This window comes from Centroberyx affinis, unplaced genomic scaffold (genome assembly GCF_046629955.1).
Source record: "Centroberyx affinis isolate AG114_WGS23_722 - 3 ecotype Tasmania unplaced genomic scaffold, CSIRO-AGI_Caff_v1 ptg004984l_1, whole genome shotgun sequence".
NCBI classification, from domain to species: domain Eukaryota; kingdom Metazoa; phylum Chordata; class Actinopteri; order Beryciformes; family Berycidae; genus Centroberyx; species Centroberyx affinis.
In genome coordinates this window covers 1-130,000 of record NW_027282452.1, presented here as the reverse complement: position 1 = coordinate 130,000, position 130,000 = coordinate 1, and the positions used below count along the sequence as shown (strand labels likewise).

The following is a 130,000-nucleotide window of genomic DNA, read 5'->3' as shown; positions in this document are numbered from 1 at the left end:
AGGAGCTAAACATGATGTCTCCTCTGCATGAATTTGTCATGAGAACTGGCCAAATTCCTAGTCTTCTTCTACATTCTATATTGTTGGCACTCTTATGAACTATACTGAAAAAACCTCAAAAAGAAAATAATGGAAGAAAACATAATAATTATGAAGTGGACATGCAATTGAAGACTAAATTGATGTACACTACCAGTCAAAAGTTTGGACACACCACATTTTTCTTTATTTTTACTATTTTCAACATTTTAGAATAATAGTAAAGACATCAAAACTATGAAATAACACAAATGGAATTATGCAGTGACCAAAAAAGTGTTAAATAAATCAAAGCTATCTTATATTTTAAATTCTTTAAAGTAGCCGACCTTTGTCTTGATGGAAAGGCAAAGGCTTTGGAAAGAAATTCATACAAAGGCATTAACTTCACTATTTATATTTGTCTAAGAAACACATTTCAAGCATTTAATCATAAGGCTTTACATCAAAATGGCTTTAAGATAAAGATGTGGCTTTAAGATGTGTATAAACTTTTGACTGGTAGTGTATATGATGTAGTATATGATGCATAGTATGTATATGATGTAGTTAAACGATGTATATGAAGTATGTATGTAAACAGTAGTTGTTGTAGCATTTATATAGCAGTTGTCGATAAAGAGTATGTGCAACATTTTTAATATGATAAATAGAATGCTTGATATCGTTAACACTCTGAATTCTGCCTTTTATCATCAATGTGCTTGTGTCCCATTCCCATAAGCCTGAATTAGATGAATGAATGGATTCATCTCAAACTCACTTAGATATGGATACTGTGTGTCAGTAAATCTAACAAAAAAAAAAAAAAAAAAAAAAAAAAGGCACTTTTCATCACGAGGTCATATGTTCTCAGCAAATGTATGAATTCTCATTCCTGGCACAGAGCGTTACCAAGTGTTTCATACAAGGCTTCAAGGTCTCCTGGCTTCATGCAGGAGTGCAGGGGGAAGAACTACATTAAAGGGGAAAGTATACCGACAAAGTATGCTGTTTGAAAAAAAATATGAATTATGCAGATAAGCTTTCTGACTGATAATGTATCGTGAATATGATTATGCACATGGACATACTTTTTTCAGCTGTTGCTTTTGACGTGAAAGCTGTAAAGCTACAGTCAGTATAGCATTATAGATATCCATAAGATGTGTCACTTTTCATGTCAGCATTGTATTGGTATGTTAAAGGAAATTATTTTAGTATTAGTATTTAGTAAGTATTTCAGATGGAATGAGTGAAAATGTGTAGGCGTGAGAGCATGGAGACAGAAGATGAGAGAAAATAGGTGAATACATAAGATTTTCTCTCTCTCTTTCTCTCTCGCTCTCTCCCTCTCTCTCTATTCAATTAAATTAAATTCAAATAAGCTTTATTGGCATGACTGTTAGGATACGATGTTGCCAAAACAGTATTGATTCTATATAGTCATACAGTGTGTCATGTCATACATTAAAATGCAAGAAGGATGCAAAGAAACAGAGGAAAGGAAACTTAAGATGCAATATTATAGATTAATAAAATAGCAAATAACAAAATGGTAAAAATATAACAAAATAGTAATGGATCAAATGTGATTTACAGTCATACATATTTACAGTCAATAGCTATACATCTCTCTCTCTCTCTCTCTCTCTCTCTCTCTCTCTCTCTCTCTCTCTCTCTCTCTCTCTCTCTCTAAGCCAGTGCATTTATTCTCTTCCCAAAGAATAATGAGTGTCAACAAAGAAAGTTGAGCCTCAACACCCAAGAGGAATCTCCCAATCTGAGCTAAAAGGACTGGACCGGGCTAATCAGAGATGTGTGAACAATACACTGCACTGATTACCAAAGTCAGAAAGACAGGAATTGTCTTCTCTGGGGGAGAGGGAGACTTGTCTGAATCCTAAACCAGAGAAGTTTGCCGCTCAAAAGTGCTCACGGGCTAGTCTCATCTCCTGTCATACATTATGCAAATAGGCACTCACACATATGCACCCATGAAAGACATAGAAAACACACACACACACACACACACACACACACACACACACACACACACACACACACACAAACACATATACGTATACGCACACACTGGGGTCTTTATTCTGGTTTCCCTCTCCAGAAGGAATTCTCCTGTCTTTTCATCATTTCAGCCTTCTCACCTCCCAATTCCCTCACTCTCTCATCATTATCTTTCACTTGCTCTCTGTCTCCCTCTTGTATTCTCTTTTTTGGTCTTGCCCATAGTTTGAGGTGTTCTATTTCCTATCTAACTTTTCTCTTTTTCGCTCTTCCACTAATTCTCTCCTGCTGTTTGTCTCCTCTACTCTTCGCTTCTCCACTGTACTGTACTCTTCTCTCCATGCATTCCTCTACACTTCCCCCTCTCTCCTTCTCTTCTCTTCTCTTCTCTTCTCTTCTCTTCTCTTCTCTTCTCTTCTCTTCTTCTCAGGAATGATAATGAAATTGTTGATATTGGTGTGTGTGTGTGTGGGGGGGGGGGGGACTTGGTGAGTTTTTAAGTTGATTTTAGTTATGTGCTCTGTTTTGTTGTGAGATGTTTCATCTCATCTCCGTTTTTTGGAAACTCTCCTCTCCTCTCCTCTCTTCTCCTCTCCTCTCCTCAGTCATTAAGATGCGGTGCAGGGAACTGACTGCTGCCCCAGACTCCAGAGGTATCTTTGACGATGCACTGCATTAAGTGGTGCTGGTAATGGTTTGGCATACACAACAAGAAACATGAAGTTGGCAGAAAATTCACAAATGGTTGCACACAAGGAGGCGTTTAAAAGGAGATGGCTTCCAACTTGTTTACAGAAAATATGTAATCCACCCGCCTTGTTCAGGGCACATTTTGTGTTCAGGGTTTTTTGGAAACAAAACCATCATCATCACATACTCCACTCGGTTTTGACACCCTGAAGAACGCCCTATGACTGAAACATTTTTTGTTTTTTAATGCTTCTATGATGTAATAAAGCCTTTTGCCTTTTGATACTTCAAAGAAAAGTTGCCCTGGTCTTTACTTTGTGTTTTTGTCAGAGTTTTTTGCCAATAGACCAAAGAACACCCTCTACAGAAACCACCAGTAGCACTCCTATATCTGCTTTTTACTTAAGACATACTCCAAATGAACTAAATTTGAACATATTGTGCACTGTCAGTACACAAGAGTCAATATTCTCAGCCGTTCAATAATTCAACCTCTGTCTTCCAACCGGCTGTTGGTTTTGCAATGGAGTCCAGTGTTATACCACTGTTATATTCTACATCGAAGTTTTCAATGTCACTGGCAAAAGGAAGGGCAGAAACTTTTCCAACATACATCATAGTGCTAAGCTTTTTTCTAACTGTAGATATTACTCATTATACAGCACTTACACAGTGCTGTAAAATACGAGCTCAGAGAACAGAACTTACTGGACCCACTCTGTTTCACTGGAAGCTGTGCACTTGCTAAATCAATAAAGTGCAATGTGTGCATTAATATGCTTGACTCCCATCACCTTGTTGAGATACATCAAAGATGATTCGCGGCTAATCAAAGTCAAACCGTAGATGGAAGCAATGCATTTTCGGCTGTAATTGTGTTGGGCAATATCCAATGGTAATAACTGCAAAATCTGAGATGGGCAATTTCATTGTCGCACTGCAGTGTGAAGAGGAGAGTAATTCAAACTGCTTTTGACGTATAGTGGAGTTTAGCTGTGTCAGGTCTAATACAGGAAAGGAGGGGAATTGACAGCGCTGAGAGTTAGAGCAATAAGATAGCCTTACATATGACTGGGCTGTAATCATCCACATTGTGGGTCTGTGCATTTATTAATAATAATAATACATGAGAAATAGGGTACTTAAGGCACTAGATCACTGGTAGCAGTACATGAGAAATATGATAGATAAGAAACCTAAGGACAATGGGAAAGAATATGGCACAGTATGCTCATTTGAACAGCTGTGTGAATGCACTGTTGCCTACACTGTGCACTTTTCTCTATCTCATTATTATCTATCTCAATATCTACTGCGTCTGGTGCAGATAAGTGCTGCTCACATAAAGATCCTTTGTGAAAGAAGCGGAGAGAAGGAGTGAGCCTGTGAATTTGTTTTCCTTCAGCAGCCTCATTGAACCCCCCGCCTCTCTCTCTCTCCCTCTCTCTCGCTCTCCAACTCTCTGTCTCTGTCTCTCTCTCTCTCTCTTTCTCTCTCTCTCTCTCTCTCTCCAACTCTGTCTCTGTCTCTGTCTCTGTCTCTGTCTCTCTCTCTCTCTCTCTCTCTCTCTCTCTCTCTCTCTCTCTTCAATTCTCTCTTTTCTCTCCCTGAACTGTTACAATTCATTAAGTAAGGGGTACTAAATAGATGGTACTCTCTCTCTCTCTCTCTCTCTCTCTCTCTCTCTCTCTGTCTCTCTGTCTCTCTGTCACTCACACACACACACACACACTCGCACACAAACAGGCTCTTTATAGTTTGCCTCTCATCTCTCTCACCATTTCTCTTTCTCTCTCTATTTCTGTCTGTCCCTCTCTCCTCAGCCCCAGATGTGCTGTATCTCCCACTCAAAAGCGTTTTCCTCTTATTGGGGACAATAAACAGTTGTTTATGGCCTGGAATAACAAAGATTGTCACCATGGAAACTCTTCCATCCCACGATCGCTGAGTGGCCCTTTCTGAGTTCTAAAAGGAGCAATTATCTGATGACATCAAAGACAGGCGACAACATAAAAAAGCAAAGCGTGAGGGGAAACGGGACCAAGCCATTTATCAGACAGGTGGAGAGGGGGTCTGCCTCGTCTTATTCAGATAGGATGACCGGCTTCAGGCTACAACCATTCACCTCAAGGGGCCAAAGATGATAATATAAACACAAACAATCATTCTGGTTGAAATGAGCTGGATTTGATGAAATAAGACAGCTTCAGTGTATGATATAGTGTTAGGCTTATACGCTATGTAAAGGCAAAAGACTAGCATGCAATTGAAGTTCAAAGTGAATGAGTGATCTTAAAATTGTAAAATAATGACTACATATACTGTACTATACCTTGTAAAAGAATAATGCTGAACCATCCCCATTAGTTGGGGGGCTATACCTCCACATGATTAATGCATTTCTCAGTCACAGACATTGTACATCCATTACATTGCTTGATAACATACATGTACCAATCTATCTTTGAGTAGCCAAACCCTCTAGCGTATTGTTATGGACTTGGTAACTGACAGCCTTCTGATTTCTCATGTGAAATTGGTCACTTGGGAATGTAAATAATACACTAAGCACCATGAAGCATACTGAGTCATCACCTCTTCATCTCCCATGTATAGCCAGTGCTTGTGGAATACTGCCAATGCTTTTGTTTGTGGATAAAGAGAAACTCCCTACAAGATGTTTTGAGACCAGTGTCACAGATAGTAGCTTTACAATATAGATGTTATAATGAGCTTCCACCGAACCATGCGGGACTCTGGCCAATTTAACATCAGATCTTCTTGACATTTTCACTCTAACATTAGGAAATTGATTGCTATGTTGCTCCCTTAAGAGCTTCGGTGGCATTTTCATATCATGGGAGCCGAAAACTCTCAGAGATAATTTATAGTCCGTAGAGATGCAATCTCATTATAGCCAAGAGATGTTGATCTTCAGCAAAGTTCAACATGAGAAATGAATTGCAATGCGGTTCCCTGAAGAGTGTTTTCTATCAGAATCAGAATCACTAATGTATAGGAATTTGTCTCAGTCACATTGGTGCCAAAAAATATTGAAACTCAATAGAGTTTCAGGTGACATACCAACACATATGGTACAAGAACAGGAAAACCTCAAATACAGCTGTAGATGGAAGTGTAGAGAGTAGCATATTGTGCATTGGTCCAGTGTACGATGAGGATGTTGCCATGAGTAGAATTAGACTCATGGCATAAATCATGAGAGCTGGATGTCCTACAATCTTGAGGCTGAAAAGTGTCACAGTGTGCAAGGTCTGAAGTTCACAAGGTTGTGCAATGTAATGTCTGTAATTTTGGGCAAAACTCGCCTGAGTCATAACAAATAGCACGGTAATAAATAGTGACAGTAGTAAGGTTTACAACCACTTTATTGGATGGGGAAGAGGAAATCAAGATTGTGGGGGTTTGGAGGGAATGAGTCAGAGGAAGAGTATGATTACAGCTCACAGGAGTAAACTGTTGAGGTGACGAGTGGTTGTGTTTATTTGAGCAAAACTTAACAGTTGACACTGGTATCAGAAGATCAAAATATGTTCATCTTTAGTATAGAATATTCAAAGATTTAAAAAAACAAGCTCTTTTGCAATGCTGTTGCTGAAGTGTTGCTGTGTCTGAAATTCAAGCAAACCAGACCCCTTATTTGGCGCTTCACATAAATCTATGTATATTTGATTGATTATTCTTCTCATTTGCCCTCTGGCAAATGCATTTCAAACTTAATCCTATCTCACTATAAAAACGACTCATTTATGTAGGTTTTCCACAACTCCAATGAAATATGGGATAAAGCCAAAGAACATCATAAATGAGGCCCCTGGAGAACAAATATCTACTCACAGTGTGTGTACACAAAAACAAAGCAGGCTGCTGGCATGTGAAGATGTGTTAAAACTTAAGTTCAACTGGCCGAGAGTACAGGACTGACATGTTTGAACTTAGAACTTGCTCAGAGGTTCAGCGCCTCTTTGAGCTTCACATCTGAGACCATAAGCAGCCTGTGGGGCTTCGCTGACTGACAGAGTTCCTGCTGTGGGCTGTGTTACAGACGGCTGTCTCAACATGTAGATGGAGTCAAATAAAATGAGCATCACAGCTTGGTAGATGATGACATGAATCAGTACTATTCAGGATTTGTCTGAGGAGATTGTTTGGTGTTTCTTGACAGATGCCGAGGCGTGACAGAGTATCTGATCTGACATCTAGAGCTTTGGTTTCCCTCTGCACCTCATGATCTGTCCTTACTCCGCCCCCTCCACCGTCTCTTCAACATCATCATCATCATCATTATCATCATCATCATCATCTTCTTCTTCTTCTTCTTCTTCTTCTCCTTCCTCTTCATCTTTTTCTCCTCATTCTACTTCTTCCAGAAGAGACTTTTGAGTGACAGCCATCCAATCTAATCCAATCTGAAGTCTGATACACATAATTTCACAGCACATTACCCTTCTTCTTCTACTTTTCTTGTTCTTCTTTTCCCTATACTTCTTGGCTTTTTCTTCACCTTCTTCTTCTTCTTATCCTCCTTCTTTTTCCTCTCCTCCTCCTCCTCCTCTTCCTCCTCCTCTTTCTTCTTCTTCTAGAAAAGCATTTTGGAAATAACCACTAAATGCTCAGTAATTTCAGCCCAACTTCAGTCTGCTCGATTTAGAGTGCACTCTGACTCTTCTTCTTTCACTAAGACATTTTAATGACAGCCATCCAATGTGATTACAAGTCTGATGCACACAATTTCAAAGCACACACTCTTCTTCCACTTTTTCCTCTCCTTCTTCTTCTTCACCGTCTTCTTATTCTCTCTCTCACTCTGTTTCCGGTCTATACGTTTCCACTGTCTTGACTCTCCCTTTTTTCTTCACCTTCCTTTTCTCCTTTTTGCACAGTGGGGTGTTGGGGTACAGTTAATTGGTATTGGTAAGTTGTTTAGTTGGTGTAGTTTAAGTTAGGAGCGGGGAGGGGGGTTTGTTTGGAGCTGTCAGGCCGGCATGGCCTCCCTCTCAGTCGGGGGTCATGGAGGCGGTGTGTAGCCTACCTGACAGCGGCTCTACGGTGGAGGAGTTGTTGAGAACAGTTGGCAAACAGGTAGGTTGTTGTGAAAACCATGACTATGCTTCTTGGATGAACAATGTTATAATGTTTTGGGTGAAGGGAGTGTTGGCGCCAGTTTCACCCTTATGTGTCTCATGTGCCTTGTGAGTTTGCCAGCAGTTTCCAACTGATTTCTCTCGGGTGTAAAGACCCAGAGATAAAACATGTCCTGACGCTCCATAGGCAGGTGTTCATTTGACAAACACTGAGTTTCAGCGTTAAGTTTGGCAACAGTTCCTCTGTGGTGTGCCCCAGCACTGACAGTCTGTGCTGCTTTGAGTGTGGGGATAATGGATATAAGAGGTTCAGGCAGACAGGCAGAGAGACAAACCCAGCCTGTCCAGCCTACAGCTGAGGAGAGGGGGACAGATAGGACAGATGGGGCAGAACAACAGGCAGGGGAAGGAACATCAGAGGAGACAAGTCTGGGTGAAGGAGGATACCAGGGAGGAGGAGAAGGGGAGGGTAGGCAGGAGGATCAGGGTGCTGGGGGATCGGAGGAGGAGGTGGAAGATAGGAGAGAGGAGCCGATAGATAATGGGAAGGATGGAGGAGCTGTGGGGAGTGATGGGGTTATGGAAGCAGGAGGGGAGCCAGCACCAGTGACAGGAGGGACAGAGGAGGAGCGGGGGAGCAGGCCTTTGTGAATTGTCATCATCTGAGTCTGACAGTGTGGAGTGGGAGGAAGAGGAACTGTAGACTGAGAAAGAGCTGAGCCATTTCCTGAGGGAAACGAAGAATAAAAAGAACACTGCTTGCCTGCCTGCTTTTTTGCTGGATCCAGAGGAGTTTCTGAGATCTGCAACATGGGCTAGTAGGGCAACAGATGTCAAGGTCTTAACACCTAGGAGGAGGTATAGGCTGAATAAATGGGTCGGCGAAGGAGTTGGGTTTTGCCAAAAGTTTAAATTGGTAGGAAGTGCAGCACAGTGGGCAATGGGCCACTCATTCTTCTGTTTTCTGTTCTCTGTATTTTCTTCACCCATGGAGGTCATGCACCTGGGCACTAATGTTATTTTTTTTGCAAGAGATAGTGATATGGGTAATGAAGTGGACAGGGGGCTGTGGTGGCAGGGGGCACTATGGCACCATGGCACTAATGTTAGTGCAGGAGTGGCTATCCTGTTCTCTCCGGGCTTTGGAGTACAGAAAGGCAGGTTGCTACTGGTGTGGGCTAGAATCAGAAATATAGTAGGGATTTTAGGGATAATAGGGAGTTTGTGCTTATTAATGTATACATTCCCAACACAGGTAGGGAGAGGTTGGGCACCTGAAGCAGGAGTTGTCCGCTCTGACTCTAGATGCACTGTTAGCACTAGGGGGGGGGGGGGGCGCGCGGAACTGCACTGTTGACTGGACCCAGGATAGGAGTGGGGTTAGCCTCATTGTGGGTCATTGGAGATGTCGAAGAAGATTAGGAGCAGTGATCTGATAGACACTTGGAGACTTATATTTCCACACTGTAAAGAGTTTACTGGGGTCAAAGTAGAGAGGGGGGCGGGGGTTACTGCAGCCCGACTAGATTGTATATATATATGCATGTATATAGACACTTCTACTCCACATCGTATGGAGTGTGTGGACCTGTTGTTCTACCACAGCTCTCTCTCTCTCACTCAAAGAACTGACTTCATCTTTTAATGAACGTTTCCCGAATGGTGCTTGGTTGTGCTTTGGGATTTTATTGGACTTTTATAAGACCTTCTGGGATATTATTGGCCACGATGTGTACTGTGTTTTATGTGAATATGTGGAGGCAGGAGAATTTCCAATGAGCTGCCAGCGAGCAATATTGTCCCTCTTGCCCAAAAAGGGGGACTTGAGTGACTTGAAAAACTGGAGGCCGTTAGCTTTGCTGACTGTGGACTACAAACTTGTGGCCAAGTGCCTTGCTAACAGGCTTAATAAGTACATACTCTGTGGTCCACCAGGACCAGTTCTATCGTGTGGTGAGCCACTCGATGCTCAATGCTGGACAATTTGTTTCTCATGTGGGACTTGCTGGATCTTTCTGGACCCTGTAATTTGAACTTTGGTACAATAATGCCTCATGTTTGATAAAGGTGAGAGGGGGCTTGAGCAGACCAGTCCGGGTGAATCGGGGGATCTGCCAGCACTGTTCATTTTCAGGCCAACTTAATACCTTGCCATAGAGCCACTGTTTTGTTTTCTTAGGGAGAAGTTGCAGGGGGTAGGTGCAGCTGAGGCAGGCCAGTTTTTCTATCTGTCTATAAAGATGACCTGACTGTCCTAGTTAGGGATGAGCTGGACATTAAGGCAGTGGAGAACTGCCTTAGGACTTATATGAGGGCTTCTTCTGCAAGGGACAACTATGGGAAAAGTGAGGCTCTGCAGTGGGGACTTGGAGGGGTGGTTCTCTTCCAGAGCTGCTAGGTGGTCTCCAGTGGCATGAGATAGGACTCAAGCTGCTGGGGGTATACCTGGGCTCAGGGGGAGGGGTCTCTAGGAATTATATTAATGTGAACAGTGCAGAATTACATTCATCATTTTTAAACTCTGACTGAAATTAACGCAAATTTAATTAGTCTATGAAAGTCAACAAATTTTATTTTTTCAAAAAGCTTCATCCACCTCAGCTTCATCAAAATTAGGCCTCTAGTTTCCTAGATATCAGGTGTGATTTATGCATAAACATCTCCCACAGCCCCTGATATGGACGACAAAAATATTAGTATAATAGTGTTCAGTAAGCTACACATTGTCAAAATTGCTATATCCTTGTGTTCGCTGGTTGCAGTTGACATTGTGTTGATTGCACTGTGAGTGGACTGATGCTATGCACTAATCCAGCTGCTGTTTGATGTTTAATCCATTGGTTGTTCATGTACTGAAAGCTGTATATACTTGTAATACACACACGTGTAATACACACATTCACACACGTGCACACATACACACATCTGAGTGTGACTTACCATCTGCCATAGCATTTGTGACTTTGCCTAAACCCCTGCTGTGCATTAACCTCCCAGTCAACCTGTCAATAAAAACCTCATCCAACCACGTCCATGTCTATACTGCTCCCTGTAAAGAAAAATGAGGAAAAGATAATATCATGTCATAAGCATGATCCAATGGCAAGTGTATGTGTCTATGTTCTGCTATTTCTATACATGTGAGGACCAGCTCTGGTTTGGTTCTGTTCATAAGAAATTAGGACTTTTGGTGGAAATCAGGACATTTTGGGCGGTCCTTACTTTGAAAACAGATTGTCATTTTAGGGTTAAAGGTAAAATCTATATTTAGTCTTAAAATTAGGATTAAGTTAGGTTTATGGAAAAGATTAGTCAGACATATATGGGTGAGAATTAAGGTTAGGTTTGGGGAATGAATACAGTCAATTCATTCCCTAAATACCTCACCCACTAAAGAGCACATTAATCCTAGATGGCCTAAGCCACATGCATAAACATGTGTGTGCACATGTTAGATCATAGCATTCGTCAGTGGGGGGGGGGGGGGGGGGGGGGGGGGGGGGGGGGGGGGGGGTTATTGGAAGTGGAGTTTATGGAGTTTACTTCTTATATTGCTTTGAGATAAGGGAAGCTTATGTGGAAGAAAACTGTTGGACTGTAAGCAATGTTTCTATATCCTTACATTTACTCTGAAAATGAACTCGGCACACACAAACATGCACACACACACACACACACACACATAAATATGTGCACACACACGTGCACAAACACTTATTATGAGCAATCTGCATACTCTATATTCGCAGTAGAATACACCTGCAGATTATTATGTATTTAGAAACTGGTTTATAAATAACTGCGGAGGGAAACTATCCAAGTGTAAATGGTTTAAATGGTTATATAAATCTCAGGCTTTGATAAGGAACCGCTGTATAGCATCCACCACAGCAAGCTCTGACTTTCAGACAGCGCTTTGGGATTCATTCACTGAAGATACTATACATTTCAAGTACATACCGTTATATGGTGCTTTGTTCTCCAGATAGCATCTCTAGATATTAATGCCCATGCCAACACAATCATAATGCATAAAGTGATAAAAAAAAAAGAAAAGAAAAAGTGGGGGTAAAGAAAAACAAGACATTCTATTTCACATCTTCCAACTACTTCACACTCTACTCCCTCATATTTTTTCTGTGTTACTGTCTTCCTCTTTCTTTCAATCTATTAATATATCTGTCTTCCTTATGACTGCATCTCTTTATAGGTCTACTGAAGTTTTTTTTTTACAAGGACTTTCACTTGAAAATGCAATCAGCTGTAATCTGTATTCACACTGGGGATATGAGGGGATGGTAATAAGAAATGAAATCAGTGGGAACTGATGGCAGTGTTCTTCATCTGAGTTTGTGGGATGATGGAGAGGTGCATGTGTGCTCATAGACACACACACACACACACACACACACACACGCACACATGCACACTCTCACACACACAAACATTTACATACACATATACACACGTGTAAGGATATATTTGGGGCTCAGACACGCGCACCCCCCACCCCCCCCCACCCCCCCACCCCACACATACTTACATATACATACAATATCCAAACATTTACACAACACAAAAAACTAATACATGCATCCCCCATATTACCTCTTCAATCTTGTTTGACTCTGCAGGAGGACTTCATACATCACCCTGTCCTCTTTTTGCACTCTAATCTCATCCACCATCCCTCTCCCTCATTCCCCTCTCTGCCTGCCTATCCCCCTGAGAATGCTCTCTTAATAATTCTTTCATCCTATACATGAGCCAGTCATCTTGTTCTTTTTCTCTCATCTGTAATCTTGGATTACTTTGATATTCTTGACTATATTGCATCCCAATTGCTTATCTTTTCTAGCCATCCTCCCCAGCTCAGGAAGACAAAGGGGAAGAGGGGCAGATGCTTGCATTAGTGTAGCCATTGCTCTCACAAATATGGATCTTGACGTTGTTATAACCTTGCCAGAAACCTATTTTGTTGCTGAATTCCCCTGAATTCCTTGAAATCCCCCCCCGTAGCAACAGCAACAAAAGCACAGAAAGGGAGAGACATGCAATGTGCTCCCAGTTTTTTACCGTATGTATTTCCTCTTTGAGAAAACTCCTTAAAAATAATTTGAAAACAGTTATAGCAATAGTTCTAATATTTCTAAATTAAGCAAACTGAGCCAGAGCATAGATCACTGACATCACTCAGACAGCAGGAAAGAACAAAGTGACACTTTGAAAGAGTATTAAATATTTTTAAATGTCCTCCACCACTGAATACAGGCCAAACATTAAGACATCACCTTTTGTTTCAACTCTCATCATAAGTGGAAAGTTACTTTTCTGTTGATCCTGTCAGTCTGTGAAATCGGTGCTCAATCACGATTAAAGAAAACCAAGATGCACTTTATGAGAATTATAATTGCCTTGTGGTTTTGAATCCATGAGCACCTTCTAGTCAAATAAGACAGCGCTCTGGTCCGTTTATTTGAAGACTTTACTGTTGAGTCCCCCCCTCTTTCCGGCTCTGCTAAAATGATTTACTGGCTGGATTGGCACAGCCTGATTTCAAGGTTGGTTCACAAGCCCGGCTCGTCTGATTATTCAGATTATCAAAGCCCTGCCAAAATCAGAGGGGAGCGAGTAAAAGGGAGGGAGAAAAGCATAGCAGGATGGAAAGAAGTGAAAGCGGGATAGGGTATTTTTAAATCAGCTCCCTAGATAGAGTCAAGAGGTTGACAGGTTTGATGGAAAATTGAAGTGGAGTCAAAAAATAGATTCTTTGGTCTAAAAATGTGAGACTCTTTCTAATCTGTTTTAAACTGATAGTGTTTGGAATAAAAGCGGCTATAATATGTCATCTGGATACTACTTTTCTACCACTCTTTTTCTCTGAATGCAGTCTTTGGTTCTTCAGTGTAGTTGTAAAGCCTCTATATAAAGTGTCATTTCTCAAACTCAGGATACCACTGTCAGTCCTTCCAATATTGCAGAGCCAAAGGCTGTGACAATTACCAAACAACACAACACCAGCAGGAAATATACTGTTTGTTACTGCCATGACCATTTATTATTTGGGCGGCAGGACGGTCTAGCGGTTAGTGAGGTCGTCCCCCAACCAGCGGAGCTCAGGCTTGATCCCCAGAGTGGTCATGTCATGTCAAAATATGAGCAGAATATTTAACCCCTTATACCTGCTCCTGGGGCGCCGCCCTGACTGGCAGACCCTGTCAGTCAGTCTGTTGCTCCCAAAGAAACGATGTAAATAAACACCCCTACACATGTAGAGCTACGGGATACAGAGATACAACACCTATAAGTGTGTGTGTGTGTGTGCGTGCAATGTGGATGTCATGCACTTCAAGATTCACCCCCTCTTGAGACTAAAATCATTTATAGGCCTTCTGTGAAACAACATTTCACAGAACACAACGACATTTCAGAAAACACAACATTTTAGAAAACACAACATTTCACAAAACACAACAACATTTCACAAAACACAACATTTCACAAAACACAACAACATTTCTAATAGTCCGATGGCCTTTTTTAACACAGAGGCCATGTTTCTGCTTTAAAGTCAACCACATAGTTCTGTATCCAAACATCTGTCCAGGTCCGCGCAGCTCTGATAAGATGGCCCTTCTGATGTCACTTGTTGAAGAGTTGAGAGTCCTAATTCTTTCAAGTGTGCTTTCAGGGTTCCACGGGACATTTTAATGTCATGATATGTTGAAAGCATATCGAGAATTACATCATATGAATGTCCTTTGTTAAAATATTCCCATATGATTTCAATCTCCTCTTCCATCCTTCCAAACTCAGTTTAAAATTTGTGCAATTTCGTGTTGTATTTTCTGAAATGTTGTTGTGTTTTGTGAAATGTCATTGTGTTTTGTGAAATGTCGTTGTGTTTTGTGAAATGTCGTTGTGTTTTGTGAAATGTGTTTTGTGAAACATCGTTGTGTTTTGTGAAATGTGTTTTGTGAAACATCGTTGTGTTTTGTGAAATGTTGTGTTTTGTGAAATGTTGTGTTTTGTGAAATGTCGCTGTGTTTTCTGAAATGTCGTTGAAATATCGTGTTTTGTGAAATGTTGTTGTGTTTTGTGAAATGTTGTTGTGTTTTGTGAAATGTTGTGTTTTGTGAAATGTTGTTGTGTTTTGTGAAATGTCGTTGTGTTTTGTGAAATGTCGTTGTGTTTTGTGAAATGTCGTTGTGTTTTCTGAAATGTTGTTGTGTTTTGACCCTCAGGGCCACCGTATTAAGCTGTTCTATTGGTCAGTTTCACAGACACAACAGGTGGTGAGCTTGAACTCATTATTCACATGCCCTGACTTTTTCCATTACATCGGTAGTTTATATCGACACATATTGTTGCTGTAGGTCCAGGAACTGCAGCAGCCTTGCAGGAAAGTGTTTCTACCTAAAATCCAATTACCTCTCTTTGTTATCATTCTGTGAGAGTTATTAGAGTTTTATTCAGGGGGGTAAACTAATTTGAAAATGGAGAGAGGTCTCACTGGGATTGTTTATGTGTGTGTATACGCACAGACAAGCATTCCATGCCTTGTGTGTGTGTGTGTGTGTTTGTGTATGTGTATATGGATGCATTGCTCACTAGAGTCCTTATCAGGGACTCACAGTCAAATGAGTGGCCTGCCAGTGACTCCTCTAACTGCCTGGCTGGTTGGTTGATGGTGATCAATAACAAACCAATCCATGGTCCTTGTGTCACTGCAGCATTTTCTGTGACAGATGAGCTGGGTACTCTGTGTGTGCATGTGTGTTGTGTGTGTGTGTGTGTGTGTGTGTGTGTGTGTGTGTGTGTGTGTGTGTGTGTGACAGGTCTGTTACGTAAGATCATTCTCCTGTGACAGGCCGTTAGCTCTCCTCCCTCTACTGACAAAGTCAACTCATTACGCTCTCATTTCACACTCGATGGCAAAGGGAAAGGAGGGAAGAGAGGTGAAAAGAGGGAAGAGTGGGGAAGAGGTGAAGAAAAAGGAATGAGGGAGGGGAGTGGAGGATGAGGAGGAAGGATAGGTTGAAGAGGGTTAGATGGGGACGAAGGAGGGCTGATGAGTGAGGTGAGGGGGGTGAAAATGAGAAGATGAGATGAGAACGAAAGGGAAAAGCAAGGTGAGGAGAACAGGGTGAGAAGAGAGGAACCCAAAATAAGAGCAGTTATTCACCTCGCCTGTTTTTTATTTAATGTTTTTTCCTTTGTTTTCCCATATACAGTATATTAAATTGCCAATAGCTGCCCGTATTTTGGCTTGGATCTTGTCATTCTATGTACATAAACAAACCTGGTAAGCTGACAGAGGCACTTAACACATCAACACAGATTTCTCATTCTGTCTCTCCCATGGGTGTAAGGGATTGGATTTCATCGTGTGACTGAACGCTCTGAGCAGTGTGCTGTTGTTTGAGTTGATTGAGTTACTCTGAATAAAACTGACAATGGCTGGATGTTCCACTACATAGTTCACTCCGTGTCTGTGTGCATGTCTGCAAGTGCAAAATTTTTTTTTTTAAACCTTTATTTATCCAGATTATCAAAGTTTAAAGACAGTCTGGTCCCTCAGAATTTCAAGTTCACTTTCAAGTCTGATGAAGAGCCACTGTGTTTGAAACATCCCTTCTCTGGTGCATTAAAAGAATTGAAGGGATTTTGTACCCAAAAAGTAGTTCTTGAGTTGTGTGGCGATATTTTGGATACACAAGAGACAACCCTTTCTCAAACACAGGTTTTGTGTAAAATGTGTCGAGCATTGGTATGGACAGCAAGAGGGAACACAGTGAACTCATACCACCATTTCAAATACAACCGCAAAGAATATGAAGAAGGTACAGCAAAGCAACCTGAAACGAATAATGCTAGCACCCCTCAAACAGCCATCTAGCCCCACGTTTTGCCAGCTTGACTCCAAATGACAAGTCTTCCCGGCACCATAAAGAGAAGATTTTTTTTTTTCGCCTAATTTTGTTCTGATAAGTCAAATCCTGTAAAATGTAGATTGTAGGTGAGAGAGCAAAAGAAAGGACGGAGGAGAGAGCAGGGGAGAGTAGAGAGGGAGCAGGGAGAGAGCAGCAGTGTGAGAGAGCTATTCAGTTGTTGAGAATGGTGTTAATCATCTCGATTTAGCTATCCTTTGCATAAATTTGCTGGTTTTATTGTGACAGCTTTACAGTTTGTGTGAAGGAAAGATTTCACAAATGGTGGAAAAACTTATTCTATATCATGCATATAAGCTATTCTATTCACAGCTAGTTTTATAACAGAATGATGTACTGTGCACATAATTCATGAACATTTCTCATTTGCTTTTACCCACCCAGATTGTGTCCAGAATTCAGACCAACAACCCCAGTTAAAAGCCTGCTCCTCTAACCTTTAGCCTACAGTATGTTTGCATCAATAACTTTGTGTTGTATAGCTTGAAAAAGTGATGGCCAGTATCGAAAGAGAAAGGATTTCCCTGAACTCACAAAAGAAAAAAGAAAAAAACATTGTAACCTCTCTGGGGCCTTAATTAAACATCTAACCAAATACTTCAACTATAAAGTCAAAACTTCTGCTCATTAGATATGCAGACGGGGCCGTATTGATAAGAAAACTGCAGTTTCAGCATGTTTACCAAAGAGCTGCTAAATGAAAACTTTAGGTATCGCATCACACAAAATACTCAGAAAATAAGATAAGGTAATTACAGAAAAGCATGCCATGTAATTTATAATTGCTCTAACTCTCTGGCAGCCTGTTTGCTTATACCACAAATGATATTGAGTGCAAAATGAGGTCTGTTGGCTACATTGGAGCTCTACTTACATCTTTACTCCAACTAAATACATACTGTATGTCTTATCAATATAACAGCAGCAAAAAGCAGATGAAAGTCTCACCAGGGATCCAAATCACTATTTTCTTGGTCTGTGACAACATACAAGAATTGGCTTTAAGACAATTTACATAGCAGTCAAGTGCTGTGCTCACTCTTTTTACAGCTTCTCATCTTCCCCATTTACAAAACACATGAGTAAGTGGACAATGCAGCTCAATCACTAGCTACTCCATCACCATCACTCATGTTAAGTCACCTTACCACAGACTGTTTTGCCCTCCTCAGGATCAGGATCAGGGAGTAAAAATGCATGTAATGTAAAGGGAATGAAGAAATCTGATAACAACTGATACTCTAATCTGTTATTTATTGTAAAAAGACATTTTACAAAGATTACAAAGCAGAAAGAAATAGCTGATCACTTGGATTACTCTGCAGTGTTTGTGTGGGGTAAAAAGGCATTTTGATTTTGGTTTCAAAGCATCACTTTAGAGAATATGAAATTATAGCTAGTCGTGGTTGTAGATCATGATAATGGTGCTACTAAAATTTGCAGTCTGTGAATTTAAATAATAATAGTTCAGTCAGACAGTCAGACACGTATTTAAACATGAAAAAAATATTGGGAATAAATGAAAATTCTGATTGTATTTTGGAGTCAAGGCTGTGTTTCTTATCACTCCCTGCTAAGCAGAATTTAAAGCAAGCCAGAAGTGAGAGGTCAATTGCAGTGGCGTCGTTAGACCTGCGCGTCCGAGGCTACAGCCCCGAATGTTTTATGAATAGCCCCGGATCTCAAAAAAAAAAATTGAGCTAGTAGTCAGAGCGGGCCGGTTATTTTACGTGAGCCAGCTTTGAAGCCCGGCTTTGGGTGCATCGCGGTACATGCCGGGACCCAAATCGAACTCACCTGTCGCTGCTTGCTATGTGTGTCTGTTTGGTAGGGGGCTCTGCCAACCTGTCATCGTGTAGTTTGAGTCGAACTAAAGGAATAGGCTACGTTATGGATGATTTTAATCGGTCGGTCGGTCCTAGTCTAGGTCAGAGAAGGCAAGGTAGGCTACATACAGCCAGCCATAACAGCCAGGAAACACAGTGTCAGGAAAAGACAAGACAGGTTATGGATCTTCTTCACGTTTTCAAAAGAGGAAGAAAGGTAAGATATGTTATAGGTTAGTTTAATCAAGTGATTGATTATCCATATCTGGAAAGACAGCAAAAATCAGGTAGCTGTGTGGTGGCGAGTTGACTGACACTTGGTTGATAGCTTCATGGTTAGATGCCTACAAGCTACAGCAGTTGTTTGTTTTTTTTTAGCTCAACATCTTCAATATAATATTAGATCACTGTAAACAAAATGTCACTATTTCTCTCCAGTCAGCTGGTTAGTCAGTTAGTTACTGAATCCTCCCATTCAGGTCTACTTATGTGGGCTCAACTCAACTTAGGATATTGTTTCCCTTAAACGTGAGAAAATGTTTAAAAAAGTAATTTTTAATTTGTGCCTCTGTATATTTTACTATGCTGGTAGACTCCTCCAGCCATTCAGAATGGATTAGGCTTTTCATGGTGATCTTTGATGTGGCATTGAAAATATCAGCTTCCTAACAGGAGGACATCACAGGTTAAATAATTTACTTCTTAAAATGAGTTATGCTTAAAGTTAAGTTTCCATACGTAACAAACAAACCAAAGTAGCTTGCTATTAGGTTGTAGTAATATAGTGATATAGGTAGTGAAATATATAGAAATATAACTTTTGATTAAATATAACTCACTGGATTACGATTGGATTGGATCTTTTTTTTTTACAGTCAAGAGACAGATGAGGAGTTAGGAGCACATACTGTATATCATATATATTTAAAGTTTTATATATTAATTGATAACTGTGTCTCTGTTCATTTTTTGCAAAACCTGAAATGAACAAGAGAGAGGAGGAGACAGAGACAAAGAGAGATGAGGGGAAGAGACAAATAAGTGTCAAGAGAAGAATTCAGGAGTCAGGCCTGAGGAGAGAGACAGACAGACTACAATATATTGTGTCACTGTTGGCCTGTACAGACTGCTGCTCAAATTGTTTACTATGCTGCTTCATTTACACCCATGTATGTTCATGTCAAATTACACCAGATTGATGCATTTTGCTGTTTACATTTTAAACATTTTCTCCCGGGGGAGGATGCCCCTGGACCCCCCTACTATGGTTCTGTGACTTCCTCTGGTCTGAGCCCCGGATGTTCTGAAATCCTAACAATGCCCCTGGTCAATTGTAACCCTCCATGGAAGACCATGAAGGAACAGAGGCCACAGGTGGATGCTGGGGCAGCGGTGCGGTGAGAGATGCAGCAGCAGCAACAGCAACAGCGGCAGTAGTGGCAGCAGGTCCAGCAGCAGCAGAGAATGAGCAAGTGAGTCTGACAACTTAAGCCGATCGCCCTACTTGGTGAAGGCAATACACAAGCTCAGCTGATGTGTCTGCAGCTGCATGAACTATCTTCGCAGACTTCAATTCTTATATTGGAGACATGGCAATATAGAGGAACCTTAAAGTAATACATAATCTATTTGAATATATAACTGATTACATTTTTACACATACTTATTGATAGAGGTGAACAATTAATCAAAAAAAAAATCTAAATCACAATATGAACTTCAGCAATATCCATATTCCTTGCACAGGCTGCACTTAATTGCATAAGAGAGAGAGGTGTCCAAACTGGATTTATAAATGAGGTTTTTTATTTATTTATTTGTTTTTTAAATTTTTATTGCAAAACAAAAGACAGAACATTGACAGGACAACACAGGGAAAACAAAACAATAAATACAGGACAGGACAATTAATAAAAGTCTAGCCAGAAAACAAGAGAGCGAGTGACATTAGTTGTCGGGTATGGTGTGTGTGTGTGTGTGTGTGTGTGTGTGTGTGTGTGTGTGTGTGTGTGCGTGTGTGTGTGTGTGTGTGTGTGTGAGTGTTTGTGTTTTTGTTTGTGTTTGTGTTTGTGTGTGTGCGTGCGTGTGCACGCCTGTGCGCGCCTGCCTGTGTCCCACACTGTCAGACTAGGAAGAAGTCTATAAGGTGGATGGGAGATAGAGAAAGGGAGAAAAGGTGGTGGCGAGCTAAGGGGGAGCACGGGGGAACAAACAAAAAATATAATAATTATAGTAATAACAATATAATAATAATAACAATTTCAGAAATAACAGTAATAATAAAACAATAATAATTATGATTTTGGTTATATTGTCAGCAACAACAGCAACAGTAAATAAATAAATAATACAGACACAAAACATAAATAAAATAAAATAAACAAGAACAAAGTTAATAAAGAAAAATGTTTTTGTTGTAGCTGTGTTTGTACGTGCACTTGCAATGCTATAATAATACAAGTAACAATACCCTTGCTAGTAACAGAGATACTAAAAATACCCCTACCACTACCAAGGTTTTTTTTTCTTTTCCTTTCCCTTCTTCCCTTCTGCTCTGTTTTGTTTCTCTCTCTTTTTTTCCCTCCTCCTTTTATGTGTGTATGTACAGTATGTAGGTTTAGGTGAGAATGTAGGTGTAGATATTGATACAGATGTAAACGTGTTCAAGTTATGGTTGGTAGTCAGGCAAGAAGAGTAATGGAATCAGGATTGTAGGAAATTAATGAAAGATGAGTGTGGATCCGTTGTAGTGTTTTTTGATGGAGATGGATAAATCTTCCATAGAGATGTAATCTATAAGTAAGTTTTTCCAATGTGTAATATGTATGGTGTGCCTTGATTTCCAGTTCATGAGGATAGTTTTCTTGGTGATAGTTAGAGCCACGAGGAGTAATCTATTGTTTTTTTTGTTCAGGTTGATTGTTGATATGTTCCTATAGTAAGCAGAGGGAGGGGGATATTGGGATCTGGCAGCCCAGGAACAGGGATAATGATTTTGTGATGTCTTTCCAAAATTGTTTAATTGGTGTGCAGTGCCAGGTGGCGTGAACATAGCTATTGAGGTTATTTTGTGTGCAATGTGGACAGGTTTCTGATGCAAATCCCATTTTAAAGATTTTTTGCCCAGGGGAGTGAATTCTGTGGAGTACCTTATACTGTATGAGTTGTAGGTTGGCATTTTTATTCATGAAATAGATGTTTTTGCAAATTTGGTTCCAGAAGTCGGCATCAGGAGTGATGGGTAGATCTAGTTCCCATTTTATTGATGGTATGGATAGCGTTTTGTCAGATTGTGATATTATTCTATATATTTTGGAGAGGAGTTTTTTTGAGGAAGGGATGTTAATTAACTCTGAAGTTGAAGGAGGAAGATCTAGGTTAGTGGTCAAAACGTTAAGTTTTGTTTGGATGGATGATTTGAGTTGCAGATATTCCAAAAAATGTTTACTCCCGACGCCGTACTTCTGGACCATGTGGGAGAATGAGACCAGGGTGTTATTATGAAAGATATGTTGAAGATGTGTGATGCCTTTTTCAATCCATGTGCAGAAGTTAAGTGGTTTCTTGTTAATTGCAAAATCAGGGTTATTCCAGATGGGAGTAAATTTGGATGGTGCAAAGTTGGTGTTTGTGATTTTGTGGAATTTCCACCATGGCTGTCAGAGCTGCTGCTATTGTTAATGTTTTGAAACAAGGATGGCGTTTGATTGTCTGGCTAAGGAATGGTAGGTCTGAAATCGAAATGTCTTTACAAACTGTTTGTTCTATCTAACCATGTGTTTTCTGATGTGTTGTGGTGAATCCATTTGAATATATATTGAAGCTGATTAGCCAGAGAGTAATGGTAAAAATGCAGAGCTTCCAGGCCTCCTTGTGTTTTTGGTTTTTGTAGAGTGGTCAATTTAATTCTCAGTGTCTTGTTTTTCCAGTAGAATTTGGAAATGATTGAGTCTAGAGATTTGAACCAGTTGAGGGTGGGTTGAGTCGGAATCATTGAAAATAGATAATTTATTTTAGGAAGTATTGTCATTTTAATAGTGGATATTCTGCCCATAATGGATAATGGTAGGTTCATCCAGCACTGGAGGTCATCATTTATTGTTTTGAGTAGCAGAGTGAAGTTGAGCCCAAACAGCTCTGACAGCCTGGGGGAAACATTGATGCCTAAATACATGATGTGACCTGTGCATAATGGGATAGGTGGTGTATGGGCTGCCACATCCCAGCTGTTGCTGTGTAGTGGAAGGATAGAAGACTTATTCCAGTTAACAGAATATTCTGAAATTTTGGAGAATAATTCAATAAGTTTTATTGTTTCTTGTTCACTACAAGAAACAATGTGGAGGGTCTTGTACAGGGAGGGTCTTGTAGGAACAGCAGTATATCGTCTGCGTAAAGACTGATCTTATGATGTGTGTTTAGTGTTTGGATTACTTTGATGCGGGTGTTCTGACGAATAGCTGCAGCTAACGGTTCGATGAAAATGGTGAATAGAGAGGGGGAGAGTGGGCATCCTTGCCTAGTCCCCCTGTGCAGTGTGAAGCTTTGTGATGTTAGTCCATTGGTGATGACAGTGGCTGAAGGTGAGGTGTAAAGAATCTTGATCCAATTAATAAGAGTGAAAAGGTGAGTTTTGAGGGCTTTTTTGAAAGATGACAGAGTGTTGGCCTTTCGGATGTGGCTGGGGAGGGCGTTCCAAAGGGAGGGGGCGGCTGCAGCGAAGGCCCTGTCGCCCCAGGTCCAGTGCTTTGTCCTGATGGTTTGGAGTAGGTTAGCGTCTGCAGACCTGAGGCGACGGGTAGGAGTGGTGGTGGAGGAGGTCGGAGAGGTAGGGGGGGCCAGGTTGTTGATGGCTTTGAAGGTGGCGAGTAATATTTTGAAGTGTATCCTGTATTTGATCGGGAGCCAGTGGAGGTCATGGAGGATAGGGGTGATGTGGTCAGTGCGGCGGGTGGAGGTGAGCATGCGGGCAGCAGAGCTTTGGACATATTGGAGTTTATTGAGGATGTTGTTTGATGAATCATATAAGATGCTGTTGTAGTAATCGAGCCTGGTTATGAATATATGTATCAGTGTTTCAGCAGCGGAGAAGGATAGAGAGGGAATGTTCCTTAGGTGGAAAAAGGCTGTTTTTGTGATTTGGTTTACATGAGGGAGGAATGAGAGGGTGGGGTCGAGGATGATTCCAAGGTTGCGGATGTGAGTGGAGGGGTTGACAATGGAGCCATCGATGTTAAGTGAGAAATCCTGGGTGGAGCGGGTGAGGGAGTTTGGGCCGATGATGAGGATTTTAGATTTGTTGCAGTTGAGTTAACTGCAATAAATAACAAAGCAAGATGCAAATGCGATGCAGAACAGGGTCGATAGAGTACAAAGAGACCTAGGCGCAATAAATTGAGTGTAGACAATGGAGTGGGATTGAGAGAGAGAGAGAAGGGGTTGAGTGTGTATCTTTGTGCGTGATTAGTGGGGAGAGAGAGAGAGAGAGAGGTTGAGAGAGAGAGAGAGAGAGGTTGAGAGAGAGAGAGAGAGAGAGGTTAAGTGTGTTTACCTTTGTGTCTATGCAGCTGTGGGAGAGGGCGCGGGTCTAGAAGAGCCAGGGAGTTATGTCCTTATCACGGTATAACTGTCCATCTATGTATTATTTGTCCACTGAAATGATTGCTTTTTTCCCTTCCTTCATCAGTTGTTTTCAGATTGGTAGTAGTTGTTTGCGTCGTTGTAAAATGTCCCGTGGGTATTGGTCGTTGAGTCCATAGTTTACTCTCTGTAAAGTCCTCTGAGACATGCTTGTGACAAAGGGCTATATAAATAAACTTGACTTGACTAGTTTGTTCCTTTTAGCTGTCTGCCTTGTTGTTGAACTAGTTCTTTTTGTTTATAGTGCTCGAATTTTACAATGATCGGTCATGGTCGGTTGTTAATGTTCTTGGATCCCATAAGGTGTATGCGGTGGAAAGTGATGTTGTTGACTGTTTCTGCGGGTAGTTTGAGCTGTGTGGTCATGAATTCCTTGACAGATTTTTTCAGGGTCGTCTGGGGTTTGTTCGGAAATGCCGGTGAAAACTAAGTTGTCCCTCATGCTACGTGCTTGCAAGTCCAGAATGTTCTCTTTCATGGTTTTGTTTTCTGCAGTAACGGAGGTGAGCTGGGTGGTAAGTGTGTTGACGGAGTGTTTTTGTGAGTTGTTTTCTCTGGTAAGTGTATCTATTTGGTCCTGTCTGATTCCAGGCTTTGGCACAGTGCCTGGGCAGCACTTCAATTAGTGCGATACTGGTGTCAAGTCCGGTAAGTTTACTTTCAATGGAAATTAAAATGTCGCTCACCTCTGTGCAGCATGGTGGTTTTGGAGATGTGGATGGTGTTGTACCTGGGCTGGAGAGTGAATCCGGATGGAGTCTTTTGGGGTTTGGAGTAGAGTTGGCTTTGCCCTTTTTGGCGTCGTCTGTTTTGTCCTTGTTCATGATGCAGAGTCGGTTGAACTACTTGTCAATGTATTCTTCCAGGTGTTCCAGGTCACTTGATGTTATGGTCCGGTTTTGAGGTGAGAAAAGAAGAAGGGGAAAAAAGAAAAACTTTTATATCCGAGGAGAGATGTGTTGTTTGGATCGGGAGTCTAGCAGCTGGGGGCTGCCATCTTTGGTCCAATGGACGTCTAACCAGCCCCGTCTCGAGGTGTTTTAGAGCTCCATGTAATGTTTGATCCATGAATCAAGTGCAATATTGGTGAAAACCATTTATCATACTCAAACTGAGTAAATCCGGGACACTGACATCTATGGTTTTTTTAACAAAATCACTACAACGATTTTAAAGTTCTAAAAAATTAATGACAAGAAAAACTTGTGATGATATGAATCACAATTTAAATTTACAATATTCAGTCAAATAATGGCAATTTGATTTTTTTGTCAATATCTTTCTGCCGTAATTGGCAAAGTGTAAAAGATTTAATTTTGGAACCGACCTTTCCAACCTTGCCTCCCAGCGTTCACTGCCTGTATTTCAGATATCAAAAGGTGTTTCACAAATGGAACCAGCGACTGGTGATGTGAGAGAAAAGTGACTTTACCAAAAGAGTCAGTCTGTGAAACGGATCATCGCTCTGGGAGTAGCTCAGTAGCAGCCATACATTTTATATAATCCTGTGAAACAACAACATTTTGCCTCGTCTTTCATCTCAGGGTGGAAGGGTCAGGCATGCCAGAGCTGCTTTGTGTCAAAGGATAGAGTTTGAGAAAACAGGAAGGGAGCGCAGTGCCAAACTGCAAACATCCAAAGGTCCAAAAACACCCTCTCTTCCCCAGTGATTGTGTTTGAAGCTCTTTTGTATTACGAACCTCTCTATCTGTGTGTGGAGCAAGTCAGACACAGAGACTGTAGGCCTAAAGACAAACAGAGAGAGTCAGACAATGTGAGAGAAAAGAGGGAAAGGATGAGAGAGAGAGAGAGAGAGAGAGAGAGCGAGAGCGAGAGAGAGAGAGAGAGAGAGAGAGAACGATAGAGGAAGAGTGAATTGGCTCTGCAATTTTCCAGAAAACCGGAAGAGGGATTGTGCCAAGCTTCAAACGGCAGGGTCTGTTCTTTGTTCTGTGCCACAGTGTTTGCATTGGAAGCTCTTTATGAAAAGTCATTCTGTGCCTCAAGAGCTCCCACTCCGCTCGACACCTCCATCCACATCGATTTATTTCAAGGTAGACTGACAGCACTCCACTTGATCAAGGGATTCAACTGAACTGCACAAATCAAAGAGATAAAAATTCTGATATTTTTGAAGACCATTAACATCAAACTACGCCATCCAGAAGTGACACTTTCCATGTTGCTCGTTTAAGAGTGGAAGTGTAAGACATATGAAAGCTGCATCTTTGTTGAGCAGAGATATAGAGAGACAGACATTCAGACAGAGACGGAGAGAGGGACGGAGATGAGGAGGGGGCACTGCTGCTTCCCTCAGCCAATGCTTTTAGCGAGAGTGCGCTGTAATTTTCTAAAACAGGAAGAGGGACTGCGTCAAGCTTCAAACAGCAGGACCTGCTCTTTGATCCGTGCCTTTTCATGAAAAAAAAAAAATTCTCTATCTATGCCTTAAGAGTTTCCAATCTGCCTTCTGCCTCTATTAAGAGACTGAGAAGAAAGAAAAACAGAGGAGATTCAGCTTTTCAGAGCACGCAATTACATTTTGCGCTGTGCAATTAGGAATTTGTTCATTTGCATATCTGCCTGAGGCACATACGTTAAGTATTCCTGAATGTGTTTAACCAAAAGGTTCAGAGCACAGGATGAGACATTTGCAATCCCCTGCATCAGGGATGCAAGCAGTAAGGATGGACACAACAGGGACGGCTGTTGTTGGAATCAAACTCATTGCCTGCTGCTCTAGCCTCCAGGACACCCGTGAACGCTATGACATGGTTAAGTACCACAGATTTCCCTTGTAAAAATGCCAATTATTCTTCTACTTCTTATGAAACAAAAGAAAACATCGCCATGTATCATTTAAGTCCACTTAGGTGTGATGAATGAGCAGAAAATTATACCTACCAAGAGTGTAATCACTTCCTCTATTTAGTTCAATTTGTTTTTGTTTACATGTTTGTTCCTTTATTCTGCATTTGTGGTGATTAGAGGAACTAAGTTACATAAAGTGATAATAGGGGATGGGTCTGATGCAAATCAAGTACAGATGTGATTAGACCTCAGAGGTGTCCTCGATTCTCTCTGCCATGTAATTATCCTCAGCAATAAATTGAACTTTTTTTACTGTCATTAAATTCACTTCCCAATAAGATGCATTACATTTGGCCCTGTTTAGTTTGGTGGATAGTGTATGGCATCAACACTGACAGGGTTTGGAGGTCAGATCACACTAGGTACATCCATACTTAAATGCATGCAGTATCTTTTGTTTTTTTCCCCTTTTTTTTCTCTTTAAACATGAAATGTACTGCTCCACACAGTATGTTCAGTATCATCACAGATGTTTTTGAATCAGACAGACATGGTAAATAAACTACTTGACAGCATAAAGCCAGTGAAAAGAACGATTTAACTACTTTTCTTCATATTCCATTCTCTGTTAGCATTCATACACACATTTATTCACATAGACTGTTCAGTAAGTTCAGAGTCATCTGAGCCAAAGAAAAAAAGCTACAACAATAAATGCAACATCTTCCAGAAGATGAGGCAGCCAAGTAAGGGACACTGCTCTCTCAGCTGTAACAAGCAAAGAGGAGCTTTACACTTTCAAAAACATGTTATTACTCCACTAAGGAGTTGTTAGTTTGTCTGTCTCTCAGCAGGATATCTCAAAAACGTATGAACGGATTTCCATAAAAGCTGACGGACAGATAGGCCTTGGACTAAGGAACATTTGCTAAGATTTTGGTGGTGTTCTGGATTTTGTATTTGTACCATTGGACAATTATTATTATTTAGCCATAACTATGAAATTAACGGACATGCAGTACGTCAGCGTGAACGCTTCCCCAGAGCAAGGCTGTAGGCAGGGAGATGTGTGATTTGTGGCACACATTATAGTGAGACTGATAGGCAATCAGAAGTGTAATTTACCTTGTCAGAGTGTACTGGACTTATAAAGTATCTGATTGATTATTGGATGACAGTCAGGGGGCTGGGACTAATAAACAGCTTTAATCATTTTGAATTACAGTCAGGAGACAGGTTGTAAATCTGAAACTAGGACAGAGGGGTAAAAATCACACCATGCTGTAGTGTTAGACTTGCCAATTGCTGATGGTCTGTGATTTAGAGATGGCCAAGCCACAGAACACATTAGCAGGCGTGTTAATGATCAAACATATGTGCTTGAAATGGAGTCTCAAATTGAGAGATAATCATGTCTTGGCTGGCAGACAAGTCAGAATCTGTAGAAATCTGTTTCATTATCACTTTGGTTGGATGTAGCTTGTGTGTGAGGCTCATCTATACTGTATATTTTCAAAAACAGGTTTTCTGTATCCATTTCTGTTTTGAGTTCATAACATTGGTGTTCTCCAGGAACCTTGTATATTCATTTTTGCCTTTCTTTACTGCAATGATGATGAAAATGTTACTTGACCCTGAGACCAAGTCAAACATCTGGAAATGTGTTGAAAAATGTCAAAAGTCTATTCTAGTTTTAGTTCAGATAACTACTGTAAACTAAAAGTGAAACTACACAAGAAATTGGAGTATAATATGTTGTACACATAAAAAAAAAACTACTAGAGATAAACAAACCATTGTTTCTTGTGCTTCTAATCTGTTACAAAAACATTAATTTCAACAAAAAGATTGCTTAATAGTATTAATAGCTTAATAATATTTCATCTGATAGCAATTATGTCAAATATTTTTCCAGGGAGAAAAAAAGATTAGTTCATTGTCAGAAGAAGGAAAAACAACAATGTATGGTGAAATCCATACAAGTAGTATTGAATTATTGATTTGAATTAGTAAATTCTACAGGGCATGGAGATACGCTCCTTTCTTCTCACAGCAAGGGTCTTCAAGGTAGGCAGCATCTCACAGCTGATTGTCTAGCATGGTCCATCAGTTGGTGATGGAGAAACAGAAAGGTGGTCAAAGGCAATTTTCATCACATCACTTCTGTCTCTCAGGAAAAGCCTCCAGTTTCATTACTGCAACTGAATTGCACCGCTGCCAACCAGTGGTAGCGCGCATACACTCACACGCATACACACACAGCACACAGACACACAGGACACACACAAACACTCGATACACACGCAAAGCTCAGTACGCGCAATCGTCCAGTACGAGAAACAGCAGATAGGCAGTGAAATGATTGACAGATTTGGTTCACTTATTGGCACACACCGCGGATCGTTCCACACATAGTTCTCAATGCTCCATGGGGCCCTTATCCAAATCTCATCCGCCTAACCTCAGACCCATAATAACTGCTCCAACATTAAATCTGTCTGGGAAAGAGGATGCTACACAAGGCCTTAGTGAAATCAATGGGGATCAGCCGCACTCAAGTGTGGACACACGGTGTGTTTCCATAGCACCTAAGGCAAACTTTTGGAGGAAGGCATGCTCTTTTCTGAATACAAATTAAATGGCTAAGGCAAAATTTGATAATGTGTGGCCCTTTGGCTGTCTCTCTGACAGAGGAGCTGCTACCATGAGAGAAGCCAGCAGTTCAGGCTTAAAGCCTCAGTATAGTTTGGGGGAGAAAATGTAAAACTCTTCCTAAGATGAGGACTGGTTAGGTCAGTAGATAGAAAGATCTTCTGCTTTTAAAAAAGTGCCGCTGCCAGAATCTTGACCAAAATAAGAAAATGTGTCTACATAACAACTATCCTGTCGTCCCAACGCTGGCTCCCAATTCATGCCAGATGTGATCTCAAGGTACTTCTGCTAACAAAACATTACATGGACTTGCGCTGTATTTATCAGAGCTCATTGCATCATATACACTGCCACACGCTCTCTAATGGCAGGACTCAGGTTTCTTATCTACCCTAGCACTCAAAAAGAAAACTAGTTACTAGAGCTTTTTCTTACCAAGCTCCTTTTCTTTGGAACGGTCTCCCTGCTACACGTTTAAAACCTATTTATTTTCACTATAATTGGCCAGCCTTAGCTTTGCACAATTACTGGGAGTAGATTAGTTAGCACTAGTTGAGGTCGCTGCCGAAGGGAAATTAGTTTGTGTGTCTTGTTTCTCGGTCTGTGTGTACCTGCTCATTCATGTTAGCGTGTGTGTGTGCTTGTGTGAGTGGGAGTAATGACGGCAATGACAATGGTGACTAAGTTGATGTTGATGCCCCGCACCACATCCAGATGTTCACCCAAGCCTTCTCATTCTGTTTATTCTGTGTATTCGCTTTATGTTCCATCTTGTTATCAATATTTAATCTGTGTTTGCCCACTCAGCACCCACTGCATACCTGACCTTCCTGGAAGGGGGGGGTCCCTCCAGGCTTTTCCCAAGGTTTCTTCCATTTTTTTTTCCTAATGAGGTTTTCATGGGAGTTTTTCCTTATTCTCACTGAGGGTCTAAGGTTGGAGGGTGTCGTTTTCATTTAATTTTTCATAATGTGGGCATTCCAAAGCCCTTTGAGACTGTAACTGTGAAGGTCTTGCTCAAGCACACTTCAGACAGAGACAGCTATGACGGCATACAGTATATCATGAACCAGCATTGCTCCATAAACTCCATTGTGTGCTTTTAGTGGTTGTACCATCAGCTCTCCTGCTGGTGAGTAATATTTTAATTCAAAACTTGCTCACAGCAATTCTTTGTGGGATCTTGGGCCTCCTTGAGGGGGCTGCAGAGAAATGAAGAATAGTTTTATTTTAGTATATTTTTAGCACAATTAGATAAAGTATAAAATTTACTATGACAATAGATTCCACCATTTCCACTGCATGTTCATATTTACAATGTGAAAATTTTGTCCTATACCCTAACTAAAATCAAGTCTTTTGAGAATAGATCCATGAGATGGAGGTGGCCCCAAAGGTGGCCTCTGTCCTAATAGTTATGAATTCAGGGGTTCTAGGCAATGTAGTTAAGTGCCCAACCCCAAACTTCAGTTCTACCTTCTCCATGTACTGTACGAGGGTGAGGAATGGTCAAGGTACAAAGGTCTCTGGTTTTAATTATCAGCTCACATTCAACACTGAAACCAATTATTTCTGGCAGCCGAAACCAGCAATATACTGTAGGACCTGGAGGGTATCATTATATTGCTCAGTGGGCTAGGTGTGTTGAAGATGAAAAAATAATGCAGTGATTCTGAACTTTTTGGGCTGAAAATCCCCCAAAACAAAATTATGACTGCCTACAACCTCTATTAAGTTGCAAATATTATCATTATTTTACAAGAATTCTTTTTTAAAAAGCATTTATCACCAAAAAAAATGCTGGTAATATTTTTTCAGCTATGCATGTATTAATATGTCATTTTAAAGAATAATTTTCACTATGAAAATTTTTTTCAAATAGTATTAATAATTTTCTCCACCCCACCAAAAAAAAAAAAAAATAGTGACATCTCCTAGCCTGGTATCCAGCCCCTATGAATCGCAGTTTTCAGCACTCTTCGAATTTGCATGGCGATTCATAAGGAATGAATGAATCGCCATGCAAATTCGAAGAGTGCTGAAAACTGCGATTCATAGGGTCTGGATACCAGGCTAGACATCTCCTGTCATCATATAGAACATATAGAACATATTATATAACTGCATGGTATGTTATAGATACAGGTGGTATTTTGTAAGATAATTGGTCTCTCTCTCTCTCTCTCCCTCTCTCTCTCTCTCTCTCTCTTGCTCTCTCTCTCTCTAGTGCTTTGTTCTTGTTTCAACCATTATATCTGTGGAAAGGTCATGCTGGGAATGGGCAGCAGGGGGTCAATGTGCCTCATCAGGGCTAAGATTCACAGTTGTCACTCACACACGCACACACACACACACACTTTGAAGAGTAACTGCATGTTAAAAGCAATCACAATCAGAGGCAATAGTTTAAACGGTACATGTGTGTTTGTGTGTGTGTCTTCAGTTCCTACTATTCATGGCAATAATGCTGCTCTCTTCTCAGTGCTTTGACTTGCTGATTTCTTTAAGAGCAGCTCTGATGTAGTATAGCAGGTTTCATAACCGTAATATTGTTACCACCTTACCTAACCAATTTCCATCTCCAATTTCCATCCCAGCGTTAAATAACACACACATTCTCAGACAGAAATTTGCATATCACAGTACATACACATGCTATACCCTCATGTGCTCTTGGACCAATAAGGACAAATACACAAGCGCACACACAGTATACAAAAATCCCAGTGTGTGTGTCTGTGTGTGTGTGTGTGTGTGTGTGTGTGTGTGTGTGTGCGTGTGTGACTCAGGCAGTATCAGTCTGCAGTGATGGATCAAGTCCCAGTGTTCAAGTCTGAGAGCATCGGTCTCTCACACACACGCATGCATACACACACACACCCACACACACTCTGGAACAGGCATTCTCTCAGTGCATCAGAGAGGTACCATGTATCACAGATAATAAATGACTGCAGGTCTCCTAGACCAGGAGAGATAGATGAGCGCTGTCAGAGTGTTTATCTGGAAAGTTCCAGAAACTGTCCACAACTGTGTGGGTCTCTTAAGTTCGAGAAACTCTCTGAGCCCAGAAACTAGGGAAATTGTCATCATAATCATCATATTTGTCATCAGTGACATCTTAAGTTGATTTTGATTTTTATATTGCATACATCATTGGAATGCCAAACTCTTTCCCAGGCTGGAAATTATTACAATGCAAAAAAGAGAGAGCATCCAGGGATAAATAGGTTTTACTGAAGTAATTGCACACACAACAAGACAGTGGTTTGTAAAATGTAATACATCTTCAAATAACTCATACTCAAGGCACAAATACACCACAGAGGGTTGTCTTCAGGCTGTGCCTGAAGTGCTTAGGCCACTCATTCAATATCTGCCTAATGGGGTGTTTCGGCGCATCTATATAGAGGTCCCCATGGCTGCGTGTTGTACCGAAGTGTACTGACTGAAACAGAGTGTAGGTTATGGATATAACCACTGTCCCCTGAAAACGGAAAATGAGGTACAACACTAGTTTTCCCCTCTCCGCCCTGTCCTGGGCTCGGTGAAGACGATGAGGAAATGAGCCCCCAGCAGGTGTATTTGTAGGATAGAGGGGGCGGGGCCTCTCCACCTGTCAGGGCCCTTTCAAGCGTGATTGAAAGGTTCTTCATGATGCGTCTCACAAAATGCAGTCCCCATAGCTGTGTGTTGTACCTCGTTTCCCTCCTTCAGGGAACAGTACAGTCGGGAAATGCACAGATTGGTCTGTAAGTCTGTACACTGTTTTTTCCACATAAACCATATACATAGCCTTACGGTTGTTCAACCACCTTTTAAGGCAAAATCTTTGAGACAAAAAACAAAAGGGGATCCCTGTTCATTGTGAAATTTGATGTGTATTTTATAGAGCACTCAAGAACTAATGGTAGACAAACAGCTAAATATGAGATTCTAGTAGATTTTGATGCTGTCAAAGGTTTGTTTATGTTTGTATTGCTTTTATATAAAAGAAAGAGATGCTAAATCCATGCTGGATTGTTATGCTGACTCAACCAAATGAAACAGAGACGTGTGTTCAAGTAGAAAAATAGACTACTGACTTTCTTTATTTTCTTTAAAATATGAATGTTTTGTTTGCTTTAATATCACAAATCAAAAGGAATGGGATTAGAGGTTGAAGGCCCAGATCTGACAGCTGTAGGCTCTGCTACCACCAGAGCTTATTCACACCGTGAGCATCAAAGCTGAAACCCAGTGATAATCTGTACACCATTGTTATCTCCCACATAACAGTGAACAGAGAGGGATTCCTTTATGGTGATGAGCCTCAAACCAGCTAGGGGAGAGTTAAGGAAATTCTTAAAGTACAAAGACAATGTACGATGTTATTGCAAAACCCCAGGTACAACTAATTCAAACGCAAAGCAGCAGCTAGCAGCCTCAGCCACAGCAAAGACTTCCTGCAACACAACACACAGTAAAATGAAATGTAACATTTACCTCGGGCCTTACAATACACACTAACAATAAAGCCTACGCCCCGGACTAGTCCCCAAGTTTCCCCTGCTACAGCACCTCAGGGAGAAAGCTCCCCTAGAATTACTGCTACATTGTCATATTTACCTTTTATGCACAACTCGCCACTTGGCACACTCTAAACAGCACACCACAGGCACAATGTGGCTCCAGGAGGGCCCACTTCAGCATAATACTGCTGCAACCTACACTGACCACCTAATAACAACATACAGTTTAATTTCCGAGAGGACAATCTAATTTTAAAGTGGGTGTTTTGATGACAACATATAGTTCAGCCACAAGTCTCAATATCAGTTGCTGTTAAGTCACATGTCTGTCACACTATCTTTCTTGCTTTATCATGTTTTTCTTTGTTGTGTACTGTATCTAAACTACATTGAAGAAAACTTCAGACAGTACACATGTATGAGAGCCACTGTATGAAGCCATAATATTTAAGAGAGAGTTCATGACTGTGATTATGATTATTTTGATAAATGTGCTTTGCCACTAGCACCTCGCACCTAGCAACATCATAATTGTACCCATGATTGTAGGAAATAATGCCTTCTGGGATATTATTGCCACAGTAAACACTGGAGTACAACAGTTATGATAGCTTAAGTTGAAAATTTACAGTGCTGGGCTTTAACCCTTGGTGCCCTGCCGTGACAATGACATAAAAAGAAGGAATAATTACTTTTTTTCACACCCATGTTGCCAGCTATTATAAACAGTTCCTCATCCCCTATTTATAGCCCCTTGGGACAGGCTGATAAAATGTACTTACTTATCCGTACACCTGCTAGGCAGTTCAAAGAGCTATTTTGAGCCAGAGCATCTCAAATGAACAGGGTCTCCGGGGTATGATAGCATTATCAGAAAAGATGATATTAACCAGATCTCCCCCAGCTGTAAACAAGACCATGTCTTCTTTGCTAGGTTCCAGCAGGACCCCCCAGGATAACTATATTATGACGCTGACTTTCCACGTTATCAACACAACTGCCATAAAGTGCACTCAAACTCAATATGTAAGCCTGTAACACTCATACACATTAGTATGAAGTACTCACACATACTATGGAGGTATACACACAGACACAAATACACTCACAAAGACTTAGGGCTCTATTTTTGTGATCTGATGGTACGTGCACCAGATTGACTAATGTCTCTTCTGACCGATTCACCGACATTTTCATTTGTTTACACAGGAAATTATGTCTTCATTGGTAGTTGCTCGTTTAGCAGTAATTTTAATTTAGCGACCCTACCTGAAATGTGTGACATTGTGCAAGTTTGTCCTGCACATAGAACGCGAGAAAAGCACCTTGTGTTGTTGCATGCATTGCTTACGTAGAGTACAGTATGTAACTGGTATAATCCTTGACACCACAGTTGCACTGCGCTGCTTGATTTAGGATTAGACTTTGATATAAACTGTTGAGCCTCTGGAGGTGTCGCCTAAACATCTGTGATGGGAGGAGCCCACTTGATAGCCTTAGTGACATACCCAAACGCGTGCACTCAACCCTGTAACATTTAGATTAGGCGGCTGGTGAATGGCGCTGTCTCTCTGATGGTCCTGTAGATTTATGACGGCAGAGCCTGATGTCCTCTAGAGTCACCACTTGAGTTAGTACATCATCCTTTTGACGTCTGAAATGGGCTTCTGTCTGAAAGCTCACCTCGGATTATGGCACAATGGATTGTAACAGCAAATCCTGTGTAAGATACAACATTTGTCTTTCTAACTATATATACATGTCAGTATGCGCCATGACACATGGAGAACACTGAAGGGAATTTCAATATCTCCATCAAAGTGTTTTTCTTCATTAAAGGCTTACTGATTGGCTGATTGGGCTATAGCCTTAGACATTTATTTGCCGTGTATTCACTCATGGTGATTCTGCACCGCCCACACAAGGACCTCAGTTTCCGTGATCGGCATACTTAAAAACTGATAATCACATTGATTTGGTCCCTCTGCTGCAGGAAATATTGTCCATCCCAATTTGACTAAAAAAACACTTCTTGTTATCAAGTGCAGTGGTTCTCAAACTGGGGGTTAGAACCAACATAACTTTTCATTTACAAGATGGTTTATTGAAGGTGATTCAAATCACAGTTGTACTATTATAATGTTTTGCATATTTGTGATAACATTTATAACAAAATAATCAGCTTCCTCCAATAATATATCAGGCAGTAAATTCAAACAGTGCCTTTCCTGAGCTTGCACACCCAAGGGGCTACAAGTAGGCCTGCTTTCATTTTCTTTAGCCAAAAAGGTTGAGAACCATTGACCTTTTGTTACGACATATTAACCGAAAGATCGTAACCTACATCTTTAAGAATGTGTTATAACATTACATAGAGGAGGGGATGACTCATGGGCATCTTTTAGAGGAAATATAGATGAGCAATATTAACTTCAGTTTAGGTGGAGACCAGCGACTGGGATATTATCTATGTGGATAATCTACTTGGCCATATGAGATGAACATTTGAAAAAAAATAAAATAAAAATTCTGCCAGACTGTCCATATTCATTGCCTGAGAGTATTACCTGTTTATCTTGGCCTTAATATAGCTGTTGCTTGCAGATAGTCTGAAATCCGCGTTCTAGTAATTTTGCCTGTATCCTCTCAGAGAATAGAGGGATTATCTTCATATAAAAATCCCAAGGGAAAGATCATGTAGCCAGAGGCAAGCAGCAAATAAGAAACCAAGTAATATTCTCTTAGCCAATGATTCAACTCAAATCCCTCACGTTTGTGTGAGCTGAGTGATGCACACAGAATTTCACACCCATGTGTTCACGCTCACACAAACTGATACAACACTCACACACATACATGATTCTAGGTTAGAGGGAGGTTGGCTAATCAGGGTAATTTTGACTGCTGTAGTATTAAGCATTTAACAATTATGTCTCTCTTCCTGTTTGTGCATCATAGTCATCAACTTTGTGCAAAATTCTGTGAAGTAGGCATGATGTAGGCAGTTCAAATATGCTGTGTGGACAATTTGGTGGAGATTGAGTCAACTTTGTAGTAGAATTTTTTTTTAAATGAAAAAAAACTATCAAGGTGAAAATGAAAACCAGTATGTGCAATGTACTGTATTTGTCTTAAGCCTAGGAATCTGAATCTGTTCCATACCGGTCAGGAGTTATTGACTAAAACATAAAGTTAGTTGTTATTGCGTGACCATTATCATATTTTTTGGCTGCGAGATTGGGGATTGGGGAGATTTGAAACATCAAATTTGGTGGCTTAGGATCTCTGAGCTGCTGATCGAGTTCAGTGTCAAACCCACATGGGTACATATAGGCACATATCAGCTCATATACATAAACATATACTGAACAAAAATATAAACGCAACACTTTTGTTTTTGCTCCCATTTTTCATGATTTGAAATAAAAGATCTAAGACTTTTTCTATGCACACAAAAGCTTATTTCTCTCAAATTTTGTTCACAAATTTGTTTAAATCCATGTTAGTGAGCACTTCTCTTTTGCCAAGATAATCCATCCACCTGACAGGTGTGGCATATCAAGATGCTGATTAAACAGCATGATTATTGCACAGGTGTGCCTTGGGCTGGTCACAATAAAAGGCCACTCTAAAATGTACACTTTTATCACACAACACAATGCCACAGATGTCGCAAGTTTTGAGGGAGCGTGCAATTGGCATGCTGACTGCAGGAATGTCCACCAGAGCTGTTGCCCGTGAATTGAATGTTCATTTCACTACCATAAGCCGTCTCCAATGTCGTTTCCGAGAATTTGGCAGTACATCCTACCGTCCTGTGAGCGAGCGGTTTGCTGATGTCAGCGTTGTGAACAGAGTGCCCCATGGTGGCGGTGGGGTTATGGTATGGGCAGGCATAAGCTACTGACAACGAACACAGGTGCATTTTATTGATGGCAATTTGAGTGCACAGAGATACTGTGACGAGATCCTGAGGTCCATTGTCGTTCCATTCATCCATGTTGCAAGGATCTGTACACAATTCCTGGAAGCTGAAAACATCCCAGTTCTTGCACGGCCTGCATACTCACCAGACATGTCACCCATTGAGCATGTTTGGGATGCTCTGGATCGGCGTGTACGACAGCGTGTTCCAATTCCTGCCGATATCCAGCAACTTGGCACAGCCATTGAAGAGGAGTGGACCAACACTCCACAGGCCACAATCAACAACCTGATCAACTCTATGCGAAGGAGATGTGTCGCACTGCATGAGGCAAATGGTGGTCAGACCAGATACTGAATGGTTTTCAAAAAATGCATATCTGTAGCCCTAGTCATGTGAGATCCATAGTTCAGTGCCTAATAAATGTCTTTTTTCAAGATAAAACTGCACATTTTATAGTGGCCTTTTATTGTGACCAGCCCAAGGCACATCTGTGCAATAATCATGCTGTTTAATCAGCATCTTGATATGCCACACCTGTCAGATGGATGGATTATCTTGGCAAAGGAGAAGTGCTCACTAACACGGATTTAAACAAATTTGTGAACAAAATTTGAGCGAAATAAGCCTTTTGTGTGCATAGAAAAAGTCTTAGATCTTTTATTTCAACTCATGAAAAATGGGAGCAAAAACAAAAGTGTTGCATTTATATTTTTGTTCAGTGTATATATATATATATATGCCCATCATGTGGGTTTGCCACCCTGAGTGCAAAATATATGTACTGTATATACTGTATATTCATACATATACTTAAAGTGGATTATTATGGAAAGAGCTTTTCTATCCACTAATCATTCTACTGCTTCCTGCTGCAGCCTGCAGTACATGCTGTGCAAATTTGAACACAATAACACCATCTAGAAATTTGGGTGTCGAAGTGTGTGTGTGTGTGTGTGTGTGTGTGTGTGTGTGTGTGTGTGTGTGTGTGCACATATGTATGTATGTCTATGCAAACCTGTTTGTTTGTGCCTCTCTGTATCTAATATAAAACACAGCAAACAGTTCCTTCCACCCCTGTGAAGCATGATGATGGAGAAATTCACTTCCCCTGGACGCCCACAACCTCAAATCAGGCCTGGTTCAATATCAATATCACATTTCACACCAAGTTTATCCTGCCTGCACGCATGCATGCACACACACGCACACGCACACGCACACGCACACGCACACGCACACAAAATAACAACAACTGAAAATTAGACGAAAACTGAACTGAGACACCCCCTCCCTTTTCACCCCCTTATACATGTGTCATGCAAACACATGAAGATGCTATAAGTAGGAGTGAGGGCTGCTCATCCCCCCACCACACCCCCCTCACCCCCAAAAAAAGGCAAAAAGCTAATGTATGTCTGTGTGGTGTAACTTAAGTGTTGTTTTCCTCAAAGGCTTAGTTTGTGATTGTTCCTCAAAACCTCTAAGATGATTTGGCCCCATGCTGTCCAAGAAAGGCCAGCTGCTGTTAACCTTTCACTATGCATAACTGTTTATCTAAGTGTCAAAGAAGAAAGTTGAAGCAAGGGATTATGTGTGCCTGAGCAGAGAGAGAGAGAGAGAGAGAGAGAGAGAGAGATGTCGTGTGTGTGTGTGTGTGTGTGTGTGTGTGTGTGTGTGTGTGTGTGTGTGTGTGTGTGTGTGTGTCTGTGTCTGTGTCTGTCAGAGACTTCATCCCTTGTCAGTTTTGATATAGTTCCCTACATCAGTGAGACTAATACCAGCAGTCACATGGAGCTCAGTGTCAACCATTAGTTTAGGTCGACGGTGACCGGTAAAATATCCTCATTGTTTCGTTGAACACCTCAAAAGTAAGCTACAGCACAAAGGTAAGCTACACCGCTACAATTTGTATATAAGTGAACTGAAATAAAAATACTCAAATCCCTGAATAGAAACATCTGTCTTTATCACTAAAATGTGTTAAGACATAAGCACCATGATAAATACCACCAGTCACCTCGCTTTTACTCAGGAGCATTTACGAATACATTTTGATAAAGAGAACAAAGAGCTGCAACCTGCCAAGCTGTTCATTGTCATGTATTTCAGAGCTTCTGACTACTTTCATCTAAGCGATTCAACTTTTAATGTATTCAGTTCTGAGATTGCTTCTCATCTCATCTCAACCCTCCTTCCTCCTCCGCCCGCATCTTACCACAGAATCACAGATGACTGTCAATTAACTCCCTGCTACAAACTTTCTTTGCCTTCTCCCCGCGCAAAATCACTTTTCTTTCCTCCTGTCAGTGGTAGGAGAGGAGGGGGAGAGGTGTGATGATGAATTCTTCCACAGACAATGTAATCAGAGAAAGGACTTACGGCAGCTAATTGACTAGGTTGGAAGCTCAAAGGTGATTTGGTGTGTCATTGTAGTTTTTGCCCCGTCCCTCCGCAAGAAAAACTCTGCTAATCCTTTCCACATCTCAGGCAGACTCTTGTAGGGAGTGGGCGTGCAGGAGCCGTGCGCAGAATTAACATGTCTGCTATCAAAAGGCTTCAGTCTACAAACTAAAAAGTAGGAAACAAAGAGAGAAGAGGTGGGAAGAACAGGAAAAAAGATATCCATGTTCAGCACGTGCATATTATGCAGTACATACACACACGCATACAAGAGATAAATAAGCACAGGCAAGCACAAGCCGATTAAGTCATATCAATGAAATTAAATCAGAGCAGTGTAGAACAATTCTCCTCTAAGATCTGTTACAAATTACTGGATGTCAAAAGGCACTATTAATTTTAATTGCTTGTTTGATGTACCATTATCCTCTTCCTCTCCCCTCCCTTCTATTTCATTACAATCTTAGACTCTCCTTAAAAACAAAAGACAAACAAAACCTACAGGGTTAAGAGGACAAGATGAGAACAATCTAAACTGTAAGCCTGAGATGGTTTTCCAGAAAAGAGGTCTCTGTGTGGGCTACAGGATGATGATATTAAATCACTAGACATCTTTCTACAACAGGGGCGTCTGAGGGCCAACTCTATAATCTAAACCGGATCAAAGGCATGATCCTTGTAGTTGAAATTAAAGCCCAACTGACAAATCTCTGGTGGGAGCAAGATGCAAAAAGAGTGGTATGTATAAATTGGCATGTCAGTATTTTAAAGATAATCCACCCCACATGCATGTAATCACATATGATTAAAAGGAAACACATTAAATGATATAGAACTCATACTGAAGGGAATCTAGTATGACAGTGTAAATACATTCAAAGTGTTATGTCTTCCCTTCTGAGTGACTTGTATATCAACCAGGCATCACACAGACCCGTAATATCATGAGCGAACGCTGTTGCTGATGAAATCCTTATCATCGACTTGTAAATCTTGTGAATTTGAAACCTCTGGGCCTACAGGTAATCCAGCAAGGTGTCTGGACCTTCAGGGCACCCAGAAATCTGCTGTTGTGGAGTCGGCCCTGTTTTGGGAGTCTGACAACCTTATCTCTGATGGGAGAGACTGTGTGCCCAAATTTGTCCAGACTTCCCAGACTCATATCATCATGACACATTTCTCTTTTTAAATTGCAGTGAATAGGCAGCAATTACAACACATGAGTTCTGCCATATTGCTACTGTCATTTAATGGGGAGAGGTGCGCATGGCTGGACCTGACTTGAGATATGGCTTTGTAGATGTGCCTTTGTACATATATGCACGCATATTATTAATACATCCTTGCCTGTAATCTCTTTCTCTGGCAGCAAAAATGATGACAGCTTTACCATCCAATATTAATCAGCCACCAGCAGAGAGAGACAGAGAGCAACTACTATAGAGGGGTTGTGGGAAGAGGGGTGGAGAATTGGGGGATGAAGAGGACGTGGTGCGTGGGTGTGTGTGTGTGTGTGTGTGTGTGTGTGTGTGTGTGTGTGTGTGTGGTGATTTTACACTCCACTTACCCCACTTTGTGATCACGCACAGTTACAGGTACTTCAGTGAACCTGTAACCACACTGTCAAACGTCTGTGAAGAGGCTGACAACATGATTATCAATAGCTGTGTCAAACCAAACAGTCAGAGTGGTACTGTAGTCAAACACAGTACTGTATATGGGGTGTACTGAAACAGACTGATGCCCATTTTATCTCAGGCCTTAACTATATCTAATCAGACTAATAGGGAAAGGGAGAGTATGTGCAGCCGCTCCACCCTGCTGGTGCTGGAAGTAAATCCCAAACTCGTCATAAGCATTCACGTTGTCCACGGCTAGTCTAGCTTTGTATAATTTCTCTTCTCCAAAAATATTAATGGTACAAAAGTGTGTACCTATTTGGTGTCACCAGCCAGAAAAGGACATATCCTATGGAGCAATGTGGCAGCGTCTATAGTAATCAAATAACTTGGTGTAAGCTAGGTGTTTCCAACCTAGCTGCAATGATTTTCATCCCTCCTCATCTTGTCCTTTAAAAAAAACACACATTAAAAAACAGATTAGTTAACTTAAAGTAATAAGTTTAAAATGTTACCTTTGTTCTTTTGTGGATACGATTTTTGCTTTGGCTCTGTCCCTTCACTTTAATTTTTAAATCTAATATGCTGAGCAAATAGCAAATACTTTATGTAACCAGACATTTGCACAATGAAGAAAATTATATAAAAAAAACCCAAATGTGACTAGACTGTGCGCGCTCACTGTGATAGAGACAGAGGCACGCTATGTGATGACGCCCTAACATGACTGAAAGATAACTTACATAACAATACTGTGATTCGACCTGAAATCTGGAAATTGATGGTGAGACAAAATTACTGCTATTATGAGTGTGGAAAGAAATGTCTATTGTAGATTTGAATGGGGAATTTTGTTCCAGCAACAGTCTGACGTCAAACTCCTTAAGTCTATTACCATCTACACAAAATTGGATGATTGGGCACACAGTATAGTCATATCTCAACTCTTAATACTCTTTCAAATATGATGTGGATTGCTGCCAGCAAAGTCTTCTGATAACAGATAGAGAAGCGAGGAGAGGAGAGAGGAGGAGAGAGGAGATAAAACCTATTCTATTGTCCACAGCCCATGATTTTTGCTTTACTCTGAGGCCAATAGAAAGGGGAGGGTAGCGTAAATTCCCCTGTTGGTGTAAACAACTGTCACAGTATTTAAGGTAATACTTTGGTGTGTGTGTGAGTGTGTGTAGTGCTGTAAATATGTTTTCCTTGTTGCGTGCTGTTGCTGTGATATTGATGCAGTAGTGTTTGCTATTGAGCTCCTACCGTTTTGTGTACAGTAGGAGAGAGAGGCTCTCCTCTGTAGAGAGAGGGATCACAGATCTCACACTGTGGCAACAACTTCCTACACATGGATTTGGAGCATTACAGTGTTTTCTCCTCCAGGGATAACTGTTCTGTCATTTCTCTTTGCTTATGCTCACTTGTATAAGTCTTCAAGTGCCTTTTGTCTTAATTAATCTGTTTACTAATAGCCACTCAGTCCACCACTTGAGCTTGAATTTTTATTAGCACCAGGGCACAATCATACACTCACAGTAGTGTATACACACACACACACACACACACACACACACACGGATGAATACGTACATGCATGCTCAGTAGACTATACACACACACTCACAGAAATCAATCTCTGTGTGCGCTTCGTATTCAGGTTCCCCACCACAACAGACTTCTCTATTTCTGTACTTCCTTTCTTTTTCTTTATTCACCTTGCATTGAGCACCATTAAATGGCGAATAACCGATAAGAGGACATTTTAGTTTTATAGTACAACCGATAAGGGGCTGTTGCTGTCTTTTTTGTTACAGGCCTTATCTACTCTCCTGTATGGCTACCGCTTATCAATGATTCCTTTCCAGACATTTCAAGGGATTAGGCCAGATTTACTGTAGGATTATTTCTCTTCCTGAATTTCATCCTTTTACATTATCAGGTCAGGAACACTATGATAGCATTGGCAGCTTGAAAAGGCTATGTATGGGGAAAAGGAGCTTTTATATATTTCTACTTTAAAGTCTACTTAAACACTCATTCTATTTCCTATGTAAAACTTACTTAAGGTTACTGTGACTTCACTCAAAACTGGTGTCTGAATCAAAATGGTCAACAACTGAAGGTTTTGTGTTTGGTGTCAGCGTTCCAGGTTGAGTGAGTGTGGTTTGAATAAATGTAATTCAGAATGTCCTTTAACACACCCTACCACGCTCTGAAAAATATGAATGTTAATGATCAAAAATAATACTACAACTTGTCCATTGTCCTTCTTGCACTGTATGTGCTGTCTAATGTATTTGAGCGAGACATTATACCGTTGCTTGCTCACTCTCTGTAAGTCACTCTAGAGCACCTGCAGAAGACCATCATCTAAACGCCTAAAATGTAAATGTTGTATGAATCTGAAAAGTATGTATTAATGGAGACAAAATCCCCATACATGCTAATTTACTTGACAAATTGATCTGATTCTGGTTCCCACCTCAGCAGCTACTGTACAGCGGGCTCTAGAGGGGTCCTTACAAAATAGTTCAAACATTGGCTCTGAGATCAATAAATGGAAATGAAATAGGCAGCTGTCAAAAGGAGGAGAAAATCACTGCAGTCGGGTAAAAGACACAAATGGATTGTTGGTGTTCTTTTTCTTACTAAGGGTTTACATGGTCATTTGTGTGTTGATTGAGTTTCATGGAAATCGGGACCTCGACATAAACTAAAACCCCATAGCATAATTTCAAAAATATTTGAGCAGTGAGAAAATAAGCATTCTCTTCTTCACCCCTGAAAAAACGTGCATGATTTTTACTTAACAGAATTAAAGTAAAGCTTTTCCAATCACCATAACCCCATTGTGACTGAATACTCATTTCTCACATTCTACTTTTAACTTACATGTATCAAATGGGACAGGTGATTGGTTTCTCTGCTGAAACATCTGAACAGTTTGAAGGCATCGTGCCTCAGTGGTCAGATGGAAATGACTGATCCCATGGGTCAGCAGATGATCAATACAATGGTCATTTCAATTCATCACCTGTGTCAAAAGCCAGTGAAAAACCCTTAAGTATAGGATGAAAAATGTAAAGGCTTGCGAAAATAGTTTTTAATCTTCCAGGTTGTAGCCTCTAATTAAGTAAAAGTTGTAATTAAAAAAGTAATTAAAGTTGTCTCTAATCTATTTTAAAAACTTATAGCTCACCCTCAGGCATTGCTTACAAAATTGATGAATGATATCCTGAGATGGTATATCTGACTTTGTGATGATAAAAGAGAGAAAGGTTGCCAGGTCATCTGCTTGGACTCCAAATACTAGTTTATGCTTGTTTTGTTAGCTGCATCTAGGGGAGGGAGAGAGAGAGGCTACCTGTTTGATTTTTATTGTTTGTACTCCCCACTCCCTGCAGCGTAATAAAATAAATACTGTATGAATCTGAGATGAAGAGTAGAGTCAGGGAGCCGCTCACTTTTCCCACTGTGTGCTGGAGAGACAAGAAAGCTAGAGAGCTTCAAACATTCCAACTTCATATTCCCTTTAAAAGAACACGGCATTATACATTTTTATTGTACTTTTTCTCATCACCCTATAAATTACTTTTCATCCTGTATTCGTTTGGTAACATACTGCTGACAACTAGTACAAAACACAGCCGCTGTAACATCTTCCTTGTTTTTCATTTGTAATGATGATAATATACAGTGGGGTCCAAAAGTCTGAGTTCACTACCAAGAACTATTTTTTTCCCATTATTTATCAAAAACGAATACATATTTTTGATACTTGATATGCTGGTCTTCGGATGGCGTTGTCACTTTAGGTCTGCCTGCTCTTACTTTGGATGAAAATGACTTGTTTTGTGTACTGACCCCTTAGAAACTTTCAATTTAGCTGCAATTTGGCGCTGGGGTAGTTTTTCAGCACTCAGGAGAACAATTTGGCCCCCGAACTGCTTCACTAAGGTCTTTTGACATTGTTACAAACTGGAAACTATTTTGACATTATTTTTCAATAGAAGTCCTCTCTCAAAGTTAATGCACCTGCAGCAGCGACAATAACACATAGAGGACCATATTAATTCAGTCAATATCTGGTTGTTAAAAGACCAAAACAATTCACACTGTGCATTAGGAGCATACTTGTGTTAATATTTGAATTAAATATATGACGACAACAAATTGAGAACACCTTACCAAATGCTGTGCGAAGAAGATATTCAGATATTTCAATTTCATATGAGCATTTGTCAAAGATCTAAAAAATGTGATCTGTGATGTGAGCCATCACTTTCCCTCTCCTTCTCGCAGAACCAATCATCTAAGTGGTCGAGAGTATATACACGTCATCTTCTATACTGAACAAAAATATAAACGCAACACTTTTGTCAAAGTCAAAACTTGCAACGTCTGTGGCATTGTGTTGTGTGATAAAAACTGCACATTTTAGAGTGGCCTTTTATTGTACATTGAACAATAATCATGCTGTTTAATCAGCATCTTGATATGCCACACCTGTCAGGTGGATGGATTATCTTGGCAAAGGAGAAGTGCTCACCAACATGGATTTAAACAAATTTGTGAAAAAAAATTTGAGAGAAATAAGCCTTTTGTGTGCATGGAAAAAGTCTTAGATCTTTTATTTCAACTCATGAAAAATGGGAGCAAAAACAAAAGTGTTGCGTTTATATTTTTGTTCAGTGTATGTCATTGCGCTACTCACAAATGTGTATGCTGTCTTTCAGTTGCTGTCATTTCCAGCTGTTTCGCCCCTCCTCCTCCCCTGCCACTACCAACGTCATGGCTCCAGAGGGATTCCCTAACTATAAGGTGACAACAAGTAGACGATCAACAAGGGTCACTTGTCTATTTGGTGCATCTTCACATGCTATGTAACCCTAACCTGACCCTATTTCTAACTCTTCCTACCAGACATTGAATATATAGACTACTATTCACACAATTATGAGAATCACTTGAAACTCAGTAGACTTTTTAATGACACATTATAGTCTCTTGATAGGAAGTTGAGTATCAGCATTGGAGTATCCAAATAAAGTGTGACCAAAATTTCAATTGTAAAGCAAATGAAAATACTTACCCTCATACATACCCTCCTTATTTCCAGATTAATGTCCAGTTTTTTCACTGTTTTGCAATTGATTTTAGGAATATGATTCCTAGAATACTTTGTATACATGGCAAAGCACGCATGATGCCATTTATCTATAGCATGTTGTGATCCATCTCCATAACATGCTGTTCAATGCTAATTGGATAGATTGAGAGGGGTAATGGAGTTTAAATGCTATTGTTGGTTGCATCCATAAATCTGTCTAACTTGGCCTTTAAAAACCATTAATCAGTGGCCCAAAGCCTGACACTTTAATCAGTGGACTTCCCTGCAACACACATTGCACAATGAACATGAGCAGGACGTATGCACACACATGCACACACACACACGCTTGTATACACATGATACCACAACACAGTGAGTGACAGATGCAACAACATGATATGTATGGCTCACGCATGCCTTCATTTTGTGCATTTAATTACAGCCGTCCACAGGCAGACAAGAACAGTCACTTCTAATCCGAATCAGTACACAGGTACAAATAGACACACACACACGCACACACTGACACACATACATTCCTCCTCTTCCAATGCATATGCACGCACAAGTGTGTGCACAAACACACATACAAGTCAAGCACACACACCCATCACAATTCAGTTTGGTAATGAAATGTGCAGTTGGCTCCTCTTCAAGTATCAGCAGTCCTGTGGTGCAGGTAATTGCCAAAACAAAGTAAATGAAGGATTAAAAGTATACTGTCTGAAAGTAGATCTTTTCACACAGGGATGATCCCAAGATAATTAAGCAATTAACATCTCATCATGCTTGGAGTCAAGTGTAAAACTGCTGGGCAGACCCAGTTGCCCATTATTTTAGCTACCATGGCTCAAACAAGAGATCTCAGTGACTTTGAGAGAAGACTTTTTGGGTTTGGCAGGAGCTTTGGTGATAAAAACTGCTCAACTTGCTGATGCTTCACAATGAACAATGGCTAAGGTGATATTGCCATGGATGTGTGGCAGTTTCATCAAGAACAGTTTGGCAAGAGCCTCGCATAAAGGGATAATATGGTTGGATTGCAGTGCATTCCTTCATGGTCAGTGGTCAGTGGTCTACTGAGCACTGGAAAGTCATATGGTCAGATGAGTCATTTTTCACCCTGTTCCCAACCAGTAGATGAGTACATGTGTGACACACGCCATAAGAAGTCTACAGGCCCAAGTGCTTGATTCCCATGGTGACGGGAGTTACGGTGTGCAGTGCATTTTCCTGGTATTGTTTAAATACCAATAAATAATAATATACAAAGACATTGAGTGATCATGTTCATACTATACTGTAACATTTTTATCCTTTGCAAGTGGGTTCTTCCAGGATGACAGTGTCCCTATCCACGAGGCCAAGTGGTCATTGAATGGTTCAGTGAGCACAAAAATAAAATAAAAAAAAAAAACATCTCAAAAAATGTTTTAGTGTTTGATCCCTTTAACCATACACCATGGCAGCAACTCAATTGAGCAGAGGGTTAGAGTTAGGGTTAGATTCTGGGATGGTGCATGGGACAGCACTTTACACCACGCTCATCAAACATCAAATGATGGAATTTCTTGTGGAAGAAGTGCGCCGCATCCCTCGAAAAGTTCCAGACACTAAGAATCTACGCCAATGACAAATGAAGCTGTTCTGGTACTTCGTGGTGACCCAGTGCCTTAAGACACTTTATGCCCTTTTAAGTCAGTTGTAGCCCTGTAGCAAACTGAAAAAGTGCAACTCCATATCGTCATTGGCAATAGAAAGCCACATCTGGTTCCATTCACAGCTGTAATATCAGTGTTCTGCAAAAACTTGTGTTCTCAATTTTGCCTTTGCGCAAATGAGAAAACAGTTTATCAAAAGTTTTTACAGGACACCGATGTAGAGAGGAACACCCTGCTATACTGTATAATGATAATCCGCACAGGGGGAAACCCAGAGGAGCATGCAAGTTATGGATTAGAGCTAATCCTCCCCTTCTCCTCTATCATGCATTCCAAGGGATAATTAACACAAAGCTGGTCCAACAGTATAACTGTGGCTCCAAATCTTATCTGTCTCTAATGGAAAGGACTGCACTGGCAGTAAGTGTAATGGGAGAGAAGTGAGGGTAAGAGAGTGGGCAGAGAAAGACGAATGACTGAGTTTAGGATTAATACAGTGAGGGAGGAAGAAAAGTTAGAGTGGGAAGTGAAGATGGGTGTAGAATTCCTAATCATGCATTTACACACTATAAATGACCAGCTGCTAGAAGGACATTCATTTTCTAGTTCTAGTAGACAAATGGATCGATTCTGACCACTGTTACTATTGTTTCCTTGTTTTTTGGCAAGAAAAAGCCACAGTGGAACTTTTGGGAGATGTTGCCAGTCAGCAGAAAAGCAAACTAGATTTGCTTTATTTACTGCCCAATGTTACTGTGTAACACCACTGGTGCTACAGCTACAGATAAAACCATTGTAGAAGTCCCACTTGTTCACTGCATGTTTGCCTGACTACTGCTGCACTCACGCTCCATCCCCCAAGAGGAATTATTTGGAGAAATCAAGTTTAACTCCTTTCAGCTGTCAGAAGTGAATGGTCAGATAACTAGCTGGTTGAGATGCATTAAAGTTTTGTTTTACAATACTGATTTCTACTGTACAGTGTTGAAGAGTTGGTACTAGTGCAGGAAAGATGCTGACAATGGTTACCACTGGTAAAAATAAGCTCAGATTGCACAGTAGGATAGCAGCATGATGCCGTTAATGGTATGAATGCAGAGTAAGGCTGACATAAAACGTAACATTCATGTGATGAATGTGCCAGAGAGGCCAGTCAGTGATAAAAACACTCCAAGGACTCAGACAGCTCAGGATGTGCAGACAGCAGGGTATTAAATATGGCGGTAAGGATTCAATAATATTGATTTAGATCTTCAATGGTCATAAAGCATGTTTTCAGTTACAAACATCATAAAACCGACAATGGAAGCACACAAAGCAACATTTTGTCTGATTACTGCATTTTATTGAAGGCTTTGGAAAAAGCAACAAGGATTAATTCCCATTAAAACATGATAACCAAATTTACAATCCAAAAAACATCTCTCTACTGCGTGTTGTGTTCAAAACTTCATCATTGCTGTCATTAATACCAGTGCAGAAATCCTCTACTGCTGAACTAGATAAGAAATAATAATAATAATGATAATAATAGTAAGAAAGGTCTTTCGAGTTTTAAGGATAGGTAAGGCTGAAAAGCATAAGGCCTTGATTCTGACTGCTACTCAACTCTATCACAGTGTCAAAGGAGCTAATCTCAGGAGTATCTCCTGGGAGGTTGACAAACCTAGTGAAAGGATACCATATTAATTAATCGATAAATTCTTAAAGTGTATTCTATAAATTCTGGGTGTTGGCCCTGGTCTTTAAACCTTTAGGTTGGGACACATAGTGAATCACAAACTTGTTTTTAATGGGTTTCCACATTACAACAAATTATGTTTTTATTAAACCAGAAGTTTAGGTTCAGTCAATTTTGGGTTCTGTGCTGAACAGGTCAAAGTGCCCCAGGTGTAAGCCTATTCATGTATCATTCAACTATTCAGGAATTTAGGTGCCAAATATGCAGTCATTTATTATTTCTCTTCATGATATAGGCTTGCCAAACTCCCAAGTAATCAATGGCTCTGAGAAAACATATGGAACAAATTGGTTATCTTGCCAAATCCAAGAAATCAATCAAAAGCTTCAACTATACCACAAGAAAGTCATTGACGACCAGTCAAATCAGAAATAATGGCAGGGCAGGACAGTCAGTCTAATCCTTTAAAATGAAAAAACAGGGTGAAGTCACCTGTACAGCCTGATCTCATGTTATATTTGCAATTGCTCCACATGTTGTAAAAGTCAGCGTTGAGAAATGATGAAGGGTAACAATCTAAGATCACTGCTCCCAGGACTCCCACCATCATGCTACAATGATGAGAAGATGTACCATGGGGAAAAGTTGAAAACATGTTAAACAGTTTTTGGTTATTAAAGTGCTCCAACACACCATGAATTAGCAGCAGTATGTATATATATAAATGTGGTTCAGCACGCTTACAAATCATCAATTAAAAATCACCCAGACAAATCCCCTCCCACTCAACTCAAAAAAAGTTTTCTAGTTCTCTCAGTAGTTACTTCAACTTGACCTCTGGCTATGACAAAACAATAAACAAAAATGGAAGAAAAGAAGCAAAGTAAAAACAAACTAAAAAGTAAAATATTGTCATGCAGAATATCATCCATACTTTACATACATACAAAATTACATATCTTCTTTTTTTCTCTTTTAAGAATAGATTCTGTAAACACTGCTTTAGGTCCTTCAGGTTGGGTTTATCCGCATCTCTGCTACAATCCGTAAGTTTCTCCATAGAAAATAGTCCCGAGGCTCCTGCTCTGGCACCTGCAGATCATTTTTGCTATATCGCTCTACTCCTCTACTAACCCCCGCCCACCCCCAACTTATTTTCCATCCCTCCAAAATTCTACCCATTCCACGTTAAAACTACAGAAAGAGAAGAAACTAGAAGAACAATGGAATGGAAGCTCTAGTGTAGTGACGATTCTACGCGGATGTTTTAAAAACGCCAAGGTAGTATCTCTCTCTATAAGAAGGAGGTAAAGGTATCCAGGTAAAAGAGAATGGGGGTTCTGGGTTGGGACAGGGGTATTAGCGGAGGCTAAGTCTGGAGATAGATAAGGCTTAGCATGGGTAGAGGTTGGGAAGGTTGGGATCAGGAATCCATACGTTGGAGGGGCAGAGATAGTTACCCTTTCCGGTAGGATTTCAAAAAGCGGGGGAGGGGGTTGGTACGCTTTAGGCAAAGATGTGTGTGTAAGGTAGTGATGGATTGTAGAGACAGGCAGGCCACTGCTGTGATTCAGAGGCCTTGAAGGAACTCCTGGAGCTGCCTGACGATCTCTGTGTCCACGGTCTCCATCAGGACCCCGAAGCCCTGGTCCCCCATCAGCGCCTGCTGGGCCTTCAGCTTCTCGTAGACAAACTGCTGGAGGGAAACACTGTGCACCGGGTCCTCCAGGGCCAACTGTAGTAGGACACAGAAAACAGTGGGGGGAAATCCAGTTAGAAGGGCACCTAAGGCAGTATCTCGAAGACAACTGTGTGGGAGAGAGACACTCGGCTCCGGGCCAAGCAGACACTGGGCCAAGTGAGACACCTCATAAACTAACAGTTTATTAGACACTATACACTGTCTTTAGAAATTATTAACCCCCTTTGAATTTTTCCACAATTGTAGTACTGCAGCCTGAATTCAAAATTGATTAAATAGAGATATTTTTGGCAACAATCTACACATAATACTGCACAATGACAAATGGACAACATGTTTTAGAATTTTTTGCATTTTTTTTTTTAAGATGAAATGCAGAAATGTATCATTTGAGGATTTTCTCCCATTCTTCCTTGCAGATTTGGTCACTCAAGTTGGAGCATCTGAAGAGGTATTTTCACGTAATTACACAGTGTTTCTTTTTTTTTTTTTTTTTTAAATGGGATTCAAGTCTGGGCTTTGGCTATGCCACTCATGGGCTTTCACATGCTTGTTCTGAAGCCATTCCAGTGTTGATTTGGCTCTATGCTTAGGGTCATTGTTGAAAGATAAACTGTCACCCAAATCTAAGGTCTCTGGCACTCTGAAGCAGGTTCTCCGCACAAATGTGGCTGCATTTGGCTCCATTCATTGTCCCCTCTATCCTTACAAGTCTCCCAGTCCCTTCTGCTGAAAAGGGCCCTCACAACATGATGCTGCCACCACCGTGCTTCACTGTCGGGACGTGTTAGATAGGCGATGAGCTGTGCCCAATTTCTGCCAGACATAGCGCTTTGCATTACAGCTTAAGAGTTCCATTTTTGTTTCATCAGACCACAGTATCTTTTGTCTCATGCTCTCACTACTTTCTGCAAACTCCAGGCTGCTGTCGTGTGGCTTTTTTTTCCCAGGAGTGGCTTTCTAGCCACTCTTGCCATACAGCTCAGATTTGTGAAGTGCTGCACTGACTATTGTCCTTCTGGCAAGAGCCTGGGTAGTTCTGTATTCTTTACATGTCCTAATGATGACTGTGCTATGACTGTGCTCTTGTGAATGCCAAACACTTTAGAAATTGTTTTAGAAATTGTCTCAATTCAATGGGCAGTTACTTGGACTTCATGGTAGAGTTTCTGGTCTAATAATAATACTTTATTGCAACGTTTCGGTCATAAGACCTTCATCAGGAAAAATGTTTATAAATCATCAAATCAATTGAATTGGCCACAGGTGGACTTCAATCAAGGAGCAGAGACATCAAAGACATTCAAGGGAATCTGGATGCAATTTCACTCAATTTGGAATGTCACGGCAAAGAGGTTGCATACTTATTGACTCAAAACATTTTAGCCTTTCATTTTTAATTGGTAAGAATTTATACAAAAAACATTGACATTATGGGTTATTGTGAGTAGATCAGTGACTAAAAGGGTTAGCAGGGTTAACAATGGCTGGAGGATACAAAAATTGAGTTGCTGGTGTATGCTATCAAAACAAACAAACAAAAACCTTTCTAGGTGCTTGGGCGTAGGGGTGGGGTGGGGTGGGGTGGGGTGGGGGGTATGCATGATTAGAATGAGTGAAACTATGTTGCCTTTACAAACTCCATCTTTTAACATTAAGGTGCTGTGGTAGCACAGTATTATTGTAATGAAGAGAATCGCTGAACAAAATATTTTATACATGCTTTGACTTAGCCACTACACTTACAAAATCACCAAGTTTCTTCCTGGTATGTGAATAAATAGCGCACCAGCCATGAGACAGTTGATGCTTGTTTGACCTCTACCGTACTGTCCAGTGTACGAGCGCACACTGTATTTCCTTTATGCAGTGCTCTTGGGGCCCTGCGCAGCCTAAACAGTGGATACTGTAATTCCCTAAGCAGTGTGTGTTGCAAAGTGTTACACACAAATGCACAAACAAATGAACGCACAGAGTCTGGCATACAGAGCACCACTGAAGAGAATATAACAATTCTTAATTCTTTCAATGCCTGCCAATGGCAATGTACAGTATATCTGCAAAGGTAGTTGATAGAGACAAACCAGTCATAGCCAACATTTACCAGCAATGTCCCCACACTGTTCCAGTCAGTTACTGTATAGTACTTACTTACAGAGAGGGAAGGAGAAAGCAACTCAACCATATTACCATTTCTAAACTTGAAGCGTACATCTAACACCAGGCTTGCAATAGAGAAAATGTTTCGCTATGTTCAGCCACTGCCATTCATCTTGTGCGGAAGGCAGTTGTGGAAAATACTTGACAGTGGAGTAAAACAGCAAGGAAAAGTTCAATGTTCGACTAGAGCAGACACATTACTGTGAGCAAGCACACTGTCATTTATTTTCTGTGGAGTGAAGCGAGGGCAGAGGAAAGCACAACAGCGGGGAAGAGTTTAAAAGCCTGTTCTTCACTGCAAATCAATTAGAGGAGTTTGCGAGCACTATGAATACTGATCAACAATCAGAGATGTGCTAATGTGTGTTTGCTGTAGGGTTGTCTACCAATCATGTTTTCAGTGAAATTAATTTCTTTTTTTATGTAACAGTATCCCCATGTGACAAGCTTGTGCTTGATACATTTCAGGGATCTGCTTGTCAGCAAATCTGTCTAGTGTTTATCCACCCAGTTACATGTTCAAATTATATTAAAGGAATAGTTGGTTGGTTTCCTTGGTCAACATAAACTGTCACTGTCATTACGAGGTCATCCACAACTAGCAGAGAAACAAACAAGAATAATGAAGAGAGAAAATAGGACGGATTCACAATGCATAACATGGCAGAGGTGTGTACACACTGATAAACAACTGTGTCAGTTTGTCTGTGTGTATGTGCATTGTGTGTTTGTGAGTGTGTGCAAGCAGTTGGACTTCAGTCCACCTGCTGGCATCTCTGTAGCTGAGTTTGCTTTGATTTCCCTGTAGATTAATTAGTATTATTATTATCTGATGGTGCTTGACCCTCCCCCTCCAACCCTCTGAAAGCAGGTCAGGACACAGAAACTACACAAACATGAACTCTCACAGTCACTCAATCTCTCATTTCGTTTATCACTCAAACATACACAAACTTGACGTTGGGGCAAGCTGGCGCACTCTTACGCCCGCACATATACATACACACACATCACAGGTGAGAAATAATCCATGGTCCCTTTGAGAAGCAGATTACTGTAATGACAATTGTTGCCCTCCAGCGAATCACTGGAAAGAATACTTGTTATGCTAATTAGTTCTTTGTCATTACAGTGCAATCAAACCAGTGAAGAGTGGGATTTAGTGGCTTAATGGTGAAGCTGTCTTGCATAATTAACATCAGCACAAAGACTTGTTGGAATGTGTGTGTGTATATAGGTGTAAACACACCTGTATGAACTGGTGCATGGTGTGTGTGTGTGTGTGTGTGTGTGTGTGTGTGTGTGTGTGTGTGTGTGTAACCAAATGTCGAGGCCCATGTACACATTTCTTAATCACCTCTGATTCTCGTTAGGATCCAATCTACTTGGGGGAAACATTAAAAACACACTTCTGCGTAAATCCCAATAAATATCACATATTAGTTGTGGCTTAATATGAATACAGGCAATTAAAAGTCTGTTGGTGCAGGGCTTATATTTAATGCCTCAGCAAAAAAATGATCCAATTAAGGGGGACTGAGCACACCGTACATATTGAACAACCTTCCACATTATGCCAGGGAAACGGGGGAAAGTATTAAAAAAATTAGGAAGAGTGTGTGAGAGCGCACACAAGTGTGTGTGCATGCCTGAGTGTATGAACATCTCTGTAAGAGTGCTTGTGAAAAGTAGTGTGAATAAAAGATGAGGACAGCATATGAAGTGAAAAATAGCGAAAAAAAAAGTCTGAGGCTCTGCAGAAAGCAACACTGATATAGTTATATAAACAATCAGAAAAGTGGAAGCTCCCAATAACGACAATCAGCATGAACCACTGTCATCTCTAGGGGAAAGATGATATGAGAAGAGAGGAAAACACAGAGAGGGGAGAGAAGAAAGGAGGCAAGAAGCGAGGATATGACTGCTAGCAGAGGAGAAAGGGGAAAAGTAGGTGAAGAGTAAAGAAAGGAGGGAACAAAAAACACAAATACGAAGAAGAAAAAGAGGATGTAGTATGGCAGTGTGAGGAGACAGGATATCACGGACTGTTGTAGCGAAGCTGTAGCAGAGAACACCAGTGTGACTGGGATATAGGGATAGTGGGCAATGTCAGCTGTACCTCATCGGGGCAGAGAGGAGGAAAGAGAGAGAAGTGGGCAACATGAGGGAAGGCAAAGTGAGATGGAGAGAGACAGAGAGGAAATGACAGGGCCTGTAAAAGCCCTCATCTCCAGTGTAATTGCTAGACTACTGCTGCCCTTTTCCAAAACAAACACAGCAAAGAGCCCCATGTCATTACTGTAAAAACATCAGTGTTGTTCAACATCGGCCAGCACCAGGGATTGTAACCACCCCCCCCTACACACACACACGCCCAACCATATGTGCAAGCGCCTATAACTCTGTTGTTTACTGTTCTAAGCTCTCTGAATGACAGACACACACAAAGGCAAACAAAGTGAAACTGAAAACCAGATAAACGTTTCCATTGTCACATTATTAAATCTGGGATTACCACCAGTGTCAGAATTGCACTCAAAGTCAACTTACAGAATGACTACCATGGGGCCTATTAGGATTCTCTTTTTGTCTCACCTTTTGTCCTCTCCAACCTGTCCCCACTCAATTCCTGTTCTTTCTTTCTTATTTCCATCCCTCCCTCTGCACAATCCTCTTCCTCTCACAGTCATTCTCTTACCATGATGGGCTGCTTTATTCAGTGGGACAGTATGTTCGTAGCAGGGGACGTTGAAGGACACCAAGTCAGGCAGGCAGTTGCTAACTCAATCTGATGAAGTTGGGGGGCTGTGTGCACCAGCAACCTCTTGAGCTGGTTTTAGTTTAGGTGATAAGAGCTTGGGTAGTGCCAGGTGCTGAGACAGGTGGTGAGTGCTGGGAGGAGACACGTTTCTGCTAAAAAGATGCAAACTAGGGCAGTGTATGGTCATTAACATTATATACGCAAGTAAAGTTATTTGCCAATAGTAACTCTACTCACCAGAAAAAATATGTTTCTCTAGGCTGCATTTTTCTCAATAATGTAGTGATAATCTGTGCTCTTCATGTCATACAGACATGGATGTACTGTTACGAGCATAAGTTGCTCCAAATTGCTCCATTTTTGTTGTTGTTTTCGTTGGTGTTTTCCGCTGGCGTCCTTTCCGCTTGTGATGTGATCCCACCCACCCTTCAACCTGGTGTAGTCTTTGGTTGGAAGGAAAACCCGCATACTCTTGGCCCTCCATGGCACATGATTGCCCATCCCTGATTTATTGGGTTGGGAGCACTGTTCATAGAAAACAACAACGAAAAACTGTCAGCATTACAAAGACAGGTCCCAGATGGACACAGCCCCTTAATGGTGCAATAACCTGCACTGTTCTAGCCTATGTATATGGTTAATATCCTATGGTACTTCATGTCTGAGTGGACACACATGAGCGAACACACAGTCGCCTCACAGCAAGAAGGTTTTGGATTCTAATCTCCACCGTGGTCCTTTCTGTGTGGAGTTTGCATATTCTGCTCGTGTTTGTGTGGGTTTGCCTGGGTGCTCCGGTCTCCTCCCACAACCCAAAGACATGCAGGTCAGGTCAAGACTCTAAATTGCCCATAGGCGTGAGCGTGTTTGTGTATAGTATATATATGATGTATATGATCTAGCATATGATAGTAGTATGTGATATATAGTATATTACATAGTATATGATGTATAGTATGTATATTATGTAGTAAATGATGTATATAATGTATGTATATGATGTAGCATGTACAGTATATGACATGTATATGATAGTATGTAAAGCCCTTTGAGACTTGACTGTGATAAAGGGCTATATAAATAAACAAGACCAGACAAGCGTGCGCGCACATACCCACTGCTGAATGATGTAATGAGCGGTGAGGCTGTATGATGTACTGAAGTATGAAGTAAGAACCATATGTTCTCATACTGTGAGAGGAGGCTGAAACTGTGAGGGTCAGTGCGCTTACAATGTATTTGAGTCAGTAGGGAGTAAAGCTTGAAGATGCAAGAGGGAATAGGGGTGGGCACACAGAAGACAGGCATATTGTGGGTGTGATCCCAAGTAGCAGGAAGAATTTCAGTTGTGCATTTTGTTCTGTTGTTCCTGGCTGTGTATAGATATGCCATGGTAGGTTCTTTTATCCAAAGCAACAGTACCACGAGTGCCTACATTTGTTTTTTTTAGAATGGGTGACCCCTGTTGGAATCTAATCCTTCACCCTGGCAGTGTTAGTGCCATGCTCTGCCCATTAAGGTATGCAACACCACTCTTTACAGTAGCACACATGCTCAGTATCACATCAGTGACACATGCAGAGTTGCCAACTTCTGTTACTACAAAGTTGATTTTGTTAGGAAGCAGCGCTTGGTGGTTTGGCTATCACAGTGATTGCTTGGGTAATCAAATGTGCAGACACACACAATGAGTCAGCCAACTTCGTGTCTGGAAGGAGAGAGAACACTAAGGCTGTGACCCAGGCAAACAGTCAACTCATACAGTTGGTTTAGGTGCATTAAGGATAGGAAGTGATGAACTATTCCTTTAACATGTTGTGACCGAGAGAACAACAGAATGTGGTTTATATAATTTTTGTGCTCATGAAATCTTCCAGTGATCACATCTGTGACCACTCCCATCAGGATACAAATGCTTCACCACAGGATGAAGGTGATTGCATGTATTGCCGTTTTAATTTGAGTGGACCTAAACCATGTCAAGGAAATGCCCATCTGTTTTCAATATATTCCATATCTCTCATTTCCTCAGGTGCTAAATGGCAGTTGCCTGTATGAGAGCCAAGTTCAGCTCAGGTCATCTGAGGCAAGCGATAGCCTGAAGAGATAACAGTAGCTGATACAGTTTGGATTTTGTACTCTGAGGAAGATGAAACGTGAAATGGGCGAGTAATCGGGGTGTGCGGAAGTATGAGGAAAAGAGATAAAGAAAGGTGATGGAGAGATAGAGGGAGGAGCAGAGATGAGAGGAAGAGAGCAAAAGGAAGAAGAGAGGAGAGCTTTGCCCTGTGGGGGAGTGTGGGGGAGTCTGGCTCTGATGCAACAACCTGCTGGGTAGACAGTGGAAACAGGGGAAAGGAAAAAAAACGACTGAGGGAGGGATGAAGGGAGAGGACAAAAGGAGAGCAATCTGCATGGAGATAGGGAGCACAGCAAACCTGATGGAATACAAACCAAATATTCTTGTCCAGGCAAAATGCGGGAAGGGACAAATGAGGGCAATGAAGGCTTGGGAGGAAGAGAAATGGAGTGATGATGAGAAGAAAGGAAAGAGGGAGGGTGACATGTCCCGCACTGTAGCTCACTGATAAAGAAGCAATGGCCTTTCTGCCCGGGAGAGAGAGTAGAGGACAAACAGAGAGTAAGGATGAAAAGAAGAGGGAGAAATATGAAATGTGGAAGAGAAGCAGTGAATAGAAGGGTTTGATAGTTGCCTGGTGGGCAGATGAAAGAAGTTGGGAAAAAAAGGATAAGAGAGAGGATAGAGAAGTAGGAGAGATATATGGGTGAGAAATGAGAGTGTATAATTATGATGATGATGAGTATGAAGTAATTTTAGCCATGTCAGTAATTATTAGAGACTGTGTGCGCCCATGAAAGTAAACATTCCGGTCTCTTTTACCTCCTGTAAAACGCCTGGCAAAGATAAAGCTAGATGACATCGGCCCTGTTCACATCATAGCCAAAGTATTTTTGGACAATTTTTCAATCAAGATGTTGAGATCAGACCAAAAGTCTCAAGCCCAACTCTTGTAACCATGCTGTTAGGGCTGGACCCAAATATTCGACTATTCGGATATTCATTGGGTTGGGTAGGTATTCGGTTTTCAATTTTGGGATTCGGATATTCGTTTTTTTAAATGTAATTTTATATGTAATGATTGCTGCTTGGGTGTTTATATAGTGATGTCACACTTCCGCTCTTGCAGAGTCAGAGTTTACTTTTGTATGGGGAAGTCGTCTGAGTCCTTGTCTCTAACTTTATGTTATACCATAAAACTTCAATTAAAAGCCCAGTCCCAATTAAACGTCCCTTTTACTGGCCGGGTGTGGCTACATGTTTTGACAAAAGGCCGGTCTCAATTAGAAACCGGTTGCCATTGATGCTGCGAAGCAAGTTTTTTTTTTTTCACTTGCATTCAAACGTCAGCCACATTTGCTGATCGCCATGGCGGCACAGAGAAAAAACTACGACCTGAAATTCAAGCTGTCAGTTGTCAAATTTTTTGAACAAAACTCAGGAGAAGCAGCAACAAGACATTTCTCTGTTGATCTTTTTTCTGCTTTCATCCTTTCTAAGGTAGGCTACCGGTATTTTGGTACGGGGCTCTCTCTCTCTCTCTCTCTCTGTGCTTTAGAACGTAACCGCTGTGAAACATGCAGAAAATAACGTTTAATTTGTCTGATTCACCGGCTTTCTCGCTACCACCGCTCCCTCTCTTTATTCACTTTCTAGCTCACTCGACCACCGCTTGCGCTCTCTCTCTCTCTCTTTTGTGCGAAAGGAATTAAAGGCCTGTCCCATATAGACGCCTGTCCCAAATATAGGCCGGTTGAGTTCAGTGTTTGAAGCAAATAAAAGCCTGTGCTATTAATTGAAGTTTTATGTGTGTTAAGTATGTTTTCAGTGCTGTGTTTTTGTGCGGAGGAACTGTGACTATGTGTGAACTTTGTCGGGTGAACTGTTGCCAGTGTATGGAAAGCCAAGCAGTTTGAAGGTGCGTGACTCTTAACACGAAGCTCCGAAGCCCAAAAAATGGTATTCGGGACAGCCCTACATGCTGTATTGTTATCGTTCAAGTACGTCAATGTCAATTATGGAATTCAATTGATTAGACACTCCCATCTCTGTAATTTTGCAGACTGATTACAGAGATCTCCTATCCCGTGTGAAGTCGTCATCAACATTACAGATGACTTGTGTTAAGAATTACTTTATGCACATTATCGTGAAAACCAATAACATCCAAATGGGGCTTTAGAGGAGAGACTGTGTGATTATGTGAGATGAAAGTGTGTAAGAATGAGGGGAACCTATAAAATGTAAGGGATTGTTTGTGTGTGTGTATGCAAGAATGTGTGTGTATGGCTAATGGATAATATGTAAGTGAGTGCAAGTCTGTGTGTGTGTGTGTGTGTGTGTGTGTGTATTGGCATGGCTGAGCTGGCCTGGTGGGTACAGGCCTGCTACATATTCTGGTCTGACACTAATCCTATTACTTCAGGCTTTTCCTCCTCCAACTCCTGTAGATACTAGTTATCTGCTGGTGTCCCCACATATATACTGCCCCAGTCGAAGGACATCCATATGCTTGCACACATACATCGACAAAAAACACACAAATCTTTGTACAAACATTTATACACACACACGCACAAGCACATTCATAGACAGTCACACTCACTCTCACATTCCCCCTTCTCTCTCCAAGACGGGTCCACCCCAGCTTGCCGAAAACACACACAATATTTTGAAGCAACAGAGAACCTTGCTGCGGCCAATTGTAAGCCTACCAATTCATGTTCGCCTACACAGGTTTCACTGTAATGCATCTAATTCAAACACTACAATAATAATTCTATTATGAGTGCCGTCAAATAGCAGGTCGGTACAAACGTAATTAGGCTATCCTACAGGATAATTTGCATTTTACCTACTTGTTGGGGGAAGCTAATATGTAGAATGAGAAAAATAGCACCAGTTGTCAGCTTTGCTCTGTGATGTTTGCTGGTTAGGTTCTATGAGCAAGACTGGAAACTGATGGATTTAAAAGTGGCTGCCTGGATTAGTTTTCTTCAATGTTGTCAGATGTATCTTTAAGTTCCAGGGAGGACAGCAGCTTTCAGGTATCCTTTGTATTTATACACTGCATCACAATATTCGAAATGAGCCTCATCTTCTCCTACATTAAAATACACTTTGCTAACACTTTCATTATTTTCCTTGGTGCAGTATTCTTGTAGACCTTGTTCCTCAATCTCTGTGAATTCGTCATCAACCTTACAGATGACTTGTGTTAATAATTACTTTACGCACATTGTCGTGAAAACTCCATAGCAGCCTTCTCCAAAACAGCTGAAGTCAGTGGGGACCAGTTCTTTAGAGTTCCAAAAAGACCTATATTTACACCATAATTTAGTGCAAATCTTAACTACAGCTGATTGATTTGCAACAAATAATGGTGTATAGGTCTTTCTATTCACAGTGTGATTGTTTGGCTGTTTTTGTTTTGGAACTCTAAAGAACAGGTCCCCATTGACTTCAGTTGTTTTGGAGAAGGCTGCTACAAAGTTGTGCTGGCAACCTCCCTGTGTGTTATATGGACTAACAAATTTCACCTGTGTTTCATTTGGCATGAGGGTGAGTCGATGATGACAGAATTTTCATTTTTGAGTGAACTATTCCTTTAATATTCTCCTTGTTAAGCTTCCTCTTGTGTTTATTTTAGTCACAATATATCGACTTCTCCCTGTTAAGCCTGGAAATGAAGAAACAGACAGTTCAAGACAAGTGCTTTGAACTGATGATATTTTCCTCCCATTCAGATCTGAGATCTGTTTGTACTCTTAAGATATGAAGTGATCCTCTGATCAAACAGAAGACAATGAAACGGACAGTCACAATTACTTTTGAGTGATTATAAACATACCAACAAAAAGGCAATAAAAAACATAACACAAAAATCACCCTTTAGGTGAACGGATATTCCATACAGATGCAGAGCTTAATACAGTATATAATTTCATCTTTACAGTAGCTAATGCAATCCTGATCACCTCTGAACTCTTTGTGGTGTACAGTGGATCTCATGAGAGCCCTTATTCATATTCAATTGTAGTGTAATCCAATTCCATCACTGTGCTGCCCACCACCGGCTCTTTTATTTTCCCATACAGCCAGAAACATAGCCTCTGTAAAGGACCTCTGACCCTGGGCCCAGTCAGTGTCTCTCTGCTTGACCAATTTCTCTCTCTCTCACCTCAAAAGCACTGCACATAACACTTTTTGAGGAGAACTCCTGCGCTACAGTTACTTTTAAATTTGTCCTACTGGTGTACAGATTTTCTTTAGATATTTATTAAGTTGCCTCGTTAAGATGACCTGTTATATGAAACATATTTGCTCCCGGTGCTTTGTTACAAGACATATAAAAAGTGTAAATTTCCACTTTAATTCATGTAAGATTCATGTTATCGTGTGTTCAGTTTGTGGAAAATATTTAAAAACTTAGTGTGGATGCATAGCAATATGCAGGCTTTGGTGATATAAGGATTGTTCAGCATGGTATTGGGACAATAATCATTCTCACTCAAATGACTTAACATCGTGCAGCCCATGAGCCATGTAAAATATTTACAGAAGCCAATCACATATCACTCAAGAATGAGATCACGCACATATTTTTCTGTAATGGCAGAAAGATGGCAAATGCTCAAAAAAAAAAATGCTGCTACTCCTATTTGGTTTTTCTTTATGTTTAAACCTAATGAATCAAGAAAGCCGCTGAATCTGGATGAGGTAGTATGCAGATTTTATGAAAAGCAAGTTGCTACAAAAACAATACACAAGCAACCTACACTCCCACCTGATGAACCACCATCTAGTGTAGTTTACAAGGCTGCCCCTACCACCAATATCAAGTAAACGGCCCACAATTCCTTGTCACGGGACTCAACCCTCCATCACTGCTGGGGCACCTGCAAAGTAAACTGCAGCAAGACTATACCAGGGCCGTCACCAAAGTGGTGGTATCATTCCATACTGTTGAGATGGGAGATTAAAGAGATGTTGATTATGCCTGACTTGCAATATGAGCTAACAGCATGCAAATATCTTGCGAAGACAACCATCCCAGCATATCATAAAGTGTGCTCAGATGTGGAAAAGGCAATTAGAGAGGCAGTCTACTCTGCACAAACCACAGATATGTGGTCTAGTGTTACTTTACAGTCTTATATGTCAGTCACTGCCCCTTCCATAAGCCCAGAGGGGAAATTAGAATCTGAAAAACAACCTTGTTTCCAAAGGCATATAACCAACAACGTGGCTGCAAGTGTCGTTGAAGGAGTGTAAGATGGAGGAGGAAAAACACCAGAAATACAGCAGCTAACAAAGTGGCAGCTGTTCACAAATTGGACTGTTCCTGGTTCAGCTGTTTTGATCATTTGAACCTGGTAGTGACAGCTGCCGTAAAAAACCTGCAAGTGTCAGTCGTTGAGTGGACAGACCACTGGGTGTGAGCCAGGCCATCACTGGAAGTTTCTGCCATAGGTGGCAAACGAGATGATGATGATGATGATGATGGCAAAATGTGCCCTAAAGTATTTATGCATGTGTGCCAGTAGCATTGCATAGGAACGCCTCTTCAGCACAGCTGGAAATGTTGTGAATTCGTCTGCTGAAGCCAGAGAAAGTGGACATGCTCGTTTTGAAAGTGGACATGCTCGTTTTGAAAGTGGACATGCTCGTTTTGAAAGTGGACATGCTCGTTTTTCTGGCCAAAAATGCTTAAGAAATGGGATCTGAATTTACATTGGTCTTTGAGGCCTAGTTTAGCAGATTATTCAGATTTATATAATTTTAGTTTTTATAGCCTAAGCCTATTCATTTGTTTGTCAGGCTGTTACCTCAAGGTTCAAATTTTGATATCGCCCAAGCCTAGCAAGCTGATCTTTCGAATCAAACTGCAAAAACTGAATTGAGCAGAGCCCCCAGTACCAATCTTCGCACCATGGGGGATCAGGCCTTCTGCACCACGCTTGTGGAACAGCCTCCCTAATCATCAGGGCAGCGCAGACCTTGAACTCATTTAAGACAGGCCTAAAGACCTTTTTATTCAGGAAGGCTTTTTCGTGTTAACTTTCTTTAGTGATTTTTTTCTTTGTTTTTGTTTTATGTTTTGTTTTTAACTCCCCTCTCTCTCACACATAAAACAAACCTACCCACTCACACATTCTTGCACTCATTTACACATATGCACATACACACACGTGTGCACACAAAAAAAAAATAACACTCTTAGTTGCACTTACCTTAATTAATTTGAATGGCAATGAGCACCATTGTCCCCAAAACACCATTACAGAAGACTTTTAAACTGTCCCTATAGTCACTGAGAAATACAATTTTTAATATCGCCATCATCTTAACTATTGCAATGGCGCTGAGAAAGTTGGCTGGACGCAATCTTTCTCCAAATTAAATCACGCATGTTTCTGTGGGTTTGTTTGCACTGTGTGAGAGGAGTGTGTTTATGTGTGTGTGTGAGAGAAGGAGAAGGAGAGAGACAGACAGAGAGTAAGAACTGTGTGTGTGTGTGTGTGTGTGTGTCTGTGGCTGTAGAGTGTCATGTTGGACTAAATGCCCTGTCTAATCAATAGAGTCAGGATCTCTAACGACTGTGTCCAGACCCAATCAATGTCCTAGCTCATCAGCACATACACACCACATCAGCCTTGACACAGACGCATAAAAACTTATTTTTTTATGATGTTTTTATGCTCAAGCACACATAACCATAGATCACGGAGAAAGAGGAGTATATATACCTGTGTATAGCCTGAAACTACACTAGTGGCAGCCTCTAATACACTCACTCAGATTGCATTGCAGTTTCCCTCTTAGTTCAAAGCCTGGGCATCTGACAGTGTCTCACTAACATCACCATTGGTTTCCTATAAGGATCTTTTCACAGCCCACATAATGACATATGGTACATATGGTACAGAGCACAGCAGAGTTTAAAGCTCCCAGGCTGACACTCCTACCACTGGGACTTGTTGGCGTTAATGAAAGCCTGTTAGGACTGACCTCCGACACCAAGGCAATTACAGACACTTGACGAACCTATGAGGAAGGGGGTGAGGAGTGGGGGTTGTTGGTGGTGTGTTTGTGTATTTGGTGGTGGTAGTGGGGGGTAGTCTACTGGGGAACTTCCCATAAAGAACAAATAGATCCTCAGCAAGTGGAGAGAGAATGAGGGAGAGTGACAGAGATAGAGAGGAGAGAGGAAAAGACAGAGAGAGAGAGGCAGAACTCTAAACTGAGGGAAAAGGCAAAGTAAATTCTTCAGTGTCATTATATTGAGGGACAGAGATACATGTGAGTGAAGCAACATCAAAGAGAGGGAACAAGATGAGACCATGAAACAGCAATCAAGAAAGACACAACTGGACTTTAAGGAGAAAAAGGAAAATAAAGATAAAGAGAGAAACACAGGCATGAATGAAGATCAGAAAGGGATAGATTGAGTAAACTGCCCTCCCTCTCTCTCCTGTTCTGAGGTTTCAGTAGTTCATGGTCTCTTGACTTAGAGGGGGGATTAGGTCTCGATTGCAGTAATTTCCTCACCAAATGAGGCAGCACAAATTATAATACCCTAATTAGTATTGGACTAAAGGGCGTAAATGTAAGAGCCCCTGAGCAGTCTGTCACAAGGGTGCTCATTACCAAACACATATGTAAGCGTGGGTGTGCGCGCACATCCACACAAGCTAAATAACAAAGACACAGATCACATGCGTGTAAACATAAAAGGAAACACTCCTCTGTGGAGTCCTCAGCTCAGTGAACCTCTCAAACCACTTAACATTGTGAATAATTTTGTCTGTGATAACATGTGGGACATAAAGCTAGCTTCATCATTTTAGCTCAGTTAAAAGGCAATCCAAATAAAAAACTAGATCAATGTGAAGTGCATTAGGAAAGGGAAAACAACTCAAGTGAGCATTTGGCTGAACTATTGGCATCTGGCTCATGCTTTCTGTGTGGCTTGAAGTGTGCAAGCTCAGCATGAATGCACAAGTGTGAACTCTGTGTACCTTGGCATTCATGCTTCTCTTTATTTCTTCTCTTTATCAGACTCAAAACTAAACATGGAGAAGCAGCGTTCAGTTTTTATGCACCAAATATCTGGAACAAACTCCCAGAAAACTGCAGGTCTGTTGCAACTATCAGTTCTTTTAAATCAAGGTTGAAGACTTTTCTGTTTGCCGCTGCCTTTATTAAATCAAATAACTATTCATCTCTCACACTGCACTGCAACGTTTATTCTTCTTACACCTGTCTTATTCTATTTTAGCCTTTTTTTTTTTTATATTCTCTTAGCTCTTTAATGAACTTTATTTTTCTTGGTCTTTTATATGAATTTTATCCTTTTCATTTTGTCTCGATGCTTTTAATGTTTTATTTAAAGCACTTTGAATTGCCTTGTTGCTGAAATGTGCTATATAAATAAACTTGCCTTGCCTTATTTCCAGACAACCACGTGCCCAAAAAATCCAAATCCCCCATAAGACAAAAACCTTTCCGAGACATTGCTTCCGGTTCCATCAACTGGAAAAACATGGCAGGTGTGTTTACTGAGCTGCAATTGTTGGGTGAGGAGCAACAGGTTTGTTAACTGTTATTAAAAGGAGAAAAAGATAATAGCTCCTCTTTTCAATATGATGAAAACATTTTGTTTGTAAGACAAATGTATTGGATTGATAAGAGATGCATTTTTGTTATTTCCAAAAGTCTGCTAGTCGTTTTGACGCAGTGAATTGAATGCACTGAATCCTCCCCTACATTTCACATGCAACAATGCTCAGTGCTCTGGTGGCGTTGTGCACACACACACACACACACACACGTGCACAAAGAAACTCTAGGAACATTAAATGATCAATCCATGTCTCAAATGGTCAAACAACAGTGGAAGGTCTTTCCAGAGGGAACACTCATCAAGATTACAGACAGGAGTTTGGGCAGCCTCTGGTTCAACACGCCTTCCTCCTGTTGCAACACCTTTACATCAGTGTTACAGTTCAATAAACTTCCATATCCCATCTGCTTACTGCTACTCTTCAGCTGCATTCCCCAAAGCCTTACTGGGGGGTTTCCCCTCTAACGCCTCCCTGCACACCTTACACTCATTTATTCACACAGGCACTTGAGGGTAGAGAAAGGGAATAGAATCATTTAAACTGCCGGAAAGAGCAAGAACAACGACCAACGCTGCTGTTTTAACACATAAGCCATTATCTGCAAATGCCAGGAAACGCCTCCAAACATTCTAGCCAAATTAATTGCTTCCAGCTCATCCTTGCTTTGGTGGCCAGCAATCAAACAGCACTTAATTGTTTAATTGCGATAATTGAAGGATTAGGCGTAGTACTGTAGTTTAGTTGATTGATGGTTTGGAGTGGTGGTGCTTCCAGCTCCCAGGAGAGTTTCAAACAGCAGGAGAGCAGAGTTGTACGAAATAAGACAACTCTCCACATCTCTCAATCTTATTTTATTACATTGTGTGGTTGTACTCTACCTCAGGGCCCAGTAGTAGACACATTCACTGAGTACTTGGGGCCAAATAATTTATCTGTGATGGAGTAGCCACTAACTATGGAAGCCCATTTCCGCCAGTGTGATGAAAAAAAAAAAAAGATCCTGTAAGTCATTAGTCATAATGAGTTAGTATCTCAAAATAATGAGTTAGTATCTCAAAATAATGAGTTAGTATCTCAAAATAATGAGTTAGTATCTCAAAATAATGAGAAACTTTCTCAAAATAATGAGTTAGTATCTCAAAATAATGACTTAGTATCTCAAAGATACTAACTCATTATTTTGAGAAAGTTTCTCATTATTTTGAGATACTAACCGTTTTTTTCATTGCACTGGCAGAAATTGGCTTCCATAGAGATGAGATGCTTGCCCTTCACAATTTCACAAGCTGTCCATCCAAATGATATTATTTACACTTTGTAATGACATTTTTAAATTGTTGTTTACATTCTAGCAAACCAATGCCATCGCTAGAAAGATCAGCTCAGAAATAAACATAATTCTGCACAGACACTTTTATTTATTACATCATGTCGTGGTTGTATTGAATCGTGAGCCCCATATCGCGAATTGAATTGTATCGTGAGATAAGCATATTGTCTCATCCCTAATATTAAATATCTGTAACAGCAGACTAGCACAGCAAAATAGAGAAAAGAGTGAGGCTACAGTAGTCTCTGCATAGCCCTACATACTGTAAGTGTCAATAATACACATTTGGCTTATAACAGGCTGTTTAAGCCTTTACATTTTTATAAAAGTCTTTAGTTTTAAGACCCCAAGATGAACTACTAGCCATATCGTAAACAATCACAAACAACACTGATTCTCTTAAAGGGATTTTATGACCATGGGTGCCAGTCAGCAAGATGGAAACCTGCTGACAGGCAAGTCATTTAGATCATATCTGCGTTGTGCTATATATTTAAATCACAGACATACGAAAAGAAGAGACAAAGACAAGGGGAGAACGTGAAAGAGAGATTCACAGCTATAATATCCTTTCTCTGTCTCCCTCTCAATGAATGCATTTTATTTGATCATGTCTGAGGTCATTTGCCTCTCCCCTTTATTACTACCAGTAAACTGGTCCACTGAAGAAGAAGTGGGAGTTTAACTCAATTTGTGCTTAACTTTTAAAGAGTAATGCTCTCATCATACAGTTACTTTATTTGTTTTGTCATTTCCTCTAAATGTACCATAGACTTATAACTCAAATGAAAAATTAAAAAAACAAGACTAAGAGTCTAACAGCCCCGCGACATTGGATTTTGTCAAAGCGTCCATGCTGAGAATCGAACACGGGTCTCCCGATTAAGAGTCTGCAATCTAATTCCCTGTGGCACACTTTCACCCACGTGACCAAAAGCGGTGAACTGAGCGAGCGAGATTTCGATCCATAGAGTGGGGCTAAAAATGGTCTAAAAGTTTTCTACAAAAGTAGAAGACAAGTTGCCTTGCTTCTATTGTACAAAGGAAAATACTACTCCATTTCATTATTCAGATAATTCTTAAAGCTTTGGACAATCTAATCATTAATTATGAACATGAACTAGGCCTGATCTGCAACATTAATCTGTCAGACACCAGAGAACCAATATTCTGATATGTAATCCCACACTGATAAAGAGGCAATTAATGCATTTGTAAACTTGTCTAATGTTTATCTTAACATTTACACCTGAGTGAGATTTATTATATGATTGTTGTAACAATTCTGAAAAACATAATGTACTGTCATTTTCTCCCACCATTCTCCATCTTTTCAAAAAACAGTTTTTCTATGGAAATGTACTTCAGTATATCACACAGGGACATTTCTTCTGCCTATATGAGACAGTAACAAATTGCGTGCAATTGAAGCAATCTTTGTTTCTATATTTATGTTATCCTTGGATTCACGTAAATGGAGGTTAAATAAACAGCAAACATGACAAATACATGCAATGAAGCTTTCTGGGTTGTTCTAAGGGCCTATGTGCTGGAGTGAATTCCAGTGTTTGTACATGCACAATGGCTGGCTGCAGTCTTAGTCTTTCCATATCCTGGTCTGGTGGAAGGACTTCTAGGCTCTCAGATCTCTTTCCTACGTCTATTCTGTCCATCACAAATTCCTACATGCTTTTACAGGTATCAGTCAATCTTCTGTAGGGCCTGGAGACGCTGGCCAGATACATATCTGTCCAGAACATCTCTTTGACCCTCTGCATTTTCATGAGGATGTCTTGTGGTCTTCTGGGAAGGCAAGCAGGCCACTGATTCTGGGATATTGATTTGTTTGGGCCTATGAGAGTGTAAGTGCTGTCTCTGCAACTCCCCTCTGTCTCAGGTAAAAAGGTTCTTAGCATAGCGTCACATCCCCCCTACTTTAGTTCTTCAAGTCAGCTCAGAGCACAGACCGATGCAAAGACACGTTCTCGCTGCTTCCCCAGTACAAAATGTATTGTTCATACACTGCACTGGGTAGATGGAAAGAATTTATATTTGACATTTAGTAACAGAATGAGCGCTGAATATTGATCAACTCTCAGGAAAGTCAAGATGATGACATCTCAAGGCATTGAATGGTCATGTATATTTTTGGCAAGAAGAATTAATCCATTTCATGAATTCTGAATTAAAAGTGATGTTCTCATCTCTCATACACACAGATCTCTCATCTGAAACTGTGGGTTGTACACTTTGGCTGTTTGTTTTTCTCACATAAATCCCAGGGGACCATACTCTTTGCAAATCCTATTCTGAGATACTTCTTGCATGCATGCCAATGTCTACAGCACCACAAAAAAAGATGCAGGTCGATCCTGTCAAAATTCATGACCTAGCTCAATGGATGGAGCGAACACTGCCAGGGGGCAACTGGGGCGATGAAAGCTAAAAATGTAAAGTTATGAAAGTATGGAGGTATATTTCTGCCAAAACAAATCGTACGTAACCCCAAGATTGTGAAATGGTTCAGTCGTAAAAAGTAATCTGAAAACCCAAAGTCAGTTCTGTAAATCTATCAACAGTACACCTACGGATGACTTTTCATGCCTTTGTAAAACAAGGGTTATAGTCCTGTTTATAGATTTACAGAACTGACTTTGGGTTTTCAGAATCATTTTTTATGGTTGAACCATTTCACAATCTTGGGTTTACGTATGATTTGTTTTGGCAGAAATATACTGTACCTGCATATGAAAGCTGTTTTGGATATAAGGATCCATATAATGTGTCATGTTTTGTAAAATCTATTTAGAAAATGAACAACCCACCAATTTCCAAGTCCCAATTCACATCTACAAATCTGATTGGCCATGTTACAGTTAATATTTAAAGGAAGAGTTCATTGGTCATTATGTATTCACCCTCATGTCATCCACCATAAAAGTGACATGTTCTCTAACAAAATTAGTAATTACACAAAACAAGGATGGTGCTTTTAAAAATCATAGTACACAACTGAATACAACTGAATCTTCTATATTTTTTAAATATTGAATGATGATAAGAATAGATAAGAAATTATATATCCCCAAAATGGATATAGGCTATAGCATGTATAATAGAACATTTAACTATTTATGATGATGCTCATCCAAGTTCTGCTGACTCAGTTATGACAGCTCAACCTTGTTATAATTGGTAGAAGTTTGTTGCGCTGTCATAACTGCTGACAGTGCAACAAACTTCTACCAATTATAACAAGGTTGAGGTACTGGTACCACAACAAAAAAAAATTGAGAGATATCAGACTTGTATCACAGTGCAGTCTGCAGGGCTGGCTTGCTTAAGACTTGCCTAAGAGTAACAACCTCAACAATGACATCAAACATGGCTGAAACTTTCGAATAAATATCTCAGACCATGTTCAAGTTGAGGAACTGGAAGCATTCATTCTTGCTTGGAACCTAAATTTACAGCAATAATTCAGAAAGCAAGAGCAAAATATTATTAACATGTTATTCCTGTGATCTTCCTACAGTTCAGTCTCTCGGACGGCAGTAGCTTAGAGGTTAGAGAATTAGGATTGTGTTCAGAACGTCATTGGTTCAAATCCCAGGACTGGCTGTGTATTGGAAAAGTGAATGAGTAACACTGTGCAACAGGGATATTGGCACATTTTCTGTGCCAAGTGTTAACCATTACTATGAAAATATATTAGAACTTTTGTAATTTGTATGTAAAAGCTCAAACAAGCATGAATCAACAAAGTCAGTCACTATTTCATTATCAGTGGATCAGGCCGAGGTTTCAACTTTTGATGTCATCACAAATTAGAGCTTCAGCTTGGTAGTACTCAGTGTTTGGATAGAGTTGTTCACAAATATTGATTTAACAGTACAGAAGCAAGGCATAGCACAGATCAGGTCTGGAAAAAATCCTTAGACACTCAACTAGAGAATGCAATGTTGTCTGAAGTGTGACAGTTAATCTTAAAAGTTCAGCTGGAAGTTTACAAAACTGATCCTGCTGCCTGCAAACTTTCCAGTGAGGGTTACATCGTGCTGGACCCTTCATACTCTATGGGCTTTCTGCTTAGACAGCATCTGTTGTGCCAACTGCCAGCCTTCCGTTCGCAGCTCAATACTCAAAGAATAGGCTCTAAATGATATTAATGGGCCACTTTACGTCCCAATCCCAGCTGAGCCTACAGTGCCAGGGACAATTTTGTGAACAGCGTTGAGAGAACATTGCATGCTTGGAATCCTTCATCAGACAATGCTGGCAAAATGCCAGCAATATGTCCAGGCGGTGATCTTGATTTGCATTTGCTCACAATCAATCAAGGGTAATGCTTTATTCAATTAATTAATCAACCTGTCCTGAGCAAAGACCAATCCATCAGTCATTCTGTCGCTAGTTTGAAGTCCTGAATGTGACTGAATAGGTGTGAAGATGGATGCATGAAACAGGCAGGAGTGTGATTCAGACTGCTTTTCAGCTCTCTCAGCAAGACCATCAAAATTACAGAGAATGGTTTCATCTGTACTGAGCCCCATGCAGGGTAAGTAAGCTTCATGCTGGTAATTAAGATCTATTAGGATCAATTCATCAACTGTGAACTGTCAGACCAGAGATCACATGTTAAATGTCATTACTTGATTCAGAGCAATTACTTGACGGGAGAGAAACCCAGGAAATCCAAGAACTGATGAGACTAAAAAACAAAAACAAAAACAAAACAAAACATTTTAGTTTGTCTCATTAGTGATCTGCACAGCTGGAGTATTCCACACAAAGACAAGACATAAATCATGTACATGTGTACAGATGTTAAGTGGGCTAATTGATTCTTCTAGCATTCCCTGTAGTGGGTGCATTATAATTTATTACCTTGCTGCTCGTTAACACAGCATGTTGCAGTCCAAGACTTGTTATGATTCCCCCACTGAGCCGACTCTAATTTGTCTTTACATGCACAGACATGAACGCATGGAATACCAACATGAATGATACAATTTAGGATTCATATTCATCACAGATTCCTCATCCTCAACTGAAAAAAACATTGCCAGCGCAAAGAAATAGCACTATATCCCTGAATAATAAAACTTTTGACATTCTATGAGCTCTACATTCAGAATTACGCTGTATAGCTTTTCATTCATTTTAAGGGTCATTGGGCTGTGGAAAATATTAATTCCAATCTCAAGATTTAGCTATTCATCACTTTCAATGTGTATAACTAACAAAAATGCATCCCATGAGCCTACTGTTCAGCACTCAACCAAGTAAAACCAGAGGAGCCTTTTTAATTCCATGGGAATCTCTTGTGAAACGCTGCACTTGATAACAACTGTTCTAGACTTTTTGAGCTCAAGTTGCGGCACTTTGCACAGGACTCTGTGCATGGATTTTAAAAGGAAAACATCCTTTTCTCTCTGTAAAACAGGAAATACATTTCAAAAGGATAAAGAATGACTTGTGAAGTGACAACATCTGTTCCTGTAATAGACAACGTGATAAAAAGTATTCTTCTGGAAGGCAGGGGGGTCATGTCAGAGATGCTTCTGCCTCAAAAGGATGTGCCTTTTTTATACAAATGTTTCAAAACTACACAGACATAAATAGCCACCTGTGCATCAGCTACATCTGCTCTGCAAAACTGCTGACCTGACATACTGGTACAACCTCGAAAAGGCTAAAGCATGCCTTATGAAGATTGCACTACCTAGGATAAAGTGGTTAAAAACAAGTTTGACTGTGATCAGTGGAATATGGCACTGACATAAGTCTTGTTACAAATAATAGTTAGACTGTCTACTGATTAAAGAAGTAAGATGAGTTTATTCTGTACCCAAGTTGTGCTGTCAGACCAATTCCCTTCCTTTGTACCACTGGGATATCTTCTTTCTTGCTACTCTGCCTAAAACAGCTCATTTCCCAGAGAGAATCCCATCGCATTTGACAGATTCCCCATAAAGAACAGTATGAGGCATGTGGGGGGTTGGTGAGAATGAGAGTTTAGTAATACATTAGTAAAACACCATACATGACTACATTCTAGCACAGCAATTCTATACTCTGCTGACAAAGATGGGTAAGTGGACGATGCCCTGGAATTATTGAAATAATAAATAACAACAATAACTGTACTTACAAGGAACCCAATGAGTTCCATAAGTCAGCAAGTTAACTCAGCCAAAGTCAGGCGAAACTAAGCAATGTGTTATGGCTCAATAGTAACTCTATTATAAAGTAAGGCTGCTGGTTAAACTTCAACAACTGATACACAGGGCCTCTCAACTTCCATTCCATGTCAAAGATGCATAAAGTTAATGATTCTGCAATGCTGGTGGAAGAACATCGCACTTCATGTCAGCTGAGATTGCCTCTCACACCTATGCTCCATCTTGTATTGTGTCCCAATGTAACCCTACTGGGACACACTATCACCTTTCTGTTTTATTTTCCATCAATTTGAAAAGGGCTAAATTACAACACATTCAAAAGGTTGTACTTGTAAATGTGTTTATTTCTTTGTGTTTTTTTCTCCATTACTGTACCTGCAGTACAGTAATGTAGATATGACTGTGTAGCTGAGAATTGACAGATATAGATACTAACTCTGATGGCTCTCTATGCCTTAGGCAGCACAAAGGAGAAATGTTTTTTCTGGGGCTGCAATATGACACAGCCAGAGAAGTCTGTTATTCAACAAAACCAAATTACACTGGTGGTCTGCTTGAGACTCGGTAAGAGCAATAAAGAAGGCAGAGTTTTGAAAGAATGGCAAATCTTTATTATTGATCCTTTGTGTGACCCAGAGTGTGTTGATGACATGTTAAAACTCATTTCCGTTATATATACACCTCTAGAGTCAGTCCATCTTGTGTTCGTCAAAACAAAATAATGAAAATCTTTTGAATGACGATACATCATCATTGTAATTCATCTTTCAAAACATCAAAATAAATTTGCTAATACGTTTTTACAAGGATACCATGAAGTAATTAATTAATCAAAACTTTAAAACATATTTTCCATTCCCTCCATTCACTGTGAAAAATAACAGCCGTGAGGCAATAATGTAATACTGTAGGTACCATTCTCTATCTTTCCTCTTCCCAAACATCAAAGCTTGCCATTTAACAGGATTGTCCTTTAAGTAAACAAACTGGGAAGAAAAATGCCAATTTATCAGTTGCAAAAACTGGTTGATATTCTCACTGATAGCTATACATTTTGCCATTTCAAAATGTAGATGCAATATCTTGACTTGGTTACAGGGTCACAAAATATTTTTTGCTCTTAGGGTAGAATGTCAACTGTCAATTGCAGTAAAATACATTCACACATCTATGTCTTTGTTTTGGCAGAAACGGCGTAGCTCTACCGGTATAGGAAGTGGGCCTGAGGACATACGTAAAGCCTTCATCAATGAGGCGGCAAAGCATACTGGGATGGCACTGAAAGTCCTCTCTCTAGCTCTCTTTCTGCATACTGTTATATCAAGAGTCAACACACAGTGCATGCCACATATGTGAATGTGGGTACATGCTGTGTATTTAGTGACATACAACGAGTCACTCTTGGCTTGGACAATCATGTTCTTAGGCTATCAGTAACATTGCTTTTCTTCACTGGAATGTTGATAACCTATTTGATATCTCTCTCTCACACAATTCTGTAACCCTATATGTCTGACTTAAGAAGCTTTCAGTTGGATGGTTATGAGAGCCGCCACAATATGTGCAGGGTGTTTTTTTTGTTAACTTAGACACATATATATGAACTCTGAAAGAACTCTGAAGCTGGGAATTAAAACTTGGAAGAATGAAAAAAAAATAATGATCACTTATACATTTGCATGCTCTAAGTGTAAGTCTAATGTTAACTATACTATCACACACACACACACACACACCATTACAATCACACGCATACACCACTTCCGAAAAACAACTAATTAGCCTAATAGCCTGGAACAAAAAACTCATCAGTTACACTTTCTGGCTAAATGCTATAAATGAATAATCCAAGCATTCCATTCAAATAAATTGAAGGCTGCATTGATAAAATAAGTTAAATAAGATATTAAGTACTTCTAAATGAGGGAACGTAGGTGGTCTGAGCGCAGGGTGCTGTCACACAACTGTATAATAACGATAAGCAGTATTGTTTCTGATCAGCATGGAGTTTAGAGCCAGATGGTGAGTGTAAAAGCATGGTAAAAGCACCTACTCTTTTACAAACAGGAATACAGAGGAAAGATGGGAGATGGATGGGAGAGGCAGAGAAAAACAGAGGGGAGAGGGAAGAGAGTGAGAGAGAGGCAGAAGTGAGTAAAAAGAGTGTGTTTCAGAAAGGCCTTACGGTTAACGACTGAGCAAGTGAGATTAACTTCCAAGGAGAAGAGGGTGATATTCTCCACACGCAGAACTGAGAAGGCCAATGTCCATTGCCTCTGGTGTGTGTGCATTCTGGCTGCAATGTAATATCCACCAGCAGCTTTTACAGCATGGATGCAGCAGAACGATAGCCAGACTTTTGTTTGTTTGCAGTGTCTTCCTTCAGTGTTTGTTCTTTACTTCAGTTATTGGTGAGTCATGCATCAACCGGAATGTATCTTTACTTTTAATATTTTAATTGGTCTCCCCCTGTCACATGTTGGAGGTGCTTGATGAAGCTCTTCTCACTGTTCGGTTTCCTAATGGGCTTTTGGCTGTTACATGTTATTCCAAAAGCCCAGTGCAATGGTATATCCTGATTCAATGCTTGACTGGTTGTAGGTAGCCTCAAAGGAATTGGGGTGGAGGCCGGTCACCGGTTCAAATCCCCAGACCGTCTGGAAAAGCCCAGGCAGGGAATGTGAATGAGAAACACACTCTTCCCTTAACAACTACCCTAACCCTTGAGGAAGGCACTTGACCCCTAACTGCTCCATGATCAATAGTAGAAGGTTCCCGGGTGTGTATGTGAGTAACTGTATGAATGGGAAGCAAGGCATTGCTGTTAACTTTCCCTGTAAAAATAACATTTAACAAGGCCGTAAGTGAAGACATGTGAATATATGTTCAAAAGTTTTTCCACTTAATTTTTTGTCTTGGTAGATTTATTGCTATGATTAAGGTGATTAATACTATCGCTGATATTCTCTGAGGGGCGAGGGTGCCCCTGGTTGGCATAGTGGTTGGGGAATACACAATGCATTCGAGAGGAGAGCCGAGAGTGAGGCAGTCGTGTGGTGACTTTTTGTTTCCCATGTTCTAAAATTTCATTTTCAGCATTTCCATACTTTCTGAACCTGAGAATAGCACAACAACCCTTCAGCAATTCCTATTAAGTTCCATCATGTGAGAGAATATTGCCATTAAGGGAAGAATTATGATAATTTATTCATTAAAATACCCATATCATGCCCAATGATATGTGCAACTCTCAGTATGAACACAGGGGCTGAGTGTTGACATATTACAGTACAATAGTAATAATAAATAATAATAATAAAAAACGTTTTCTGCTTTTCAAAAAGCAGAGTTTAAAGTGCTTACATAACAATTAAAACAATACACACTGTAACTTACGGTAGCTTATATCATGGCCCAGCACACCATATTTGGGCTTTGTCACTATTAAGCTATCGAGTTTAGCAACCTTCCCTCTCATTACACCCCTGTCCTCCCTGCACAATTGTCTCTAATAAGGCATCTCCATCTTCTATTCACATGTTGGAGCTTCATCAATCAATGGCAATTATGCATACAAATGCAGCACAATAACCTGTGTGTGGTGTGCATGTGTGCATATGCACATTAGTGTGTGAGAAAAAAGGGAACGGGCTCAAGTGGGCGTGTGCCGCAGCACAAGAGACGGAGCCCGTGTCATTAGCACCCAGTGGAGAAACTCTTTGATGTTGCCTATCCCTCTTCTTGTTTGAAGATGCTGGCCTTGGAGATAAAGCATAAGAATCAAACGGTGCATTATGTACTGTAGCCCAAACAGTCCATCAGTTAGCCTAGTCTAGTCGTCTGGAACGCTGTGATCAAAGTGAGGGTCCCACACAAATCCCAGACAAGACAGAGTAGAACAGTCAACGGTTTCCAAAACACCTCCCCCTTCTTGTTTAGAGATACACACTAAGTCACATTTAGGGACAGATCATAAGGCAGTGGTGCAGCGTTGAGGCTGCCTCTCCTCCCACAGGGACTTTTAATCTTACAGCAGCACCCATGGAGACAGCCTCTCAATGGGATGATGGATGGAGAAGAATGCTGAGCTGCAGCAACTACTCAGGACATCTCAGGATAAACCATCCTCGACGGATGCTTCCCTTCTGTTCTATGCCTACCAAAATGTTAAGGTGGACTGTCAACCATTTTAAGTTTTATGCACTTTTCTTTTGTATTGTTTATTTCAAATGTCAAACACACCTTTATATTACAGGGAGATTCTTAAACCTGGGAAAAATGTGCGTGGGGGTTGAAGTAACACACATGGATGGAACACCTCATTATGAAATGTCATGTGGTAGGAGACTGACAAGTCCTAGAGGGACTCTCTGAATCACTGGGGATAAAAGAAGCTTTCAAACATAGTCCTAGAGCTGGGAACCATTCCCACTTTTTCCCATTTGCTGTACCAGTGACAAAACTTAAATGACCTCCTTCACTCCTGGGCATGGCACCAAAAGAATGCTTTGCCCTCTACATAATATTTTATAAGACCTTTGATAACATTTTTTGCTTGATTTAGAGGCCTTGCTCGGACTCCAAATGATCTGGGTGACATTTCATATCAGACCATGAAGCATTTTAAGAGCCACAGGTTCATAAAAAGGTAGGTGGGGGCCTACATATGCTGCAGTAAAGATTTAATCTAAAGTTTGGGAAGAGCTAAAATGCTCTGACCCTGCTTCAGATATTGTCACTGCGGGGATATCAAGACCTGTGAAAAGCCAAGCTAGGACCCTCACAAACATGCATAAACACACACACACACAGACACACAGATATGCATGAACACACACACGCACACACAAAGCCTGCCATCTTCTGGGAGAAACCCTGATCTTCTAAAGGTGTGTGGGCCAGCTTAATTAGGGATAAATACTACACCTACACGTAGTACAGGCTCACCAGAGGACTGAAAGTCATACAGAGGTGTAAATTTGACTCGGTAAACAATCATCCACTGAGATCAAAAGTCTGTGCAATTATGAATACCTAAAAAGACATTCATCACATAAGCTGATCACCAAGAAATCTTTTGCTATTCAAATCAAAGGATCAAAATCAAGGCTCCAGCCTTCAATAGTGTATGCTGCTGAACAGAATCTAGTTCAAGATCAAAGACAGCCATTATCCAAAACCATAAACAGACTACTTCAAGTTCAGGGGGAGTGTAAGTACAAATGCCAAGAGAGCATCACTTGCCAGGGACTACAGATGATATTTAGCTTCCTAGCTAATTCTGGGGCAGTTAATAACTGTCCTTTGTCCCTGTTAAATAAGTAAAATAAATAAATAAAGACAAAAACAGTTTCCCACACATAGGTTTTACCTGGCCAGCCCCACCATGACAACGTTTTAAAATGTAAATCATTTTTAATTTTAATCTACAGTTTGTCAAAATGACATCCTACAGAAAGCTGGCTGCAACTATCATTTTGCGTTGCACAGACCAGTAGACCATAGAGCTCCTCCACTCCCTTTCCCCTATTTCCCGCTGTGGAACTAAACACAAACCCTAAACCTTTTCAGTACAGTTTCATAAATGAGGCCCCTGGACTTTGTATAACCCCTTTAATAGTAAGCCAGCTGTAAGTGTTCTGGACAGGCACACATCCTCTGAGCACTAAATAGACATACATCAATCAACACTAGAAAACAGCAGACATATTTATGAGCTCACACAAACCATAAATCCATCCCAGGCTGTCAGTCCTCTTTCTTATTTCTCAAGCCTCCTCCATCATCTGTCAGCATCATGGTTTCTTTCACTCCATCTTCCACACTGTCTGTCCAGCAACCGCTCCCACCCTCTAACCTTGCCCGCCATTACTCATATGTTGCCACTTCATATCTACAGTGGATATCAAAAGTGTACACACCCTTGCAAATGTTCTAGTTTTTATTGCCCTGAGGCTTTAAAACCTAAAACGCACCTTGGTTTCGGATGAGTGCACATCCTTTTTTTTTAATACTTACTAGAAGCACAATTTACAGTGAATCCATGTGGATAAGCCTTTAGCAGCATAGCACACAGCAAACTTTCTCCCATTTTTCTTTGCAGACGAGTTCAAGCTCACTTACACTGCAAGGGGACCTCCTATGCACACTTATCTTTAGGGTCCACAGACTTTTCACAGGACTGAGGTCCAGCCTCTGACTGGGCTATTACAATATCATGACTTTGGCTGTGTGCTTCGCATTGTTGTAATGTTGAAAGATGAAACTTCTTTAAATTTGAGGAAATTTAGATTTTCCTGACCAGAGCCACTGTCCCCACCAAAGAGAAACTGTCTCATAGCATGATGCTGCCACCTCCATGTTTAACAGTAGGTGCTATGTTCCTTGGGTGATAGACTATGTTGGCTCTGCAGCAAACATATCTTTAGGAATTAACACCAAAAAGTTCTATCTTGGTTTCACTGGAACATAGGACATGTTCCCACATGGTTTTGGGAGACTGACTCAGCCTTCTTGCATAATTAAGACGGGACTGGGTGTTTGTTGTGGTGAGATGTAGTCTCCATTTTGCCACCATACAGCTCGCCATCCAGACGATTTGTGGAAGAGATGATGGTATTCTCTGTACTATTTGCGTTTTTGCATGAGCCGCAAACCTCCGCTTTTTGGTAGGAATTATTTCCTCCTCCTCCTCCAAAAGTAGAGTGTCTGCTTGAATCCATTTTTTAAAAATGTATCACATTGGATCGCCCGGTTGTGCATGCGGCCTCGCTCTCCAGGCACTCCGAGCTGTTTTTCCCGACGCGGTCTGCCAAGGCATTTTTGAAGTGACCTTGCCTGTAGCAACACTTCTCTGAGTGATCGCCAGCTAAGGGTTTCATCAAAATATGGAGATGGATTGTGAATAGGATATGGGTATATATCATGAAACAACAGATCAGGGATTGTATTGGTGTCAGCAATTGCCATCAGCAGTTGGTGGTAGAGAGTACGGGTCAAATTCTGCATAAACTTTCATGTTTTGTTTTTTTTATTCCTTTTTATTTCATCGAAAGTAAGGTGAGATGTTCGCTTGTCCATTGTCACTTGTATAGTTTATGGTCTTGAGATATTTTTACAACCCCCGATTATAAGGTGTATGAGCACTTTCGTAACCAAAATGTTTGTTTTCCATTTCTAATAAAAAATCAAAGTAAAAAACATAGCATTTTATTTTTACTTTGATTTTGCACTAGTATCCAAATGAAAATGAAAACACTCTGATTTAAGTTTTAAGAGTTTTCCTTTTAGGCCTCAGTGCAATAAAAAGAAACATTTGAAAGGGTTTGCAGACCTTTAATATCCCCTCTACCTTTTTAGTTCCCACCAGCTAGTACCCTTTTCTCTTTTCTCCTCTCTGCCCTGGACCCACCCGTCTCAGCATATGAGTCCAAAAAAACATACTGTTCATTGTTTGCTGCTGACAAAGCTGCACTTTACTTCCCATGACATTTGTGCTGAATTGTGTTTCAACTGGCATGGTGCTTGTCAACTCATACACACACACTATTGGGCAGAGTGTCTCATGAGAAAAGTGAGAAAAGGCATGCATTTCCAGAGGGTAAATGAGGACCCAGAGGTTTGACTGCATGTATGAACAAAAAAAGCTTTGGCTGACTGACACACACACACACACACACAAACACACACAAACACGACAATACATAAATGGAAGGACTACTGCAGGAACGGTCCACCAGTGAGAGAATCATGAGGAAAATACTGCAGTGTGAGGGTGAGGAGTAGTGAGCTGGGTAATTTGCCATTTATCCCTCTGTTCACACTCTGTTCATCTTTTATTCAGGATGACAGGCTCCCACAAGCAAGCAGCAAATCTCCTCATCCAACAAGACAAAAGAGTGCAATCACAGAAACATCACCTGCAGCTAGAGACAGACACATAGGACACAGCACCCACAGCATGAAGGAGGCACGAGGTAAGATATGATGGAGAACAGACTGGTTGAAGCGGGGGAAGTTTAAGAAGTAGAAGAGGAAGAAGTGAGGGAGGGAGGAATTGAAGGATGGGTAGGAGCAAGGGAGGGTTGCCTAAGGAAGAATTGAAGCTTCAAAAAGAAGTGTTTTGTTTGGAGGAGAGGAATGTGTGCTACTTCTGTTTGGTATTCTATATGCTGTTATGGGCACAATTTTTGTCAGGTAAGCTAACCTATAAAAACTGTGACCATTAGGGTTTTGCTTTTGTTCATGTATTCAACTGCACCTTTTATTATGCTGTAGTACAAAAGAAAGCATTTTTCTTGTTCGATGGCTATCCTTAAACACTCTCCTCCAGTGAGTAATTAAGATCCATTATCAGTATTTTCCAAAGTTATATTGAGTACGCAGCCACAGAGAAAAAGTACCCAGCCAGGGGACCAGGGGTCATGCTCTCCTGGGGGAAATTGTTTTGATGAACAGGCTTTACTTTGCTGTCTATTCATGTCTTGGCCGACGCGTATGGATCAATCCCTCACAACCTCATCAACACAGCTATGGAACACTACCATATCCCCCACCACATCAGGGGAATGATCACCAGCTACTTTGGAGGATTCAAGTTACGGTTCAAGACTGCCCATTTCACAACCCAGTGGCAGGACCTGGAAAATGGAATCGTAACGGGCTGCACTATCTCCTCCATCTTGTTTATCATGGGAATGAATCTGCTCATAACGGCAGGGAAGGAATCCAGAGGGCTGATAATGGAGTCTGGTACCCGCCAACCTCCAATAAGGGGCTTTATGGATGACCTAACCATAACAACTTAATCCAATGTACAAGCAAGGTGGATCCTGAAGGCACTTGATGACGTGGCAACATGGGCAAGAATGAAGTTCAAACCAACAAAGTCAAGAAGCATGGTGATCAGAAATGGGAAAGTGACCAGCACGTTCCAGCTCCACGGGGAGGTTATACCATCAATTGAGGAAAACCCAATAAAATGCCTAGGGAAGTGGTATGATGCCTCTCTCGCTGACAGAAGCAACGTATCCAGGACAGAGAAACAGGCAGATGAGTGGCTGAGAAAGATAGAGGGATCAGGCTTACCAGGTCTGGACAGTTACAGCTACCCCTATCATCAGTGGTCGAAGAGTTCAAGGTGGCAAAGTGCAGGGCTGTGATGATGTACAGAGACTCCAGCGATGAAAAGGTCAGAGGTGCAGGCGTCACCACAAGATCAGGACACAAGTGGGCAGCTGACACATCAGTGGCACAGGCAGAAAGCATGCTGAAGTTGAAGGACATCATCGTGAACCCATGCATGGGGAGACAAGGACTCGGATCCACCCACTTCCAGCAATGGGGGAAAGCAGACCCAAGGCAGAGGAGAGACATGATCCAAGCCGAGGTCTGACACCTGGAGGAGGAAGGGCGAAGGTCAAGGGCTATGGAACTTGGATCACAAGGAGCCTGGACAAAGTGGGACCTGCCAAAGTGGAAGATCACATGACCTGAACTTTGGAGACTGGAGCCCTTTCGCATCTCTTTCCTGCTCCGATCAGTGTACGACACTCTTCCAACACCGACAAACCTGCACAGGTGGGGAATGAGGGAGGACCCACGTTGGCGCACATACTGACGGGGTGCAAGACTGCACTTAGCCAGGGGAGATACAGATGGCATCATGACAAGGTCCTCAGAGCACTGGCTGACATCTTGGAGCAAGAGAGACGGAAAAAGCGTCAGACCCACATGAGACCAGCCCCATCCATCCAGTTCATTAGGGAGGGGGTGGACCTGGGAAGAAGACTACACTTTCCCCAGGTCGTCCAAACATCCCTGAGACCTGACATGGTGATATGGTCTGAGGAGGCGAAGAGAATCATCCTGGTTGAACTGATGGCCCCGTGGGAAGAAGGATATGAAGAGGCCTCGGAGAGGAAAGCCACCATGTACCAGGACCTGGTCCAACAATGTAGGGACAGAGGGTGGCAGGCCTGGCTATTTCCAGTTGAGGTTGGCTGCAGGGGTTTTTCCGGCGCAGTCTGTGTGGAAGACGCTCACAGCTCTGGGAATAGCAGGAAGGGAGAGGAAGACAGCTGCTCGCAGGTTGGGGGAGGCAGCGGAAAGAGCCTCTTGTTGGCTCTGGAACAGGCGGGAGGAGTTGAGCTGGAAGCCACGAGAAGATGGGCAGTGACTGGCCATCACTGCCGACCCACCAACTGGAGGACGTTGTGGTTCAGGGTTGAAACGTCAGAGGAAAGTTGGTTGCCACCTGACGACATCTTCTCCTGGCCGAAAGCTACAGTCGAAAAAAGAGACTGAAGGTGTTAGCATCTAGATGTATCTAATAGTCTGATACCTTGATTCCATTCAAAATACACATCTTAATTATTGAGTCTTTTACTGTGTTTACCCTTTATGCAAACACAGTATGGAAATGAGACCTTTAATCTCAAAGGACTGGAGTAATAAATAGTTTGCCACTGAGCTAGAGCACAGTATGGAACAGCAAAACAAAAAGCTGCAGATGACACACCTTGACTGTGATTTCATTTCAATACCACTGTCAGGGGTTATTGATTAATCAATCATCCTTGTCAATTGTCAGCACAGTGTAACGAGTCACAACAACGGGAGCAATGCCCGTAAGTGGTATTGCACTCATGTTCACCTAATATCTGAGTGTCAACTTTACATATCTCTGACATCTAAAAACTGTCAAATTTCTGTCTAGCACACAACGTTAAAAATACATGTGAGAAGTTTGGGACATTCTGTAGGATAAGTTTCATTTTTGTTTTCACACTGGGAGACCAAATACAAAGCTCCTGTCTCCTGAACTGTCTCCTGGTACCTGCCTGCCAAAATAGCCTGCAAATTAAATGGGATAGGCTTGGTATTTTGGATGGGAAGTAATTAGTTGCTCAGTCAGGAGATGCAGGCGTCTTCACTAGTCTGTTTTTGACTATCTCAGAGACAAGAATCATAATTGTGAAGACATACCTCACGCTATCATTTGGTGCAATTTAAGAGTTCCCCACAAAAGGGAAGTTAAAGAAATGAAATATACTGAGAGAAAGTAGCTCAACATGGGACATAGTATGTAGCACCATTGCTTGTTTTCACAATTCATTTAACCGTGACATAGGGGAAATCCTACATGGATTATCTTTAAGTAAGTCTTATCTTAATAACAAAGAAGATTGTGCGCCCATGTGTGCAGAAAATTATGTACATTGTTGCTTTTCTGTATCAGCATACACTATCTTGTTTGATATTGCCACTGCTGCGCCATATACTGTAGACAGATCAACTTCCTGGTTTTGTTTGAGTTCTTTTGATAATGAAAACCATTATGGAGACCTAATGATAAGACCAGAGAGATTTATTATCCCCCATACAGCCATAAAGAGAGCAACTATTACAAAACTACTGTGGGGGGATCTGTGTTATTTGAGCAATTTCCTAAGCTTCTTTCCTAGTGTTTTAAGATAGAGTGATTGCGTGAAATTAAGTGTGGCTGTCTAACAAGGTTCAGGGGGAGGACAAGGCTGAAACATCTTTGATGAGTTGAAACATTATCACCTCAGGCAACAAGTACACCCTCCTCCTGTTCCCCTGGTTCCATAACGTAGGGCTCCACCACGGCCCTGATAGAAAATTCTATGACTTTTCCGTGACTTTCCATGACTAAGTCGGAGTCCTTCCGTGGCCTAAAAAATGTATTATGAAAATGATTTACACTGCAACTGCGTTTATAAATAACTGGAGAAATATAAAAAAGCAGTGTCAATCTACATAAAGAGAAACACACAGGTCGTGAGTCATCACTTAGTGAAAGGTTACTACTGTCTTTTAGCTAAATATATGGTCACTATATATTTATTTTACTATTTATACATTTTTATCGTCTGATGATAAACAGCCTACCAATTGTAGCAGCTGTGACACATAATCAGTTATGTTAAGCTGACGAATGCTCTATGGAGCATTACCTTGAGTCATACGTACAGGACCAAGTATTTATATGGAGGAATATTCAGCAACGGCAAATTTAAATAATTAAATAGTGAAATGTTATCATAAATAAATACATGTATTAATAAATAAATACATAAACAGACAATTAAATATATAACATTTATTTATTTATCTATTAATCTATTTATGTATATCGCTTCTCCGAAGCAATTGCAATGACATCAGCCCTCTCTGACTATGACATTGATGCTGCTGTATTTACAAACCTGCAGGAACTTCTGCAATTTAGGAGCTGTAACAGTACACTACTCGCCCTGTATGTCCTTCTTTTGACATTTTTGCTGAATCAATTGAGCATTATGTGCCATGTGGCTTGAAAATTCATGAAATAGCCACTTTCTGCTTCCCAAAGTAACCCAGGACAAGTTTCGGAAACCATCAATTTACAGTTAGCTGGCAACTTATCCATCTACGGCATGACTGTTTCATCTCTCCATGCATTGCCACATGTCAACATAATGCATAAACACAATTATTCAGCTGTCTAACTTTGATGCATTAAGTCAATAGATATATTTAATCATGACATTTATATTTATGACATTTCACAATTCAATTTTTTTTTATGTACATGTATAATATTTATTTAATTAATTTAGTCCAAATAATTCCTTCATATACTGTATATACACAGCATCAGAGAAATATCACACAATTAGCATAGTGTCCGTTCTCTCTCACAGACACAAACACAGTTACTCTAATAACTCATCCAATTACAGCGGGCAAGTAAGTCCGCAGCATGCTAAATCATTCATTCACACTGCCTGTAGAGGCGGATATGTTTCCCTCATCTAAGCTAAACAAAAAGGTATGCTATCACCACGGTAACATATTTACTACCAACAGCTACAACCAGCCCTAAGGTTCAGTTGTTTGTCTGGTTGCCATTCTTCACTTCCTTCATCCCTCTCTCTTATCCTGTCCTCCCAGTGACTCTTTTTCAGCAGGACCCACTGAGAGCACGCACCCTTCACTAAGGGTATGGCAGCTAACAGGGGCCAAAATGTAAAAGGTTTTTCCTCCATCAATGTAATGTTTACGCCTGTTTTCACTGGAGGGATGTGACTGTGAAGGGGACAACAAAATTATGTTCACAGGGATTAGGAAAATGTCACAGTGGTGAGCAAAGAGAATTTTTAAGCATATTCTCTACTTTCGTTGTGAGACCGAGCCATAGATTTACTCACAACAGTCTCCCTTCAATGTCCCAAACAAACTTAATATTGAGAATACCATTAGATTGAAAGGGATGCTTTCTAGTGGCCAGTGAGTCTGTGTTCTCCTTGTCTGGGGTTAGAGGACTACAGATATAATCACTGTTTTTTATTTCTCAACTAAAAAAGGCTGCAAGATGACGAAATACTGGGCTAAGACTTACACAAGTGAAATGCATGCCAAATATTTTTTTAAAAAGCTGGGTACATTGTAACTCGGAGCCGAAAAACACTTCTCAAAGCATTTATTAAAATGCTTTTTGCACAAATGTGCCTGTATTCTGTGTGATAAATGAGGCCAAGTGTCATCACCAAAGCGAGGAGTGGATGCAGAACATAGTCAGACAGTTGGAGACGACTGTTTATCAAGAGACTGTGCGAGAAAAAACACTGCCCTCTGTCTCTCGCCAACTCTTACAGACAAGCACACACACACACACACACAGACACACACACACACACACACACACACATGCGTATGCACAAACACTCATGCACGGACACACACACACCAGCCAAGGAGAGCAGATATAAGAGAGCCAAACTGGAGCCAATAAATGTTCGAGAATGTCACGGGTCTCTTTCCTCATTAACTTTCTCTTCAAATAGAAAACTCACGCATGGACTCACGCACACACAGACACACATTAAGGGGCAGAGAGAGGTGCGACCAATAGCCTCCTCTTCTCTATTCCCTGGAGCAAAAAGTCAGGGTCTGGGCTGAGGTGATAAGTGCTCTGGGATACTGCCCAGCAAACACAAACACACACACACACACACTACAGACACACACACACAAACAGAAGCAGCCACATAAAGTCACACCAGAAAATAAATATCGCTGTATTTTTTGATTCAAACACATGGGCGAAATCAAATTTATATACATTGCACCCTCACTATTGTTGAGCTCCAAGTCCATGCGCTCACACATGCAGCAAATCACACACACACACTGACACAGACACCAACATTACAATCAAATGAACATATATAATGAGCCTGCGCAGTGTGGGCCGGAGTAGCATAGGAATGCATGTTCTTATACACACACCACTGTACTGTTTAATTAGCACACATCCCCCCGTAGAGGGCCACTTGCAGATATTCAACAACATCCATGATTACCCACACTGACTCTCAGCACACTACCATACATTATAGAGGACAACAGATAGGGAGGAGAAGGGAAGGAGAAAGAGGACGGAAGGAAGGGGGGAGGGAGAGGGGAAGGGATGGAGAGATGTGTGGGAATGAGAGGGAAGGTGAGAGGAAAAGTGGAAAAAGGGCAGAGGAGAGGAAGGCCGGCGAGGAGAAGAAGGGAGGGCTGAAAGAAAGAGGAAAGGAAAGGGACATAAAACTTGGAAGGGGTGGGGTGGAGGGGGGATGGGGGGGGAGTGGCTCTAAATCTGTACCTAGGTAATGAGTGTGGGAGGCAACCGCCTTCGTCTCTACAGCAGCTTACTGGAGCCAATAAGCTTTTCTGGGCTCAAAATAATGGGCTTAATTTGTATTGAGTGTTAAATTCTTGTTCTGATGCATAAGTTGCCAGTGTAGTGTAAATGACATCGCAAGGAACCAACAAGAACTATGCTTGTGATTAGACGATCAGGGTAGAGACACACACATTACATAACAGAAGCAATTAGTCTAAAACCTAAAATGAAGACAGAAAACGAGAAAAAAGGGTTTTGGTGATTGCAAAAATTTGATTTGTAATAGTGTGTGCTTTTGTGTGTGTGTGTGTGTGTGTGTGCATGCGCGCGCGTGCTGTGTTTGACTCACCAGTTTCTTCCTCTTGTCCTGCTCGGTAGGTGGCTCCTCATCGTCGCTCAGTTTGGGCTCCTCAAAATGGCTCATCAGCATGCAGCTGCAAACACAATAACATTCAACTCAATATTAATAACCCCACACAAACCTGCACAGTAGGAGACAATTTCAGACTAGGCAGCATAGACGACAAGTATGTGTGTGTTCACAGGCACAGACATCTGTGTGTTCTTACACCACAGAAAGACAGACAGAGACAGACACACCCACACACAGAATGGCTGAAACCTCTGGCACTTTTGAACACAGCACTGCCTGATATTCATATTGGTTCATCTGCATGCAGAGAGGAAACACAACAAGCCTTTGTGCTCTGTCCAAAGTCTGTCTATAGACTTTAACTATGAGTCTGAAAGAGAAAGAATATTTCTACCTATGCAAACAACACTTGATGGTGTTCCACGCTAGATACCTTTAAACCATCTAGACAAACAAATACGGATTATATAATGTATCCGTAATGTGTGTACAATGTATGCAACTATGTAGTAATTACAGGCTGCATACAAATAAACATAGATTTACACTGAGCCTAGCTTCAGAGCTGAAAAAATATGTTGACAAGTGACTGAATTTCCACAATAACACTGAAGTACTATCTGAATTGGCTTGCCAATTGGCATGGCACTTTGTCGAATTTGTCCATGGTGGCAGCAAACACTTTCATTCTCATTGCATGCCACACAAGAATGATTCCAAACAACTTACAACAACAGAGGAATAAAAGAAATGCTGCAGTGTTACTTTGGAACTTTACTTAATTCCTAAACACAGCCAGCACGATTACAACAACACCCACTGCTGTCTGTCTCAGTTGATTGCATTTACAAACAGTGAAAAAAACTTAGAGAAAACTCATTTCCCTCAATAAACATTTCAGTCTGTCATGAAGCACCACAGAAAATCCAAACAACTCAACTTATCGACAGCAAATGTAAAAAACATGTTACACCAACTTTTACACCCAACTTTTCAGCTTATTTCACCCTGGGCCATCTTGAGAGGGTGCAGGACATGTTTGTGATATAGCAGAGAAAAGGGGTAACTGTGTGAACATCTGCTAGGACATGAGAGCCAAGCTCCTGGAATCGACAGCCAGGGGGAAGAGTGGTGTGGCAGAGCGGAGTCAAGGGGTGGGGAGTGGGGAGGGGACAACGGTCAACGTCTCCTCCCAGAGTGAGCCAGTGTCCTCCAGGCCATTTCACACACCATTACTCTCCTCAGATTGGCAGAGCCAGCAAAAGGTGTACTATCAAACACTGCAACTCAGCATCCCTCAGCCCCGTCTCCATGATCCTCAGCTACAGGATTGCTTTCGTCTTATCAACTCAAACTTTGTTTCAGAGGTTTGGGTTTGATCATTTTATGTTTGAACTCCTCATCTTCAGCTACACTGCTTGAAAGTTGCACACTAAAAGCAAGACAGCTGTCTTCATTCATCACACATGAGCTTTGTCAAAATCACAAACTTCATACACTTCATTACCTATACTGTTGAAAAGAATGAGGATTGTCAAGGTTTCAATTGTATGCTTTAGTGATATTTATACTTATGTTTTTCATCGGTTTCTACTCTTTCTTTAACCAGGCTCTCTGAAAGACAACATGCCAACTTACTCTTTGAAAGTGCCTGTGTCGGGGTCTTCTGTCATCACGTCATGCAGCGCCTCCACACAGATGTTGATGATGCCACAGAACTTGTCCTGGAGCACACTGATAACACACAGACAACATGGAGACATTAAGAGTGAGATCACTAATTACAATAGTAGTGTGTGTGTGTGTGTGTGTGTTTGTTATTGAAAGAGATAGACAGAGAGGGAGAGATGGGAGAGTGGGCAAAGAAGCAAAGAATCAAGCTGGTTGTCAGATGGTTGTCAAAAGGGCAAAATCACATCAGAGAGTCGCGGCCTATCTTAAATCCAGGCAGTATTGAAAGCAATAGAGTGGCCGTCAAAGAGACATATGGGGGTCCCGAGCAAAGAGCATCTGTGCCATCCATCAGCTCACATTGCAGCACACACACCCAAATTGCACCAATTTTTTTATGCATTTCACCCTCATCTATTCACCTTTGGCTTTTGCAATTAATATTCACATTCACCTTCATACAGAGCGGGGTGTGGGGAAGAATATTTTTACCCCAATATGATGTGAGCAAGAGATGGGAGAGCTGAATAAAAGCCCAGACCACCATGTGTAATAGTGCATTAAAAGCATTTCCATTTTCAGGGTCTTACAAAAATATCATCCCATCACACTAAGCTAACATGTAAGAAAATCAGGGTAATTTTCCAGTTGTGAACGCTGTGTACCAACATTCTGCTGTGGTATGTGTGCTTACATCTTCCCGCCTTGCTGTCTTTACACACAGGCTTGCAAAAAAGGAATCACATCTACCGAGTCTCCAGTTTTTCTGTGGCAGCTATGAGTCTTCCAGAGAGAAGTAGTACTGTAGAGACGAGTCTTGCCTATTGAACCCGAGGTCCTTAAAATATGCCATCTCGCAACACCCACCCATGCTTGGAGACAAGCACCAGTCATTGATGAATTATTTGAGTCATTCTTTGAAAGGACTGGAAAGGGAGTGGGTTGGTCCATGTCAATAAGAAGAATAAAAAGATGGGGTGGAAAAATAATAGAAATAGAGTGAGTGTGTGGGTGTGGGCACTGATGCTTCAAAGGTTCTGTCAAACCCAGTACTTGGCTGGGTAGGTAGACCCCGGGCAACACTGCATACAGTTCAGCCAGCATGAAGTCTGGAAGAATGGAGAATCAATGCATGACAGACATACAAACATAGACTTATCGCTATCTCTTATGTGTGGGTGGCTTTTTCCATGTGCATTGTTGATGTACGCTCCCACAAATATTGCCAGAAATGCTGCCATCACAATAGAAATAATGTGAAAACTAAGCCACAGCAAAAGGGGTTCTCCCTGCACAACTTATGAATGTACAACACATTCCTTTTTCTTTCTCTGGTATGAGAGGAAATTAATATTTCTCCAACTGCTTGTACTGTGAACACACACACACACACACACACACACACACACACACACACACACACAAAACAGCATATCACAGTATCAGTACACATGAGAAACAAAAAGGATAAGCCGAATACACCGAATGTTTTTTAGATTGAGTCGAGAGAAAATGAAATGAAATGAAATGAAACACGGAGCCGAATCTCTGATATGTTTGCTACTATCTGTCATGTGTAAAGTAACATTTTAATACCGATACCCTTGGTGTGTAAAACGCATCACTGCACACCTCTGCCCACCAATTTCCTGATAATACTCTCGACCTGGCAGCCATGGCAACCGCTGGATGCAGGCGTTGTATTAAAGATCCCTTATCACACATTTAAACGTGTCTGTCAATTCTAATTCTATCCAGCCAACACCTCTCCAGTGATTACTTTCTAATGGCTGACTAGTGCTCCCTGTTCGTGCCTGCCATTCAAATCAATCTAAGTGGGAACATGATCTGAAAGCTGACGGGCCGAGTGCAAGGAGAGACCAGAGACAGCAACAAAGTTCTGATCGAAATGAAGTGCCTTTGTTTGTGTGTCACCCTCACTCCCCCCCAAAAAAAAAAGGAGGCTGCAGAGAGGCTGGGGAGAGTGACCTGGGATGACTGCACACAAGATGAAATTTTCAAATGTGAGGTGCTGCCCCACAGAGATTAGGTGTGTTCAAGAAATCAAATTATTATAATCCGGGAGTCAGACATTTTCAGTGTTGGGTTGACAGATAATCTGTCGATGAAACCTAATCAGAAAGGAAAGGAATCACTTTCTCTTTGTTCTTACATTACTTCTTGTTTACATGACTTAAGTGTTTTTGATAAGTAGGCTAATGCTGAATGCTTATAGGCTGAAAATTCAGACAGACAATAAGAATTCAAAAACTTGAGCATAATAAAAAAAAAAAATGAAGTGTAAATGTAAAATAAACAAAAAGGAAATAAAAGGCCAGGAACTGTATAACTTAAAAATGAATAACAGTCTGATTTGCTACTTAGAATTCAATTCAAAAGTCACACACAGACAAGCGCATGAAGGAACACACACAAGCACACAATAAATACTATTTTGTATGGGCTGCATGGCTTTGTTTTATTGTACATGCACGGCTCAAAAGCTTCATTTCCGAACAAAAGCACAAGTCAGCAAAGCAAATCTAAAGTTTGAATTAAATTTAAAAAACAATCAAAACTCACCCCAGACACACTGAGCGCATCTAAATGCTCTGGACATTATGTATTAACTAATAATTGATATTGGCATGAGCGTGATAAGAGAAAATGTAAGCAGAGCAGAATCTAGGCTAATAAAGATGTGCCTACTCATTTAATAGGGTCCTTGTTCTTGTATAGAATTGACAATTCTCAATAAAGGCTATGGCGATGAAGAGCAAACTATCAGCGACAATGGACTGACACTGCAAAAAGGCTGAATGAAGGGTTCTGATGACCGAAGCAGTCTTCCATGAAAATGACCTCATGCCTGTGCATATTAAATACAGAATGAACCATTCTAGAGCCCTTAGATTGCACAAAGTGTAGCCTACTTGGATATCAAATTTTCCAAAGTTCATTTTAACTTTCAAACTTTAAGGGAAATAGGGGGCATTAATGGATTCAAGGAACAGAACAGAACAGAACAGAACAAAACAAAACAAAACAAAACAAAACAAAACCATAAATAAATAGATGAGAAATCCAATAAAGAATAATCTGATAAGGGAAGAAAGCAATACTTCACAGAGGCTATGAGCAGGTCATGCTCATAATGAGTCCATGACATATTGTGACAGAAAGGGTGAAGGGATCATCAATGACAGTATAGCTAGACTGGATTAAATACTTTGACTCTACAAAAATTGGCACCCGACTTTACTCCCAACCTCTAGAGGTCTGTACTCAATCATATAATTGAATTGTCTCGTCTATAACAATAAAATCCTCACAACACTAACATGGAGGTGCTCCTATGACTGATACTATGGCCATTATTAACCTTGTCATTAGGGAAATGATGTCAAAACTATGCCCTCAGATCTTTTATTTAGCTCACCTTGTTAATCTTTTATTAAAAATTTGCGATAGCCAAATGTGACAACAACGCCATATATCTTGTTGCAGAAAAATTAGCAGTGTCCATCGGCATGCTTATCTGTCATACACACTCCACAAATTAAGCCTACCACTTTCACGTGAGGATGCCATTTTTTGGTGGTACTTGAGTTTGCAATATGTTTCACATGTACCTGTGAAGAGTACCATGAGTGAAGAGTACCATGTAATGTTATTACCTTGGCACCCCACCAAGGTACCAGCTATCCTGCCCAGGCCTCACATTAACCTGCATGGCCAATGCGATGGTCAAACTCTGTTGTCTAGACATTCAGTTTTCACACACAGCTCAGTAGTACGGCACCTCCCCTCGCCTTCCCACATGCACTCTTAACAGACACAAGATTAAGCTTGTTCCAGTCTGTCGTGCAACCCACGCCACAGCTGATGGTTGTTCGAGATGTGTGGAATATTTATCAGAGATGTAGTCTGACGATGTGGAATATGCCTACGGTCATCACCAAGCGAAGCAACGCACATCTGTGTAGCACTTCAGCACAGGAGTTTGTGGTAAATTGTTTTACTTTTTGGCTGTGATATTCAAAACAGCTTAAAGTAGCTAAACTCTAATGTTACCACCAAACATCATTGGTTATGTCCTTCACTTCAGCTAATGCAGCGTTAGTTTTGCCGGGTTGTTGTTTTGGTTCCATACAGTTAAATCTATTTGCAGTTTTCTTTTTCTTCATCTTCAGACCCTCACCAATAATCGATCTTCAAGGTTTTTTAAAATCTCTAAAAATAAGCCCACCGAGCATGAAAATGTCTGACTGTAAATGGTATTGTATATAGTCATTGTAAATTCTTGCTTAATAAATGTTGAACATCCATGAGACAAAGTTCTAAAATTTCTAAGCCTATGTAGATGAATAATTCCCAATTTCAGAATTTCAACTCAAAAAAACTATTTTACATTGGTACTATATTTTAAGTATATAGTATACGTAGATCCAGAACCCAGAGTGAAATCCAGTGACTGTTTTGGAGTGTGCTGGATCAGTATAATAATTGATGGTGTTTGAGAGCATGGATGGTGTGTTATTTATACATCCTAAGAATATCAGTTGAATCAAAGATAGATTTTATTTATTTTTAATTAATTTTAGTTATGAGTCAACTAAATTCATATCCAAATGTAATAAAGTACAGCCCACTTTAGATTAGGGCTTACTATTAGACTTTTGTTCCACCGCCAGGTATTGTGCATCACAAAATAATTTAATCTCAAGTCTGAATAAGGAACATCTAGGAACACACCTGTATGTTGGAAAAACCCCCTCCATGCACACTCTTAGCCCAAAAGGTGCTAAGATACAACTGAGGTCTGAATAATGACTTGTGCAGTTTTGGCGTTATACCTCCATGGCAATGACTTAACTCAACTCTGAAGCACAGACTAAGTGTAGTTAAGGTCATATTAGTGACATATCTTATATGTTAATTTTTGGTAAATAATTTGGTGAAAAATCTACATCAACCACTCTTGGTACCAGGGACAAACTCAGAAACAATAAAACCTGCATCACTTTGTGAGGGTTCTACATAGAAAACCTGTAATAACTAAATACAACCAACTCACACAATACAGATCAACGGCATGGAGTCCTGGATGGTCATTACAGAAGTGACAGCAAAATAAGATTGAAACTTAAGATAGGATAGACAAGAATTTGGGATTTTTTTTTCTGTAATGAGGCCCCTGAGTCCTATCTTGTGTGAATAAAAACGAAACACCTATCTGGTCTAGACTTTACCAAAGGTTCTCATTTCGTATTCTGAGACTGTCCAGAAATAAACTAGCCATTAACTTTGTCATTATAATTTTTCCTGATAATATTAAAGTGAGCCACTGATGAGAAAATTAACATCCCAACCATACAATATGTTAAAATAAGAGTGGCAGGCAGTGGTTTAAGTGTGTAAATACTGATAGAATATCAAGTGATAGGAAGTCCTTATCGCACAGCCCCATTTTATCACATATTTAGACTATATTATTCCCTAAATACAAGCTCTTATCTCCTGTCTGCTACACATAACAGCTAATTTGTGGTGCTAAACGATTTCTCATCTCATATATTCTTTTCTCAATTCATGTGATGGTATTTGGAGGCAATTCATTGGCCCAAGACCTAATTTTCAAAGATCGAAATAAATGTGACATCAAAGTTAACTTTCTTTCACTTGCGATTGTTGATTTCTAAATACATCATTCTATTCCAAAACACTTTTTTATCCATTTGGAACAAAAAATATAGTCATTTATCAATAAAATTATTACCTCAGGTTCAAAATTCAATACAGATGACCCAGCCAGTAAAGGCTATTTTTTTTTTCAACTGAGAACTCAGGCTACTATTTATATACAATATCAACTTTAAGTTGTAAATATCTTAAAGCCCCTCTACAAAATACTTTAGATGATATAAGATATAGGGCAGATATGGACCTCCTCCAACTTTAGTTGTGATTGTGTACAAGAAGCAGTTGATTTGTCATGCAGCACACAACCAGCCAAGGCTATCAAATTCAACTGCTGATGCAGACTAAGGATGGGGGCGTACAAAAAGATTTCATGCCTGTCTACATCTATGATTGCCAAATCTGGACTGCAGAAAACTCAGCTTCCCAAAATCTTGATAAAAACATGCATCGCCACAATAAAAAAGTTTTTTTCATCAAATCACATTGAACAACTTTCAAGAGTTTCACTTAGAACATGAAAAAGACTCCCCAACACTTATAACTGTAAAGTGAAGGCGAGGGAGGACTATTTTTTTTGTTTAGTACTCAGCCTTTATTCTCCTACGCACCTGTCAGAAAGAACACTAAGGTGAACAAAACACCCTAATCTGTAATGACTGACACAAGAGAAGACTATTCTTTACCTCATGGCAGACTCATTTCCATTGCTCTCAATCATAATCATCCATGGTAGGTATGGTAGGTTTGTTATGTCTTTTCAGCATGCTATTCTATATCTTCTGCTCTGTTTAGTTTAATGGTGTTATATTGTATATGCATACTGTATTAAATCATTTTGTTTTGTGACTGACTGTTGATTAGTTAGGTCTAGGTAGCTTTGTTCTCTGTAAAGTCCTTTGAGACCTGCTTTGTGATGAAGGGCTATATGTGTAAACTTGACTTGACAATATATCCCATGATGTGCAGTGTTCATCTTTTGACATACTGTAAGATTTTGTCCACAACCTTTTAAAGAGCCGGCCTTTTTGTGATAGATGCTCATATGAGGTCAAACCAAGAATTCTCCCCTCCGATCGTCTCCCAAGAAGAAAAATGGGTCAAGTTTATAAACCCTGGTTGTTTTCAACATCAGAGTCCACCTATCTTGAAAATTTAGCTTGAATTGGTGGTAGTATAAATCTCGTAGTGTGGTGTGCAACTACCTTAAAATAAACACTTAGACATTAAACGGTTTCAGACTTTACGTTTTTATCTAAAAGGGCCTGTCCTCTGCCTTGTGTGTGTGTGTGTCCGTATGTGTATGTGCATGTGCCTGCATCTACATTGACATAGAGAGGAGCCACAGTGACCTTTATTGATCCTGGCACAGACTGTGTCTCCACTCTGTTCAATCAATGCACTGTACTGAATTGGTTATGGTCAACACTTTCCCCTAGACACACCCATAAACAAACACATTACACAAACACAAATGCACACACTCACATACCCAAAAATACAGACACACACACACAAGCATGCAGACACAAGCAGAGACACAGAGAGAGAAGCCTCGTGCCTGATGATTCACAGGTTAAACAAATTCCTGAACTACTTTGCATGAGTGTCGTTATTTAACACAACAGGCCAAAAAAAGACACTCCTGAGAGAGACAGAGTTAAGAGAGAAAACATAAAAGCTCATTGAATGTGTTTATGTGGTTGTGTGTGTGTATGCGTGTGTGCGCAGGTGTCTATGCACACGCTATACTGAGTAGCATAAAGTTGTCTCTCTCACCGTCACGCTCCAGCCAACCATAGCAGCTCCTGTTAAGACTTACAGCGCACCAGAAAGCCCCGGGCCCCACTGTGTGTGTATGTGATGTGTAAATGAAATGTGCATGTGCACATTTGCGGTGCAGGTGGCAAAGATTTGGTACAGCGTCAGCTATTATTGGAAAGCCGCATGGTGTACAGGACGCACTGCTGGAACCCTTGATTTTGTGTTGTATAATGTAGAGTTTAATGACGTATTCTGAGACTGTATACTCAAAGACCAGAGAAACTGTCTCACTGCATCCTTACTGTCTATGTTCCTGGCCCTTATGTGTTACATGGACATAAATAATGAGCTATTTGTTCAAACTGAACAAGGCAGGATGGATAGTTTTGTCCCCTCACTTTCCCCTATGCACTTCATTACTTGCGCTAACAAGGTGGAAGCTATCCAAATTCAACCCCCTAAAAATGCCATCTAGACATAAAGAAATGATTGATAAGTGTTTCTCACCTGTTGTCAGATGGTAGGAGGGAAAGCAGGGCCAGGGACGACAGCTTCCTTCTCTCAGGCTGGGTGATGTTGTCCATGCGGTCCACCCACATCTCTATCACACTGCCCAACAACTGGTCCATCTGGTGGGGAGAGAGGGATGGAGGAAGAGAAAGATAGAGGAGAGGGATGAACAGAGAGAGAGAGGAATGGAGGAGAGACGGATGGATGAGAAAGAGGGACAGAGGGAAGGAGAGAGAAGGAGGAGACGAAGGGACAGACAAAGAGGAGAGGGGCAACAGTGAAAAATAGAACAAAAGAAAGACACCAAGGAAGATGGGCATTAACTATGTACAATAAAATAATGACTGACAGCAGATTATATTGGATATTTAAAAATAAGGTTATGACATTCTGACGAGGGTCAATTAAACTGACTTCCTCTGCTTGTTCTGTCGTGTTTGTCTATCACCTGGACTTGTCCTGTACTGTCAGTAAGAGAAGAGCTTAGCATGGTGGATGGAGCAACATCAGATGGGTAATTTCTTGAACGGCCTCACCCTGGGTCTGGCTAAAAACACATTTTTTGAGTGTCAAAGTAAGATGAATTCAAACTATTTCCAAAAGTTTAAGGCCTGAAAATGTTGCCACATGCAATTCCTTGTCTAATTACTTTCTGCCTCTTTCAATATGACACTCTTTGGCAGGGGCTTTGTGGTTTTTGTCTCCCAAAGAATCTGAAGGGTGCTGTAGAAATCTAGTATTCAAATTGTTTGTTCAAGTTAGTTTATTTATACAGCCATTTATCACAAGTGTCTCAAAGGACTTTACAGAGAATGAGCCTAACTAGATCTAACTGATAAACAATCAACCATAGAACAGAATGATACAGGACAAGCATCGGGAAGAGCAAGACACGCAAAAGCAGATTTTAGCAAAACATAACAGTCTACCTATTCTGCATAGCCTAGCCTAACCTACCCAGTTCCACCAGCCTTACACCCTTAATGCATATGAGGAAAAACTCCCAAGAAAAAAACCTTGTTAGGAAAGTCACCGGAGTCTCACCTCCTGGTTAGACTCAGAGGCCATCTGAGTGAGCAGGGAGGAGAAGAAACTGGAGTTCTGGAGCAGGACCCGGCCCATGATGCCTAGGTAGGTGGACATTACCACTGGATATCTCTGAAGAAGACACACACAAATATGTAAACACAAACCCACACCGGCGGATGCAGACACACATGAATGCTTTTACATAAAGCATAGGTCATTAAAGATGATGAGAGGGAAGACAGGCCCTTGACACAGCAAAATCTTGGAAGGGCAGCCAATGGCCTTTGTTTGAGCCGAATGATCAATAAATGCCATTATATAGTCCCTCTGAAAATGTCTTTTATGTGACAGGAAAGGACAAATTGGAAGAACACATCGGATAGGAAACCCTCTAATGGAAACTGGGAGTATTCTAATGGGAGGTTGTGGAAGGGTAACGGCAAAGGTTTTAAGGTTAAATATACGGAAGTCGACAAGGAAAATGAGTGAGGGGATAAGTGTGTCACACAGGTAACACAACCTCCTGTATATCTTTACATACGTGTCCTCTCTCCTGCTGCCAAAACAGTTTATACAGTCCCAGTCCAGATCTTCAACGTGTGAAATGTAAATGTTAAACTCACCTCACCGTCCACAATACCTCTGAAGACAGCTGGCAGCACAGGCTGGAACATGTGGGCTCCCAGTATGGGGCTAACCTTTAAAGCTATCTCCACCACCTGCAGAGACACAGACAGATCGAGGAAGAGAGAGATTGGAGTCGGAAAGAGGAGTGGGGGAAATGGAAGGAAGGAGAAAAGGAAGGAAGAGAAGAAGGGGGAAGTGTGGGAGGCAGCCAGAAAAAGAGAAAGATAGAAGAGTGGGCAAAAGGAGATGAAAAAGATCAGACAGGGAGAATCGGGATGATGCAAAGAGGGAGAAAAGTGTGGGAGGACACGGTGGTGGTGGGGTGTCAGTGAAAAGAGAGTGTGAGGAAGTAAATAACATAGTGGGGAGAAGAAAGAAAGGGACAAAAGAGGGAGTTGGTGAGAGTTGCTCCCTTGAGGGAACCTAAAAGACTGCAGAAAATCCTTCATTTAACTGAGTGTCTAACCTATGCTGCAGGCAAGGTTACTCCCTTAAGTGTTCACTTCCCAAGAAATCTGAGCTGTCTGTCTGGCATTAAAGCTGGTGTGGAAAGAAACTTGACTGAACTAGAAAATCAACTCTTCAAGTAAAACAGCATAACGAAAACCCAAGACACAATATGACCAGACAGCAAATATTCCAAGGAGGAATTTAAAGAGGAAGGAATGTTATAGTAAGCATCCAACAGTCTCAGTGTTTTTTCTCAGGAAAAGGTCACTCCTGATGAGAAGCCAACAAGCCAATTAACGCTGTGAGACACCACTGTGTGTTAGTGTGAGATAAACAGACAGCTGAACTCAGGGCTTTCCACTGTTAGCCTTTATTAACAGAATAGGGACATGCAAGTGAGATATGCTGTATGTAGGAGAGCTGGGTACATTCAGTGAGTAGACATTGAGGTAGAAAAATAGCCATATTCATACTAGAGCTTCGCAATTTTAATTTCTACAGCAACACTGTAAAATGTTATTTAGGTTACAGTGTTGGTGGTAGTTGAAATCAGTCGAGATGTTGATATAAGATGTTTAAGTAGAATCTTTTTTGTTCCTTAGAGCATCAAGACTAACAATCATGAATAATAATCATGATCAAATACGTAGCAATATAATCAAGATTAATAAAAATCGTGCAGCTCTAATTCATACTTTGAAACAACTGAGAATGAATGTTCATTAGAAAATGAATGGCAGCTTGTATTTAGCCAACCTTTTTCACGTTATCAAATTAAAAGTGAATTGACCCAAGCCATTTTATAGACGTGCAGTTACTGATTTTTTTATTTGCATGTATATCATAATGTTGTCATTACGACATTGGTTGTGACAGTAACAACGCGGCGTGTGCACGCCGACTAGCGGCCTGTTCTCTGTCCAACAACTCTGGGTTGCAAGCTTTAACAAGTTTACTCCCTCACTTCATTGATTCCACCATTACAAGAAGAAGCTATTTAAAAAAACATAAATGAAAAGCTACTGCATGGGCCGGAAGGAGCTTTGAGTCGGTCCGTATTTTGACAACAAGCTTTAGAGGTGAAAGAGGTGAAAACAGCAACACAGCTCGCCCACGTGTGTGGATATTTGCTTATATCATGTCTCAATGAAATCTCCACATAGCACATGTTAGTTTCAGGATTGGTTATAGGGTCTGAAATCGCTTATTGCAGGTTTAAATACAGTTAATTGCATTAATCTTGCATTGGCTGGAATGAAAACCAGCAAGGCTCTGGGTCCCAACGGCCAGGATTGAAAACCACTGAGCTATGGTGAAAGCTTTGGCTCAGCATGTGATAAGAGAGAGAGTGTGACTGTGTGTGGTTGTGCATTAATGCATGATGAGTCTTCGCCCCACACAAGACGATTGGCCAAGAAAACTAATCTGAGAAGTACAGGGACTGGATCTAACGCAGTAAAGGATCATTCCCTCCTCATTAAGCCTCCCATGATCAAAGACCAAAACATAAATCCTGACCTTACCAACGCACGGATGCTCTAACATTGTAACATTCCCATTCAGAACAAATGGCTTTTTCCCCCATTAAAGCTTCAAAGGGGAAAATTTAACTCAACGGTCAGTAACCATATCCGTGGATGATAGATCACTCAGCGCACACAGCCAACTGCAAGGAGCAAGCTGGTGCAATGAAAAGACAGCATGAGAGAGAGAGAAAGAGGCAGAGAAAGACAAAGTGGGTGTCAACATGTCTGTCTGTGTGCAACTTTCCTCCGACACAAATACTGATTACTCTGATCCTTTTGTCCTCAGGGTGCCCATTTGTGATGAGCTGCTGTGTGTCTTGGCTGTGCAAGTTGGCAGGGTTGTTGTCTGCTGGGCTGGTCCTCCTCTCCTCAGAATAAAGGATTAGAGGGAGCCAGATGTGCACTAATGCCACTGAGCTTTACCAAGCTAAAGCACTAAGATCCAATGGTCATTCTGCGTACATAAACTTCTCAAACAGCGCACACACTCGGCCTGCTGTCAGGAAGACACACACGATACACGCCCATACACACTAATTGAAAATCTGAGAATAGCATAAGACAAGAAAAAGGAGAAATATGGAGAAATATGGAAAAGATGCTCCTGCCCCATTTCTTCCCCTCTAGTCTCTCTCCAGTTACACCCATGGTTTGATGGCTTGATGCTAAGTGCAACTTAAGTGGTAAAGTAGAAAGTGCTGGAACCGCAATGAAAAGAGAAATAATGACAGGATGTTTCCGGCTGCTATGTGCTGATTGGGAAAGTGGAGAAGACATATCCATGTGGCACAAAGCAAGTGATTGCACTGTTGCTGAAGTATTTCTGCATTCAAGAGTGACTGTTATGTAGTATATATATATATATAAATATATATATAAATATTCTCCTTTCACCCATACCCATATGGGTGGTTTGTGTGTCTTCCTCAATCTCGGATTCTCTACCAGAGGCCTGGGAGTTGGAGGATTCTATGTAGTATCTTAGCTGTTCCTAGGACTGCACTGTTCTGGACGGAGATCTCGGATGTGGTTCCTGGAACCAACTTGGGACTCATAGCCCCAAGTGCTCCTACCACCACTGGGACCACTTTTGCCTTCATTTCCCACATCCTCTCTAGTTCCTCTTTTAGCCCCTGGTATTTCTCCAGCTTCTCATATTCCTTCTTCTTGATGTTATTCTCACTTGGGACTGCTATATCTATCACCACTGCTGTTTTCTGGTCCTTGTCCATTATCAATGTCTGGTTGGTTGGCCAGTAGGGCTGGGCAATATATCAATATTATACCAATATCGTGATATGAGACAAGATATCATCTTAGATTTTGGATATCTTAATATCGTGATATGGCATAAGTGTTGTCTTTTCCTGGTTTTAAAGGGTGCATTACAGTAAAGTGATATAATTTTCTGAACTTACCAGACTGTTCTAGCTGTTCTATTATTTGCCTTTACCCACTTAGTCATTATATCCACATTACTGATGATTATTTATCAAAAATCTCATTGTGTAAATATTTTGTGAAAGCACCAATAGTCATCCCTACAATATCGTTGCAATATCGATATCGAGGTATTTGGTCAAAAATATTGTGATATTTGATTTTGTCCATATCGCCCAGCCCTACTTACAACTGAACATTTATCCCACTTCGTAGAAAATACCGAGATATATATCGTGTATTGCCATTCAGCCTAAAAATACAGAGATATGATTTTTGGTCCATATCGCTCAGCCCTATTGGCCAGCACTTGTTTATCTGTCTGGTTCTGGAAGTCCCACAGGATCTTAGGTCTATGATTCTCAACCACCATTTGTGGTCTCTCCCATTTAGACTCGGGAGGGTCCAGCCCATACACAAGAGCAGGCACTTAGCACCAGGTCACCTGCACCGAGGTGGCCTGGTGCTAAGTGCCTGCTCTTGTGCTGCTGTGATTAGCGCCTCAGTGCTGTCCTTCAGTGCAGCCTTTTCCAGCCGCTGGTAGGATTTCCCAATGTCAGTCACCCAAAATTAATCTATCTCAGAGTTTTGAAAGTAATCATTGAAACACTGGTATTGATAAGCCACCCATTCAACCCACCAGATATATGATGATAATTTTGTGCTATGGTGCAGTAAAAAGCTTACTTATTGCCCCTTTAAACCTGGGATAGTAACAAATTACTAACACATTAACAGAATCACTGATTTAAATAATATGTAAATGATTCAATGATTTATTAACATGCCATCAATTAATAATAAAATAAAATAAAAGTGCATTATACCATTTACGATGTTTTGGGAACAATTTAGGAACTATTATCAATTACTTCTTAACTGTTAGTTAAATAATAATTAATAAATCCCAATTCACTATTAATAATGGTTATTATAAAGTGTTACCTTATAATCCCTTAAAATGTAACTTTAAGGAGAGTGTATAAGTTTCCAAATGTATTCAGAGTTGATTACAGTAACTACTTCTTGCAATTTGATTATGTAATCTAATCCATTAGTCCCAGTTTACCCTCCGTCACAGCAGCATACCCAACTCCTTGACTACTTCTCCTGCACTCCTCTACACCGCTCCCCTCCTCCAAAGCTACCCAAGTCCATCAGCAAGCAACTTTCCACTCTTCTTTCTTGCTCCTATCATCCTAGCACCTGGTGAAGCATTAGTGTGCCCAGTGCCCTTGGCATTTCACATCAAAGAAAATTAAAGTCTTTCAGTGGGGTGCAAATAACAGCACCCATCTCTCCTCGAGGCCCCATGCCTGCAACAGTTACCCCACTGCAAATTAAAGGATAATTCTGGTTATTTTCAACCTGGGCTTAATTTTCCCAGTTTTTGCCATCATGATGATTAATTGTAAATGATGAAAAATTTCATCACTTACTTCACTGTAGAGCTTTATGTAGCTTCACTTTGCCGGTAGCGCTGCTCAATACACACTCAAGGGCCAAAATAAGCTCCAACATTTGAACCCAAAAAGCGAATAAAACACATCTTTTCAACACAAAAATACTCACACTGCAATGAGACCTACCTACATACAATTTGCTCATTGTCCAGTAGATAAGTAGACCACACAAGTACTCAGATGCTGTGTCTAAGTCATATTGCATCCACAGATATCGGCAGACCAAGGTATTAAAAATCAAAATCACTGGTTTATTTGCACAGTGATAAATCAAAGAGGCATAATAAAAATGATGAAAAGCATAAAAAAAGAGGTGCAATTTCGTAATCCAAAAACCCCAAACAATACAATCTAAACAAAACAATCAAACAAGGATGACAAGCCAAGACAACTGGATTGGATAAAATAATCCAAATGACAACACAAGACAACGTGGTGAAAATGGTAGAATAGGATCTATCAAATGCAACTATAACAAAAAAATGAAATAATAGGGAAAGAACATAAGAGGAGATGAAGAAGACACACACAAAGCTGAAGAGCCTGGACAGACAGAAGGCAGTCCATCTACTGCCGCACTAAAAATACAAAATAATGCATATATTAATGAGGTAGCCCATATAATACAAATAGGAATCAATCTGGTTACAATCCAGTGTCACCCATTGTAAAATCCTGATCCAAACAACCAATATCAGAGAGGACAGAAGGCCATCTAGCACAATAAATCTGCTTACAGGCATTTCTTCGTCCATAGACAAGTTTATAATGTAGTGTAAATAATGCATATTGGAATCAAATCAGCAACAGTCCTTTTCTTAACTATTTTATGACCTCGATCCAAAAAACTGAGCCATCCAAGCCTCAGAAGCACTAGGCACTCTTTGTTGAAAACCATTTGATCTTGACCAAAGAGCCCACACAACTGGGATGAGACAGATGGGATAAATGTGTGCAGACACCCATGCACACACATACAAAAACATGCACTACATACCTTTTTCTGTTTCGCTAAAATACTCTTCTGTATGCTTTACTAACTAATCTTCCTCTTGCAATGTGAATAGAACATGCCAAATACCACTGCCCACAGTCTGAGGAAATGTAAATTTTGCCAATGTTTTACTATCCCAATGCCTGTCAGTGGAAATATTGGCCATCTCAATGTCTGACTACATGAGAAAAACACATTATTACAAGGGACAGGCTTGGATGGGATAGAATAAATCTATTGCTTTGGGTCTCACTTAAGTCCTATTTGAGCAGAATACTCTAAGCCTAACATGTTGTCAAATATCCTTTCATACTGTACTGTCAGTATTATTAAGTGGCTCATATATTCCCCTCCCTTTGATCAATTATCCAATGAGAATGTCACACCTGTCAGGAGGAGACTATATATGTGTATGTTTGATGCTCATTTCCACTTTGATTCTGATGATGACAGACAGTTGAGTTGATGTTGAAACATTAATCTGTTTGCACAATAAAGGCTGCAAGTTGATCGGTGTGCTCCAGTTTCTCTCCTTTCTCAGTTTATTGTCCTATGCCTGAGAAGCACCTGATTCAGCCACATCTTGCTGGGTGACGTGCAGTGAAATCCTATCCAACCTCTAAACCAGCTTGAAAATGTTGATATGGACGCCTAGCCTACTTAGATCTCTGTCATACAGTTCTTACTAGGTAACATCCATCCAATACATTATTACTATTAAACAAAAATTCTAACCAAGGCAAGGGACCACTGACAGTGGAATCAAAAACTTTTAGGCCCACTCAAAAACCTACATTTCCTACGTTGAGAATTGGGACACAGTGGGAGGTGGTCATAATAGGCTAATTGGGTAGCATAACCTGAGAAACCTATAGTTCCCACAAAAAAAGGGGACTGATTTTGGGACTAGGGAGCATTTGGCTACACTCCACACAGGCTACAGTGTCCCTTTCTTTCATGCTAGCTTGGCAAGAAGTCTAGCTGAGCTCCATTTCTCGTAATGCATCACATGTCCCTGGCTATAACAAAGGGTTGCAAACGTAGACTTCATTTTGCATTTAGGCTTATCACTTGGAAGCATAGCACTGCTTGCGTTGTACTTTGCGTTGTACTTTGAACAATGATTTTACAATCACATATCCTTACAAGTCTGAGTATAACGGAAGATAATAACAAGGCTAAAATCAATCGATACCAAGCGAACAGAAGCAAAAGAAGACAGAAAATAGTGGTGAGAGGGGGACAATCAGAGACCCCTAAATCAAGCTCTAGCCAGATAAGGTTTTGTTTTTTATTAAGTGGGATAATGACACGGGCAGGCCATCAGAAGCAGATTCTTCCCTAGCAATGAAAGCAAGAACAAAAACGTGTGCTGCTTTATTTTGCATTTGCATAAACACAAGGGAGAGCAAGGTCTCTTTAACTATTCCAATGCATGCCAAAAGACAGCTTCATTATAATAGGCCAAAGAGTGTGTAGTGTTTTACTGTAGCTTGTGGGGAGCAGTGACTATGAATTTTGCATTCATGCACACACTCCGCCGGGGTATGAATGCAGAAACACTTAATCACACATACACCATTAAATCATGTGACATTTACAGTCTTGCTGTGTATGTGTTGCAAACATAACTTAAACCATACATAAAACTAAAACAAATAAAAAAAAATAAAGATTCAATAATATAAATAAATAAAGACATTTTGCAACTTGATGATTGATGTAGGTCTTTAGCTGTTCCACAGGACTTTGTAGAGGTCAGCCAAACACACACTTCACCTTCAGCATTCAGTGTTTTATGAGCACTTTTTCTCACTTCCATCAACTCCAGTGTTTTGTTAATTAAAAAAATGCCTGCATCGATATGATGGATCTAATTGCAGGATTGCCGTCAGTGCTTTCAGTGGCTAATTTTCAGATTCTGTTCTGACACCAGGCTTTTGTCAGGAAGTGGTGAGAGATATGTTACTGTGTTGTAAAAGCAGAAAGCATTTCAAAGCTATTGGTGTAATAAGAGGAAACTACTTCAGAACATTGAAAATACTGTTCATACATGTGGGGGAGTTGTTCCGCTGCAGATGAAAGCTGAAATAAGCCAGAGCTTTGCATGAAAGAGCTCTGCATAAGCTCCGCTGTGATGACTTTCATGTTTCCCGTGGGGGTATGCTTCACTTCAACGTTCACGTCTTGACATGGACATGGAGAGTGATGAGTTAAAAGAGAGCATTTTCTGTAGACACAAAACAATTCTTTCCTTTCCTCTGACTGTGTGTGTGTGTGTGTGTGTGTGCATAATGTCTCACCTTTCAAGAAATCCTAATGGTGAAAAGTAGGGTACTGACCTGGCCATCTGCTATTGGCTGATCTTTGGTGCTTTGGTGATGCCATATTCAATAGAGTACAACGGGTGCTGACATCACCTGGCACCAAAGATCAGTCAATAGCAGATGGCACCATGGCTGCTTCAGTCATGGTGCACATTTAATGCAAAAAAGTCTAAGTTTAAAGCCTTACTTTGACTAGATCAGAAGAAAATTCAGAAAAGCTTAATGCAATGGAAATCAGATGAACTTCAAATCTTCTATGAGATCCTCAGAGACGCAAGGTGGCAATATCAAAAGGCCGTCAAGGATGCCAGAGGGGTCTTTTTTCTGACCGTATCACAAAGAGCTATCACAACTGCAGGGCTCTTTTTAAAGTCATACTCTGTTATTAGCCCCTCCCCCTGCTAAACCGTGGATCCCACGGTGCAGAAATCTGAGGAGCTCCTGGAATTTATTAGAATTTCCTGGAAAAATAATGCTCACAGGATAACAAGTGGACAAGTGGGAAATATTTTGACAAATGAAAGGTTATTTGTCACTGCACCTGCACAGACAAGTTAAACAAAAAAAAAACCCACCAGTATGGGTCAAATAAAGAAGTACTCTCATCTGAATTGAAGGGTCTGTGCAACTGTATGAATCAGTGTATGTGATTCAGTGGGCAATACGTCAGCACTATTACACTATACGACAAGTGACTGGTTGAAAAGTTTTGAGCTGTGAGTTCTCTCACAGCTGCTTTGACAAGTTGTGAGAAAGGAGGAGAGAAAGAGGAAAACAGAGAATAAAAAGAAAAGACAAAATAAAAAAATAAAATAAAAAAAGGCCCCCAAAATATCCCTATTGAATCCAATGCGCCTCCTCTCATCCTTCTATTCCCCCCCATTACCCACCCACAGTTACTGCCCACTGCCATCTCAGTTGGATCTCAGAAACCAGTTCACCATTAAATATACATGCAGACCATTATGGAGGCCAAACATGCTCTAGAAACACTGAGGTGGGGGTGAAAGATGAAAACTGAGTACTGTGAGAGAGAAGAAAGAGAAGAGAAAAAGATAGAGAAGGATAACTGGAGGAGGAGAATAAACAGTATTAATATAGTTATGGGTGTGAGAGGGGGATGGAGTGACTGTACCTTGAGCACTTGGACCTGTCCCTCATTAGTGATGTCTTTGAGTAGATCACAGAAGGATCGACACAAGGCTTCAGCATAGCTCTATGAATACACAATGTCATACACAAGGTGGTGGTTATTCACAGGGACTCAGTTACCATGATGTATGTGCATGATGTGCATGGTGTGTGTGTGTGTGTGTGTGTGTGTCTCACCTGCAGGAACTCTGTGGCAGACAAGTATATGTAGGCATTAACTATCTGGAAGCAGGTCCGCAGGTTCTCAGAGCTCAGCTCTGAAACAGAACAACAGATGTTTCACTTTACCAAAGAGGACAGAGATTTGTTGACTTATGACTTTTTTTACAACCAGAAAGATAGAAAAAGAAAACAGAAGCAAACAAAATAAACAGAAAACAAAAACAAAACAGCCATGGTTACAAGTATCCATTATCGAAGAAGGGCGTATACAAATCCAGTATCTTGAAATTTATATATCAGTTAGTCTGTAAGCATTTTCCACTGTGTCATAAATCATCCATTTCTTCCATTTACTAGCAAAAACATTTTCTCTCACTCTAGATAGCTATGTTTTTCCATTGTATAAATCTCTCTTGTAATTTCTAACCATTGTTCTATAGTAGGGGGTTCAGTCTTATACCAATTTCTTGTTATTGCCTTCTTGCTTGTGATCAATAATATCTTGGTTAAATATCTATCATTGTCAATGACACAATCATTTATATTTCCAAGGTACATAACTTTGCATTCCTTAGGTATTGCATATCCCAGAATGTCTTTAATTGTAACATGCACATTTTCCCAAAATGAGTGTAATTTATGACATTCCCAAAAAATGTGTGTGTGGTTTGCCTCTCTATTCCCACATATCCGCCAACATGATTGTTGTGAACCAGTTTGTTTACTCTTTATTTTTGGTGTATTGAAGTAGTGGGTTAGGATTTTCCATCCAAACTCCCTCCATGTTCTTGAATTTGTAGTGGTGTGTTGTGTTTAACACATGCTGAGCCATTCTTCCGTTGTAATGTCAATGTACAGTTCCCTCTCCCATTTAGCCTTAATGTACATAGTAGAGGAAGCTTTGCCTTGAATCTTGTCCCACTGTATGTCTGCATCATTACATCAAGCACTCCATTCAAGGTTTTTGAGTTTTGTATTTCCTTCATAAAATAATCCCTCAGCTGTAAATATCTAGAGAAATCCTCATTTTCTAATCCATATCTCTCTTTCAAATCCTGAAAACTCTTTATATTTTCATTCTTGATTATTGTACACATTGCTGTGATCCCCTTTCTCTCCCAATTTCTAAAGTTTTGGTCACTCAAACTTGGTTTAAATCTATCATCATAAGCAAACCAACAATCTCACTTCCCTTTCTAATTTGTACTGTTTAATTAGATCAAACCAAATATTCAGTGTGTGGGAACTTATTGGCTCTATTGAGTCTTGTAATGCCTTTACTAGTTTAGTATTACCAATTAGGGACTGGACTGCAATGTTTGCTACAGTCATCTGAATATCTTTCCACTTTGCACTACAGTCTTTGTCACACCACTTGATTACTGGTCCGAGTTGTGCTGCATGATAATAGTCTTTTAAGTTTGGGAGTACCATACCCCCCAGTTGTAATGTACAGTATTTTATTCATGGTTTTTTACCATTCCATATAAATCTGGAGATCATCTTATCCCAAATTTTAAACTTTTCTTGAGGAATCTTAATAGGAAGAGATTGAAAAAGATACAACAACATAGGGAAAATGTTCATTTTGATTACTTCAATTCTTGAGCTTAAGTCTAATGACAAGGCTGACCATCTCTCAATGTCTCTGCTAATCTGAAAATGAATCTGATTATGGTTTGTTATATAAAGATGAGTTAGTTGTTTTGTTAAAATCACACCAAGATATTTTATAGTTTTTGAATCCCATTTCAATTGGAAAGTTCTCTTAATTTCTTGGGATGGAGTATAGTTAAAGGCCAAAATCTGTGTTTTATTCACATTTACTTGACTGCTGGGTAAAGCTTGTATTGCGGCTCTCCAGGTGTATTATGATATCATCCGCAAATAAGCTGATTGTGTTTCTGTCCCTTGATATTAATTCCTTTTAATTCCTCACTCTGTTGTATAGCCTGTGCTAAGGGCTCAATGTATAAGGCAAAGAGGAGGGGGTACAAGCAACATCCTTGACGGGTGCCCCTCTTCAGCATTATTCTTTCTGTTAGATTACCATTAATTTTTATTCTAGCTGTAGGATTTTGATAGTTTTAATGCATTTAATTGAGTCTTTGTTGAGTCCGAACTGCTCTAATACTAGATACAGGAAGTTCCAATTCACACTATCAAAAGCCTTTTCAGCATCGAGACTTGTCAAAATAGCACTAGTTTTTTTCATTTGTATCAAGTTGATTACTTGCAGACTCCTCCTAATGCTGTCTTGTGTTTGGCGTCCTACAATAAAACCGGTTTGATCTTCATCAATTAGATCAGTCATAAATTTCTCATATCTCTTTGCTATAATAGATGTGTATATCTTGTAGTCCACATTGAGAATAGATATGGGTCTAAAATTGCTACAGTATTCTGTGTCTTTTCCCTCTTTGGGAATTACAGAAATTGTCGCCTCTTTCCAAGAGGGTGGTAGCTGACCTTCTTTAAGGGTCCAATTAAAGGATGATGTAAAAAGAGGGGTTAGTTCTTCTTTAAAGGCTCAGTACCACTCCAATGGGAAACCATCACTTCCAGGAGTCTTATTAGCCTTAAGTCTGGATATGGCTTTAGATACTTCATCAGGTGTTATAGGAGCTGTGAGGTTGTTGTTTTGCAATTCTCCATTAGCTGGTAAACAGGGTCCAAAATTAGCTTTTTGGCTTACCTGCCAAGGTGGCTGGTAGATGAAAAAATTTACCGGCCAGACAGATTTTTTACCAGCCAAAAATAATAAATTGCTTTTTACTATTGCAATTTGCTTTTATTACTATTTATCATGTCATCTTGGTCTCATATGGGATTCTCAATCAATATTATAGTAGTGTGCAGTAATAGTAGTAGTAACATAAACTGTATGCAGAAAAAGTGTAACACATTTGAATTAATAAATTCAGTGGTATTTGTCTTTAAGTGCAAGAAGGATAATTTATTAAGGAGTTTGAGAATATAACAATTACAGAGGAATTAACAATAACAAGTAAAAATAAGTAAAGGCCCATTCACATCTAGAACGATAACTATAAAGATAACTATAACTATAAAAAGATTTAAATCTTAAGTAAATAGAATGTCTGTGTTCACACTACAACTGTAACTATAAAAACCTCCAAAACGACAACTATAACTATATTCTTGGTTCCATCTCAGAGCGATTTTTCTGGCGGTAGAGACAACGATAAAACATTTTCAACCAATCAAACTAAAGTTCTACAAAGAAGCGGTGGAGAGTTCAGTAGTTCACTGCAGTGACGGAGCTGCTGCTGAGGAACTGATGGCAGAAGTCCAGAGGAACCCGGCGCTGTTTGACAAAGACCATCGCCTCTAAAAATGTTGAAAAGAAATGTGACATACCGGTCGGGATCGGAGCAGCTGTTGGGATTAGCGGTAAAGCAGTTTACTGACCTGGAAGCTAGTTAACTCGCTAACTTTTGCTAGCATGATGCTAAGAAAATAGCATAATCTCTTGGCCAACCTGACCGCAAATGTGCTATTATCCTATGTTTTTAATATGACCAGGAGGTAACAACATGTGTCTCCAGTATCCTGTTGAAACCCGTTTAGCCACGGTGACGTTCAGGTGTTTCTCTCAACATGGGCTACAGGAGACTTTACTCTTTGATCCACAGTAGATGTGGTGTGCAGAGTCACCTGCTGGTAAAGAAATGAATAGCTTCACTTGGTGACCATTAGTACCGTTAGCTCTCATATAAACAAACCACAATAATGTTATGAAAGCGCCATAAAATAGCATTATTATCTGCCATCTCCTCTCTCTTTTGCGGCCATGCATGAACCCAAATCCTTCGGCTCTGTCGTTATTTACTTTAGCAAGCGAGTAAAATAAAAGCACGTCGGTAAAGTCATCATGCTCCATTTTTTCTCTGAATATTCGGCACCGATATTGTTGTAGTGTGAATGGCCTGAAGTTCGCCTGCTTTCTTTCTCTTTCCTGGGGACTCCACTCCCGCAATAAATCTCCACATGGCTGGGTTTGTTTCAACTGCCCAGATAACAACAAGTACCTCACAGAAGTTACTGTAACAAGAAAAAATCGCACGGTTTGATGACTGACGCAATTACGTACTACGCACAACACACGCAGCACGGCAGGTCTAAGTGACAGCAAACCAGCAGCTTTCTCCAGCGCGTGTAGGAAATTCATTTTTTTCTACTGGCCAGAGTGGCGGGTGGTCTCCATAATTTACTCGCCAAAGACTAAATTTACCCGTATTTGGCGACTGGCGAGTGTTAATTTTGGACCCTGCTGGTAAACCAAGAGAATTGAGGTTTTGTATTTTTGCATCTTCACTAGACGAGGGCGGTTGTGTATATAATTTCTTATAGTAATCTTTGAATGTGTTTTCTATTTCTGTAGCATTATACCTCAGTTGACCTGAGCAAAGGTCTCTGATCTTGTGTATCGTATTTACAGTCTGTTGTTTCCTAAGTCGCCTTGCCAATAGCCTAGTAGCCTTGGGGCCATCTTCATAATATTCCTGCTTCACAAATCTGTGTTTCTCTCAAATATTGTCTATTTCCCCTTTAGCTCACAAAACTCAACAATAGGGTTCCCAGCACTACGTGCTGGGACCCCTAATCAGCCATATATTTGTTTTCAATTTGGCTTCTTTGGTCATTTGGAAAACAAACATCATAAAATGATCAACAATGACCAAATAAATATTTCCACTGAAGTTTGATTATCAGTGCAGAACAAACAAAACCCTTTGGAATGGAGGCAAAACAAGTAAAGAACAGCGTAGCTGTAAACGTTTCCACCCCAACTGGCATGCTTTGTTGCCATAGATGCTTGATCAATGTGCAATTGTTAATGGGTACATTAGTGAGGACAAGAGGTGTGAGAGGGGAAGGAGAAGTGTACAATGTTGCGATGCGATTTATTTTCATGTTAGCTAGCATCCTTTCATATAAGAACCTGTCCTTTCTTTCATGCTCTCTCATGTTTTGCTACTAATGTTAACTCATTATCAAAATTGATAGCTTTTGAAATACCAGTGACATTAGCTCCCTGCCTGCTTTTTTGCATTCCCTGAAAATCACCATTGCGAGCCACAAGGTAAAGCTAAATCAATCTGTTTGATAATCTATGGCAGTTAAATAAATAATGGCTACTGTGTCATCAGTGGTTTTTATGTGTAAAGCTGAATTTCCAACAACAGCAACAAACTCAAAAAAGGAGATGTTATAAAGTTTAATGTGTGTGCACAACGCATTTTCCTGAGTTATGTGCACAATACCGATCAAGAAATACAAATACAGCCTTATGGCAGCCACCCTAGCAATGAGGCGTTGAATCCATTTTTTATTGAAGCATGATGCAGCAATAAGATAGTGAGATATGTATAACTATTTGGGTGTTACTCAAGACAACAAGCTTAACTGGGGGCAAAATTCACAGGATGCTTCTGATATTTTATAATACCATCCTATTAAGCATGTCCAACTGCACTCTCATATGCTGGAAATGGAATCAATCAACCAAAAAGAAGGATGAAAACAGGCTTTTATCATTATGAATATCAAAAAAGCAATTGGGTCAAATCTTGAGTCAAATAAAGACACTCTGAAGTTATGATACTTTTTTCCACCCACTTCCCAGTATGCATGATGCAACAATTAATTATTTCATCAATAGGTTCACATGCCTACAAGGAGGTTTAACTGGTCATTTGTCTGCCAATGTTAATTTATATCCTAACTACCATGGGGGTGAGAGAGGTTGTGAGGATCTATGAACAAAGACGACATCTAAATTATTCAGCAGGCCCTCGCCTCTGCAACATCATTAACTCAGCAGTAAATAATTCCTAGTTTGTCTCTGATGTTTTTTTTGGCCTTTGCTTTCCAAGTTCATATTAATGGAGACAAAGTGGAGCTTTGCAGGTCAGTGCTGACTAATTACAGTTTCCCCAGGGGACGATACATATGGATCTGTGGATATAGATTCCCTTAATCTGCTGCTGAGGGATACATAAACCAACAGGACATAACCACTCAAGCTGTTGGATTTGCACCCAACCTACACCCACCCACAAACACCCACACTAGAAATAAAATAGAACACTGTGTCCTTTGCCCTGAATATCATAGTGGAGTATTCAGTAAAGTATCTTCATGTGATCATGTCCTGATCACATGAAGAAGTCATGCAGCTGTCATGAGTGCATGTATGACTTCCACATGATATTAGAAGTTTAGCCCTCAGACTAGTGTTCATTTTTAGAGACAATCATGTAAGAATAGACTTTATGTTAGTGTGTATTGTAGAACTGTTTTTGACTAGTTTGAAGCGTGCATATTACATTAGCCATATATTGATTTCTTAGAAAAGGTTGAACAAAGCAACTATACATACTTAAGTGTATAAAGAAAGTGACATTTCTACCCTTTGTCAGAGAATATCCCGCAGCCCACTTGAATGTGTGTGCTTAAGGTTTTCTCTCGATGAATGTTTGAATAAAGAATCCACGGGGAAGACTTCTGAACCTTTGCTCATTCATTTTGACCCACAAGGGTGAAGCTCATTTTTCCCCTACAAGAGGGGGAGAGAGAGAGAGAGAGAGAGAGAGAGAGCGAGAGAGAGAGCGTGAGAGAGAGGCACTGACTCTCACACACACACACACACACACCTAGACTGATATTCATCTTGATGCTTTGGCAATATTGTCTGTGAACTTTCATGCCAATAAAGCACATTTATTGGCTATTGGAGGGGGGGGGGGGGGGGGGGTAGATGGGTGTGTGTGTGTGTGTATGTCTGCTTTTGTGTGCATGTGTGTCACTGTGTCTGTGTATATATACTGTATGTGTATGTCATCAGATACTGACAATGGACTGTGTCAGTACCAACGTGACTTTATCAAGTGGCAATGTTGAGGGTTTTGGGTTTTTTTTTTAAGCTTTTGCAATGTAGCCATCAGCCAAAACAACAAAATCATTGAATAAGAAGCGTTAAAAACAATGCTCAGCCGAGTCAGTGGAGGAAAAGACGAGACACACACACAGCCCTACTGCTCACACACTCCATTTACAAGAGGCAGGGAAAGAAGCCCTTTCTACTCACATATAACTTGCTTTCCGTCAGTAAAAAGTGTGACAAGGCTAGTGTAACCTGTGTCTTTGAGCGCAGTTTCAAAATGCGAACCAAATGGAGACTGAAAGTCGCATTAATGAGACAGGACTGCTCCGCGGACAGCTTCTCCCCCGCGCCCGAGGCACTTTTGTTCCCTCAGTCAGGCCTGTCAGGCAGCAGCCTCCTAAAAGGCTAGAAGTCTCCCTGAATTATAAATATATTAGCGGTGAGAGAACATCACTGAAGCGTGCGTGCTTATGTATAATCACTAGAGTTAGGGATACAACAATGAGTAATTTTAAGAAGAAATCATGTAAACTATCAGCACTTCTCCAAAACTGGGGCTACTAGGTTAGCATACAGGAGTATCATGATCAGTTTGCTCATCACCTGCAGTTGGATCATTGCAGAAAGAGGCGGTGACTGGCAGCCTTGTAGGAGGCTGCTGCCTGGCAGGCCTTACTGAGGGAACAGAAGTCCCTCGGGCTTCCTGCTCACTTGTCGCTCGTTCATTGGCCATCAAAGATCTTTGGGAGATGTAATGATGTGTAATGTTGGGCACAACCCTGTGTGTGTGTGTGCCAGCTTGCCAGGCCACTGAGCAAAATGGAGTTAAAGAGATAAAAGAAGAGGAGAGGAAGGGAGATGGGGGGGTTGATGGAGTGATGAGAGGGGGTTGGACAAGAGGAGGACAGGAAAGCATGAGGAATGAGAGGAGATAACACATGCGAATGGGGCCTGGCTCTAATAGACAGCATGGATGGTGAGAATGAGGAGGAGATGAGTAGGAGGAGAGAGGAGGGAAGAGGTGGACCAAGGAAAAAGAGATGGAAGGATGAGCTCAGAGAGGACAGGAGAATACACCAGAGGGTGACTAGAGGAAAAAAGGCTGGGTGAGCAAAGGCCCATAAGAAAACAGACTAGACAGAGAGGCAGAAGAGGGAAGAGGAAGGAAATAGGGAGGCAAGACAAAAGTGGTCTCTAGGACGGATGCAAAGGTGATTTGGAGTGGAAGAATAGCTGAACAGTAGACCAGGTATGCACACACACACACACAAACACACACACACACACACACACACGGAGCACCTAAACACCGAGAGACACTGAGACACCACGAGTATAGGTTTTGACAGAAATACAGGCTGACTGGGTAGCTGATTGTAACACCTAGAATAGTTTACTTCCACCTCCATGTAGTGATTATATACACAGACATGCACGCAAACACACACACGGGCCAGATACAGTAGATATATTACATAATCTTTACATTATTTTTAATATGGCAATATACTCTATATGAAGGAAAAGAAAAACTGTTCAACTAAAGAGGGTTGAAATAATTACTTATTTTAGACTATGTAATTAGGACTATGTATGTTAAAAAAAATTTATAATTCCCAAATAAGTCACCAAATAGTCTTCAATAGAAGGATAAAAGGAAAACATGCAATTTCATCATCTTATACAGAGGCTATATTATCAGATATAGCAGCACAGACACACAGAAGAAAACACACAAATGTCACAAAGCTGAGACCGAGTTCAGACAAAGAAAACAACACTTGCATACACAAGGCCTAATGAATAAATCACACAGACAGAATCAAAGATCTGAAAGGTCCAAAGCATTTGTTTTGTTGTTCTGATGCAACCTTCCTCTGTGGCACTATTTGATACACTCTGCCGCACACTAGTTTTTTTATAATTTTGCAGTAACTCAAGGCAATATGGCTCCATGTAATTTTCAGCCTTGCATGTGTGAATGTGTGTCTGTACAAAGCAGTAGTTTAGACCAAACTTTTCTATTCTTTGAAATAAACTTTGATAACTTTCATGTAAACCAGGCTTTTCCTAACCAAAGCCTGCATCATGGAAGGACTAGGAGTCCGTGGTGAGCTGTAATAGAGGTCATCCCATGTGACCATGCTGGTTCAAGCAAGTGATATTCATGTTAATGTATGCAATATGTTTTCTCCAGCCATCTGCTGGCCACAGTCAGGTAATGAAGATAATGTATGCTGCCATCTGCTATCTGTGCTGGTACATAATGTATGCCAGGAGCCTATTTAGTCAGCACATCAGCCTGCATGAATATTCAACACTACACACTAGTATGGATGGAGCAACATTAGACCTAAACACAGACTGCAGCAAAGAAAAGACTAATGTTGAGCTTGTGTGCATACAAGTAGGTATGTGGACCCAGAGATCAAGAGAAGATAATTAACGATGAATTAATTTCCAATGCAGTACAATAAACTGCAAAGAAGGATGTAGAACACAGGAACAAGCAGAGACAAGAAAGAACAAGTCAGAGGTGTAGTAAAGCAAATGTTTGTCTGTTTCCACTGTCATTTGTGTGGTGTAGCACAGACCCTGGTATGCAGAACAGCAGGAGGAAAGAGCAGGGGAAAAGATGAAAGCATCACTAGAATGGTCAGCCTCTGCCATTCAATTTTCTAAGGAATAAAGCAACGGCAGCAGATTGCTCAACACAAGGTGAACAAAACAGGGAAAGTTTAATCTTTGTGCCACAGTGTTGGGATTTGACACGACTGCTTAAGTGAATGGCAATCAACCAACAGACCTGCAAACATACATCTATACACTTGTGCATGACAAATTATATTTTTACTGAAACCATACCACCACTTTTCATAACAGTATCAGCAGTCATGTATGACTTATGACAGGTAGCAGGGAAACATCACTCTAGTTTCAGTCTGGGCAAAAAGGGACACCACTGGTCGTTGAGATTTTAAATTTAAATTTATCCAACACTGTAAGTGCAATGGCCTCATCCTTCCCTGGCTTTTACTAAATATTTGGGCAATAAAGGCCTGCATGGTCAGAATTCTAAAACATAAACTTGTAAAGTAAATATAGACTGTTTTGGTAATTTTCTTCACACAAAATACTCCCATTCAATGCAGAACAATGGGCTACAGGATGTTGAATGGCTGATGCATTTTTTTCCATTGATCAAGAGAGAGTGCCCTCAAAATTACTTACATACCTTTAGAGCAATGTGAAAAGCGCAGCGTGATAAGCACAAGGAATAAGACAAAGGAGACTTGTGTTAAGTGCAGTTGTGAGCAAACCTTGCCTCCCAAAGTGTGTGGGTTGGAAGAATTAGAGTAGCGAAGAAACAAGTGTGTGCGCAAAAATGCATTCCAAGAAGGATTTAGCGGACTGAGCTAGTTACACACACATACACTTTTTTTTTTTAAACATTTAACTAATCTTATTCATATGCGCATTCCAAAAATTCCATGCAGTAAATTCACAATGATTGAAGATCTGTTTTTTTGGTCATTTCTGTTCGTGTGAGTGAGCAAATGAGTTTGTCTGCTGAGTGTACGAGTGTGTCACCTATCTGCTGACCAAGCTGCTATTGATGCTCCACACCAGATCCAGACTTTTCACTCAAGAACACATTGCACGCCTGACCGTCCCTCTCCGAGTAGCTCAACCCAAGCTTTCTTCCATTTCTTTACCTGATTAGGTTCCAGTGGGAGTTTTTCCTTCTCCCTTTGACACTAAGGGCTGATTAAGGTGTCTGTTCAATGTTAACCCAATCTGATTGATTGTCTTCTACACTCCAGTGTTTGGATAATTTAGCCCTTTCAAAGGATAGAGAATATAATCTCAGATCTGGTAGGCCTAAACCTCCCGTACCTGTAGGGAAGCACATCTCACAGAGTTCCCAGAGTTGCCACCATGGGCTCAATTGGATAGACTATCGAGTCTGTTGGATCCATATCCTTTTTACATATTAATGATATCAAGGCCTCATCGAAAGTTGGGGGTAGAGATCCCATTTCAGAAGTTTCCCTACATGCGTCTTGCAGTACTGGAATTAAAAGCCATTTCTGATAATATTCCACAGAGAATCCATCATATGTGAGTGATTTCCCCATTTTCATATATGCAACAGCAGCATCAATTGCAGTTTCTGTTATTGGGGACACTAATGATTCCACCTTGTCAGGAAATAATTTTGTTTGGATCTATATTAGAGAAAAAAGCCTCTAGCTCTTCAGGTTTTGGGTTGTCACCTTTCTTAATTACTGCAATTATGTTTGAGCTTTAATTGCCAGTATTTTACAACCCAGCGAGTAGTTTAACTGTTTTTCTCCTCATCCATAAAAAGTTGTACTCAGCCTGATATAGTGCAAGTTCAGATTTTCTGTTACAGATTCCGTGTGTTTGGAATACAGGTTGTTTATCAGAAAGACATTCAGACAATTCCTTTTCCTGAATCCTAATTTCCAGTCAAGTAATTTAGTCAAGCTTTCCTTTTTCTTTTTTGAATGTTCCCCTTATATAACCCTTGGAAGCTTGCTAGCCAAACGGCCTACTCCTATAGCAATAAAGTTTTCACTCTCCACTATTTTGATACGCTTATATAAGGCCATCATGTACTCGTAGACAAAGAAGGAGTCCAAAGTGAAATATGGCAGTACTTAAGATACAAGTCCAACGATTAAGGCAAGCCTGCCGATACAACAGCACCTCTATGTAAAAGATGTTACAAAGTTCGTCTCACAAAGGGAGGCAACATGTCAATCTTTATTCATGGCGCATGCATCTAAAAATAGTCAGAATTAAAATTAAAGGGATGGAAAAAGTAAATAATTACCGAAACACTAAAATCACACTGGAATTGCCCTTTAATATTCTCAACTTTTTTGTGTGTGCATGTGACTACAGCCTAGAGGAAGCCTTTCTAACCAAGATGCTGAAATATCAACAGCTGGAGCAGACCATTTCACAGCTAGGCTACAAGTGTAAACTTTTAGTTTTCATATTTGGCAGCCTGGGTCATATGCACAAGCTAGATGTGAGGGGCCTTCAGATGGCTGGTCTCCCTAAGAGAAGGGCCAAGCAGTTAGCGAGGTATTGTTCAGTATCTGCTATCACTGGTAGCCGCTCAATATGGAGGCGGCGTTGCTTTTTATACCCATGAAGTGGATACTGTCTGTTATCTTTCGACCTGCCACTATTATCATCCTGTGTGTATGCAACAATGTGGTTGCCAATTAGGTACTTATGTAACTGACTGACTCAATATCTGACTGCATTAATAGTGTTTATGTCCTTTGCATGCTTGTATTTATGTGGACATAAATAAATCATGCAATGTGTGTGTGTTTGATAGAGACAGACTGGTAAGCCAGCAGCCACTGGCTGGCGCAGTGTCCAAGTTTCATGCTGGTTAATTGTTACACACCAATCAAAACCAATAAACCACTTTACCTTCACTTGTTATAATAATCATATAAAATCAGCATAAATCAGCATAATCATACAGTTCAGTCAGGAACACTTTACATCACAAGATAAAACCATTTGTTGCAAATGGTAATACAGTTATGTTTGGCGGTTATGGCTCTGCTCTAGCAGCTCCCTGCTTACCCAGCAAGCATGCTGAAGGTATAGCAGGGGCACCATGCAAATCCCCCCATGGAAGAACAAAAAGCAGAGCCAGAACAGCAACACTGAGCAGTGTTGACACTTTAAGAGCCACCATGGGCTCAATTGGATAGACTATAACAGGTGGAGGCTGGAGAGGTGGAGGTAAAGCTTTACTGAGCAGCAGAGTGTGTGCAGCAGTTGTGAAGCAAGAATCAGTGTAGGAGGAGGCCATTTAAATAGACTCGTTATGAGAATGGATTATGATTGGTGTGCGTGGCGATCAGCTGGTAGATGACTAGCAACGCATGACTTCCGTGTCCTGCCTGAACGCGATGCTTCATTTAATCAACAAAAACTGTCAAATCTATAGCATATGGTCAAAATTATTAAGAAATTGTTTTATGCACTACTTTCCTGTAATAGGCTGAATATGATCAAGCCACTTCAGCATTGAAAGTTATTTGGGGCCAATCGGTGGTCCCAAATAACAAAGGTCCAAGATCATGGAAAATAGAAGGTCGATTGCTACTGTTCCCTGGCCCACACAAGTGCCACGCAGCCCTTTCCTGAGCCAAGAAAAACCCTGCTGACTCCAGGATACTGAGACCATAAACCCCCTTCATCACACTTGTTAAGAGTAGACAACTACATCACACATATTCATGGAATGGCATGGAAGATATAAATTATGAATGGATCCAAGAGGTTTTTCTGTGATGGAAAGAAGCAGGAACATGGAAGTCATGCAGGAGCAGAAAGAACAAGGAAGATGGTATAAGTTCAAGAAACGGGCATGTGTGTGTACATGTTACACCAAGTACATGCATGCAAATGTGTATGTACAGACAAGTGTGCCCACTTCAGAATGAAAACTAGCTAGAGGCACAAGCGGAGAATAGAGTAGTCCTATTTCTGGTTGATTCCCCTGGCATTAGTAGTAACTCCGTTTTAATCCATAACTGATCCTTGTCTATTCTCTGTGATCAAAGATTCAACTGAGTGAGCTGCACTCTCCAGTTACACCCTCTATAGAAGAGCGCATAGGCCAAAACATTAGACATCAAAGGCTGGACAGTCTCATCATCAACTATATATCACACAGATAAGCAAAAAAAAATGAAAAAAGAGAAATATGTGCACCCATTTCCGATCTCTTTCGCTACAGGGAATCATTACTTTGGTAAAGGATAAATACACACTTTATGCACATATGAAAGGGGCCCCACAGTATCAATTAAAAGCTGGGCTGACCTTCTCAGTTCGACACTGTGCTGAATTTCATCTGATGATTAATAACCTACAGGGCGCTAGCTCAACACTGCAGTATTTACAGATAATTTTGCATCTAAAAAGACTTATTTTTTCCTTTCGCTCCAGAGAATTCAGACTATAAATCAGGATTGATTGAACAGGGACTGAAATCCTGTCAACAAAGCTTTCATTCCATCCCTCCTATCGTCACTCGCTTTAATTCTTTCCCTTGGGAGGACCAGGAAATCTAAATAAGACAGCTAAATTGTTAAGTTGTGTTCAGCTGTGTTGACTGCAAGACGCTTGCATCTTCCAATATTATGAAATCAATTTCCACTGACAAGAATTCCCAGTAGCCCCACAATCCTCACCCTCACAGTACATGATAGTTTACACCAAACTAAAAAGAAAATAAATTATTGCATACACAGACATGCGCACACACACGGGATCATACCACCCTACACAAATGGCTATACAATACTATATACTGGCATATGATTATCATGTACTGTGCCATGTGAATTGACAGTATCCACTACACACACACCAAATCCTAAACCACAGAAAGACACAGTCACATATTAACTACTCGCTAACATATAATGAGGATTATCATGTTAACGGTTAATATAATAATCCTGATTATTTTGCTTAACATTGTGATCACAACTCTTTCAATCATGTTTTTTGTCTTGATGACAGGTACACAATTCGTTTTTTTGTGCATCTTAAAGCAACATACTGAATACTTTCAAATTCTAACGTCTCACAGGAACAGCTAGAAAGTCTCTAAATCAAGATGAGACTGTTTTCAATCATAATCATAAAAGACACTGTATTAACCTTGCCATGGTGCTGTGATTTCACTGTACCTGCAGGAGCTAACACACCCAGAAAATACTTGTGTGCACACACACACACACACACGCATGTGCACACACAGACTTCTTATTGACCTCTTCATCGAAGTCTTCTTACTCTGTCGTATTAGGGTGGCTTGAGGTGTCCGGCCCAGGACCTTTGTCACAAATCATCTCCCTCGCTCTCCCAATCAGCAGAGTGTTTTCCTACAGAGCTTCCGATTTTAGAATCAACTGCCTCTTGCCATTGGGGATGCCAATTCTCTGGAAATCTTCAAATCCAAACTCAAACAATGTCAGGTGCTGGGTCGCTTTTATTAGGTACTTAATTTAGTACTTTGTGTACTTTGAAGGGCTATATAAATAAACTTGACTTGAATTCAAGCATTCAAACATTACCCTCCACCAGAACTAGTCTGGCCTGATACCGTTCCAAATCTGTTTGACGTAAGGATATTGCCTTACTACGCACCCTCAATTCCTCTCTCTCTTTCTCATTCTCGCACACACACACAATGTAAACATGTTCCACACCCGGGCACTGTTGTATATTTACAAATCGTTGCTTGAGGGATTCTGAATAATGAATAAATAAATAACAATGGGACGAATAATAAAGGAAATTTTACATAGAAGTAAAAAGCTGCAGAATGTAGTGTAGAAGTAAATCTACCTCGAGTCCTGTGTGTGTATAACAACTGAACATACACAAGCTAGCTTCAATATGAATGAGCAGAGTAGGGGTGGAAGATTAAGGTGATAAAAATCTCCCTTGATCCAGACTGCGTCACTGATACAGGCTTAGAGGATATAAGAGGCCTTTAACCAGCAGTGACCTCTGCTCAGTGACACATACTACCTGAAGAGCTCTGACAAGAGCCCTCGAGCGACAGCTGAGCACAGTCTTCTGCCTTTGCTCAGAGTATGGAGAACGGACATGTCCACAGCAGCCGGGGGGGACTTGTCTCTAGGTCCCCACAGGCCCAGAAAGACTGAACAGAAATGGCACAAGCATGGAAGGGAAATGCTCAAGGCTGAACTAAGAGCAACTCCTATAGGAAGCTATAGGAGCCTGTTTTGAAAGAGACTTGGAATGAACAGACCTTGAGCAAAACCTCACACCAATAGAGATAGATGCTGTTGGAAGAAGTGGATTTGTCTATGGATGTTCTATATGCATATGAGAGAAGGTTATTTAATATATGTTGATATTCACAATGTTAGGTGGAAATTATACAATTGTCAAAAGCCACTGACCAAGAATAGTTTGAATGTTATGTTGCTATGCCAGTAAGTGTACGTGGAGATGAGAAATCAGGGATCTGCCTCACTCGATTGTTGCCATGAGGATGATTTCAGAAACTAAGAAATGCTAATTAGGAGTTATGTTGAAGATAAACAAAACTAAACACTTCAATATTTTCACTTTTTTTTTCTGTACCAATGATACTGCAGGTGGGCCAAGAATCTTTGCAGAGATAGATGATTGAAATTCAAGTGAAACTTGAGTTAAAACAGGGCTACTGATATTGAGTTTGGAAAGGACAGGATATCACCGAAGCAGAAGATCAAAGAGTCAGGTACAGGTAGCGTTCTTAGACATTTTCGATTTTACAATTACAACAGTTTGAAAAACTTGTCTTTATTTGCAGATTTGCAGATTAGTGGCTTATTCTTTTACATCTCTGACTATTAGCTAACAATATTATAATTATACACAGACTCCGTGAGGGCTAAGCGATTCACAGTGTTCGGTTCCAGTTGTGAATTTCTACACATTTTCCAAACTCTCTCAGGATGGGCTATATTTTTCAGTATTTTTCTGTTACTCCACTTTCCCCGCAGGGAAACTGTCTTTCTGCTTGTACCCTTAGGGAGGTCAGAGCGCGGGGTCAGCCACAGAACAGCACCCTGGGTGGGGATTCAGTGTCTTGTTAAAGGACATTTCCAAAGGTCAAATGCTTGCCACCACAGGAAATTGAGCCTGGGTCCTCCGGATGAAGGGCAGCCTCGCTACTCAATATGCCAGCCTGCTTTAAAGACATGTAATTGTAAAAATAATGATGCTCACTGCTGCAGGAATCAAACACAATTGATCATAATAACTAACATAAAAAGACAAGAGCTGGGCACATGGCTCCACAGAAGATTAAACGGTACAATTTCCATAATTCTTACTTCAATTAAGATTACTCTCTTCCTGGCAGTGCCATGTAAAAAAAACATAGAGTACATGTTAGAGTGCGGCAGTTATTATTCTGCATATCGGGCAGACGTCTCAAATGCTGGAAAATGTAATTGCATATTCAGAGTAACTGCTGGACAGGGAATCTGGTTTAACTAACAAGGAAGCATATGGCCCTTAGTCCACCGGGGAAACTTGCACCTCAGATATTGAGCGATTTATCTAAAAGGATCACCAGCAACTTACTGTTAATATAGCCCCTCATGTTTCACTCCACATGCAAACATTGATTTTGTATGTACACACATGGACAGAGTGGCCTAAAAGGTAGTGACAGCTTCTCTGAGGTTATTATAGAAATTCCCAGAATACTAAGAGGAGAGGACATGGAGTATAGATTGTGAGGGAGTGAAGAAATCAAGTGTACTAACCCTCACAGTCCAGATACCAAGCATTAGAAATCTAGCTTTTGCTCTTTCTCAGTTGCATCTTAACAGAGCATTCATTAGGCCAAATTGGGTTTGGTTACTGGCTGTTAATGAAGTGCAGAATATACTAGTATAGAAGTATACTGGCTTTGGACAAGAGAAACAATTTCAAAATCTTCTAAAACGGTGCTACAAAGTTACATCAAAATATGTGACTCTGATACTGCCTTCCCTTTCTTTACAATCTCTCAATCTGCTAGTTTCTTGAAGTTTATGATGCTGCTACGCCTCCAGGAAGACAGTGTGAACATAGGGAAACTTTGGTGTGAGTGCACATCATTCTCAGACTGGGGGCCTTTGGAAATTTCGCCATCCACATCTAAGAAGCACTCTCTTGGAGCAAAGCCATGAATAGTGAATGGATACTGGGCAAAGCCTACTAACGCTGGCTGCTTTAAACAGCAGCTTTATCACATCAACACAGTGACACTCATAATGAGACAATCAGTGTTGGCCTGCTGCTTCGCTGGCTGCCGCAGCTCCTTCTCTCTGTGATTACATACATAACCACTCAACCTTCCATCAGCAGGTTCATTTACACGTCCACTGCTTGCTTTAATTACAAATGCAAAAAAAGCATGTAAACGCATGCTTTCGACAGCTTTCCCACCTCTCTCCTTCCACAAGCCCGCCACCACCACTGTCATTGCTTGCAGTGTTGATAAGCTACGCACATAGCAATATCCTCTGGGGGAGAGTTTTGTATGAATATCAATACGAGGGGAGGGAGAGAAAAAAAACATTCATAGAAAGAGGAAAAAAAATGAATTCAATTCTGGTTCGGGGTTTGAGGTAGGTCAGGCAGCTCAGAGCACTGAGCCCTGGACTTGATAAGGCTTTCATCATCTCCCCGCTCACCACTGTGAATGAATCAGGGGCACCCCAAGTGTCCATGTATGAATACGAACAGGCTGACAAAAAAGTGCACCTGGTTATTGGAAGTGAACTCACGAACTTACATTTCCATACAGCACCCCCAAACTTTCTCAGTGTGGCAATAATCTAACAGGGAAAAAGGAGGGTGGATTTAGTCTGAGGCAGTTCAACCTCTGAATATCTACTGTTGTTTTGTGGAAAAACATATCAGCCTGGTGCTGGTCTTATCACTGTTCAAGAACCTCTGTCAGGCTGTATGTTCTGCCTGGTCTCTCCATACAAACACTTTGTTAATATCTATTCACAACCAGCTGCACAATTTAAATATAGTAAAATGAAGTGTAACACTAAGACAAATCTCAGTGTGTTGAATCAATCATTCTACAATCAAACTGAACTGTAAGGCCCCTGCTGATTCCCACCAATTCAAGTCAGCAAAAGGCAAA

General features: G+C 40.6%; 1 protein-coding gene across 1 annotated transcript; it reads right to left on the bottom strand.

Annotated features, from left to right (window-relative positions):
* Window positions 1–50,295: 50,295 nt before the first annotated feature.
* LOC139666402 (importin-11-like) lies at window positions 50,296–111,439 on the bottom strand (the record flags this gene model as incomplete). Its single annotated transcript, XM_071545605.1, has 8 exons — window positions 50,296–52,369; window positions 90,506–90,590; window positions 92,168–92,263; window positions 100,172–100,293; window positions 101,219–101,332; window positions 101,827–101,922; window positions 111,166–111,246; window positions 111,360–111,439. Coding segments are annotated over 8 exons (839 nt in total), but the record flags the coding sequence as incomplete, so codon positions are not given.
* Between the last annotated feature and the right edge of the window lie 18,561 nt (window positions 111,440–130,000).